The 144,179-nt window shown below is 41.6% G+C and overlaps 4 protein-coding genes and 1 long non-coding RNA gene across 12 annotated transcripts; 3 read left to right on the top strand and 2 right to left on the bottom strand.

The window, feature by feature from the left end:
- Nucleotides 1-4,423: 4,423 nt before the first annotated feature.
- Nucleotides 4,424-22,819, bottom strand: TRIM38 (tripartite motif containing 38). 4 transcript variants are annotated; one of them, XM_059399589.1, is made up of 7 exons: nucleotides 21,944-22,819; nucleotides 19,275-19,709; nucleotides 17,225-17,320; nucleotides 15,115-15,345; nucleotides 14,115-14,137; nucleotides 13,906-14,018; nucleotides 4,424-6,532 (listed from the first exon to the last, which is right to left on the bottom strand). In XM_059399589.1, exons 1-7 carry the CDS (start codon nucleotides 22,109-22,111, stop codon nucleotides 6,009-6,011), a joined length of 1,590 nt encoding a protein of 529 aa, XP_059255572.1. In that variant the 5' UTR covers nucleotides 22,112-22,819; the 3' UTR covers nucleotides 4,424-6,008. The 4 variants fall into 4 exon arrangements, with proteins under 4 accessions (XP_059255572.1, XP_059255574.1, XP_059255573.1 ...); XM_059399591.1 differs by lacking the exon at nucleotides 21,944-22,819 and adding an exon at nucleotides 21,473-21,937; XM_059399590.1 differs by lacking the exon at nucleotides 21,944-22,819 and adding an exon at nucleotides 21,207-21,460.
- Nucleotides 22,820-34,039: 11,220 nt separating this feature from the next.
- LOC132017152 (sodium-dependent phosphate transport protein 3) lies at nucleotides 34,040-49,787 on the top strand. Of its 3 annotated transcripts, XM_059398958.1 has the most exons (13): nucleotides 34,040-34,188; nucleotides 35,005-35,078; nucleotides 37,567-37,673; nucleotides 39,164-39,375; nucleotides 41,472-41,705; nucleotides 41,791-41,878; nucleotides 43,783-43,869; nucleotides 45,343-45,461; nucleotides 45,583-45,744; nucleotides 46,223-46,355; nucleotides 46,445-46,592; nucleotides 47,363-47,453; nucleotides 49,087-49,787. In XM_059398958.1, exons 3-13 carry the CDS (start codon nucleotides 37,646-37,648, stop codon nucleotides 49,219-49,221), a joined length of 1,437 nt encoding a protein of 478 aa, XP_059254941.1. In that variant the 5' UTR covers nucleotides 34,040-34,188; nucleotides 35,005-35,078; nucleotides 37,567-37,645; the 3' UTR covers nucleotides 49,222-49,787. The 3 variants fall into 3 exon arrangements, with proteins under 3 accessions (XP_059254941.1, XP_059254940.1, XP_059254942.1); XM_059398957.1 differs by lacking the exon at nucleotides 35,005-35,078; XM_059398959.1 differs by lacking the exons at nucleotides 35,005-35,078; nucleotides 45,583-45,744.
- A 25,978-nt stretch (nucleotides 49,788-75,765) lies between these two features.
- SLC17A3 (solute carrier family 17 member 3) lies at nucleotides 75,766-98,760 on the top strand. The gene is given in 13 exon segments (XM_059398956.1): nucleotides 75,766-75,947; nucleotides 81,298-81,364; nucleotides 82,501-82,610; nucleotides 88,505-88,738; nucleotides 88,824-88,911; nucleotides 93,927-94,013; nucleotides 96,078-96,202; nucleotides 96,305-96,466; nucleotides 96,765-96,894; nucleotides 96,985-97,132; nucleotides 97,422-97,512; nucleotides 98,342-98,478; nucleotides 98,567-98,760. Coding segments are annotated over 10 exon segments (1,224 nt in total). The 5' UTR covers nucleotides 75,766-75,947; nucleotides 81,298-81,364; nucleotides 82,501-82,586; the 3' UTR covers nucleotides 98,477-98,478; nucleotides 98,567-98,760.
- A 4,904-nt stretch (nucleotides 98,761-103,664) lies between these two features.
- LOC132017659 (uncharacterized) lies at nucleotides 103,665-106,308 on the bottom strand. The gene is made up of 3 exons (XR_009404355.1): nucleotides 106,223-106,308; nucleotides 104,644-104,703; nucleotides 103,665-103,700 (listed from the first exon to the last, which is right to left on the bottom strand). It is a non-coding gene; the product is annotated as an uncharacterized LOC132017659 (long non-coding RNA).
- On the top strand, nucleotides 103,797-143,507 carry SLC17A1 (solute carrier family 17 member 1). Of its 3 annotated transcripts, none has more exons than XM_059399585.1 (13): nucleotides 103,797-103,884; nucleotides 105,048-105,128; nucleotides 110,287-110,459; nucleotides 113,925-114,158; nucleotides 114,242-114,329; nucleotides 114,664-114,750; nucleotides 120,224-120,342; nucleotides 120,467-120,628; nucleotides 121,593-121,725; nucleotides 121,816-121,963; nucleotides 130,856-130,946; nucleotides 136,399-136,447; nucleotides 143,211-143,507. In XM_059399585.1, the coding sequence occupies exons 2-13, from the start codon at nucleotides 105,095-105,097 to the stop codon at nucleotides 143,303-143,305; spliced, it is 1,413 nt and encodes a 470-aa protein (XP_059255568.1). In that variant the 5' UTR covers nucleotides 103,797-103,884; nucleotides 105,048-105,094; the 3' UTR covers nucleotides 143,306-143,507. The 3 variants fall into 3 exon arrangements, with proteins under 3 accessions (XP_059255568.1, XP_059255569.1, XP_059255570.1); XM_059399586.1 differs by having other exon boundaries at nucleotides 136,308-136,447; nucleotides 143,211-143,299; XM_059399587.1 differs by lacking the exon at nucleotides 136,399-136,447.
- The last annotated feature ends 672 nt before the right edge of the window (nucleotides 143,508-144,179 follow it).

The following is a 144,179-nucleotide window of genomic DNA, read 5'->3' as shown; positions in this document are numbered from 1 at the left end:
TCATGTCAGAGAAAGTGCTTTGCAATTGTCACATCGATTAACAGAAGAGGCCCATTTATTGTGTTACATACCTGTTGCTTTGTACCTGATTATTGCTCCAGCATTACCCTTGAGGGAACAGAACCCTGAAGGCTGGTGTCACCCACTTGTAAATCAAATCAGAAATCAGACATAGATCTGGCTGTACCATAGAAAGATGAGCATTTAAACCTCACTTACTGTCTTTAATGGATCCAGGTGTCCAAGAAACTAAAGCAGGTTCTTAGGATGGGCACCAAGATGCAAAAGGAAGAAAAAAAAAACAAAACAGTCCCTTCCTCAGAGAGATTAGGCATTGGAAAAAAGAGACACAGAGAGTCAGATGGCTGAGCTGCAGGGCGGACGGGAAGGAAATGAGCTCTGAAGACCGCAGGCCATGCCTCTGGCCTGGAGTGAGGAAACACCGGATTCCTAGAATAGAACAGGTTGGATCACTTTTACTTGACCAGAGAAATTCAGTATAAGCTCGAGGAGTGTAGCAGATTCTCTTGGCCATATGCTCATTAACATGCTAATCAAACGCCTTCCTAAACATCAGACCTCTGTCTTCCTTATTCCTGGTGAAGAAGAGAATTTGGGGTGAAGGGCTTGAGGTGTTTCCTGCACTTCCAATTCAGCTGCTGGCAATTCTTTTCCTTCCCTGGGAGTCCCAGAGAACCAGTGCAGACTCCGCTCAAGGCTGGTGTTATGGGTGGGCATGTGTTCTGAACCAAAGATTCACAACAGCAGTGTTTCGGTTTCAAAAAGGAAAGAAAACTTTATTATTATTATTACAGAAAGCTATAGAAACAGAAGAGCAGAGGAATCTACACAGAGATGAGGTTAATAGTAGGCAAATAAATAAGAATAAGGCAGAGTTACATCAGATCGGGTCCTTACACATCCTGCTGCATCTGCCGGGGAAGCCCGGTGGAGACGGCAGGGCTGCAGTCCTGACTGGGAGGCCTGGGCAGAGCGTCCTCCCCTCGGTCAAGACTTCCGACTCACTGTCCCCATAAGGGCCAGATTTGTAGAGCACATAACAGGGTTTGAAATTAAACATTTGTTCACCTACGTGTAATTTGGAGCGAGCTGCCTTTCCGTGTTCTCACATTTCTGTGTCATCAAGGATCCCGGCTGTGTGTCTGCCCCCACTCCTGGATGCCACCCTGGGGGGCCGGCCCCCCTGGAGCAGGAGGGGACGCGAGCCAAGATTTGTAGCTCTTGGTGTTTGGAACAGAAGGGCCAGTTCTGACCTGGAGGCCAGCTCATAAACTCTTAAGTAACCAGGCTCCCAGGGTTATTCACACAGCACGAGTCTCAGGCATGTCTTGGCCTGCCTGTGAACCTGAAAGCGCAGGAGGTCGGTTCTGCAGGACAAATCACAGAAGCCATATAGAAGAGCATGAGAGGCAGAGTTTAGAGAGCGGGTGTGAGGATCAGTTCTGAGTCCCAGGGGCTGTGGCTGTTTGTGTGGGCAAAGAGTGGAACTACTGATGTTGCTAGGAGTTCCAGTAGACCTTGTCTTTGGGAGAAACTGGGACTGAATCTGCTATGGGCCAAGGACTCAGAGTGTCTCTGAATCTCTATCCCTCCTTTAGTTGAGATGTAGAGACTTTAACCAATAAGTTTCTAATGATAGATTGCAAAAATTGTCCTGAATTCATCTCATCCTGTTTCTGTCTGTACACTTCTGCTTTTGTGACTTTGCAGCTTCTCCCATCAAGAAGTGAATGTATTTCTCTGGCCCTTAGATCTGGGCTTGGCCAAGTGATTTAACAAATGTAACCTAAGCAGAAGCCTCAAAAGAGCCGGGTGTTTTGCAATTTGTCCCCCTTTTGGTTCTCTTACAGCCCTGAACAACCATGGGAAAGAGGCTAAGCTCGCCTGCTAACAGGAGGAGGCGCTCCAGGCAGCAGCCTGCCAACCCCCAGACTTGGGCGGAGGCCACGCAAGATCTCCTAGGGCCAGCTGATTCTCCAGTTGTTGTGGACACACGAGAAAGCACAATAGGGTTCAGCCACATACAGCCCTGACTACAAGAACCTCCAGCTGACCTACACCATTGTGAGTCTAATAACTGATAGCAGGGTTAAACAACAAAGTTTTGGAGCGGTTTCATGCAGAAATTGACAAGCATTCAGCGGATAGTCTTGAATTAGTCTCTTTTTTGGTTGTTTTTGTTTTTTAAAGATTTTATTTATTTATTTGACAGAGAGACAGAGATCACAAGCAGGCAGAGAAGCAGGCAGAGAGAGAGGGGGAAACAGGCTCCCCACCGAGCAAAGAGCCCAACTCGGGGCTCGATCCCAGGACCCCTAGACCACGACCCGAGCTGAAGGCAGAGGCTTAACACACTGAGCCACCCAGGCGCCCCTTGAATTAGTCTTTTACAACAGTGACAGGTGTTGTTTCCGGAGTAAAATCCCAGATGCATCCAGCTTCTTGTCCCTTGCCCCTTCAGCACCTTAATTTTAAAAATTCTGTATCTCTCCCTTTCTTACACGAGGAAACATTAATGAAGTGATCTCCTTCCAGGGATGTTTTCGTCTCCAAACTGCAACATTCTCCACTCCCCATCTCCTGGGATGGGTTCTCCCATGTGACCTCGCCCACGGTTTCCATGTTATAAAAGCCCCCCAAGGTTCCCAGCTCCTACAGGGGTCAGCCAATGATGGCCAGAGCTATAGGAACAGAAGAGCAGATAGAGGAAGTGGAGGAAGGGGAAAAGAGGGGGCAAGAATGTATCAAGTCTTTTGGGGCACCTGGGTGGCTTGTGGGTTAATCCACTGCCTTGACTCAGGTCATGATCTCAGGGTTCTAGGATCGAGCCCCGCATCGGGCTCTCTGCTCAGTGGAGGCCTGCTTCCCCCATCTCTCTGCCTGCCTCTCTGCCTGCTTGTGATCTCTCTCTCTCTCTGTGTCAAATAAATAAATAAATAAAATCTTAAAAAAAAAAAAAAAGAATACATCAAGTCTTTTAACCAAATGTTTATATACTGGGACTCAGGCAACCCACCCTGAGGAAAAACAAGAAAGCTGAAGACATAATTACATACAATGATGTTCATTTGAACATTACTTGTATTTGCAAGAAACAACCCAAAAGCATATGTGACTATGAGATTGTTAGTCATTTAAAACCACATATTAAAATAATGTTTAATGTCATGGGGAGGAGCTCGCACTGAGAAAAACAAGATCTAACATACATATGGGGAAGGTGGATTACTCCCATGGTGGGAGTGTTTGTTCCTTGGAACTGGGAGTATAATTTACTTTAGTTTACAGTATTCCACAATAAATACCTGTGAGTTTAACCATTTGGTATCTGTATCTATTTCTGTATTTATTTATAGAAAGAGGCCAAGAGAGAGGGAGGTGGTGGTGCTTGCTGTCTCTGAAAAGCTGAGCTGAGACTGGGAAGGGGGTGCAGGTGGTAGCTAGGAGGGGCCCCCAGGGCAGGCGTGCTGGGACAGGGAATGCGGACCTGACCCGATTACCGCTGTGAACACGTCGGTTCCATTTCACTGGATGTCGTTTGAGGCAACGTGTAGAAGTCATCCCAGAATTGTTCCTCTGTAGGTCATTTGGTTGGAGACTCTATCCATCCACCCCATTCCCTCCTTGGCTGAAGATTCCCTCCTGGGATGTGAATCGCCACCCACCTCTTGTCTGCACAGCTGGTGACCAGAATGAGCCCACCCAGCTTCAGAAAAAACAGAGGCTTAAAGGCTGCTCTGAACCTAGAACACAGCACGCTCAAAAGCCCAAAACAACCTTGGCCTTCTCCAGGACCAAAGAGAAGACCACGATGTACGGAAGGTGAGAGGCAGGAAAGGTAGATGACTCATTCAGGAAGGCAAGGCCTGTGAGGCCAGCATTCGCCTTCTGGGCCACGGTGAGTTTAGGTGCACAGACTCTGGGTGGGTTGCTCAGTTGTATTCCTCTGGCTCCCTCAATTGCTGTCTCTCCTTCCTGCTGTGCCCTGTCCCTGGTCCTCTGCTGCAGGACCACAGACACCACACATAACTGACCTTGCATGCAACTGCAGTAGGAGATGTCTAGAAGGTCTGAAGAAGGGGCACTGGGGGCCCTCTTCTTTTCTGGCTAAATACGAACGGGCTACTGCACGCAGCCTCTGCCCATTGGTTCTTGCTAATGCAATGCGAGCAGGAAGCCATATAGTAGGTTTTCGGAAGCTACATAAAAATTAGCTGTTACCCGCAGGCCCTTTGCTCTACATCTATGTCCCTTTCTCCACCCTACATCTTGGAATGTGGCCTGGCCCAGTGCGGAGTGTCCTCCTAATGTTGGCAGGGCCTAGAACTGAGTACCCTGCTCAGAGAAAAGTCCATACCGTTAAACACTTAGATTGCTAAGCAAGAAAGAATGATGATAAACGTTCAACTAAAAAAAATGTTTTTTATTAACAAAATAAACCTTTGTAAACCATAAGGAAAATTAAGATACAATGAGAAACTGGAGTGCAAGCAAGTTATAGAACAAAAGATAAGTTCTGCTAGTCCTTAACAGGAAGAAATGCTACTATATTAGACAAACCATTAGCTACTGTAATAGAGGTTTTTTAAAAAAGAAAACAGGAAATAAAATGAAAGTCTGAAAGAGCATAGACAGGAAATATTAGTTTTGAGAGCAATTTGAAGAATTATGTGCAAATACATTTGAAAACTTTGATAAATTGCTTTTTAAAAGAAACTGAATGACCTGACTGATTCAAGAGGAAATGAAAATCTAAACAAACCCATATATACAAATAAAGTTCAGCAAGTTACAGAACACCAGTTCAATACATGGAAACAAAACAAATAAGGAGTAGATGATTTTATGGTTACTTTTTTTTTTTTTGTTAAGGAATAGCAACTCACTGTGTCCTGGAAGATTGGATTAGTTTCCATTGAACAGAAAACCCAAAATGATAGTGGCTGAAGCAAGTTCATATCTCTCCCATGTTGACAGTCCAGAAAATGTAGAAAGCCCAAGAAACCCATAGAATCCAGGGCTGGTATAGAACCTCCACAAATTTACCAGCTTCCTGTTAGCCACACTTCCGCCATCTGTAGAATCTAGGACAGCTTCTAAAGACCCAGCCATCACACCTCAATCATTTATGTTGTTTGTGGCTTGGCTGACTTTACTATGATCTTGCCATTAGTCAACTCAGCCATGATAATTTAGGTTGAACATGGAATGTTCTCTTCAAAATTGACCCAGCTAGAGCTAAGGTCTATTTGGTCATAGAAGAATCATAACAAAGTCTGCCAACGATCATGCCAGTGGTAACTATTTGCTGAGATCTTAAACTATTTTAAGATAGCTGGCTTGGCACAGTCTGGAAAATACCAACTTCTTTTCCAGTACCAAGTCCACCAAGTAAATCTGTTATTATTCTGAATCTCCTTCCCATTTGAAACATAGCCCTGTACGCCAATTTCTCTCATAGGTGACGTGTTACTGCAACAGGCAGAGCTCACCAGGTCTGGAAGGCATCTGTCCTCACTGCGTCATCGGAGCTATGCCAGAGGTTGGAAGAGTCACTCTGTTGGCTCTCCTGCTTTTTCTCACAGCTGGTAGGGACAACTGCAATTTCCCTCACCCCCCACCCATGAGTTCCTATGGCATTGAACAAACTGGGAGAACTCAGACCTCCTGACCTCCGGGTCACCCTGCTGGTCACCCCAAAACTCTTGGAAATCAAAGCTCTGAACCCACTGCGGGGCTTGGGGGTTGGAGAAGACAATGCACGATCATTGCTATTATCTGGCTTCCCCAGCTCAGGCTGACCATCTGTGGTATTTTTCCCATTGTTCTATCCATTCATTCAAAGCAAATTTATTATGTAGCCACTAAAAGCCCAGCACTGTTCTGAGTACAAGAAGTGAAGAAAACAGACCAGGTTCCTGCCCCCACAGGATTAACGTTATATTTTCTATGCTAGTTAAACCAAGAAGGAGATTTTACTTCTTTCCTTACTCGTCTGGGGGAGGCAGGAACAAAGGAGAATGTTGATAAACCCGGAAATAGGGCCGGACAGTATCAGAGAAGGAGGCCTTTGGGAAGGTAAAGATGTGGGATCCAGTGGTCATGTTGTAAAAGGATACAAGTCCGACATCACAGTCCAGAAAAATCCCCACAACCAGAGGCTGCTCCACCAGGGAAAGGGAAGTTATGGGACAAGTAAGTGCTAAGTAGCCTTTCTTTTTGCACAGTCTAATGGCCCAGAATCCAGACTGAGGCTTCTGCATCAAACCAACGTCCCTGTGAACACTGTCCAGACAGACTCCTAAGTCCCACCCAGTTCCTTCTCCCACATCCACTTCAAAGTAATGTTTTCCTGAAATGAAGCCTTCACAGCCCAAAATACAGGGTAAGATACTAAATCTCTTAGAAGAATTGTCCAGATTCTCCTGGGGGCATCCACGGGTCACTTGTCTCCGATCCTCAGACAGAATGAGCTCCCGATGAGCTGTATCTGGATCCAGAGTCACATTGACTGAAAACGATAAATAAGTAAGTAGATAAATAAATAATTTTTTGTTGCCAGGAGCACAGTTTAATTTAAATAAAACCAGCCTGTCCTCAGATCCAAGCATTGTCTCTTACTAGCCCTGACAGCTTAGACAAGTCACTCTCTAAGACTCAGTTTTGTTATGTAGGAAGTAGAAATTATCGTATCTGGCACAAAGAATAGTGGGAGAACTGAATGAGATCATGTATGTTCAGTGCTGAGTAAAATTCCTGGAATATAGTAAGTGCCCAGTCAGTGGTAATGATAAGAATATCATCTTCAGGGTGCCTGGGTGGCTCAGTGGATTAAGCCGCTGCCTTCAGCTCAGGTCATGATCTCAGGGTTCCGGGATCGAGTCCCACATCGGGCTCTCTGCTCAGCAGGGAGCCTGCTTCTCTCTCTCTCTCTCTCTGCCTGTCTCTCTGCCTACTTGTGATCTCTCTCTGTCAAATAAATAAATAAAATCTTTAAAAAAAGAAAAAAAAATAATATCATCTTCATCAGCTCCACCGTCTTACTCATTCAGAGGAGTCAAGGAAAAGAACTAAGCAGAGTTGACATAGTTACTGTCCTCTCCAAACCCAATGGGAAATACTAGAGGAGACCACAGGGCAAAAAGAAGCAGAGTTAAGAGTCCCAAGTCCCTCCCTACTGCCTATCACTTGGAGATCTGCCTTCCTCTGCCTCTGGTCACACTCTCCTGCAATTACAGTGCCCTCCACCTGCTTCTGAGGGCTCCAGGGACGGGATGGTTCCGTACTTATGCCTAGCCCTGGCTGCTTCACTGTTCCTTGGTAATGACCCCAGTCTTCACCTCTGTAAGTAATTCCTTTATTAAATGCTATCTGATCAGTTCTTATCACGAGCCTGATTCAAAAAAATTTGAGGTTTCAATTGATATTCTTTTTTTTTTTTAAAGATAAATGAAACAAGATGGGATCGGGAGGGAGACAAACCATAAGAGACTCTTAATCTTGCAGAACAAACAGGGTTGCTGGGGGGGACGGGGGTCGGGAGAGGTGGCGGGGTTATGGACTTGCGGGGGTGTGTGCTGTGGTGAGTGCTGTGAAGTGCGTAAACCTGGTGATTCACAGACCTATACCCCTGGGGCTAATAATACATTATATGTTAATTAAAAAATTTAAAAATTTTTTACCTCAGATTGCTTATAAGTGACACATACAACAAAAAGACACAGGAAGGTTGACAGTTAAAGGATGGATAATATAGTTATAAAGCTGTTACAGTTATATAATTATATCAAATGATATTAAGTCAGAGTATTATCAAGGATGAAAAGGGTTACCTAAGAGAGAAAAATACATTAATTCACTAGGAAGATATTCTAATTCCAAATATGCATGCACTGATAATGTAGTGTCAAAATATACTAAGTAAAAATTATAGAATTATAAGGAGAAACTGACAACTCTACAACCATCATGAGATATTTTAACATTCTTTTTCTCCATAATTGATAGATCAAGCAGACAAAAAAGGAAAGATATAGAAGATCTGAACAACCCAACAAGCTCAATCTAATAAATACATGTAAAGCTCAGCAATTTTAAACAGAGAATATGTACTTTTCTCCAGTATAGATGGAATATGTACTAACTGAGTAAAAACTAGTCAGAAAGCGAGTCTGAACAAATTCCAGTGATTCTATATTGCACAGATCATGTTCTCTCACCTCAATACAATTAGGTTAGAAATCAATTTAAAAAGATCAATAAAAAAAAATTCTCAATATTAGGAATTTTAAATGCTTCTAAATCATAATATGATGATATACAGACTTGAACAATAATAAAATGCCACATATTAAAAAATTATACAATGAAGCTAAGGTGGAATTTTCCAGAAAATTGATAACCTTTAAGTACTTATTTTAGAAAAAAAAAAAAGCTGGAAATTAAGGAGCTAGCTATGCAGGTTAAAATAGGAAAAGAATAGAGAATGGGGCTCCTGGTTGGCTCAGCAGGTTGAGCATCCAACTCTTGATTTAGGCTCAGGTCATGACCTCAGGGTCATGAGATCGAGCTCCATATGGGTCTCCGTGTTCAGTGGGAAGGCTGCCTGAGAGGCTCCCCCTCTCCCATTGCCCTTCCCCCTGCTCAGGTGCTCTCTAAATAAAAAAATAAATAATCTTTTAAAAAAAAAAAAGTACAGAGAAACCCAAAGTGAACTTTTTTTAAAAAGGAAAATAAGTTTAAACAATAAACCAATGAAATGAAAGAAAATTAAGAATGCAATAGAGAGGGAAAAGCCAACTATAGCTTTCATGAAAAGACTAATAACAATAGACATACCTCAAAAAAGATTTATCAAAGGAGGAAAAAAGACAAAATTGGAATGAATATAGAAATTTAAAAATTAAGAGAATTTATGGTAAACTTTATGGTACTAAGAAAGTTGAAAACATCAGCAACATGAATAACTTTCTAGAAAAACAGTTCTTTGTAAAATTCATTCAGAAGAAAAAAGAAAACATTAACAGGCCTAATGTTAAAGAAATATAATAAGGAGTTTAAAATTTACCCACAGCCAATAAAAGATGCACATACACCAAATAAAAAGGGACCTTGTCAGTTTTTAAAGAAATTCTACCAGTCAAGGGAAAATGGTAATCTCATATCAAATCTTTCAAAGAATAGAGAATTACAGAACCCTGTAACTTACAGACAAAGACATAAAAATCCTAAACAAAATAATATAAATAATAAGTCAAATTTTACATGTATGTATAATTGTATTTTTACACACCTACTTTACTTTTTATATATGTATAAATGTATATGTTATATATTTAATATTTATCATACATATTACATATTTTACATTATATAACATATTATTAATTACACATATTAATTATATAATTGTTATATAATTATTATTTAAATAGTCATCTGATATATATCATTATATACTGGATGTCACACGGAATATATTATATCAAAAATAAATTCCCTATATATGTCAAATGTTTTAATATATATTATTAGATATATAATATTCTGTTTGTGTGTCTAATTGTATGAAAAGACTGGGATGTTTTTATTACCAACTAGACTGAGAGTCAAAAAGTCAAGGTGAGGAGCCAACATACAACGTTGTCATCAACAGAGCTGGTTGAGTATTAGTCATAGTAATGGGGAAGGAAGGTGTTTGCAGAGGGACACTTACCAGGAAAGCATATGACTCATCTAACCGGGAGGAGGTCTGACGTGTAAGCACCCTCTCCTGACATACCTAGCGACTGTCTCCATCATCACTCCATCCCAGTCATGCTATCAGAGTATATGCGGGGACAGCTACACTTTCTTTACTTTCTAAAGTCAGGATTCCTGTTTGCCCAGGGGACTATTTGTTTAACTGCTCTATGCAACTAACCCTTATCGAGCAACATAACTGCAGCACAACAATGATCTTCATGACAAATTATTTGGCTATCAAACCTGTATGTTTTATATATATATATACATATATATACATATATACATATATATACATATATATATAAATTTAGCTTTTCCTGAGACTGCAACTATGGTTTAACATTAGAAAATAAATTATCATAATCACCACATAAACAGATTAATGGAGAGAAACCACATGACCCTATCAATACAACTAACTCATTGATAAATTCAATGCCCATTGATGACGACGGAGCTCTTTGGAAATAAGAGTCACAGACTTTGAAAGAAAATGTGTCTTGAAACCCTATATAGCAAAAGATAGAATGAAAATGTAAAATGTCATATGTATACCAGAGATACTAGTCATGATAAGTTGCCATGAGTCAGTAAGAGAAAGAACCCAATAGAAAAATGCTTCAATCAGAGCAGATCATGGATAAATCACAGAAGAAGGCTAATGGACTTACAAAAGGCTCAACCTTGCTAGGGAAATCATAGAACACAAATTAAGTCCACAATTATTAGGTACTATTTCAGATCCATCAGATTATCAAAAATTATAAATTATAAGCAAAGAATCAGGGAGATATGAAACAGTCAGTGCTCTTATGTTGTCGGCAGGATATAAACTGATACAATTTCAAGATCGGCAATATCTAGTCACATTAAATGCGCACCCCGACACATCACCATTTTCAATTTAAGGTATATCCTCAGAGGAAAGCATTTACCGAATGCAAGTACCCATGGAGAAGAATGTTCCCAGCGGCATGGTGTGTACCAGCAACGAACAAAACCAACTAGACATAAACTTCAGCGCCTATGCCACTGAACAATGGATTCAAAAACACAACATATTCATTTTTTTGCCACACTGCAGAGTGATTAAGAGAGTGTGTTCTGAGAGAGACTACCTGACTTTCCACTTATCCCTTGCCTCTCTGTCTTAGCTTCCTCATCTATAGAGTGAAAATACTTCCTACAGAGAGGACTGTGGTATAAAACAGGTAACATATGTGAAGGTTTCCTCATCTGTCATGGAGAGAGGGCCTGGTATCTGTAAGTTGCTTTTCCTGGTGCTGGTGAGACTGTATGTTGCCACACTGGCCCGCGTAATGTGCACTGGGATTAACAACAAGCCCAGTGAGCCCAGGGCTGGATGTGTGCCCTCCAGCTATGAAAACGCAAGGATGGAAGGTTGCATGGCCCACGCTGTTACTGAAGCAATGTTGTGATCTCCAAGTGCTGCAAGCAGCCCGAAGCTCCAATGGTAGGGCTATGGTTACATATAATTGTGATGTACTCATGGAATATTAGCTTTTGAAAGCAACCAGTGACATTCTATATAGTAAATGTTCGTTAAAAAAATAAAATAAAATAAAACCAGAAAAAGACATAACTCTTGTAACCTGGAGAAGTAAGATTAGAGAAGGGTAGAAGAAACCTTGAATTATTCTTCGTATCTATCTATATAGTGTGACTGATTACTATTTATTTGTATTACTTTTGAAACAAGAAAAGTTTTAATAATAAGGGTTCTAAAAAAGAAAGGGGATTATCTAGTAAAAAGATGAGGTCGTTTTAGAAAGAGATTGACTTGCACAATTTTGTAATCCTATAAAAGCTAAGAGTAGACAAATCAGCTCAGTGATCTGAATGTGATTTGCAGGGAGTCCTGTTTTTTCCTTTCCTGAATCTCTTTACAGGATCAAATACAGAGTTGCTTTGTTTTGTAGCTGTTCTTATTGTTTGTTGCTAACTTGAGGGGAAAATAAATACAGGTCCATAATCGTTATCTGAACTCCCTGGGTCCAAATGCATTTTGGACTCAAAATTTTTTGTCAGTGGTGTTCTACCTCTGTTAAAAATGCAGTTGGTATTTTGATAAGGATTGCCTTCAATCTGTAGATTGTTTTGGGTACTATACACATTTTAACAACACTTAGTCTTCCAGTCCATGAGCCTGGAATATCTTTCTATTTGTTAGTATTGTCTTCAATTTCTTTCATCAGTGTTTTATGGTTTTCAGAGTACAGATTTTTCACCTCCTTGGTTAAATTTATTCCTAGGTATTTTATTACTTTTGGTGCAATTGTAAATGGGATTGTTTCCTTAATTTCTCTTTCTGCTACTTCATTATTAGTGTAGAGAAATGCAACAGATTTCTGTATATTGATTTTGTATCCTGCATCTTTACTAAATTTAGTTCTAGTAGTTCTAGTAGTTTTTTGGTGGTGTCTGTAGGGTTTTCCATATAAGGTATCATGTCCTCTACAAATAGTGAAAATCTTCTTCCTTAATTGATTTGTATCTCTTGTTTGATTGCTGTGGCTACTACTTCCAGTATCTGTTGAATAACAGTGGGGAGAGTGGAAATCTTGTCTTGTTCCTGACCGTAGGTGTAAAGTTCTGTTTTTCCCCATTGAGTAGCATGTTAGTGATGGGTTTTTCATATATGGCCTTTATTATGTTGAGGTATGTTCCCTCTAAACCTACTTTGTTGAGGGTTGTTATCATGAATAGATATTATAATTTGTCAAATGCTTTTTCTGCATCTATCGAAATGATCATATGGTTTTTTTACCCTTTCTCTTTTGTTGTGATGTATCACATTCTTGATTTTCCAATATCGATCCACCTTTGCACCCCAGAAATAAATCCCACTTGATCATAGCAATAGGTTTCTTTTTTTGTTGTTGTTATGTATTGTTAGATTTGGCTTGGCCTTCCCAGAGTCCCTGCCTTCTGGTGTTCGTGCTCTTATGCAATTCCTTCCAATTGAGTGTGGGCAGGACCTGTGAAGTGCCTCTGACCAACAGAATATGGCAAAAATGATGGGATGTGACTCCTAAGATTATATTTCATTATGTGGGATTCCATCTTTCTAAAAGACATGCTCTAGAGACACTCTCTTGAGCTCACTTTGGAAGAAGTAACTGGCCATGTTGAGAAGCCCATGTGCAAGTAGTTGAGGGGTGCCTTCTAGAAGCTGAAGGCAGCCTCCAGCCAACAGCTCACAAAAAGCCAGGGCCCTATGCCCCATAATAATAAATGAATGAATTCTGCCAACAATCTGGGTGAGCTTAGAAGAGAATCCTTCCCCCCAGCCTGGCCAACATCTTAATATGCAGCTTTGTGAAACCTTAAACAAAGGACCAACTAAGCTGTGCCCAGATTTCAGACCCCAAAAATTCATGAGATAATATGTATGTGTTGTTTTAAGCTATTAAATCTGTTCACTGGAAGAGATAATACAATCTCCAAATCATTTTAGGTTAGGTCTGATTTTATAGTCAAACAAATTTTAAAGCTTTCAGTTTTTGGAGCTTTTTAAATTTTGTAATTATAAATAACATATTGCAGAAATATAGAAAGCATGGATTAATAGAATCAATGAATCCAGAAGCTCAGGCTTTGGAATTCGTAAATTTCAGTTTTCATTATGGTTCTAATATTTACCGTCTGTGTTGTCTGGGTCAAGGTCCTGAAACCATCTGAATCAAAGCCCATAATGTTCACTGATCTTTCCTACATTGCTCTGAGAGTTGACTAAAATATTAACCACAAACACTATATCCCAGACACTGCACTAAGCACTTGACACATGTTGACACACTTACTCTTCATGATAACCCAATGAAGCAGGGATTGTCCATATCTTCATTTTTTAGATGGGGAAACTGAGGAAGTTATGTTCCTGGGATGACCCAGCTAATACATGGGGATCAGGAATGCAAAAGGTCCGCACAGATAACCAGTACGCTGTGTCCTGTCTAAGCACTAGAGCATGCTAACAAGGGGAGGGCAAGACAGAGCCACTGAAAACCATTAAACAACCTCTCTGGCTGTGAGGCTGCCCAGGGGGCCGGCAGTGAACATGGCTATGACTTCAGGTACCTTCCATCCAGAAGCATTCAGGGCTTCTTCACATACCTTGATAGCTTCTTAACATTTTCTTCACATCAAAATAAAGCTCAGAAACACTGCACACGGCATGAAGCTCCAGAGAGTGGGCGTCTGGTCTCTCCAATGTCATAGCCCAACTCCTAGAATAAGCAGAGGCCAAGGACTCGTTCAGTGAGACAGCCCATTCACCTTTATGTACCCACACCCCTTCCCTCGTGTGCTCATATAGGACTTACCTGCGCAAAGTGTCTTTCACATCCTACAGAGAAACACAGACAAAAAGTAAGTGGAAACATCAGTATTTCATGAGGCTTGGAGCATGGGGCTGTTCTCTATATATGCTCTTTCCAAAGAAGTGAAGACACGGACTCTAGCCTCAAATCCTGATGGATACTCAGAAGGATTCCCACCCCAGCCATCTGGGATATTCAGCATGGCAGGATGTGTATCAGCCTCTGAGTCTGCTGTCTTTCTGGCTGAGATCTGTGGGCAGCTATGGTGTCTGCAATCACAGCCTGTGGAATGCTTCAGGACGAGGCGGAGGAGCTTTGCCCGTGCTTCCTCTGGCAAGACTTGCTTTCAGTGACCTAATCCCTTTCAGAGTGAGCCCACATCACCTATCACTATGGGTCCTTAGCGGTGAATCCGTGCACAGCCCCTGAGAATGGCCCACTAAGATGGTGGCAGCGGGTGTCACAGGGCAGTTCAGCAGTCATGCTGTCCTACTGGAAGGAACTAGAACTAATAGCTCAGGCATAGTTTATCTTAATGGGGTAGATCTTCATACAGCTGAAAGAAGGCCCCATAGAGCTGTGGAGGGCTCTACAAGCGAATTAGGGAAAATACTGTCCCTCGTGTTGGCTGTCCCACTCTTTGGCCCACCAGTCAGCTGGTGGAGGGCTTCAGGAGGCAGTTTGACAGTCAGGGTTCTGTGCACATGAATCAGAGGCAAATGGTAGCAAAAGTTACCCCATGATTCCCTTTAGCCAAGGACCCCACCATATCCATCAGAAGGGCTATATTTTTCCGAGTCACAGAAACAGATTTTTGTGATTCACTATAGACTAGCAAAGGCCACCCAATGCTGAGGTATACCTCAAAGAAACATTTCTTTCAATTCCTCATGCCCATGTGCCACCTGAATGAGGGAGGCAGGCCTCACCAATCTGCCCGTGTTCCCTCCCTCTTCTTCTCTTAATAGCTCAAGAGTTCCTTCCCCCGAGGGCACAGCCCCACCTGCAGCAATTTCTGGGCTGAGCTCTGACATTTCTCCTCTAGTTCCAGGATGTGACTCCTGAGTTCTTGGCTCTTCTGTTCCAGAGTGGCCTCGTTATCTCTCAGTCTCTTCAGAGTCTGCTCTTTCTCTTTCTCCAGCCTCCACAGATGAGACTTCTCCTCTTCTTGTAGGAAGCTCTGAAGATTTTTAAAGTCAGACTGGATTTTTTGTTTCTCAATATCTATCTTCTCCTAGAGTCAAGAGAGTATGCTTAGAAGGTAGAAACAAGCCAAACGTCCATCGATGAACGAATTGGTAAAATATGGTATACAGATAATGACGTACTATGAAGACTTAAAAAGGAATGAAATTCTGACATATGCTATGATGTGGATGAATCTTGAAGATATTATGCTAAGTGAAATAAACCAGAAACAAAAGGACAAATATTATATGATTCTGCTTATATGAGCTACCTATGCTAGCCAAATTCGTAGAGGCAGAAAGTGGAACAGGGTTACAGAGAAGAAAGGAATGGGGAGTTAGTGTTTATTGGGTATAGAGTTTTAGCTTGAGATGATGAAAATGTTCCAGAGTTCAGTTTCCACTATTAGTTCCCATTCATAGACAGTGGTGATAGTTAAAGTACTTAACACCAATGAACTGTATGCTTACAAATGATTAAAATGGAAAATTTTATGTTATGTGTATTTTAACACACACAGAAGAATGTTTTCTCAGTCATTAGAGCTGGAAGAATGTCACAGATTGCCTGCCGCCGAGTCATGCCTAGGAGGCAAGCACTGAGACGTGGGAGAGTTGTCAGGATTCTCGACAGTCACCTGACCGATTTCCTTCTTCTTCAGCCAAGATGCAGGAAGAAGGAGGGGCAGTAGTGCCAGATAGTTTAATCACGGAACTAGAGCTGAGGTCAAACACTTTATCAGTAACAGAGGAAAAAACCTGAATTTTTATTCAGGAAGTAAGGAGGTATTTCTGAGCCTGAGGGAATTTCTGGAAGCAACAGTTTGGAATAAACATCATGGAGATTGGACTCAAAAAAACAGGCTAGTAGGGAAGTCCATGGTTTCAGCAGGGGGAGGTCTGGGTGGCAGGCTTTTATCATAGTTAACTGAGAAATATTCACCACCAGTCCGGGGTCCAAGTAATCATCTTCACGTGTAAAACTGACAGAAGCCAAGGGATATAAGTCTTTTGGGGTCAGGCTTTCAAATTCAGGAGATAGAGAATTGCAATTTCCACTAGTGCTTCCCCAACTCAGACAGTGTTTTGATAACTGAGAGGATGTGCTGGAAGGGTCATGGATGGGGTTTCTGTATATATTAGCTATAATCAAGATCCTACCCATGGCCCAAGATCCCAGAAATGAGGGAAGTGACAGCATCCTTGGGGAGTTTAGCATCCACACACAAAGGATCAGGGCAGAGGAAGGAAGAGACCCCTGAGAGAGGCAAAATGGTCCACCAGGCTGAGGCACTTGGCTACAAGTTGATGGGTTACATAAATACTTCCATAAAGGAATGCATCTCTGATCATGGGGAACTAGTCAGCCATGGGATCATCTTAGAGACTCCAAGTCTGCAGTTGAAGTGTATAGGTTCTTGCAAAGTTGTGACCCTCTTTATAAATCAGATAGACTTCTTTTATCAACCTCATGAGCTTGAGGACTATGAGTCTCAACCTGGAGTGATTCTATTTCCTTAATGTTCACAAAGATTGACTTCTGAACCTGCAAGGCTGAGAGCCACGGCCCGCACTGTGGTAAGTGTGCCGAAGCAATAAAGTTAAGGCCTTCAAACCAGGAAGGCACTTTGAGGTATTTCAAATTTGAAGCCTGGCCAATGACGGCTCTAACTAAACTAGACATACCAATTCTGCTTTCTGTAAGGTATCAGGGATCCTAGCCAATTACTATTGAAAAGTTGAAGGGATCGGAAACAAAGTCTCACAGATGTAGACAACTAGAGGTATTAAAAAAATGGTTTCTTTTTGGAGTTTCATCTGGTCTGGTTTACTAAAAATAAATTATCATTGTGTTTTGCCAACCATTCCCCATGCCTGCACTCTAGGGTAGAAAAGAACTTGAGAACAATAAACGCAAATTCTTACATTCCATTCGCTTATCTGCTTTGTTGTGAACAACTTCAGTTTCGTGCACTCCTCTTCTAGTTGCCTCAAATTTGTCACAGCATTCTGAAGCTTCTCCTGAAGGAAAAAATGGGTGAATAAAGTCCATTCACTTAGTAACTCTCCATTAGGCACGTTAAGGGGAACCCCAGGCCTCCAAGACTCTTAGAATAACACCGAATACACATTGAGTCATTACAGTAGTTTAGGAAGCACGCCGAAGGCTGTATGTGCAATCACAGATTTGATCCCCTTGGCGGCACAGAGCAATTGGTAGGATTCTTAACACCATTTCTGTGCAGCAGAAACTGAGGCTTAGAAAGGGGTTAAATAACTTGCCCGAGTGCCGTAACCCCCTCATAGATAGTTCTGAGTGGCTGCTGGAGCTGAGGTGCAGTTCCAACCTTGTCTGCTACCCCAGAGCCTGAGCCATATCCACTACGGTCTTGCCAGGGAAACACTTTACACAGAACATCTCATCATCATCTTCAAGATTTTATAAAATAATGTGTTGAACCAAACATAACCCATGCCAGGGTGATGCACAGGGAATTCTGAATGTGTTATGTTCAGTTGGGAAGGGAAGACCAGGATGTCAGCTGAAGTTACCAGGAACAGTTAACGCAGGAGGGGAGCTCTGCTATCTTTAAGAGTGGTAATTCGTGAAGCCAATCTAAAATGATTTTGTATCTATATCAAGTTTTGGGGAGATTTTTCAAAACAGTTTTTCACATTTCCATGGAAAAGAATTTGCAGCTGACCTAAATTGCTGCTTGCGATCAATTCTAAAATATCAGCCCCTGTCTTCTGTAAACTCAGTGAGCACACTCGTTAATTCTTGAGTACTCTCGAGAAAGGGCTCTATGAGACTTGTCAAAGACTGTATTGCCAATGCTATCTGGGGGACCCAGAACCTCACTATAAGCCCACCTCCACCTCACAGGGGCAGGAACAAAGAGCCCCACACTGGGGACATTTTCTTCAAATCTAGGCAGGACAGGGAGGGAATAAGGTAGCAGGACTGTGCCCTTTCTTCACTCCCTAGAGCAAAGGCCAGCCTTCTTTACTGCTTCTGAGTGAGAAACAGGAGTTGCCCCAAACCTCTCCCTCCACTTCATCCTCCATCAACATTTTCCAATCCTTTAGCTCCCCTTCCTAAATCTTGCTTGAAACGATCCCTTCCCCCTTCTTACAGGAATAAGCTGAATTTTACTCCTGGATACACCTTGCACTTTCAGTAAAAGGCCAGAATGCCCTTTTCGATGTCAACCTGATCCTTCAATCTGCAAATAAAACCCCTCAGTGGGCAGTACCACTCTGGGCTGCGATTTAGACTCTGAGTTGACACCACAGTTCCGGGCCAACCTCCTTTCCGAGGCCATCACCTGGCATTCCCTACACCCCCCGCCCTGGCTATGCCCTCGCACCTATGGTCTCCTCTGCCCAGAACGCCCTCTTTTCTCTCCGGGCCTCTACCTGTGGTTGACTGTTACGTGCTCTTCGGGAGTCACTTCCGGAAAGGCTGCTCAGACCCACTGCCCACCCCGTGGTGATCCTCGTCCCCATCCAACCAGCTGATTCCACGTGGCCTCTTTTACTGATTTGTCTTCCCCACCGGACTGTAGGATACCTAAAAGGTTGTATGTCTTTGTCTCCTGTGTTTTTAAAGCACATCATATGGTCTCGCTCACTGTTAAAATTACATACGTGGGGCGAAGCAATAACACAGGCAGGTGTGCATCCGAGCACATGGCGATCCAGAGCAGGGAAACGTCCACTGTAGCAAGCAAGAAGGGAGGGGGGCAAGAGTGGGACCCCCCCTGTTGAAGGTCAGGATGGACGGTCAGGACTTGACTCAAGTGAGGACCCACAATACACTATTTCTCATATCACGAAAGATGTGACATGAAGGGTGACATGATGACAGGTATGTTTCAGGATCATCGTCTCAGGTCATAGGCTAAATAACCTCGGTCCCCAGGGAGCAGCATGGGAGCCTCACCTGCCAAAGCCTGCCAACCCACACGCTCACCTTGTAGTCCTGGCATACGTCCTCGATGAGGGCTGTGTGGTGCCCTTTGTGTCGCGGTGACCGCTCACAGCGCCAGCAGATGAGCTGGCTCTCGTCTTCGCAGAACAGGTGGAGGTGCTCTCCGTGCTCCTCACATGACATCTCGTGCTCCATCTCCTTGATGGCTTCAATGAGACTCCCCAGCTGCTTGTTGGGCCGCAGGCTGGCCAGTCGAAATGGAGCCCGGCAGTGGGGGCAGGGGAACGTATTGGACAATGTGTCCACAGGGCCTTGGTTCTCAAGGAAGCTCATGATGCACTGATTGCAGTAGCTGTGTCCACAGCTGATGCTCACGGGCTCAGACATTAGGGACAGGCAGATGGCACACGTGGCTTCCTCCTTCATCTTCTTGGTGGCTGAGGCCATGGCTTTTCCTGACAAGTTCCAATATGGGATCTAGAGGCAGGGACGAAAATGCACAGGTATGGAAATACACCTCACCTGAGCCTCCGAGCCATGCGCTTCGTGGGAGGCGACCAGCCTCCACAGGTCCTAGAGTCTTCTCTCTAGAGAGATGAGATGGACTGGGACTAAGATGGTACATAAAATGAGGCTGTGTTGTGAAAAATGGCAGTCACGATCCCATGTGGCCACTTATATTTAAATTAATTAAAATTAAATAAAACTTAAAACTCAGTTTCTCAATCCCGCTAGCCATATGCTTAACAGCTGGGGCCACTGGAGGCTCCATGATGGCCCATATGCAACACTCGATGGGTGCAGTTTTCTCAGACCCAGCACTGACAGAGACAGAGAGCAAGGAAGGCTTCCTCACCAAAGCTGTAGCAAGACAGAACTCAAGTGAGGGAATGTGAAACTCCTACTCTACAAACATCAAGAATCCTTACACCAGAACTGTTTCTTCGGGACTGCGAGCAACCCTGATGTAACTGGGTGGCCATGAAGGAGTCCCCTGAGGTCGTCAAATTTGACTCTGCTGGAACCCCACTGCCAGCTCTCTCGGCCCCCACTCCCACCCCACGGGGGACAAAAGACACCGGGTCAATAATGTCTCAACGGAGCACCAATAACGAAAGCAAATTAGGCAACCGGAAGAACCAATGTGTCTTTGCTATTGTCCTCTCAGTCCTGAGGGAAAGATCGGGAAAAGAATGGTTGTCCCCGGAGAACAGCGCTCCTGCAGAATGAGGGAGGGGACCAGCTCCCCTCCAGACCAGGACGTGGTTCTCGGGGTGACGGGAGCACGGGGGACCGGGGTGGGGGGGTTGCAGAAGCCAGGGCGTGTGGGAGGCCGCGCCCCGGAGATGTTCCGGGGGGCTCGGCCTCTTGGTGTCCAGCGCCGAGGACCCGACGACGGGTGACAGGGAGGCCTGACCTGAGGCACCCACTGCGGCTGGCAGCGGCTTGGGGAACCTCGCCCTGTCCCCCGCTCCCCAGCCCCGCGCCTTGGCGGGCAGGGGCGCCGAGGTGCGAGGAGCAGCCTCTGCACGGACAGGGCCAGACACGAAATCCGGGCTTCGGCTCCGGCTGCGAGGCGGCTGCCGGCATCTGAGAGCCAGGGCCGGTCTCTCGCAGTCACGGCGGATTTCCTCCGGGGACCTCCCTTCCCCGGCAGGCAGCTTCTCCCCCCGGGCCACAGCCGGCTCCCCGGCGCCAGGGTGCGGCGCTCCCCTCGGGAGGCCCCGAGCATGCGGGGCGGGCGGGCAGGCGCCCTCCCTCCCCGCGCAGCCCACGGTTCCCCAGGCCCGGCGGGCGCTCCGCGGGCGCAGGAGCCGGACAGCCGCCGGGAACGCGGGCAGGGTCCGGGCGGCGCGGGCACCCGCACACGGACCCCCCCCTCCCCGCCGCGTTTCCCCCACCCCAGCGCGCATCTCCGCCCCCCGCCCGGCCGCGCGTGCCCACCACCCTCCCCCGCCGCCGCCCGCCACGTACTCGCCGCCGCCGCCGCCGCCCGAGGCCCCGCCGCCCGCGAACTGAGAAGCGAAACTGCTGTGGGAGGCGGGCCGCGAGCGCCCGGAAGGCGGTCTGAGGAGACGCCTGCCAGCGCCCGGGAGGAGGCGCCCGCGGGGTCCCGGGGGGGAGGCGCCAGCTTTGCGCTCAGCTCGACTGGGGTTAGGGGAGACGGCGGGAGGGAAGACCCTTCTTTCACAGCCGGGAAGGGTCGGGAGAAATGAATCACCCCGTCCGCCATTTGCGACCTGAGCGAGAGCGGCTCGAATCAGGAAGCCCGCAGAGGGTCCAGAGCTTTCTCCTTCCGCCACCGACCCCCTTTGGGGCCCATGTTGGTCGCGCGCGGTTGTCCAACAGCTGAAGGGCGTGGGAGAAGCGGTGGTGGCAGGAGCAGAGTTCCGGGTGTCCCGCAGTCGGCCCGCGCCAGCCCCACTTCTCTGTCCCTCGCTCCTTTCCCTCCTCGGCCGCCCTCCCGGGATGCGGAGACCGCGCTTCACCCCCGGACGCGCGGCCCAGGACTGCAAACCGGAGCCCGCGTAGCCCCGCTGCGAGTGGCCTCAGCGGGGGCCGTCACGGGACCTGCACAATGGAGGACAGGCTGTGGGGCCGGGGACTTCGCCCACACAGGGTCCTGCGGGTCCCAAACCGTGGGACACGTTCCTCTCTTCCCTTCTCGGACAGGGGTCTCTCTGAACCACTGTGCTCCCCGGGCTACTCACAGAGACAGGCCGCTCTGCAGCCCAGTGGCTCATCGTGTCCCGCTGGCACATGGGGTGGTGGCAGGCCCTGCGCCCAGCACAGGACATAGCTTCTCCCGAGGCAACCAGCGCACAGACGAAGACCCAGAATGAGGCCTTGAGGCATGATGCATCCTTGCTGATCCCCATGACTTTCACTGTCGTGGATGTGACTCTGGACCCAGGCAGAGCTTGTTCCAAACCTGTCTGGTCAAAGGATCGTACAAAGGAAGCCAGTGGATGCCGGGGGAAAAAAAGCAAACTGCCACAGCTACAGATAACAGCAAGAGAAAAGCAGCGACCTAATGACAGGGTCTGTCTTGCGACGGCCGCGGGCCAGCACACCTTGCCTCCGTTTCCTGTTGGGTGAAGGAGGGACTAGTTCGTGCAGAGAGAGCTGCCCGCAGTGTTAGAAGAGGAGGGGAATGCAGATGAGCCTTCGGAGATATGTCCCTCAAATATGGGCCTAGAGAGAGACCCATAGGAGCTGCCGCAAGGGGAAATGCCTCTCCTCCAAAGAGTGAGGCTAGGTGCAACCCTGGGAGTCTGGGATGCAGGAACGGGAGAGGGGGCACCGCAGGCTCTAAAAGCACGCACTCGGGCGGTCCCTCTCTGGGGAATAGTTGTCCTTCACATAACCCCTGGGTGCCTTCCCTCAACTCCTTCAGGGATCCCTTCTCTACCAGGCTCACTCTGACCACCTATTTATAGTTACACTCCTCCCCATTTGGGATCCCTCTTACAGTCTCTAAGCGACTGACTCTTGGTTTTGGTTTAGATCCTGATCCCAGGGTTGTGAGACTGAGCCCCACATCAGGCTCCACCCCCGGTGGGGAGTCTCCCTGAGAGTCTCTTCCTCTCCCTGGCCCTCCTGCCTGTGCTTTCTCCTCTCTCTCTCTGTCTCTCTCAAATAAATAAACAAATCTTAAAAAAAAAAAAAAAAATCCCTTCAAGTTTATTAACTTGTATTATGGCCCAGAATGTGGTCTATCACAATGAATATAACCACGTGAACTTGAAAAGAACATGGATGCAGATGTTCAGTATAATGTTTTGTAAGTGTCAATTCATTCCAGGTGATGGATATGGTTTTTCAGATCTCCTACGTCTTTACTGATATTTTATCTAGTTATTCCATCATTATTGAAAGAAGAATATTAAAATCTCCAGCTGTGATAGTAGAATCTTTTACTTTCCTTTTAATCCTTTCCATTTTTTACTCCATGTATCCTGTAGCTCTGTTGTTAAGCTCATACACATTTATGATCATTACATTATCCTGCTGAACTGACCCTTTACCAATACAAAATATCACTCTATCTCTGCAAATACTCTCTGTCTTCAACTCTGTCATTAATATAGACGCTCGGTCTTTTTATGCTTGCTGTTTACATAGTACATTTTTTCTACACATTTATTTTAAACTTATCTTTTTTTTATATTTCAAATGTTTCTCTTCTAGCAGACATATGTTTAGTTCTTCCATTTTTTAATGGATTCTAACAATCTTTGCTTTTTTAATTGGAATATTTAGACCATTAACATTTAATATTAACCTTTACTTTTTTTCCCATACTACACTTGGCTGGCATCTCCCAGACAATAGTGAACATAAGTTGTGAGAATTAGCTTCTTACTTTATTCTTAATCTGGGGGAAAAGCATAGGTGGAAAAAGCTTTTAATAATTTATCATTAAATATATTGTTTCTTGATATACTACTATTGCATTTTAAATTATCATTATAGAAAAATAAAGTTATTGGGGCACCTGAGTGGCTCAGTGGGTTAAAGCCTCTGCCTTCGGCTCAGGTCATGATCCCAGGGTCCTGGGATCGAGCCCCCCACATCAGGCTCTCTGCTCAGCGGGGAGCCTGCTTCCCTTCCTCTCTCTGCCTGCCTCTCTGTCTTCTTGTAATCTGTTTGTCAAATACATAAATAAAACCTTAAAAAAATAAAATTATTACATTTTACATGGATTATTAGGAGAAAATATTTTCTAGGAAAATAACATAGCAACATCTATTAATTTTGTTTCCATCTTTCTTTCACATTTTATATAACCTACATATGGGGCACATTATCAAAAATTGCATGTATTTTACATGGCATCTTAGTGACCTCCTTGCTTACATGTTGATCAACAGATGGCACTCTTGCGTTTTTGGTGTCTTACGTCTGTATGGTTTTGCCTTTAAGAAAGCTTAACTACTTTTTTGATCAATATTAAAAAGATTTGTAAATGTAATCTGTTCTTACAGGTGACTTCAAATGGCTAACAAAGGCATTTACTTCCAAACAGTCATTTTTAAATGACTTACTCACACAATAAGTACTTATTAAATAGCTTTTCTACAGCAGACACTAGGCTGGACCCTGGGGACATACCAATTATATTAGAGATAATTTATTTCCTATAAAGTTTCCAGAAAGCTAAAACATGTAAAAAATATTATATCCTACATGTTATAACAAGGTAGTAAAAAGTGTTGAAGTTGAGAAAAAAAAATAAAGGAGCATGCAATTCCTGGCAGAATCTGGATACTTCTGCAGAGTTGAAAACTTCGGAGTCATAATCTGAAGGAGAAGTGAAAGTTCACCAGGGGAAGAGGAGGGCCAGGAATTATAGTGAAAAGGTCAAGAGTCATTAAAAATATTCCATGTTATGTGAATACAGTGAGGTTCCAGAACCAAGATTTATTTTCACATAAATCTGGGACCAACATAAGTGAGGCAACTAGCAGAACTCATATCTCCTTCCTCCCCTCTCCCTGCATACTTCCTTTATAGGATTTTTACATGGAGGGAAAATTCATAACCACCACTGAGCTGGGGTGCTGGGGGAAGGTGGAGAATCTGCTCGGTTTGCTTATCCCAAGCTAGGCTCTTCCCTTTGGCCCAGACAGCCTAAGTTCAGGTCCTAGGGACCTGTTACCTACATACAGAACCTACCCCGAGGTGGATTCTGCCCCGAGATGGACTAAAACCCTCCCCTGACTCCTAGTACAGCTAAATTCACTCACAGACGAGTCTCCCTTTCCAAGAGTCTCTTACCCCTAAGACTCCTCAACATCTTCAACACCATTCAGGGTCAGGGAGGTACTGCCACATCCGTAGCTCTATGACTGATACAGCAATGCAGGGACAAGAAGACCATCAGCCTTTGGATCAGACCCTTTCTCTGGCCCCTATGACCATCCACCTGTTTTGAACCCCAATGCCAAGAGATCTTTGGGCCCCAAGGGCACTTTGCAGTGAGGTTTAAAAATCCAACGAATCTACAAAACACCCAGCCTGTACCCTTTAAGAACTCATTGTCCTGGAAGATGAAGAGGGTGAGGAACTGTTCCCGATTAAAAGAGACTGAAGAAACATGACAACTAAATGCAAGGTGTGATCCCAGACTGGGCAGAGGGGAGAATGTTAGGAGAGACATCCTTAAGACAGCTTGTGAAATCCAAACTTAGAGATAAAATATTTAAGAATAGAGGATGATAACTGCAACTTAACCTCAAATCCTTCCGCAATTATATATAGAGACACAGATCTATAAAAGGATGTATGGGTAGAGAGAAAACAAATGTGGCATGATATTAACAATTGGTGAATCTAGGTTTGGATATAGGAGAATTCTTTGTGTTTGTCTTGCAATTTTTCTGTCTGAAATTATTTCAGAGTAAGTTTTTAAAAACCACAAGTCCCATTGATCTTTGACACATATCACCAGGGCCCAGGTTCAGTAGGGACTGTGTCTCTTCTAGGCTATGAGATGAAGGGATCCTGACGAGGAGACAGGCTGCTTGCTTCCTCCCTTCAGGACTAGGGCTCTGGCTCTCTGTCTCTGTCTCTGTCTCTCCCCTACACACCCTTCTGTATATCAAATCTCACTCTCAATCCCCCGGTCTGGTCTACGTCTCACTCTACCCCATGGCTTTGTGTTGTGATGGGCTGCTTATATGTTTGTTTTGTTTGCTTGCTTATTTTTGATCTTTTTCTCTTTCTGTAGCTGAAAGTAGACCTTCCAGACCAGCCTGTTGTACTCCAATCTATCCTGAACATGGATTTTTTTGTGTGTGTGGCTTTATCCTGTTTGGAGTTTTCTGATTATCTCGACACCGTGCATTTGTGTCTTTCAATGTATTTGAGGGTTTTTAGTTCATATGGATTCAAATATTTTTTTTCCCACTCTGTGTCATTTCTCCTGTACTTCTGAAGCTTTGATGACCCAAATGTTAGAGCTTTTCAAAATTGTCCTACAGGCTTGAAACAACGCATATTTATTTTTACCCAGCATCTGTAAATCTGAAATTGAGGCATGGCTTAGCTGAGTTCCCTGCTTCAAGGTCTCATCTGACCTTGTCAAGGTCTCACCTCACCTCACCTTACAGTCTAGATATTGACTGACTCTGAGGGTTCATCAAAAGCACGGCTAGGGAAATAGCCGCTTCCAACCTCACTCAGGTTATTACAAAAATCCAGTTCCTTATAACTAGAGAACTGAAAGTTTAAATTTCTTGGTAGAGGTTGCCTGCAGTGTCTTCCCATATGGGGGTTCCTAAACACAATCACTTGCTCCCTCAAAGCCTGCAAAGGAGAGACAGAGAAGCAAGCCTGTTAATAAGAGAGGCTAATATAACATAATATAATATGATCATGGAAATGCCAGCCCATTACCTTTGTCATATTCCATTGGTTAGAAGCAAATCACAAGTCCCATCCATACTCAAGGACATGAACAGAGACATGGACACGAGGAGACAGGGATCATGGAGGCATCTTTGAGTTTCTATCACATCATGAAGGAGGCTGCAGACCAGTCTGTGGCCCCACGTGTCCAGGGTTCTGGGCCTTAGCAAGATGGAATCCTGAAGAACTAGGGAAGTAAATACAGACTAAGGCTGGCGGCTAGCATCTCAGTCAAGCTGCCTACAAGATCAGAGACCAGATTTGTGATGGCCGGAATGTCATCTCAAGGTGGGTGACCTCGAATGCTAGGATAAGACATGGCGTGGTTCTGGAATGCAAACCTTAAAAGGCAGGTGAAGGCAACATAAAAAAGTCCTAGACAGTGCAAGGTAAGCCCTGAGGGAGGGAGAGAAGAAAAAGAAGAGAGATTCAGAGAAAGACAAGTAAAAATACTGAAATATGGTTTGCACACCAAAATTTCAAAATTCGTGAAGTAACCTAAACCCAAAAGACTGCGATCAAACTCCACAAATGGCATGCGAATTTACTCCAGACAAAAATAATTTTAAAGTCAGACAAAGATAACTGTGTTTAGGATGCTCAAGGAAATAAATGAAAGATTCATTTCTGCTTAAAGACATCAGGAAATGATGAAACTGAAGTAGGTCAAATTAAGTAAGAAAAATTGACCATTTAAAAAATTTAGAAATATGAGAAAAAATATAGGCCTTGAAAGAAGAAACCTTATTGCTGAGGTAAATCTTAGACTAAATATCATTCCCAGACTGAACTGTAGACAAAATATAGTGGAAGAGAGAATAAGAACATTTCTACACAAAGTAGCAGAAGGCTAATAGCTTCAGGATCAGCCTTGATCTGGAAGCTTCACAGAAACTCGAAACTTTAGGCCCACCCCAGACCCACCAAGATACTTAACACGTTCATAAGTTCCCCCAGGTAATTCATATGCACACTAAATTTCAGATGTGCTGCCTTAGGGTAGTGGAAGAAAAATTTGCTCAGAATGCAGAACAGAACAAAAAGACAAAAAAAAAAAAAAAAAAGCATACATGAAAATGCAGCTAAGAGCCAAAGCTAGACCAGGGATTCTGTATATCTATAATAATAGGTCAATCCAGAGGAGTAGAACAAAAGTATCTGGAGAGATAGCAGTTGAGAAGTTTTTGGAATCAAGGACATGGATTTCTCAAATCACAAATACACCACAAATCCTGAGCAGGACAAATATAAGAGATTTATGCTTCTCTTTTGCTGTATTCTACTTTGTTGAGTGTTCTTTCATGGGCCCATCTGTTGTTTGGATAAAAAATTGTTCCTTGCACAGATAATATGTTAGCTTTCCATGGTAGCTTTTAAGAGTCTCTCTTTATCTTAAAATTCTGGCAGAAGCTGCTCTGTTCTTGGTGCCCTTGGGTTGGTCCCTCTCTGTCTCTTCTTGCCATCTGGAGCCTCAGGTCTTAAAGGCTGTGATTGGGTTGCAGGTCTAGGGTAAAGGTAAGAAAGAGGTTTCATAGCCTCCTTTTCACCTGGAACAATGGGGTGGAATCAGTCTTTTCTATATGGTTCAAGCCACATCCAAGGTCGAGGTCCCAACTGAAGACCTCTGGCCTTATAGAAATAATTCCTCTTTACTTACTTGGAGAACCCCTGGGGATTTGAGGCAAATGCTGGCGACTGTTCAAATCCTTGGGGACCTTGATCTGGATGTCTCTCTATTTACCAACTTCTTTCTACCTCGGGGTCATTGTGCAGCCAGAATTGGGATTAAATTCTTATGATGCAATGTGAAACTTCTTTGGTTCAGCCTTTGTACTCATCACTGCTTGTCTGCCTCTGTCTCCTTCTTGGAAACAAAAGTCTGGTGTCATTCTGTTAGTCCCACTCTGAATTTCTCACTTGGTAGTACTTTTCAGTTAGGGATATACATACTCTCATTCATCAGACACAACCACCAGACAATAACGTCCTTAAAGTATAAACCTGATCATGCCTCATGCTGGCTTAAGACATTTTAATCATTCCTAGTCACTTTTTTTTTCACTAGATTAAGTTTAACCACAAAGTGGATCTGGGTGTGTAACGCAGGAAAGCCTGGCATGGATTCCTTTTCACGTCTCTGTATTTTTTTCTTGTAGAATTCACGGAATTTATACATTTGACTGAAATTGTTTAAAATGAATAAAAAGGGGCACCTGGGTGGCTCAGTCGGATAAGCATCTGCCTTTGGCTCAGGGCTCTGGGATGAAGCCCCTGGTCAGGCTCCTCGCTCAGTGGGGAGTCTGCTTCTCCCTCTCCCACTCCCCACGCTTGTGCTCTCTCTCTCTCTCTCTCTCTCTCTGTGTCAAATAAATAAATAAATAAATACATATTCCTCAAAGTATTGCATAAAACTGGCACTTCAGAAAAATATTTTCTATTTTTCCTGCCTTCTTCTGGGCAGAAAAAAAAAAAAAGTACCCATTTGTCTTATTTTTAACCACTTTTGTTGGCTGCCCTGCCTGTGCATTCCTATTTCTGTCTGCATACCTTTGTGTTGAGGGTGTACAGGAACCACAAGATACAATTTGTGCCCCTGGATATTACATAAAAGGCCTTTGTGACCTGGTCTTGCTGACTTCTCCCCCAGACTTCCCACTATTCCCTGACTTAGTGTATGATCTGGGTGCTTTGGGTTTTTCTAAAATCAAAATGGGCTTTTTTTTTTCTTTTTCTGATTACAGAATAAATAAATATTCTTTGTGTAAAACTTTAAACAATATAGGAAAAACCTAAGTAAGAAAGTTTGGCTTATCCCTCTCCACCAAGCTGTGACTCTCTCGCTCTCTTTCCATGTATGTGCGTGTGTGTACATGTATGCATAGAAATACATGCCTGCACCTGTATATATACACGTACACATAGACAAACATATACACATATATTTATGCACATATTAACACATGTAATTCTACAGGCATAGGCTATAAATGCTGATTTTTTTGTAGTTACCTTTTTGTGTAGTTTTACAGCTTTTTTTGTTTGTTTGTTTTTTAACCAACTCATTAGTTACCCAAACCAGATAACCAAAGTTAACAGCCAGGTCTGACTCCCAGAATCTCATACAAACAAAAAATACATAGATCCTGATTTTTCATGTATAAATACTTAGGAAAAAATGGGGTCCTTTTCTATGTAGCCTGTGTCTGCTTTACTCACTTAAATTCTAGGACATTATACAAAAGCATCCAAGTCAAATGGTACAGATGCAACTCATCCTTTCAAACTCTTGCTCAGTTTTTCTTACATAAAGATGTATTGCAATCTGCTTAGTTAGTCTCCCGTTGATGGGCTTTTTTTTTTTTTTTTTTTTAGATGTGGAAGTCCTCTTTTGGAGATTTTTTTTTTTAAGATTTTATTTATCTATTTGACAGACAGAGATCACAAGTAGGCAGAAAGGCAGACAGAGAGAGAGGAGGAAGCAGGCTCCCTGCTGAGCACAGAGCCCAATGAGGGGCTAGATCCCAGGACCCCGGGATCATGACCTGAGCCAAATGCAGAGGCTTTAACCCACTGAGCCACCAAGGCACTCCTGAATATATTTAGTAATTCCAAGAGGATCAACATTTTTTTTATATTAAGTGCTCCCAACCAGCAATATAGTACCTGGTTCCATTTAGCCAGGTCTTGTTTTATGTCCTTTAATAAAATTTTATTATTTTCTTTCTCTGAGTCACACTTTTCTTGCTCAAACGATTCCGAAAAATTTCAGTTTTTGTTGCTAGAGAACATCAAAAACTCTTTTCTATTTCCTCTGCTGGCCAGTTATTTCTACAACTGGGGAAAGCAATTGATTAAAAGAAAAAACCTTTCCCATATTTGCAGTCAGTTCTCCAAATCCCCTTTGCGCCTTTGCACTTTAATCCCTGGTCGTGTTGAACGGTTGCAATTCCCCACACCACACCTCTGTGCCTTTGCTCTTTCCAGAAGTCCTTCATCTCCATCACTGACTCACCCACACCACCTGTGAAGACTGACCACAGCCGTGCCTCCTCCTGGAAGGCCTCCCCTGATACCCTTGTGTTGGCGGGGTCCTCAGCCTCTCCTGGTATCCCTGTGCACACGTCTTGTTTGTTTTCTCCACTTTTCACCCCAGTTGTCTGTCTGTGTATAGTCTCACTCAGTGGACTCCGACCTCCGTGGAGTCATGGGTCAGGTCTTAAACAAATAGGTGTTCTCAGAAGCTAGCACCACATCTGGAATATAGTAAATTCTCAAAAAAGAGTGTGGAATTGGCTCTGATTGGAAACAGCTAATGGCAGGCCAGAAAGACATAACTTTCTAAGGACCTCTGATCTTTCGGCTGTATTACTCTTGATACTTACACGTAAGTTATAGATACTTGTTCTTTTAGTTATGTACTATGCTCAGAGCTCCTCGGGCCCAACTGTTCATTTTACTGGTGAGAAAATTGATGTACTGGGAGTCTGAGAGCTTGACACCCGGTCTCACGTTTTACTGAGCCAGCACCAGCGTTCCTGATGGCCAGACTGTTGCTTATTCTGTTAATACTACTTCCCCTTTGGGTTCCTATTTTAAGCTCAGCTTTGAACACAATAGGGTAGATTCCTTTTGAGGTATTCTACAGGGGAATTTATATGCTTTAGTACATAACTCTGGGAGTTGATTTAACAACACTTTGTTATGTGAAAATAGTGATGGAGGGTGAAAGGTTTAGACCAGCTACAGAAATCCTGATTCTTATTGGTGAGTGTGACTCAAAAATTCATTCACCCAAGGGCGCCTGGGAGGCTCAGTGGGTTGAAGCCTCTGCCTTCAGCTCAGGTCATGATCCCAGGGTCCTGGGTTTGAACCCCACATCAAGCTCTCTGCTCAGGAGGGAAACGGCCTCCCCTTCCTCTCTCTGCCTACTTGAGATCTCTGTCAAATAAATAGATAAATAAAATCTTAAGAAAAATTTTCTTTAAAAAATTCATTCACCCAATAAATTAATGTTTAATGAAACATACTACAGGCCAGATACTGTGCCAGGAACTGTGAATATAACAATTTTCAAAACACACAGGATCTCTGCAGGGAACTTGCACAACTCAACTATATGATTACACTAGTTAAACAAAATATGAAGCTTGAAGAATATAGTTTGAATCTTAGTTTTGGTATTGGACACTGGGGATATTCCTTTAATATATTTACTCCTATTGGGGAGAATCAGTCTCGGCTACTCTTTTTTTTTTTTTTTTTTTTTTTTTTTTAAGATTTTATGTGACAGACTACAAGCAGGCACAGCAGCAGGCAGAGGGAGAGGGAGAAGCAGGCTCCCCACTGCGCAGGCAACCTGACGCAGGGCTCAATCCCAGGACCCTGTGATCATGACCTTAGCTGAAGGCAAACGCCTAACCCACTGAGCCACCCAGGCACCCCTTGGCTATCTTTTCTACCGAGACTACTGCCATGTCACGCTGCGTCTGCAAGCAAAGTAGAAAATGTCACACCTTCTCTGGGCAGACTAGGAAAAAAAAAAAAAAGAAGAAGAAGTCTTCATATGTCTTCTTTTTAGCCATTTTTCTTGGCTAATCAGGTACTCGATGACTTTACAATAAGTCAATAACCAGAATTTTCATTAAAGGGAGGAAGGAACTACTGTTTCAACTACTGTTCCTCTGTGACTTAAAAGTGGACTGAATAATGCTGCTCAAAGACTTCCACGTTCTGGTCCCCGGAGCCTGTGAATATGTTAGTTTGTGTGGCAAAGGGCACATTCCGTGCATGATTAAGTCAGGGATTTTGAGACGGGAAGACTTTCCTGGATTTTCCAAGTGAGCCCTACTTGGAAGGGTGGGGGTCCTTCCAAGGACCCTTTATAAGAGTCCTTGTAAAGAGGGAGGCAGGAAGGTCAGAGTGAGAAAGATTTCAAGATGTTTTACTGGTGCCTTTCAGAATGTGGGAAGGGGCTGTGAGCCGAGGAAAGCAGATGACCTCTAGAAGCTGGAAAAGGTAAGGACATGGCTTCTCCCCCTGAAGCCTCCGGGGAGAGTGTGACCCTGTAGACCCCTTGATTTGGGGCCCAGTGAAACCCATTTTGGACTTTTGACCTCCAGAACTGCGAGAGTAAATACATGTTGTTTTAAGTCACTAACTTCGTGTTAATTTATGACGGCAATGACAGGAAGCTAAAAACCAAAAAATGAAGTAGCTAAACTAAGGTGCTGGCTCCAGTAGGCTCTTTGGGGGAGTATGGTGAGGCCGACCGCACAAGGAAACACCATGAAGGCAGTTTGAAGCTAATAAAGTGACAGAGGGGGGACCCCCACCTCATTTTATAAGGGTCAAAGTCATGCTGGAAATATCCAGTAGCAACCACAAACCAAAAAATAAAATTCGTAAATAAGACATAATCCAAGAATCAGGAGTCAAGCAGATTGGAGAATGGCAGGGTCAGATAAGAAACAGGAAGGAAGTGTAGGGTGCTGGTTTATCTCCCTCTTGGGAGCATCCTTAGTCTAATCAGAAACAAGCCCCTGTATTCAGAGGACAAGAAAAGATTGATGACAGACACGGCCACTCCAGGTCGGCCGGTGGCTGTTTTAATAACAACAAAGGGAATGACCCTTATCATGCATGACAGAAAAGGATCTCTGCACCCCCCTTCCAAATCTTAGAAGTTTATAAAGAGGCCCTTACTGGGCTCAGCCACATATCCTACAGGTGTTCTCAACACACATCACCAGCTCAAGGTTATGTCCTTGTAGCGGCCTCTGGGAGCAGAAAAGGTAAGTGGGACCCACATTCTCGGGACAGAGGAGAGGCCGAGGAGCCTCTGAGTGTCTAAGCCTAGCTTAGGGGTCAGTCAGTGGCCACAAGTTTTGATGATGTTCCCCAACAAAGGGTAGCTTCATGAAAAGATATTGGATTAGTCAAAGTTTATAAGAATGTGGGCACCAAAAACTTAAGGAAAGTCTAGACAACTTAGCAGAACCCCTTAGTGGAAACATCTCATTTATGGAAAACCGACTACCAGTCAGCATGAGTATTTCGTTTAATTTGCATAATGACTCCATGAGCTGGGTGTTATAACCCTTGCTTCACTAATGAAATTCACAGAGGATGAGCAACTTGTCTAAGGCCGCAGAAAACGCTGGAAGTGAAGATGGGGTTCACCTCATCCCTCTAACCCTGGGAGCCTTGGTCTTTCATCCACAATACGCCACCTTCCTTTCAGGAAAAATGCTTGTTGACTTTTTTGGTTGTATGCACAGTTCAAAGCAGAAAAACATGATGTCACTTTTTGAGATACTCATTTTATCGGTGACAACTTGAAAATGAAGTTAAAAATTAAGCAGCAGAGTCAAACCCAGGCGCCCTGCTCTGAGGATGCAGGGCCAGACCTGATGCTGTCGCACTGCCACATGGCTCAGTATTTATCCTTGTGAAACTCTGGAATAATCGGAAAGGGAGGAAAGGATAGAAACTTCTTCAGGGAGCCTTATAGTCTAGGGCTTAAAATACTGGTTTAATGGTGAAGGTAAGTGCTTTTCTTCTTTTTGGGTCGGAGGATAATTACTAATCAAGCAGAGATCCATTAAAGGGAGGGAACAGTTTGAGGGGAAGTCAGAGGAAAACGTTAAGAGCAGACTAAGGATACCACCCGGGAATGGTTTCTGTTTCCAGATGAAGAAGGGACTTTTCTAACACATGCAATCAATTCAATGGACTCAATCGAACAAGGCTTGAGAGGCCACCAGTGCCAGTGGACACGGGGCAATGATCCCTTCTCTGAGGATTCCCTATCACCTGGATGAGTTGGATGGGTTTCACTGTGGGATAAAACACTGGGTCAGAACTAAACAGCTGTGGGCTCGGGGACTGTGGCAAATGAGTCTTTTCTGATTTCTATGTATATTCAAAACTGTCTCTCAAGAAAAGGAGCATATGAAGTCGTAAATAAGAGTAAAAACAAGAATACGTGTATGCTTGTAGGGCTCACTGGCTTAGGTGTCCTCACTGGGCAACTCAGGAGAAGGGCCCAGAGAGATTAGGATTATGCTGCTCTCATGGGAAGGCCTAGGTGGAAAGTCAGTGAAGGTTCCTTTTCCCAATTTGCCAGAGAAAGTCCCTCATTCAAAGTCCAGTTGGGCTTGTATGTGCCTGGAAGATAACTTTGAGGTTGTCACTTGGAGGAAAGGAGCACAGACACTGTGCAGACCTGGTGAGCCCAGCTGTGAGTCCCCCAAGGTGCACTTGATCTGGGCCTTACCCTGCTTTCTAGAATCACCCACTATCAGTCCCTGATACAATTTTTTTTTTCTTTCTTTCTTTCTTTTACGACTAAATTCATAAGTGAATTGACAGCATGACATAAATGACCTACTGGAGTAACGAGTTTTATCTCAGCACTACCCATCTTTCAAAAAGGTAGGCAGGTGCTAAAAAGGGGCCTCAGCTCTACTAACCTGGGAGACATTGTTTCTTCCCACATTCTCTGATGTTCGTAGCAAGATGCATCCCTTCCTTCCCCATCTTGTGGATTCTAGTTCAGAAGAACCTGCTTTTCAAAGGAAATGTTTGAAACTGATTGAACAATCAATCAAAAGTGCTTCCACAGAAATGTATTTTATTTGCTCTAAGTCTATACTCATTAACCTGCAAGGGCCCGAGCGCCCATCTGGTGAGTGCTGATGATGATTGCTGTTGTTAATATCAGGAACAGAACACAACATGTACTTCACGTTTAGAAGGTGTGTCTCAATATCTTTTCTTTTTCCCTTACTCACAGCTGTCCCATGAAGTAATATCATCCCCATATATCTTGTTTTTTGTTTTTATTTTTGTTTTTTGTCCTGTTCTTTTCTGTTTCCTGTACCAATGCTCTGGTAGCTTATGAAACCTGCACAGGTTTACTCAGCTGAAAATGGGACAGAAGAGCTTGGTCCCTGGATGCCCTTTGAACTGAGGGTTCATACTCTTCAACGACATGTGACATTTACTCTGAGTAAACTGGGAGACTCGACTAACAGAGATGATGCAAGACAGGCCAGGGATTAGGGGAGATCTAAGAGCAATAAAAAGAACACTATAACAAAATAGTGGGTTCTAGACTGAAACAAATAGGAAAACAAAAACAAACACAAAAACTACTCTTTTGCTTCTGCATAAACCATACTGTCTACATTATTAATTTTATATCAACTACAACTCTATACTTATTTTTAAAAGGTCAAATTTTCATTTACTGTCTGTTCGATTTTTCTATATTTACTTATAGCTTTGGTGTTAGGACTCGCTAGTTTTTAGAAGTGTCACCCCTAAATGGGAGGGTCCCTAATAGTATTTACAACTGGACCGAGACTCCCACTATCTCTGAGTGTGTATCGGTCATGATAACACTCAGGCCCCATCATTTTCATATGCTTCTGTGATTATTTTGGGAAAATAGTTTTCATTATTACATCCCCGAAGGACCCTAGTTTAGAGTAGTTTGGAATGTCTGCCCAATTTCTCTTTGTTTCATGCGACGGAAAAAGGAAATTAACAAATGAGATCCACTATTGAGGCAAAATTCATATTATGTGAAATAGTGAAAACGAAGGTAGGAATGGCAGCAGGTGGAAGGGGAAGGACAGCTGAAGTGACAGGGTTGTGAGAGCTTTCCACTCACCAAAAAAGCAAGAAAAACTAGTCATTTTTATTCTCTTAAATATTACAAGCTCCGCTTGAAAGTATTTTCCTCATCAAATTGCCTTCTGGAGTAAATGATCAAAACCACTTAAAGGCATATAAATTCCCCTGTAGAATACCTCAAAAGGAAGCTACCCTATTGTGTTCAAAGCTGAGCTTAAAATAGGAACCCAAAGGGGAAGTAGTATTAACAGAATAAGCAACAGTCTGGCCATCAGGAACGCTGGTGCTGGCTCAGTAAAACGTGAGACCAGGTGTCAAGCTCTCAGACTCCCAGTACATCAATTTTCTCACCAGTAAAATGAACAGTTGGGCCCAAGGAGCTCTGAGCATCTTTCCGCTCTAGAGTTTAGATTGACTGATGAGGTTGGTGGGAAAGCTTTCAGTGGAGTATGGATACTAGAAGTTGCACGGACAGCGAAGAAGTTCCATTAGGCAAGTCTTGAGAACTTTCCCAACAAGAGAAATCAGCTAGAAAGTGGTCCGAACTCCAGGTAAACAAGTTGTCTGTTCCACTGTGCTTCAGCTAAGATCCTGAGTGATAAGCACCGAACCGGGCTCCTGAGATCATCCAGATGTTAGCAAGACTCGAAAGCCTGCCGCGGCAGGACAAAAGCCAACATGTTTCCTGGTGCTGACCATGTCTAGTTTAGCCATGGGGCATCTATTTAGATCTGGACAAACAAACTGCCTGTAGCAAAAACAACAATAAACATTTCAGAGCCTCAAATGTAATACACCTATGTGTTGTGCAATGTCATCCTTCCTGTTCAGAGAAGATCCAGTGCAGCATTATTCTCGTTGTCCAGAAGGGAGAGAAACAAGGTCAGAAGGAAAAGAAAGGGTATTCTGGAACTTTCTCAGCTCCTGAGTTTATTTAACTTCCCTGTCCTCTGATTCACCCCAAGCCACAATACTCCTCGCCTTTGCTCAGTTCTCTGTGCTTTGCAACTTTCTCATTTAATTCTTTCTGGCACCACTCAGAAAGGCTGATTCTTTCTAAACAGACAAGGGAATGGACAGTTGCAGAACTTAAACGACTAGTTGTAAGTCTTGTAGCCCGATTTTCTTATAAAAGCCGAGTCCTCTGTTAGCCTAAGAAGCGTGTATGGCAAAATGTCATTCACGTAGCTGTGTTGGATCACAACTTTGATGCTGAAAGAAGGTCACACTCACAGGAAAGGTAATTTGTGTGTTGTGTTTTGGACTGTTATTCATCCTATAGATAAAACACAGCCGTGGTGAAAGAGATTCAAGACAAAGGGAAGTCCACAGACTGCGCCACCACTTCCCAAAGGATCCAAATGGACAAGAAGACTTCCAGCCGGAAAGGTAACCTCTTGTTTGCAGGCTACTTTATGAAAGAGTGGGTACTCATCTCCAGGGCTGTTCTTTTTCTTGCTTTCCCCTCCTAATTCTTTTTTCCTCATGTCACCCATTAGAAAGACTCAAAGACTGAGTAGAACTTTGGACAAGCTCCAGCCCCTCATCCTGTTACTTGTTGCTTTTTTGTTTAGGGAGCCCCACTGAGTTATTTATCAGAAATCAAGCCAAATGACCAATTAATATTGGGACATAAAGATTGGAATAAGCCTTTAAAAAGTCATTTTAAAATAACCTATGTATAAATTCCTGCTATAGTATATTGCCAAGCAGCTGGCTATTTTCCAGAGTTTGGAATCCTCCAGTAGCAAGGAAAAAATTCTTTTGCAGGAAAATAGTTCTATCAGTGAACCTATTTGGCCATTACAAATCATCTCTTTCATTATATTTTTATCTGTTTACTCACAGGTCCTCTCTTTGTTTCTCTGTAGTTCTAGTTCTCCAAGTTCACAGAAAAAATCGAATCCATCATTCACTTGGAAACCTTTGCAATATTGGTCCACTGTTCCACCTTGTGAGGACTTTTTTAAAAAAATGTGTTCTTGGAGACACTGGGGTGGCTCAGTCTGTTAGGCAGCCGACTCTTGATGTCAGCTCAGGTCATGATCTCAGGGTACTGAGATCGAGCCCCGTGTCAGGCTCCACCCTGAGCAGGAAATCTACTTGAGGATTTTCTCTCTCCCTCTCCCTCTGCCTTTTGCCCTCCTCTCTCTCGTTCTCTCAAATAAATAAGTAAATCTTTAAGGAAAATATGCTGTCTTGTAACATACTGAATACTAACCCAGCACTGTGTCATCTACAAACTCAGTAAAAATGGTTCACTGCATTAGTTTTTTTAAAAGCTGGACACTCATGCAGTCAGAGTCTAGTGGCACACAACAAAAATGTTTCCAAGTGAGCATCACCTGAAGGAATCAGTAGGACCAAATGAGATGCTCATTTACATTCTATCTTAAATATTTAGAAGAGAATCCCTGAGGTTTGGTTAGCTTCCTTCAATGGCAATTCCCTAAGTATAAACTTCCAAGCTTTATGGTGAATGAATATGCAGAACAGACAGGACCTCTGACTTACAGCTGGGTAACCTGGGTTTTGTCACTGGCTCTACCACCATGTCCCCCATTCACTTTATTTTGGGACAATGTGACACAAATACATTTACTTAGGTTTTCCTATGGCTGCCAATTGCTCCCCACACCTCTGGGAAAAAAAGACCATATTTGCTTTACTTGACTGTAAGATCCCAGATTGACTATTGTGCAGCCACCTAAAGAATATGACAAAGTGACGTTGTATGTGGTCATGATTATTTCGGTGAAAAAAAGGCAGTGGGGCTGAGTGAGGTCTCTGATATCTTTTTCAGCTTTAGCCATGGGATAACTGGAAAGATGGTGGCCTCAGTCAGGATGCTCATTATGTACTTCCATATTGTCCTCTAGGTCCAGAGTTCTGTTCGTTACGCTATGGACTGGCTCTCATCATGCACTTCTCAAACTTCACGATGATAACCCAGCGTGTGAGTCTGAGCATTGCAATCATTGCCATGGTGAACAGCACTCAACAGCATGGTCTGTCCAATGCCTCCACAGAAGGACCTCTTGTGGACACCCTCAACAACCCCAGCAGATCCATGAAGGAATTTAATACAGGAGTAAGTATCATGGAGAACGATGCTTTTTGTTGAGAGGGAAAACCGAGTTTGAAAGGAAGGATCTTGATTCTGTAAAGTATAGAAGTATGAATTTTCAATGAACAACTGCAAAAAGCCTAGAATTTTGTTTTTGAGATACTGCTTACTTCTGTGATAAAAATAATCCTTCACTGAGATTGTTATGATTACAAAGTAGGGGGACTATAGAAAGAAATTGTGAAAACTTCTGCAAAGGAACAGAATACTAGGTGTCTTCCGTGAAAAACCTGGCACACCCTTCTGAGGGATTCTATGTAGATCTCTGCACCTTTCATTGTCTCAGGGCCACTCTGTAATTCTGTAAGTTCTCTAGAACAAATAGTCATGCAAGGAATTTTTGCCCATGGCTCTGCAAAAGAATTCTGTCCTGTGGAAAATCAACTGATACTCTCCTGACTTGCCCCGCAGCTGAATAAGCCAATTTGCTATATATTGAAAATCTAATTCAGCATTACTTCCTGCTTAAGAGTCTTTGACTTCTCTTTGGACCAGTTGTAACATCTTACTAATTCCTCCAATAATCCATGAGTTAAATAAAATCTTTATCACAATATTGTATGAGAATCATAATTACACCCTATTTTTAAATTTTTTCTTTAAACTATTATTTACTGTACATTCCTAATGTCACCTTTGCATTTCATGATTTTATTACCTTGGGCCCAGCTTATCTGTAATGACCTCTCTGTCTCCCGTCTTTTCTCCATCATTCATCCTACACATTCACATTCTTGTGTTCAAGATTCCGGGATAACTTCAAGTTGCCAAAATTCTCTCTCGATGTGCTGCGCTCCTCCAAAATCTGGCCGCACTTCTCATCACCCTCAGATCTATCACCCTCAGATCACCCTCAGATCTATCGGTGGCCCAGGCTCTGGGCAATTCAGAGTCCTGGTTATTTTCTCATCACTTGGTTTCATTTCAAATGCTACAAATTCACTTTTCCTCTTCAATAAAAATGAATTTTCTTACTTCTCTTTGTACAAATCATCGTCATTCTTCAAAGGATGGTTCAAGTATTGCTTCCTCCCCGGGATCATTGCAAATTGTTCTTCCCTCTTCTCAGAGTCCCTATTTTACTGATGTTTATCCTCAAATTTGAATTCTTTTTTTTTTTTAAAGATTTTATTTATTTATTTGACAGAGAGACAGTGAGAGAGGGAATCCAAGCAGGGGAAGTGGGAGAGGGAGAAGCAGGCTTCCCATGGAGCAGGGAGCTGGATGTGGGGCTCGATCCCAGATGCCTAAAGATAGAGCCACCCAGGTGCCCCTCAAATTTGAATTCTGACCAGAATCCCATATCTTACATTATTTGTAGTTATTATAAATGAATAAAAATAGTTCATATTATCTATCTATATATTTTTGCTTCTTTACTGCAATTTATAGCATGATGTCACATATCTAGAAGGCTACCAAAAATTATTTATTGGCTTACTTCATGAGAAGAATGTGATCTTACTAATATGCAATACGTGTTTTAGGAAATCATCTCTGCCAAGGCAGACCATAATTCTTAAACTTGATTTTAAGGACTGATTTTGATGAAGTTCAATTGTGTTTTTTTAATTTTTGAAATGAGAGTCAACATGTCACCCAACTTTTCTCAGAAGCAAATAGTTAAAGGAAGCTCTTTCTCAGATGAAATATCTTTCAATGGCTTTATTTCATCTAATAGCTTCCTACCGTGCCTTCATTTCTTTATCTCTTTCCTTCTTCATTTTTTTGTTTTTACTCCTCTCAGAAAGGAGCAGATTAGGGGTATAATTGGTTGTTTGTTTGGAAGAAGTGGGATACGTATTAGGTGAAAAATACAACTGATGAATCACTAAATTATCTCTGAAATTAGTAATACACAATTTGTTAGTTAAATTGAATTTAAATTTTAAAAATTTGAGAAAATAAATTTTAAAAGCAAAAATATTTAAAAAAATATAGAAAAATGGATTTTTATACTAGAATACCATCAACCCCAAGCAGCACTGGTTTTAAAGTAGATTTTCGTAACAGAATTTCTTAGCAAATAATTTTCTTTCTTCCTCCCTACCCCCCACCAGGCCTCTGTGTATGAATGGAGCCCAGAGACTCAGGGTATCATCTTTAGCTCCATCAGCTATGGGATAATAGTGACTCTGATCCCAAGTGGCTATTTAGCAGGGATCCTGGGAGCGAAACAGATGCTCGGTGCTGGGCTGCTGATCTCCTCCCTTCTCACCCTCTTTACGCCATTGGCTGCTGACTTCGGAGTGATTTTGGTTATCGTGATTCGGACAATCCAGGGCATGGCCCAGGTATCCAGCTACTTTCTCGTTCTGAGTGGGACAAAGGTGCCAGATTTCTACTCAAGATCACAGGTCTTAATGATTTTCCTTTCAGGGAATGGCATGGACAGGTCAGTTTACAATTTGGGCCAAGTGGGCTCCCCCACTTGAACGAAGTAAGCTCACCAGCATTGCAGGCTCAGGTAAGGACGCGTGTGTGGATGACAGCCTTGTGATCTCACTCGCCCTACTGTCTGCCTCTCCAGGCCGTGTGATCAGATCACACCAAGGACTCAGTGACTTCTTCACTGCCATTTCCCCGAGCTGGTAGCACTGAAAGTGTATGCTTGCGGAAGTGAGGTTCCCTCAAGCCTCTCATTCCCAGCTCCAATGTATGGCTGCATCCTACACATTTTTACTCTAAAGCAACCTACCTGCATTCCGGCTCCTTCCTTTGCAATTGTCCTGTCTTCTCTATCCATGAATGCTCTCAATGAGGAAGCAGAAGTCCAGCTGAGGACAAAGCGCAGGCTGACACCCTGCAACTCCCCCCTCCCACTCCTGGGTGGGATATGTGTGATACTCTTCCAGGAAGCCTCCAGATATCTTAAAGTTAAGGCCTTAGTAGAGGAGAAAAACTACCTTAACTTGACAATGGCAAGGCCTCCCATATCTTGCAGGTCCTCTTAAGTGTACGAAAGTTCTTTTGGAAAACCTCCCCATAGTCTATAGTTACCACCCCACAACCCTGGGGCACAACCCTGCCCACAGGTCCTGTCCGCACGCTTCAATAAAACCACCATTTTGCACCAAAAACAGCTCAATAATTCTTTCTTGGCCATCGGCTCCAGAACCTGGTTATGCACCATCATCATAACATACCTGCCGACCTACATCACACCCAGATTCCTAAACCCCGTCACTCTCAGCAACTCTTCTCCCTCCTCCATCTCTGTCCCCTGCAGACTTCTCTCTCCATCAAAGCCAAGTTACCTCCCTTAAGCACAGATAAGACACATTTGCTCACTTGCTCGGGCTTCGAGTTGCATTCCTCCATGCCTGCGGATAGAAACCCAACTCCTTATGGTGTGGATACAAAGATCAGCTGCCATATGGTCCCAGCCTGCTTTTCCACTTGGCATCCCTCTGAAAGCAAGGCTCTTGTCACCTACAATTGGCACATAACTTCTCTCTGGCTCTACTCTCCTGGCACATTTTCCTGTAAGGTCCTCTACTCCTGGCTTCTTTTACCCAAAATCCAACCATTCCACAGCTTAGCTCATGTAAACAATTTGTAAGCCTCGTCATCAGCTTTTACACCCTCCCCATGTGCTCATCCACAAGACACTAGGGTTGATTATTGTAGTTCTATTCCACATCCTTCCCCCCCCCCCAAGTACAGATGGGGACCCATTTGGGGGCCATAAAATTAATGTAGTGGGTCAAAAAAAAAAGTATTTAAAAACAAAACTGAATAGAATAGAACATGTTGGAGTGCATTGCACATGGTGAGTCTAAGTATTGATTCATGAAACTTTTGTCTGAGGTTTCTGTATGTGTATGTATTTGTGTGTATATTATGTCACCGTGTAAAATGCATTTCTTCTTATAGGTCTCTGTAAAGTATGTTCAAACTCCAAGGTCTACACTAGATTATATTTATAACAGTGAATTTGGCTCATGCTTTTTTCTCCCCAAGTGGACTGAAGGCTCCTTGAGGTCACGGACAATATCTTATTCATCCGTGTAAGACTTTTCCTTCCTGTCCTCAATCTCATATTGTGCCCTGCCAGAACGCAACTCTGATTCTAAGGAAATACTGGTGGGCTATGACTGAGCAGAGTTTCTATGACAAACTAAGGGATTTGAACTGGGCTCCTTGGGGTTAAGGAGCTCTTGAAGTGTCAGGAGGCATACCATTATTTACCATTACCATTATTTACCAATTCCAAGTACTTCACATGACACCATTATCGGGGGAGATGTGGGAGCAGGAAGAGAGACTCTCCTCACTCAGTAACACTCTGTAGGGACAAGGTCCGGGAGGCCACTCAGTCTCAGCCCTTTGCTGTATTCATATGTGCCTTTTTGTCCCTCTTCTCTTTAGGGGCAGCATTTGGGTCCTTCATCATCCTTTGCGTTGGGGGACTAATCTCACAGGCCTTGGGCTGGCCTTTTATCTTCTACATCTTTGGTGAGTCATTTTCCCCTCAATCCCAAACCCTCTGTTGGCCAGCCATTTCTGGTTGGATGCCCATGTTACCTGTCACCTATGCTCAGAGAAGAGAGAATGCTGATGATTGGTGGCTCCCTTACTCTCCAGTCTAGGGAATGACTCCCTGTGCTGACCTCTGAGGAACTGGGAGTGCCCCTCCCCTCCCACCCCAGGTGTCTTCTGTAGACTCTCCGCCACCATGTCTGAAGTGCCAGGTCTAGTTGCCTTGTGGTTAAAATATCAGTGTCCCCAAAAGTTGGTGGAACACACTTTAAATGTGTCTTCATATTTTACTGTAATTATTATTTCTGCCAAGTTTCCCTTAATCTATGTTCTACCAGGCTAATCTTCCCGGGGGGCCTGGATGGTTCAGTCAGTTAATTGTCTGACTCTTGTTCTTGGCTCAGATCTTGACCTCATAGTCGTGAGTTTGAGCCCCACAATGGGCTCCACGCTGGTTGTAGGATCTACTTAAAAAAAAAAAAAAAAAAAAAATCCTTCCCTAGGGAAACTTCCAGGGCTTATCCCATCAGATGGAGTCTTTAACCATCTTCAAATGACAGATCTTAGCAATGAGACACATTTCTGTTCTGTTGTTATAACCAAATGATGTCATTCAATATGGTTCTGGCTTGTATGGCTCTCTCCTTAATGATGTTAATCCCAGGTCACTTGGATTCACACGTGTTAATCAGGTACTGTCAAGAAATATTTCTTCTGGAAATCCATAGTGAGCATATTGTTTGAATAGAAAGAACACTATCTTTTGCAAATGTGCCGAAAATTTTGCCTTGCCACACTGACTTTCTGGCAGGTCGTCTCATGTATGTATGACTACTATGTTCCCCAATCCTGACTACTCAGATCTTCCAAAATAAGACAATACTGTGGTTAATAAGAAATAGCTGCTAATGACTTAACTCTATATCCATTGGGGTCCTAAGAGTAATTAACCAGCTAGGCAATGGTACGTTCGTGCTCAGGTTCTCTCCAGAGGGCTCTGACATTGCCAAATGCAACTCCATATTTGCGAGGTGGTCTCTGGAGAGCTTTTAAAAGGAGATTTGTAGGGGCCCCTGGGTGTTGCAGTCAGTTAAGTTTCCAATTCTTGGATTTGGCTCAGGTCATGATCTCAGGGTCCTGGGATCGAGCCTTGCATTGGGCTCTGTGCTCAGCGGGGAGTCCACTTGAGATTCTATCTCCCTCTCCCTCTGCCTCTCTCGCTCCTGCTGTCTCTCTCTCTCTTTCTCTCTCTCACTCAAATAAATAAATCTTTTTTAAAAATGGAGATTTGTAAAAGAATTGAAATAAAGAAGCGGACACGTTTAGCTCCTGGTGGAATAACCATGAATCGATAGGTGTGCTTTGAAGGGGATGTGGGCCACATCGGAGGAACCTCCCTTCCCCAGCACACAGATCTACCCGAAAATTAACAGGGTCCTGGCTTCCCAGGTAGCATTGGCTGTGTCTGCTGTCTCCTGTGGTTCACGGTGATTTATGATGACCCCATGCACCACCCATGCATAAGTGTCCAGGAAAAGGACTACATCGTCGCCTCACTGGCTCAACAGGTACAGTGCATCCCTTCTACCTGTGGACTATGTGGAGGCCTCTAGGGCATGGTGTGGGGCTCCTGGCAGAGGCCTCCTCACACCTGTTCCAACGCCATGTTGATTAGATCTTTCCTTTCAGTCCAGTTCTCCCAGACGATCTGTCCCCATAAAGGCTATGGTCAGATGCCTACCACTTTGGGCCATTTTCACGGGGTTTTTCAGCCATTTCTGGTTATGCACCATCATCATAACATACCTGCCGACCTACATCAGCTCTGTGCTCCACGTGAACATCAGAGACGTAAGTATCCTTGCAGTACATCTACGAAAACAGTAACCGCGATAAGGAGAAAGAGTTCCATGCTGCCTACTGCACTCTGGCCTTGCACAGAACAACTCATTTGACCTTCACAATGACCTTGAGGGAGGTCAGGCACGGACCTGGAGACATGGAGAGGTCAGCAGATGTGCCTTGGATCGCACAACCACTGAGTGACAGAGCAGCTGCAGGAGCTGTGTCCTCAGCCACTGAGGGACTTTGCAACACCAGCCGACTCTTCAGTGTCCTTTAGAGCTTACTATCACTCTCTCTGGAGCCCAGTGTACTGCCATGCAACCAGCCCTCTGCCCTGAGGCAGTCCTCTTCTGTGGAAAAGGCTGCTGACTTCCAAAAAACAACTCAGGATGTCCAGAGTGCGGGTTAACCGTCGCCTGGGGAGCTGATAAACACTGGGGCCGTCTACATGTCCACACGCATTGTATGTGTTTCCTTCCTTCAGAGTGGGGTTCTGTCCTCCCTGCCTTTCATCGCTGCTTCAAGCTGCACGATTCTAGGAGGCCAGTTGGCAGATTTCCTTCTGTCCAGGAACCTTCTCAGATTAATCACTGTGCGAAAACTCTTTTCATCCCTAGGTAAGGATAAGTGCACGGGCTTGGTTAACAAACCCCTTTTCCCCACACATGGTCTGAGAGAGGTCCTGATGGTGCATCTCATTGCCCAGGGCTCCTCCTTCCATCGCTATGTGCCGTGGCCTTGCCCTTTGTGGCTTCCAGTTATGTGACAACCATTATTTTGCTGATACTCATTCCTGGGACCAGCAACCTGTGTGATTCAGGGTTCATCATCAACACCTTAGATGTCGCCCCTAGGTAAGACCTCTACCCATCCCTACCCCCCACCCAGGGTCTTCTGGAGGTGTTAGACCCCTTCTTGCGACTCCCTCATGCTAGGGCATGAGCAAAATGATAGCACAATAATGACAAAAAATTAGAAACATCAAGACCTGGCCATGACCTATCAGGGCAGTTTCAGAACAATAGTTCCCACTCTTGGCCAGTAATCATTTAGATGAAAAGCTCCCCACCAGAGATGGAAGTGTGTGCTCTGGGAAAGGGCCGACACATGTGTTTCAGAAAAGCTTTCAGAGTATTGGTAACATCATATGTATGATATGTATGCTCTTGCTGTGAGCCAACCCCTGTTTGATAGACAAATATCAACACATCTACTCCCCACAACTGCACGAGGTCGGCCTGATTGTTATCCTCGCTCTAAAGAGGAGAAGACTGAGTCACTCCAAGGTGAAGGGACAAGCCTGAGGTCACACAAAGGCAGAGCCAGGCTTCAGACCCAGCCAGTTTGTCCAGAATGCTGTCCTGGGCGCTGCATTCACCATTCGCCTTGCTGAGCGGCCTCGGGAGGGGGTGGCGGGTAGATCCTGGGATCCTGGAGACTGAAATGGCCCCTGGTTGTTGATTTGACGGAGAGGTGATTTCAGGGTTTGCAAACAGACATTCCCCTGAAAGTCTTTAGGTAAAGGAAACATCATTAGGCAAATTGACTTACATTAAAGTTGAGCTTCTAAGAAGCCTCAGACAGCTGTCTACATAAAATCATTTGTAAAATCTTTGGCCCACAGGTATGCAAGCTTCCTCATGGGAATCTCAAGGGGATTTGGTCTCATCGCAGGAATTATCTCCTCCACTGCCACTGGATTCCTCATCAGTCAGGTTGGCCAGTTTCTTGATCAGCTGCAAGTGGCAGGTGTTGTTTGAGGCCCTGGAGACTCACGGCGGGGCCCCTGCTCTCCAGGACGGTGTGGTCTGACAGAGACAGCAAGCGCGGGTGTCATCACGGTCCCTCTCTTCACAGGGGACTCAAAATGGCAGTCTGTTAAGTCAGGTTGCCCAGGGAAAGAAAATACAGGTTGAACTTCTAAAAATGAACGGATGCTAGGTGGATGAAAATGAGTGGTTCAGGTAGAGAAAACAGCACAGATGAGCTCCTGGAGGAAGAAAAGCATGAAAGTGTTCTGGGTTAGGACCAGAGTGAATGATACATGTCAAGGGATGGTAAGAGATAAAGACAGAGGAGCAGAAGGGAAAGGTTATGAAGAGTCTGTTCAGATTAATTCTAAATAGAACAATTACACGATGGAAGCATAAAGCGTTCAAGTCCAATTTAAATAAAAGGGGGCTGAGGTCATGGTAACAAGAGCATGGCTATGGGCACGTGTTCACCCAGTGTGAAGTGTGGGCTGGGAGAACAGAAGAAAAAGCAGAGCCAGGCTGGGATGGCCAGATGACAAGAGTTAACTTACAAAAAAGTTTTATCTTTTTTAGAGCGAGAGAACAGGGGCAGAGGAGGGAGGGCAGGGGAAGAGAAAGAGGGAGAGAATCTTAACCAAACTCCACGCCCAGCACGGAGCCCACCACAGGGCTCAATCTCACCACCCTGAGATCACGACCTGAGCTGTAATCAAGAGTTGGACCCTTAACCGACTGGAGCCACCCAGGCGTCCCAACTTACAAAAAAGTTTTGTTTCATTTTTAACAAATCTCTCTGTGATCTAGTTTCCAGGTTCATTTTTGACCAAACTGTTAGGAATCCACTGTGACTCTAATGCCAGAAATGAACTCTGACTTACCAGGGCTCGGTGAGGAGGGTCATTCCGCCCAAATACGACACACATTGTATTGAGATGTCCGGCTAAGGGGTGTTGATGTCAACACCTGATGTCAACAACCAAAACCAAAACTAAATAGAAAGAACACAGGAATGAGATCTTAAAAACGTCACTTTGGGTATAATTTTAAATGAGTAATGTGGTATTTTTATGAATGTTGAGATCCAGATTTCTAGGAAGACATTAGTATAGGTTAATTTATTTTGGTTTAAAGAAAAATCCATCTCAGGCACCTGGGTGGCTCAGTTGGTTAAGTGTCTGCCTTTAGCTCAGATCATGATCCCAGGGTCCCAGGATCAAGGCCCACATGTGGCTCCCTGCTCAGTGGGGAGTCTGCTTCTCCTTCTGATCCTCTCGTGCTTTCTCTCTCTCTCTCTCATTCTCTCTCTCTCAAATAAATACAAAAAATTGTTGTAAAAAAAAAAAGAAGAAGAAGAAAGAAAGAAAGAAAAGAAAGGAAAAATTCATCTCAACCCAGAGCCCACTGTTCATTTTAGAGTCGTTCTGTCTCCAATAAGTTCATAAAACCTTCTTTGGTAACTTAAGGTATTAAGTGGCTATGCAGATCACTCCTGCTATACTTGGAGATCAGTTTTGCAATGCACAATATGGAGGATTTCTAGAGCTGGTGGGGGAAGGAGCCATGAGACTGATAATTCTGTGTTTTCCATCTCCAGGATTCTGTGTCTGGGTGGAGGAATGTCTTCTTCCTGTCTGCTGCCGTCAACATGTTTGGCATGTTTTTTTACATCACATTTGGACAAGTAGAAATCCAGGACTGGGCCAGAGAGAAGACCCTCACCCGCCTCTGAGGCTATTGACCCACAAACCAGAATGCAGTGCTGACCACTAACTTTAGTGACGTTTTTTACGAATCGTCATTCTTCATATTCTTGGCCATAGGCTCAGTGGTTCTCAACTCTGGCTGCGTGCTGGATCCCGCTGGGGAGTGTCTAAACCACATGGAGGACGGGGCCGCCCGCCAAGACTCCGAATGAACTGGTCTGTGGGAGAGCCTAGGGGGCCCCAGGTCCTCAGACATGCACGGGCTTTCTAGCATGCAGCCAGGGTCGACAGCTGCTGGACACACTGGAAACGTCAATTCCTGTTGACTTTGAAGTCTCCTCTTTGGAAAGTACTGGCTGAATAAAAAATCTATGTGAAAATAATCACGGATAAGTCCCTTCATAGGGGTGATTATGGACACAGAGAAGACCTGCTGGGAGCTGTAGTCATACAGTATAGAACTCAGAATGGAACAGAAATTTAAGGCTGTAATCCATGGGATTAACTTTTTTATTATTTGTATGCAATGTGTGAAACATGGATGTTTATTTATGTGGCTCAATTCTATTAAAATTCACATGCTAAAATCAAATAGACCATTTTCAAATTATTTAGATCAGGATTATTTCCATCAGGCGAAACAGATACCTACTTATCCTTAGCTAGGTTCCGGGGATCAATGACTGGGAAATGACCAGGCAGAGATTAAACGGATGAGGTTAACTATAAATCAAAGGAGAGAAAAGACAGAATTGAAAGGCTCAAGGGGAGGCAAGATGGGCACTTCCAGAAGGTACATGGAGATAGTTTGGACCATGTCATGAAAATTGAAGGGAGACAACAGAGGCGCTTTCAAATGAAATCATGATTTATAAGGAGAAGAATACTGAAGGTATGACAAGATGGAAGAAACTGTACAATGACTCACATACCAGAGAAGTTCCTTTTTCAAGATTGAAAAAGATTGTTTGACTTTCTTTCTAATTTCCCAGGACTCAAATAGTCATCATTGTCTCCAGCAGGAAATAATTGGGGTTCCTACCTCTTAAGACGCATCCTCCAGGCTGTGAAAGCTGGTTCATACACAGAGCTGATGCCAGTTTTGCTGCAACTGTTCTAGAAGAGAAATTCCCGCCATCTCTAAAAGCCCCACAGAACCACAGGAACGGAAATTTGGGCTAACCTAGCACATGAAGAGAACCTCCTGACACAAATCAACAGGTATTATTAAGTAGGTGTTTCAAAGAAAACAGATAGCCAGGCTCTGAGGATGATGCTAAGATGAGAAAACTCTCTCTGTCTCTGGGTATTTTACAACATAGAGAAGAAGGGGAGTTTGCAGAAAACAAAAAGAAGAGAAAAAGAGGAGTCAGATAATGGATGGGCAAATTAAAAAAAAAGAATAAAAAAGAATAAAAATAAAATAATAAAAAAATAATAAAAAATGGCAGACAACCCCACAGAAATATGGGCCAAGGTCTTGAAGAGAGACTTCATGAAAGAGAAATTCTAAGCGGCCTAAAGATGAAAACGCTGGTCAACGTCACTAGACGTTACGGAAATGAAAATGGAAACCTCCGTGGGATGGCACCATGCACGTCAACAGAATGGAAAGAGAAAGTGAGAAAAGACGAAAACAAAGATTGGCAAGGGTGTGGAGTGACTGAAACTCTCGCCCACTGCGTGTGAGTGTGAATTAGAACCTCTGGAAGCCTCTTGGCACTGTCCCTAAAGCCCAATGTAGACATTGCAGTATAGACGTGTCCCTTAGAAACCTCCCTGCACATTCAGAACAAGATGTGCAACGACCTTCGGAGTAGCCCAGCAGGAAACAATCCAACTGTCTGCCAAGAGAAGAATGAGTAAATCGCTAACGGTCTCTTCACACAGCAAGGCGAGTAAGGAGAGCGCAACATGGATGGATCTCACAGACGCAGGAATGAAAGAAGACCAACAATATCTTCTTTCAAACACTTAAGTAAAGATTTTCAAAACAGACAAAATTAGTTTATCCTCTTAAAAATCAAGTCAGGACTTACCCCTCGGGTGGGGGTGGCTGCAGTGACGGGCTGGGGATTGTAATGGACGCTCTTCGGGTGCTGGTATCTCCTGCGACTTGGGTGCCAGGCACATAGTACATATATGTGGGTAAAAATGAAAACATTTACTTAAAGCACATCCAATGTTTCATTCATCTCAAAGCCTCTCTTATGTCTTGGGCTTAGGTCTGATCAATGGAGCAGGCAGGAAGGAGCCACTTTGACGTTCTTCCTGGCCGTCCCTTTCCTCCTCTTCCATGGAACCGTCCAGCACCAGAGCAGAAGGAAAGGGAGCTGGAGAATTGATGCTGTCAGCTTTTGGATCACATTCTATCTAAGTTGCCAAACAGCAACAGGAATGAGCTCAGGCTCCCCACGCGAGTCCCTGGAAGCATCCATTGCCTCGGAGGTAAAAACAATGGTTCTGCACGTCCAGAGCAGCTGCTATGACTGATTCCTGGTAGACATCATGTCTGGGTCAGGGGCTCTGTAGTTACTGTTCCCCATCTGATGGTTTGAAGAAGGGTTACCATTTACGTTTCGCAGGGGCTCAGAATGGGTACAGTTGTGAGTTGACTGCAAGCATCTCTAGCCAAACCCCTTCCCTAAAGAGCTTTTTATAACATTAAGTCATGTGAATTAAATCACTATTCACATTCAAATTCACACTCAAATAATACTTCACACTCAAATAGTTTATCAGCATCTATCTAACAATGATATGAAATGCCTTTTCTCTTTTGACGTAAATAGTATGAATTATATGAATACATTTCTTCATGTTGAGCAAAGTATACCTTGAGTATTCTTTCAATACCATCAGATTTGATTCACTAATAGTTTGTTTAGGACATGGCTGCCCTATTGGTATATGACATTGGCTCTGAATGTCTCGATATGAAGCTTATGCTGATCTCAAGAAAAGAATGAGAAACTCTTTAGTGCCCAATAATCTGAAAAAAGTAGGATAGAAATTGTATTCTTTTTTTTTTTTTTACTTTATAGATACAACTTTTATTTTTTAGAAATTGTATTCTTGCTTTTATTATCTGAGGGCCTGAAAGCATTGCCTGTAAAACTATGTAAGCTAAAAGCCATTGTGAGGAGACTCTTGGCATAACTCTCAATTTCCTTCATGGTTATGAGCCAGTGAAGGGGTTCTATGTATTTCTTCCATCAGTTTTGACAATTTATGTTATGTTGGAGGATCATTCATTTTATACATAATTGAAAACATATTTGCAAGATATTGCAATGCTTTATCAAATTATCCTTTTAATAATATTTCATTTTTTCTGTTTCTGAGGGGTGAGCTTCTTTGAGACTCTGACATGAGGTGTGGGTACTTTCTTTCTGCTTCTTCATTATACCACTTAGTTATATATTCATTTTAAAGATAGTTGTCTCTCTTTTTTAAAAAGACTTATTTATTTATTATTTATAGGGGAGGGGGCAGAGGGAGAGGGAGAGAGAATCTCAAGCAGACTTCCCACTGAGTGTGGAGCCTGACAAGGGACTTGATCTCATGACCCTGAGCCAAAATCAAGGGTGGGGAGCTTAACCAACTGAGCCACCCAGGTGCCCCAAAGATAGTTGTCCTTTTATTTTAGAATCTATTCGCTTTACCTTACATCATCTTTCTTCCTATTTCCTTGTTTTACATCTCATAAGTTTTGTTTTGAATATTTAGTTCATTTATTTTCATCTACCTTTATTTAATCATGGAGAGAACTTAAGCCTCCAAAGACTTTTCCTCTAAGTCTGCCTTTGTAGGAACATTCACATTTTTCTGTGTTGAGCCCCTAGATTCATTGTTTTCTTAATGTTTTATTTCTTAAGGTAATAACTCATGGAGTAAAACAAGCATCTGTCAACTCCTGCCGTATATGCCTGAGGAAACTGGCCTCTGAGACACCTGGACATCTCACCCAAGTTCAGTCTCCTTGGTTTCATTACTATTCTCTGAATTTGTGCTCTAAACATGTGACAGTTAATGTATTAGTGTTGCATTCTGTCCTTTCCATACCAGGATTACATTATGTTAAGTATTGTAATCGTCACTGTGATTTGGATGTAATTCAATTCCCCTAGGGTGAGGCAGGCCAGGTGCCCAAGGAGCAGCATCTAAGGCGACAGTCTTTCTGAGGCTTGAGCAAGCACAGAATTGGCCCAGGAGAGTGAGCACCCCTTCATTGTCATACCCTGAGCACTTCTCATGTTTTCCTTAGCCTAGTTCTGGCCACTGACTTTTTTCCTATGACCACCCTCCTCCCCCTTCTTCTTCTCAAAATAGTTCAATAGAGATTATTTTGGAAAAATACTTGGATAATCCCCTGAGTCCCAGAATAGCAGAGAGTTTCTTTCTTAATATGACACACTATCATTATGGAGCTCAATACAGTAAAATATTAAGTTAGCCAGGATAAATTTCATTTCACAAAACTTTCTGCTCCATATTGACTTCTTGTGAGTCTCTTCTGGTAGCTAATGCAATAAGGAAATCTGGTCAGACAACTAATTTTTGTAGGACAGGTGTATGTAGGTAGGTGTGATAGGGTAAACTCTTTTCCCTGAAGTGCCTTACTTTCACCAAGATGTCCAAGGTGTGAATCACCTTGAATATCATGAGTAATTTGCTTTTGGGCTACTGGTCTTGGAATTTCCTTCAATTTTTTAAAAAGTTAATGATTCTTCTCTATTTGTTAAGAATCCCTCATCTATTTATCCGTATCCTAAAACCTTGTTATCTATCTTCCAGTTTCCGCTGATGTCATCCTTGGATCTTTTACTTTGTCTTCTCCATGTTGGAATCACATTGACGCATTTCCCAAGCTCTTCACATAAGTTCTCTTTATATAAGTTCCATATAGGTTCTCTTTATATAAGTTCCAAATTATTTCTTTATTTTTTAATTTTTTATTTTTTATAAACATATATTTTTATCCGCAGGGGTACAGGTCTGTGAATCACCAGGTTTACACACTTCACAGCACTCACCAAAGCACATACCCTCCCCAATGTCCATAATCCCACCCCCTTCGCCCAAACCCCCTCCCCCCAGCAACCCTCAGTTTGTTTTGTGAGATTAAGAGTCACTTATGGTTTGTCTCCCTCCCAATTCCATCTTGTTTCATTGATTCTTCTCCAAATTATTTCTTAAAATTGCCTGAAAATATGCTGACATCCACACTATTCCTCTTCCCATTTAAAAAAAAAAGAAAGGCATCCACACCTTATTGTGAGCCAATGCCTACAGTGTAAATACCTCCTGCTTGTGAGCAAAGGGATAATTCCAAGTATCGGGTTGGGGATTACCTGTTAATGATTAATACATTCACCTAACTCTTGGGTTTCCTGCCTTTCCTTGCCTGTTGTGTGTATTTTATTATAGGTGAAGGTTGACCAGGGTTGGAATGTTCTGAATTCGGAGCAACAGGGCAGGTTAGGGAACCAATTCTTTGAAGTAAAGCTAGGATATTTTTCCAGGTTCAAGATGTATTTGATAAAATTCTCAGATAAAAAGTTACATAGTTACTTCTAGATTTGGTATGAAATTTATAATAAGGTGGTTCAAACCGCTGTTAAAATCAAACCATGTCATGAAATGCTTAATTGTAATCATTCCTCCTCTTATTTCATCTTATAAAATGTTTAATGTTTTATTTAGAAAACAACTTCATTTATGTTTTTGATGAAAAGTATTAGATGTCCAGTTAAAAATGTTTAAGAGGATAGCTAAAGTTTTAATTCTTTTATGTGGTACACATAAAAGGTCTTCTTTCTATAAAAGGTCTTTTTTTAAAAAATATTTTTTGTTTATTTGACAGACAGAGATCACAAGTAGGCAGAGGGGCAGGCAGAGAGAGAGAGGAAGGGATGCAGGCTCCCTGCTGAGCAGAGAGCTCGATGTGGGGCTCGATCCCAGGACCCCGAGACCATAACCAGAGCCAAAGGCAGAGACTTAACCCACTGAGCCACCCAGGAGCCCCTAAATGGTCTATTTTTAAGCAGTATGCATTCTGATGCTTATTATTCCTGATTTTCTTTAAAAATTTCCATACCATTATTAACCAGAGTCTCTCTTTCAAAGGACCCACCCCCTTTTGCCTCTCAGTACAATGTCATATTCTGATTTTTATAATTTGCTTCATAGGATATGTATTTGTTTTGAGTCCTTTCACAAAGTTTTAGGAATTCACTCTTGCTCCTTTGGGAAAATCCTGAGAAAAAGGTGTCCATTCTCTGAAGTCCATGGTATTGATTTCCTTTTTTCGTATAGAGAACTAAAAAGAATGTGTTACTGAGGATTTGGGGGTTGTAGCAGTAGAAACCAACTGGATTGTTTATGCCACTGTGGATTTAGTCAAAGAAACTGAAATGGGACTGCTCCAGGGATCAAAGTGAAGGCCAAAGAAAGGTAGCTACAGCATCTTGCTCCATTGCTGAAATTGATGGTGTTGTCTTCTATATTCTCCATTCTCCAGCCCCTCTCCTCAATACTTATGGTCTCAGGAGAGAATTTAATTGGTGGAATTTAGGTCATGTGATCGATCACTCTTTGGCTTTAAAAGAGCCTAAAGATCTGATGGGCTATGTCTCAACTGAGCCACTCCAGAGGGAGGTCAGAACACCATGATTCACCATCACAATATGTTCTTACACAATGGGGAAAAGATAATTCCCCAATATAAAGCTGCAATACTAGAAAGAAGGGGTAAGAAATCTCAGAATAGGTTCATATGAAATCTATTTTGTTTTCTTTTTAATTACTGTGGAAGAGAACCAGTTCTAGTAAGACAGCTGTTCACCAAAATGAAGTGACGATGGTTTCTTCTTCAGAACTGTCCCTTGCTACTCTGGATGCCACCACAATTCTTAGGACCTGAGATCTGCCCCAAGTGATGTCAGTTTACATAATAATTAATTTATGTTAATGACTATGCTGAGGTTGCTGAGTGCATGGACATCCCCAACCAGAATGTAATGGCTTCCAGTTTGTGTTGAAATCTCTTTCCAAGTGGTCATATCTAGTTACTTTTCTGAAAGCAAGGGAGTAACGTCTCCCTGTTGATATGGGACTTTTCAGTTCCAGAAAGTGCCCCCTAGTTTTAAGTGTGAGTCATCCCCAATGGTCCAAGGATCCAACTTCACTTTTAGTTCCAGTTCCTGGGAACCCAGTGGAGAAATTGGGTGCCACAGACACAGATGTTTCAGTGAAGCAGAGAGGCTGAGCATCATTGAAATTGGTGCCCAGTATCCTTACTTACGACCCTGTTACCCTCTTATCTCCCAGGAGCTTGAAAAAGCCAATTTGGCATCTGGAGCTATAAATTTTATTGGGGTTCTTAGAAGCAATCCTGAGGAATGACTGCTTAGTCATTTCATTGTGTGGGACATGTAGATACTGCCATTCCAAGGCTGGACATAAATGGGTCTTTGGCTTCACGCACAGATATAGGGAAGAACCAAAATGTGTCAAACAGATTCAGATTAGTGACCTAGAAAACTATCTGTAAGAGACTATGAAATTGAGAAACTCTTTCTTTCATGGAAATATCATCACTATTCATCTGTTTCTTCAATTATTATCAATATTTTTGAGTTCAACAGTAATTTGAGTTTCTTCTCAAGATTAGCCTTCATCTTCGGGTTGCTGCTCTCTGTGTCCTTTAAAAAAAGATTAGTTGTCTTGTAGCCTGGCGTCTGGATGGGCTTATCTTTTTTGTTCTTCACTCATGTGCACTTTGAGCCATTTCTATGTGTCTCTGGGTGATGGACTGGAGGCACAATGACAAGTGATGCCAATGTTGTCCTTGTCATGGAAGTCCACATCCTAATAGGGACTAATACTCTCATTCCAAAAATATATATCCCCTGCCTGCTGCAAGCCTACTCAGGCTAGGGTAGTGAGCAAACAGATACAGTCCCTGTCCAAAGAAAGGGAGCAAGGCAGTCGGTAAGTAAACCACATATTGGGCATGGGTAAAAAACAACTTTGAGAAGAAAAATAAAGCAGGGGAGGAGGACTCACTGAAAGGGAGATATTTAGGTAAAGTCCGAAAGAGGGGGAGAGAAGCAGGGGAATGGGTTTGGAGGAAGAGTACTTAGGCAGATATTAAATGGTAAACTCCATCATCAATCCCGAATTAGTTAGGGTGAGCATTGGGAACACAGTATAAAAGGACAGGAGAGTCTGGAGGGAACAACACGTAGCCATGAAAGACCTCATCAAAGTGACATTGATGGGCATTAAGGCAGGCATGGATTGCATGGAGCACTGGGTATTACATGTAAACAATGAATCATGGAACACTACATCAAACACTAATGATGTACTATATGCTGACTAACGTAACATTTAAAAAAAAAAAAAAAAGTGACATTGACTTGAGCCGAGCTCTGAAAGTTAACAAGCATTACTCCATAAAGAAAAATAGTATGTTCCAGTCAAAAGAACCAGCATGTATGAGAAGATGAATAACAAAAATAATATAATAATATAGGCAACATTTATGGCGTGCTTATTCTAAGCCAGTTAATTCTCACAACAACCCACCTAGTTCCAAGGGAGCATTATTACCTTCATTCTACAATGAAGCAACAGAGATTGGCATCATGTGGTAAGATGTAGAATACAAGGAGTTTGCTTGGATCTCATTGATCAGGAAATCTTGGAAGATGCAAAATGGTGCCTTTCAGAAATTGAAGATAGCCATAGTTTTGAGAAACACATAAGTAGACATCATTATGGAAGTTACTAGCTTTTCATGTAGGGTGCTGAGAGCCTTCTTAGTGTGTGCCTCCTGTTTTATGGGAACTTACAGAAGAGTCCAAAGCACTAGGAGAAACTTTCATCTAAGGCTTGAGTTAAAATGGTTCCACTTACAAGACAGAAGGTTGTTATTTGGCATTTGACTTCAAATAAAGGCTAATCAGATTGATTAATTAAAAGTTTCAAAACACAGTGGGGCACCAAATAACCAGAGTGGGCACACTTCCTAGGTGTGCACCAGAAGAGTGTCTGGGAGGCAGCCTGAGACTGACCCCCACTTACCTAGCAGATTGCTCCATTTATTTCCTAAAATAAGTAAGTCCCCAGTGGATCAGTTTATCGAGAGCCCTAACTAAACCAGCAGTCACATTTGGAAGGAACTGCTCTCAGAGGGCAGTTGCCTAACTATACTGTGAGGTGAACAGGCTCTATGCCAGGATCCACCATGACCACCTCTCCAGAGTTCCTGGAGCATGGAAGGGACCTCAGCACCCTCATAGGGTGAGTGGGTTCTCTTGTCTGCTTTACTGTTAAAAACTCTCGGGGCACCTGTGTGGCTCGGTGGGTTAAAGCCTCTGCCTTTGGCTCAGGCTCTCTGCTCAGCAGGAAGCCTGCTTCCTCCTCTCTCTCTGCCTGCCTCTCTGCCTACTTGTGATCTCTGTCAAATAAATAAATAAAGTCTAAAACAAAAACAAAAACAAAAAAAAACTCTTTTCTCTAGGTTTGGGCTTTTCTCCAGCAATATCTGATTTGTTTTCCATTATATAATTTGGCACTGAACATGTCCCTGCTGCTGGCTCAGCAATTCCAGGGTCATCGCCTGGGTCATCGCCCCATCGCCCCGTGGAAGGGCTTCATAGCTTCGGCCGCTGTCCTCTTCATACTCTGGTTTCAGCATTGCCATCTACACCCTGAGACACTGCAGCTCTCTTTCCCTCTCCGCACGTCTGATTGGCTTCCACTAGCCTCTTTCCCTAGACTTCTATCTTCCTTGCTTGCCATCATCTCATGTGTCCAGAAGCTCCTGCAAACCTTGGTTCTTTGTAGGCATCAAACCCCAGTAGTCAAATATTCTCCCTGAATCCCAAGCCAGCCAGTCTTTCATATTTATTTCCCATTGCATGTGCTTTCCCATGTGGAAAACTCTTAGCAAACACCCCTTCCCCTAGGATGCCAGGCAAATCAGTCATCCTAGATAGTCTTGCACATCTTATTTTAAAGCTCTGCACCTTCAGTTGTTCTGCCTGAAGGTAATCTCCTACAGGGTGGTAGCCATGTTTTTCTTCTCGATTCTTAACAAATAGCCTGACACCAAATGGATGTGGGATAACAATATTTTGAATAGTGACCAACTATGAATATTTCAAGAATCCCTGGTGCTCTCAAAGTTTTGTAATAAAAGAGAAAGGAAACATCTTAAAGTACTTGCCTTAAATTTCTTCTACCCTGTGATTTCCAACCAAAAAAACCACAACAAACAAACAAACAAAAAATGAGTGGGGTAAAAAAAGCCAACAAGGAAAATACATATAGTTGACAATTTTTGGTGTGTTAGGATGATGAATATTGGGCATTTTTTTTCTATTTCCCAAATTTATATCAAGTAGCAATAAAAAGAAAAAATATATGTATATTAATTTACTGAAAAAGAGATAGCATACAGTCCTTTCTGTTAAAAAGGAAAAAATACTTTGAATTGTCTCTGAAAGTTACAAGGAGTCATTACTCTGGCTTTTTCAAAAAGGAATTAAAGGACTGGAGAACATGACTAAGCAGAATTTGTTTGTTTTTATTTCGTTTGCTTGCTTTTTGTTATCTGTTTTTGTAGGTTTGAATTTCAAACCATGTGAAAGTGTTACATGTTTAAAATAATCGATCATATTTACAATGGAGCTTTTGTTTCAAAATATGTGATATTTAGTACTGAAGAATTCTGAATTTTAGAGCTGACAAGTCCTTAGAGGACAGTTAGTAATAATTATCTCATTTAAAATAATTTTTGTTGAAGTATAATTTAGATCCGGAAAATTGCATGTATCTGCAAGCCGCGCAGAGGTGGCAGTTACAGGATATTGATCATATACAATTGAGATGTACCCCAAAAGACAAGAATTGTATAATCTCACTTATACGTGGAATCTTAAAAAACCAAATTCATAGAAAGAGTAGAGTGGTGGTTGCCAGAGGCTGGGGGTATGGGAGAAAGACATCGGTGAGAGGGTTAAAAACTCTCTGTTATGAGATGAATAAGCTCTGGAGATCTAACACACAGCATGGGGACTATAGTTATCAATACCTGGGGCGCCTGGGTGGCTCAGTCAGTGAAGCATCTGCCTTTGGCTCAGGTCATGATCCCAACGCCCTGGGATCAAATCCCTCGTCGGGCTCCTTGCTCAGCGGGGAGCCTGCTTCTCCCTCTGCCTGCAGCTGCTCTTTCTCTCTGACAAATGAATAAATATAATCTTTAAAAAACAAAACAAAACAATACTGTTATATATACTTGAAGTCTCTAAAAGAGTAGATCTTAAATGTTCTTACTACATGAACACACAAAATGGTAATTATATGAGGTGATGAATGTTAACTAATCTTATTGTGGTAATATTTTCACAATATATATGTATATCAAATCATCATGCTGTTGTACTTAAACTTACACAATGTTGCATGTCAATTATATCTCAAAGCTGGAAAAAACTATGGGTAACGTGACAGGACTTCTAACAACTGAGGAGAGTTCTAAAACTCTATTAATTTTAAGTTGTCTATGGATTTCAGAAATAATAAAAACTGATACAATGCGTGACTAAGAATCAATTAAATATTTTTCCAAGGCAGCCTCTTAAGTATACCCAGAATTTCATAAAAACTGCAGTATAGGAGAGAAACATGCTTGTCCAAGAAGACAAACAAAAGACCAATTTGGAAACATGTGATTTGGGCTATCTCTATTGCAGTCGTGTCAAACTAAAGTTCTTGAAGCTGAATTTCTCAGAGAAGAAGCGTGAGCCATTGATGAGAAAAATACATTATTTTTATTTCCCATCCTTTAATCACAAAATAAATTGAGGTAGGTGGTAGAATAAAGAGACAGAATGTAGCAATGGGCATATAGACACATGAATTGGGTAAGAAACAAAATGAAAGCAAAGTTTAAAGTTTAAAAATAGAGTGAGAAACCAGTATATATGTGCATTACACCAATATATGCAATGCAAGCAAAAAGGTTACATGACTGAGCAATCGTTGATAACATAACCTTTTTAAAAGACTAAGTAAAAAATGGCACCATTTACTGTGAAGAATACATTATAAGTGCCTGAAATGTGGGAAAGTATTAACATAAATGAAGCATAAAAACTATGAGCAAAAGACTTTTTAAAACTTTCCTGACAATATCACAGAGTAAGAAATACAGTATTTTATTTCCATCAAAAGAGACTCATAAACACAAATGTAACTGAAACAAAAATATTTAATTTTTGAGGATTTATTTATTTATTTTTGAGAGAGGGGTATGGAGGGAGAGGAAGACAATCTTTTTTAATTTTTTAAAATTATTTATTTATTTATTTATTTATTTATTTGACAGAGAGAGAGATCACAAGCAGGCAGAGAGAGAGGAAGGGAAGCAGGCCCCCTGCTGAGCAGAGACCCTGACTCGGGGCTCGATCCCAGCACCCTGAGATTATGACCTGAGCCAAAGGCAGAGGCTTTAACCGACTGAGACACCCAAGTGCCCCAGGAAGACAATCTTAAGCAGACTCCATGCTGACCCCCACGCGGGGCTCTATCTCACCACTCTGAGATCATGACCTGAGCCGAAATCAAGAGTCAGATGCTTAATGAACTGCCCCACCCAGGTGCCCAGAAACAAAAATATTTATTGAACAACACCTTTATTACATGAGATATACCCTGAGATTTTCAGTTCTATTGAATAAAGCCTTGGTGTATCCTATTATATTTCATTTTTCCAGAAGGTTCTTCATAGCCATGTAAATTGATTTCACTGGTGCGTCAAGATTCCTTCCTCACTCTACTCTGGATCTAGCCAGGACACTCCAGGTGACCACAGATGCATATCAGGCAGGCTCAGCTCACAGAAGAGCTCTACCTAATGCCCCGGCCCTGGAATTAGGTCCAAGAGTTGGGGATGCTGAGCCAGTAGGAGTCCTTCATGAGACTCTGTGATCTGGAGCCTGGACTGAACACTTTTTCTTGTCTTATGATGAAGATTCAAGGGTAAGGGTCCAGACTGCCAGGCAAAAGCTTTTTCCTGCTTGGAGACTAAGAGAAGGAAAGTGATGTGTAAAAAAAACAACAACAGAAATGAGAGCCTGGGATTGTGGGGGAAGAAGGGGGGTAAGAGTAAAGAGGGAAAGAGAGAAAGGAACGTGAGGGAGAGGGCAGGAGAGAGGCAGAGAAATGGGAGAGGAAACGAGAGCCAGTAGGGTACAGATCTTGACTTCCAGGCATGTGGTCTGTGGAGCTGTGTTCATTCATTCGTTGTCCTTTCTGTCCTGTCTGTTTTTCCACCCTAGTTGTTTTCTGTCCTGAAGCTGGTCCAACATGGTTTTCTGCACCGTGTGTCCACATACACCTGATAAAGGAGCCCCGGCCTTTCACTTGACACCATGAAAACCACTCCCAATACAAGAGCCAGTGAAACGACCTTGGCCTGCCATCCTGACCCTCTTCCTCCTTATGATGAGATTAACTTTGTTCTTTTCTTTTTTTTTTTTAAGATTTTATTTATTTATTTGACAGACAGAGATCACAAGTAGGCAGAGAAGCAGGCAGAGAGAGGAGGAAGCAGGCTCCCTGCTGAGCAGAAAGTCCCATGCGGGGCTCGATCCCAGGACCCCGAGACCATAACCAGAGCCAAAGGCAGAGACTTAACCCACTGAGCCACCCAGTTGCCCCTTAACTTTGTTCTTAATTTCACTTTATCCTGAGAAGATACACGGAGAACAAGGGAGAGGTAGAGAGGAAGCTTAAAATCCAGTCAGAGGATGGATTTTTGCTCTTTGTCGAAATAACATATAAAAAGACAAGTTTATGGTTAAAGACCAAAAAGGCTAGTCTTGTTTTTTTGGTTTTGTTTTGTTTTGGGTTTTTTAGAGCTAGTCTTATTAAAGAGCTTGGAGACACATTGGAGCATTCCTAATTTCATTTTTATGGGCACAGCTCTCCACTATTTGCCTCTGTGGCTACAAATCCAGCTGAGGGTATGAAATGGGAGATTTGCTCCTCAAGGATTCCTTATTTTCCTACTGTTTTTCTGAAGTTAATCATGACTACCACTTCCAAGGCCCTCCTTATTTCCCTACATTCTACCAATAGTGTGTCATCAGACTTTCAGATTTCTAAAATCTAATGGTGAATATAATCTTGCTGTTTTCTCTTACTATACATTAATTAAACATCCTTCTTTCTGTGAGCCATCAAAAATTGCAGCCTTTGTCTAAAAATGTCTTTATCTCATCCCCTTATAGTTTAGCTGTATATAGAATTCTAGATTGAGAAGAGTTTTGCCTCTTTCCAAAACAAAGTGTTTTTGCCTTTTTCAAAAGCAATTTCATGATATTAGCTCATTGGTTTGGCTCCTCTTGTCGCTGATGGTCAAAACCATGAATGTATTTCATGATACTAATTAAAGAAGAAAAGAATCACGTGTCATTTGGTAGTTGCAAAGTGGGTAGTTGCTAATATTTTATATTTAATTTTAATTAAAATCTGTTAGTAACATATATCAAATTCAGTCTGTGCATCTGTGTATTATACTTGAGAATCTCAAATCCACTATTACTACTATTTTTAATCACTATATCCAACTATTAGACAGTGCATTTTAAAAATTTATTTATTATTATCAAGTTCAATAAGCTAGCATATAGTACATCATTAGTTGTTTTTTTTTTTAAGATATTTTTAAAAATTTATTTGACAGAGAGAGACACAGCAAGAGAGGGAACACAAACAGGGGGAGTGGAAGAGGGAGAAGGAGGCTTCCCACTGAGCAGGAAGCCTGATGTGGGGCTCGATCCCAAGACCCTGGGATCATGACCTGAGCCGAAGGCAGCTGATTTATGCTTGAGCCATCCAGGTGCCCCACATCATTAGTTTTTGATGTAATGTTCAATGATTCATTAGTTGCGTATAACACCCAGGGCTCATCACCCCACGTGCCCTCCTTAATGCCCATCACCCGGCTACCCCATCCCCCCACTCCCCTCCCTTCTGTAACCCTGAGTTTGTTTCCCGGAGTCCAGAGTCTCTCATGGTTTGTCTTCTTCTCTGATTTCTTCCCATTCAGTTTCCCTTCCCTCCCCTATGGTCCTCCACGCTATTCCTTATGTTCCACATATTAGTGAAACCAAATGATACTTGTCTTTCTCTGCTTGGCTTATTTCATTCAGCGTAATCACCTCCAGTTCCATCCACGTTGATGCAAATAGTGGGTATTCATCCTTTCTGATGGCTGAGTAATGTTCCATTGTACACACAGGCCACATCTTCTTTATCCATTCATCTATTGAAGGGCATCTCAGCTCCTTCCGCAATTTGACTATCACAGACATTGCTGCTATGAACACTGGGGTGCCCCTTCTTTTCACTATGTCTGTATCTTCGAAGTAAATACAAGTACTTGCAATTTCTGGGTCGTAGAATAGCTCTATTTTTAACATCTTGAGGAACCTCCATACTATTTTCCAGAGTGACTGCACCAGCCTGCATTCCCACCAACAATGTAGGAGGGCTCCCCTTTTTCCATATCCTCACCAGCACTTGTTTCCTGTTTTGTTAAATTTTGTCATTCTAATTGTCATAAGGTGGTATCTCATTGTGGTTTTGATTTGCTTTTCCCTGATGGTTAGTGATGTGGAACATTTTTTCAAGTGCCTGTTAGCCACTTGTATGTCTTCTAGACAACGTATTTTTGAAAAGAAACTTAACCACTGAAAACAATAAGGCAAACTAATCCCATAGTTGGTCTAGAAGAGTGATTCTGGTGACTCAGTACATCCCCTCATGGGCCACAAAATTGGGGCTCAGCTGGGGCTCAGCTGCATTCTGATCCATCTTGGCAGAGTGCCCTGTAGTCCTCCCTGGAACATGCCAAGAGGCATTCACGAGGAGGTCTCGGGCCATTTCTCATCAGCCACTCCCCCGCCAACACTGTCTACATCGAAGTTACCTATACTGTGGAAGGCTTCTGTGAGGTGTCGGACTTTCTATCTCTACGTTTTGGGTACAGATACAGACTATAAACTTGCTCAGTGACAGCTTAGTTGGCTCTTCAATGACAGACCAACCCACCACACTTGTGTCATTTGCCATCTGGTCCTTCCAGGTCCCTGTCTGTGGGACCTAGCCTGTGAAACTAGGAAAACAGGCTGATGACCCCATGTTGGTCTCATCTCTGGTAACTGTATCAGCAATGAACTATTGAAATCCATTGGGGCTTATTGTCTTCCTCCAGACCAAATGTATAATGAAAATGTGGGGAGCGTGCCTGGCAGGGTCACTGGGCTGCTGCTTAGAGACCACCTGACTGCTTGACAGCTTGCTACCTGGAAAACTCTTGAGGAAAACCCAACAGACTGAAATGATAGAATTCAGCAAAGTAGTCAAATACAACATGACAATACAAATATCAATAGCATCCCCACACAGAAAAGTGGTGAGAAAATATGATGGAAAAATCCCTTATTATATATTTGCACCTAGATAAGTTAATTTTACACCAGGTAAGATAACAGATATTTTAAAGTAGAAATGATAGATAGAAATGATAGGTTGGCTCAGTCCATAGAGCATCTGACTCTTGATCTCAGGGGTTATGAGTTTGAGCCCCATACTGGGTGTCAAGATTATGTTACAAACAAATTAATAAGTAAGTAAAAGTTTTTTTTAAAAAAATAGAAAGGATAAAAGTTTTACTAAGTATGTCAACTTTACAAGATCCTGGACAGTCCACAAAGAGGTAACATCAAAGATATTTGTATTAGAAATACAAACACAGGGGCGCCTGGGTGGCTCAGTCAGTTAAGCATTTGCTTTCAGCTCAGGTCATGGTGCCTGGGTCCTGGGATCGAGTCCCACATCAGGCTCCCTGCTCATGGGGAGCCTTCTTCTTCCTTTCCTCACAGTTCAATGCTCTTGCTCAGCAATCTCTCTCTCAAATAAATAAATAAAAGCTTAAAAAAGAAGAAATACAAATTGATAACTATGAATGGAAAATGCTGATGGCTCTAAAAAGAAATTTTGTCTTAAGTATTCAAGTCCTCTTAACAGCAGCTCATTTGTACAGAGCTGAGGTACTTGGTAATGGCCTTGATGTCCTCAGATATAGCCTTCTTAGTCAATTCCACAGGCAGCACCAGGCACACAGACAACTGGTCCAACACCCGCTATAATGAGCCAGGTGGGATGCATCCCCATTGTGTGCTTGAAGATGTATCTGACAAAATAGTTCTCAACACACACGGCACTGTGTGAAATGCCCATGTTTCAAGATTTTATTAAACTAGATGGACAATTATTTCACTTTAGAGCATCTCTCCTGCAAATCTTCTGAGTTTTGGTGAAAGTTTTCTTAGAGTCCTTTTTAGAGATAACAAAAAGTCTCTCTTAGAGTCATTTATAGAGATACTAATATCCTTAAATAAAGACCCAGGCATCATGAATCCAGCTTCCCACTGCTCTGAGTAAAGAGAATGATGATATTTGATACCAAGTGAGATCTACCTATAGTTGCTGTATTCAAATGAGGTATTGGTGTCACCCAATCTCTGGATGAAAAGCAAAGAATGACTACATGTAAATGAGTTGCTTGAAATTCACTGTGATTGGATAGTAATAATACTTGGCATGATCCACTCAGGAAGAAAAAGGCAACCTGAAAGTTCCACACTAGTAGGTCACTGAGTGTGGCCTCTATCAAGAGTGCTTTGAAGAGCGTTTGAGAGAGACTGACCTCCTTAATGGAAGTCTGTGAGGAATGTTGCTGTTCTCGTGGCTTCATTTGGATCATAGATCCATCCACCCACCCACAATCAACTGTTGGCAGAAACTGGGCCACCCTTAGATTGAGCAAGAACTCTTTGATCTGGGAGAGGAAAATGATCTTGGAAAACAAGAGACCTGGGCCAAGACCCCAATGTCTCCAGGACTGACTGAAAACCCCACAAAATTGGAAAATTTTGAAATATGTATAGTTTTTTGTTATATTATTAGGCTACTAGGAAACAGCTTAAAACGAGATACCATAAAAGATTGAGAATATTATGATGGTATTTAAACATTGAAGAAAAGGTGTAAACATTGCACAAAATGATATTTACAGCCTCTAATCAAAAAGTAAAGGATAGAGGAGGGCACGTGGGTGGCTCAGTGGGTTAAGCCTCTGCCTTCAGCTCAGGTCATAATCTTGGGATCTTGGGATCGAGTGCTGCATCAGGCTCCTTGCTCAGTGGGGATCCTGCTCCTCCCCCCAACTCTGCTGCTTCCCCTGCCTGTGTGCTCGCTCTCTCTCTCTGTGCCAAATAAATAAATAAAATCTTTTTTTTTTTTTTTAAAGTAAAGGGTAGAGACCATCATTTCATAAGTGGAGCACATGTTCCACTTATGGAGCACATACACTTAATACTTACTATACAACCTTGGAAAATAAAAACCTGCACTGCAAACAAGCTATTTCCTCATAAGGAAAGCTATTAAAGCTGAGAAAAGAAATTATATTCATTTACTAGTTGACTGGGGCAAATGAAAACCAATGAATTATTAGTGAAAAAGACATTAAATAGAACTTTAACTTTTAAAAAACTAGGATGGCTCTAAAAAATAGTTTGGGTTTATGATATTTAATTTCTGATCAAAGGAACTCATTTGCAGCTGGTGTATTTATTGACGCTACCGGGGCCCTCAGATATTGCCTGCTTGGCCAGCTCTCCAGGCTGTCGGAAGCATATGGCCTTTGGAATGGCCTGGAGGTAATGGCAGTCACCTGTGGTAATATGCCAGGTGGGAGGTGCACCAGTGATCCACTCAAAGACCCATGGCAAAAGGAATCGATGATGCACATGGCCTTGAACAAGACACTCCTGTAGCTGCTTCATCATCCTGATCTGGGCTGAAGAGTGCAAATCTGGAGTCCAGGGGAGAAATGGATATTTCTTGCCATTAATCCTTAGAGTAACAAAAATCAATTACAGGCACACCTTGGAGATACTGCAGTTTCAGTTCCAGACCACCATAAAAAAATGAGTATCGCAATCAAGGGGGTCAAGTAATTTTTGTTTTCCCAGCACATAAAATTTGTGTTTACATTATACTGTAGTCTATGAGGTATACAGTAGCATTATGTTAAAAATACAATGTACATACCTTAATTAATAAAAAAATAGTCGGGGCGCCTGGGTGGCTCAGAGGGTTAGGCCTCTGCCTTCAGCTCAGGTCATGGTCTCAGGGTCCTGGAATCGAGCCCCACATCCGGCTCTCTGCTAGGCGGGAAGCCTGCTTTCCCCTTTCTCTCTGCCTGCTGCTCTGCCTGCTTGTGATCTCTCTCTCTCTCTCTCTCTCTGTCAAATAAATAAATAAAATCTTTTAAAAAAATACTCTATTGGTAAATAATGCTAGCCATGATCTGAGCTTTCAATGAGCCGCAATCACCAATCACAGATCACCATGACAAATACATATAATGAAAGCCTTTGAAATATTGCAAAAATATCAAAATGTGACAAAGACACCAAGGGAACAAATGCTGCTAGAAAAATGGCAGCAATAGACTCGCTCCATGTAAGGTTTCCACAAACCTTCCAGCTGTAAAAGACACAATCTCTGTAAAATGCAGCAATTATTTTTGTTTTGTTTTTTTATTTATTTATTTGAAAGTGAGCACAGACAGGGAGGGGCAGAGGAAGAGAGAGAATCTTAAACGTGCCTAGAGCAAAGCCTGATGTAGGGCTCTATCTCACAACCCTGAGATCATGACCCCAGCTGAAATCATGAGTCCGATGCTTAACTGACAGAGCCACACAGGTGCCCTTAGGTTAGGCAATAATTTTTAGTTTGGCCTTTTTAGTTTTGGTCTTTTTTGTTGTTGTTCTAAAACTTTATTTTATTATTTTTATACGAGCAAATGGAATTTTAATGAATTCACAGATGTTTTTGTATTATATTTGACATATTATATTGGTTTAAGGTATAAAACATATTGGTTCAATATTTTATACATTGTGAACTAACTGTCACAATAACTCTAGTTACCACCTGTCCTCATAGAAAGTTACAAAAAAAATATTTTTTTCTTGTGAGAACTTTCAAGATCTACTCCAGGCTGTCCTTTTTTGAAATGCCATACAAAAGCATTAAATCTGGGAGACTTAATAAAGCAGAGGCATTATAGAAAAATTAAGACTTGTAAAATGTGTATACTAGAAAGAAAATTTCAACCCTTTTGACCTACAGTAAGTAATATACATTTTTACAGTGATAAAATACTAATACGTGTTTCAAAATCAAAATTTCACAAAAAAATCTTTACACTTACTAAATACGATGCCCTCTCATTTCAATCTATTTTATCCTATTTTGTTATTAAAACAAAACAAAACAAAACAAAACAGCCATACATCTACTCATGAGGCACTAAATTGATTTTACCCGAGAGAAGTGACATTGAAGAATCTTGGGATGATGGCAACAGCCAATGAGACCACTTGATGCTTTGGGTCAAATGGTAGCACCATCTCCCGTACGGAGCAAATCCCACTCTTTCTTGGGATTTCAGACCTGGAGCTTGACCACAGTTGCTTTTTCATTCTTTTATGGATATGAAGAGTGAGACTCCAGAACGGCCTGCAGACATGTCTATTGCCTCTTGGAGAAGATTTAGAAAAGGAAGGGAAATTTAAGAAAACAGCAAAAATGAGTGTGTCCTGTTTTGTTGTGTTGTGGTTGGCTGGGAGAGATTTAGATACAGTCTGTGTGTCCGAAACTGGGCTTGTTCCTGCTACAACCTCCTTACTGTCTGTGGCATATCTCAATCTTCACCTTGTCTTCTTCTTTTCTTCCAAAACCATTTCAGTTGGATTCCCGTCACTTAGAAGCACAAGTGTCTGACAACAAGAGGCCACAACTAACTGAATACAATAAAAATTTAGCCTTGCAGTGCAATGGCCAGTAAATGAGTTTGGCCCCTAATCCTCTTTGCAGCAACAATGGAGGTCTTTGATCTCACTCATCCTGATTCAAGAAGTGAGAATCTGAGCGGGAGAGGGAAAGATCAAAAGGGGTTGACCCACATGGAAAGCTTTAATATAGATTTTGGAAACTGAAAGAAGCCATGTCAAGCCTGAGGCAAACTCCTTATCTCCATAAAGATTAGCAGAGTGCAAAGGAACAAAAGAAAAAAGAATATAAAAGGAAACTACCCTTTGCATTTTTCTCTAAGATTTGAAATCTAGCTATACTTTAAATGACTGACAAGGTCACTGAGGACTAATAAATAAAAATGTTTCAGATAAGATTTGAAACGCCAGTGTTTCACACACCAGACCAGGCCCAGGGGCATATCCAATATCTACCCTCCTCTCCCAAGACAAGCTATAGGAATCCGGAAGTTCTCTAACCCACCTGTAAGTAGTAATTCACACTTAGGTTGTAGAAATATATTCTTCCATTTGGTAACTCAACACCATCAACAAAAATCATTAAGCAAGTACAATTCAACAACCTTAAAGATAGAGCAGCAAAGTTAATAGACAAACTAGTGTCCCCTCAAAAAAATGAGTATTTGTATAAATATTTAAATTAGATAAATGAATAACAGAAATGTTTGGTGAATAGCATTCTGTTTTTAAATTTTTTTTAAAGGTTTTATTTATTTATTTGACAGACAAAGATCACAAATAGGCAGAAAGGCAGGCAGAGAGAGAGGAGGAAGCAGGCTCCCTGCTGTGCAGACAGCCTGATGTGGAACTCGATCCCAGGACCCTGGGATCATGACCTGAGCCAAAGGCAAAGGCTTTAACCCACTGAGCCACCCAGGTGCCCCTAGCATTCTTTTATTAAATTTTTTTAAATTCTAGTACAGTTAAAATACAGTTATATTAGTTTCACTGTATGATATTCAACAATATTCAACAATTCTATACATTACTCAGTGCTGGTCATGAGAAATGTACTCTTTAATCCCCATCACTTATTTCACCCATCCTCCCAGAATGTTATAAATATTTTTACAACAAGAACCAGAAGCATGAAAAACAAAGTTTTCTTAGAAATGACAAATATTCCCAGACTCCCTGGGTGATTAGATTCCCAATTCTATATCTTACCAGCAAGTTATTTAACCTCTCTGTAAAATGGGCATAGTAATAGTACCTTCCAGAGAGGTTTGCTGTGAATGAGCAGCAAAAATGCTATTGTATGTAAAGTGTTCAGAAGTGTGCCCAGTACATATTTAGTGTTAAATAAGTGACCCCATCTGAAGGAATCGCTAAAAAGGCAGGTAGAGTGGCAGGCAGAGAGAGAGGGAGAAGCAGGCTCCATGCCGAGAAAGGAGCCTGATGTGGGACTCGATCCCAGGATGCTAGGATCATGACCTGAGCCAAAGGCAGGTGCTTAACCAACTGAGCCACCCAGGAGTCCCCAGCTAGCAAGTTCTATGGAAAATCATGTTGGAATACTGATTGGAATTGTGTTGAATCTATGGGTTCTCTGGGGAGACCAGAGAGTTTTCTGAATGTTGCTGTCCATGAAAATATTATGTGTCTATACTTAGCATTTAGTTCTAGTTTAATACCTTGCAGTAAAGTTTTGCCATTTTCTACATAAAGATGTGCCATATTTTTGTTAGATTTATTCCTGGGTCTTATTTCCTTTTTTTTTTTTTGCTACTATGTACTTTTACTGTTGTTCTGAATTACAGCACTTTTTATAAGATCGTTTTTTGTTTCAGGCTGGTACCTAAAAATGCAATCTAAGTTTAAAAGTCACTTTTATGTCTGTCAAACTTGCTGAAGCCTTATGACTTATAACTTATGAATAGAATTTTAGTTTTCCCATGTAGACAATCATATCACTTATCAATAATTATAGGTTTACTTCTTTTCCAATCATTTCACATTTCTTTCTTGTGTTATTGTATTGGTTGCAACTTCTAACACGCTGGTGAAGAGATGTGGTAACCAGTACCCCTTTTATGTACGTAATTTTTACAGAGGGTTCACCTTTGAGTGGAATGTTTGTCCTAGGTTTTATAGATACTCTTTAACTTGAAATTAATTTGAATTTAGTTTTAGTCTAAGTTTCCCAGGAATGCTTTTTCTTTTTATTTTGTTGAATTGCACACAGCAATCTTGTCAAGCTATTTCCTTGACATAGATTACTACCTCTAACTTTTTAATGTAATTATATATTTTTGGGGGGGTAAGTTAGATTTTTAATAACTTTCTGTTATGACTATCATTACATGACAGTTTAGAGGTATTAATAATAATAATGACAGCAATTGACTTCATTTATTGGTTTTTCTATTATAGGCAAAGTATGCTTCTTGGTTTTGTTTAGTTTCCTGCTTCTTTCGATGATCTCCAAATAAGTGAGCATCAACAAGTAAAATATGTTTGTTCCAAGTCCCTGGATAAAACCTCAGTGTGAAATATTTTTATTACTCATGCTGGTCAGAAAATGTGCCACTGTCTTACTTACTTGATAGCTGCGATACAATACAAACAGCCTTTTTCCTTTGTTTACTATACTATCTGGAAGCACATAACATGTCCTTCCATTAGCGTTCCTAATTTCCTTCCATATCTACTCTTAAAAATTTTATTTGTCACCATTGTGTTGTTTTTCCTATGGATGCTATCCTAAATAGGATACGATTTTGTACTTTTAGCCCTGAACTCCTGGTACTGGGGTTGCTAAAATAGGAGACATTGAATCTGGAAAGCAGACTGGCAGAAAGCCATGTCTAAGGAAAAGGCAAGGAGTATTTGCACTGTAGCAGCCCAGCATGTAACTGGCTGTGTTGTGTAGCTGACAGAGACACACCTTGCTGCTTTGCGGATAGAAGCCGAACTCAGAGATGAGGTCCCATTGTGAGCTTCATGACCCCATTCACTATAGGGACAGTGAGGCTAGACAGGAGTTTGACTGACAGAAAAAAGGATTTGCCAGAACCATGATGAAAATGTAAGGTTCTAAGCAGACGTAACAATGCAGCATTCATGGTTTCAAGTATGCTTGAGGGGCACTTGGGTGGTTCAGTCGGTGAAGCAGCTGCCTTCGGCTCAGGTCATGATCTCAGGGTCCTGGGATCGAGTCCCACATTGGGCTCCCCACTAAGCAGGGAGTCTGCTTCTTTCCCTCCCTCTGCCCCCACCCCTTGCTCATGTGTGCTTTCTCTCTCTCTCGAATAACTAAATAAAACCTTTTTTTTTTTTTTTTAATTATGTTTGCAAAAGCAGCCAAGCTCCAGAGAATAACCATGACTATTTAGGAAAGTCTTTTGTTTCAGGATTTAAACTCATCTGATGTATTTGCTTGACAGCTGTTTTTGCATTTCCTGAGTCACTGAGTGTGCACGGGAGGTGTCTGTCCTCTGCAGAGGCCCCTCCCGGCCTCCTAGACTGGATACAACAGGCTTCCTACACTCATGATAGGATGGTGCACTGGAATCCTCTGTCATAGTACCCAGAATCACAGCCCGCATCATGTGGCATTGTCATCCCACTGATTATTAACAACAGTTGTTTACAGTCTCAGGAAAACAACTCAGGATAATTTGGACCCTATCAAAGGAGAAACTTGCTCTTCATCTTCTCTAATAATTCACATGACAAAAACAAAGTAATTTAAAAACAACATTTTTCAAAAGGAGAACATACATTTTTAAAAGGTGGCTATTACCATCTAAATCAAGGAAATATTTCAACTGATATTCAAGTTTAAAAAAATTAATTATGGGCCGCCTGGGTAGCTCAGTGGGTTAAGCCTCTGCCTTTGGCTTAGGTCATGATCTCAGGATCCTGGGATCGAGCCCCGCATCAGGCTCTCTGCTCAGCAGGGAGCCTGCTTCCTCCTCTCTCTCTCTCTCTCTGCCTGCCTCTCTGCCTACTTGTGATCCCTGTCTGTCAAATAAATTAATAAAATCTTTAAAAAAAAATTGCATCCATAAACTAAATGTAAAAAAAAAATTAATTATAGATGTTAGCCAAGTTGGATTTTTCCCACACAACAGCAACATGATTCTGTTTCTATCAAGTCTAATTCATAGAATGGAAGAACAAACTACCCAAGGGCATTTTAAAATGAAGTTAAAAATTAAATAAAAAAACCAAAACCACGTTTTCTGACTTGAGTACAGTTTCGGGGTTAGCGATATTTCACGTGATATTTGAATTCAGGCGTTGTTACTCATTATCTCAGGGTCCAGAGTCCCTCCAACATGACTCAGGGAAAAATCTTTTACATAGGAAAGTGAAGTTGACATCCCCTCCCCCTGCGTAATGAACCGAGACTGTCGTGCTTAAAGTCCCAAAATGCACATAGACAATCCGTTTTTCTTTTCTCTTACAAAGACTAAAAAAATTTAACCTGAAAAAAAAAGTGTGATAATGACCTATAATGAATGCTTGGAAAATAGTATCTCTGAATCCCTAAGACCCGGGCTCCTCCTTCTGAATTCTTGAGCTCAGGGATGGACTGCCAGGCTCCCACTCCTCTACCAGGGAGCTGTGAGGCGGTTTACTCCCCCCACAACACAGTTCAAAATAGGTATAAAGAGTCCGACTGGAAATCACAAGGAGGCTTCCTCTGGGGCCATGAACTAAGAAGGAACTTAAAGTCAAGGTGACAAGCAGGCCTTGAAGCAAGGAGGGCTCCCAGGAGTCAGAGCCAGGTTTAATTTTCCAAGACTGGAGATCGACCTGAATGTTCTCCACAGAGAAAGGTGTGCACACGCTAAGTACAGAAGAGCGGGGTGGAGGTGGGGAGCCGGGAAGGAGCCCTCCACATAAAGCTGGCGATCTAAAGCGCTGCCTCATCTCTGAGATAAGGATGAGCAGAACTACAAACACGCCTGGAGAGCAGCGAGGATGCTTTCAACCACATGGGGGGGAGAGAGGAAAACAAGTCAAGCAAAAGAGATTGAAAGGGCTTGGCCTCCATGGTGTCCATGTGAGTGTTCCCAATTCATGCTGTCTATTGTCCAGAGTGAGTTACAGAAAAGTCCGTAGTGCATGATAGCAGGGGTACAAATTTGGAAATAAAGAAAGCGTTATTTTATATAGTTTAGGAGTGAATCTATAGATAGTATTAAATCAAGGAATATGGAGCAACCTAATTTATGTGAAATGTTTTTGTTCTTGAGGGGTGTGTGTGTGTGTGTGTGTGTGTGTGCACACCAGAGGACCAGGGAAAGCAGGTACGAAATCCAAGTTTACATGTAATGTTATATCTCATAGATTTCCAAGAAAAAAATTAACAAAATTTCAAGAAGAAGAAAAAACATATTCAACTTTGATATTTAATTATAATCCTTTTGTTTCTTTTGCCTTTCCAGAACAGAACTGAAGTCATTAAAGATACCACAAAGCAAAGCGAAGGCCTCATGAGGATGTCTGAGCTAGAGGACACACCTCAGGTTTGGAGGAGACAGACTCAAGACGCTCACATCAGTAAGGAAGAAGGCAGAGCCGGGGAGGCTCTTAGATTCCAGGTTCTAAAAGCACACCTCTGAGGAAGAGGCTGCCAGACCAGAAGCACCGTTCCTTCAATTTCTAGTTTGACGAATCTCGTTAATGATTAGCAGTTCCAGCCCTGGGGGAGCGAAGAATCCTCCCCCGTCTGCCAGGAGGTGCAGAGCCAGAGCGTGAAGGAGGAGCAGGTTCTCAGTGGAAGTCCCCCCTCAGATGCTACGTTGGTAAGTCACTTACCCTGGTGTTGATATGCAGACTCTCTACGGGTTCTTTCTGTGTAACAACTGACAGTTTTGATATCCCGCCCGAGTCCCAGGTTTTCTCATATTAATTTTTTGAAAGGTGAGTGAAAATGTGAAAAACCCCTATTTTCCTAACCAGGCAGGGGGGAGAGAGGTATAAGCAGGGAGCTGAAGTTTTATGCCTGATCATCCATAAACATGTGGAAAATGTCTGTGCAAGACATTTCCAAGAAATAGGCACTCTCGTGAGGTACTTAAAAGCTGAATTTAAGGGATTAAATTCAGGGGCTCATCAACAAATATCAGCTCTTTTATTTACCGACGGGCTGGCCTGGACAGAGAGGGTCAACATATCCCTCTAGGGTTGACGGCTAGAAGTTAGGATAGAGCAGCTAGCAGAGCTCCTTATACCAACAGCTGGCAGAACACAGAGGAAGAGTTGTAGGTTGGTTGCAAATAAAGATTTCAGATAAGAAAAAAATCCCTTAAGCCAAGATTCACTGCTGTCCAGAAGTCTGTACTGGGCTTTTCTCCTGGACAGGCTCACTGCAGCAACAGGCAATTCCTGGGGGGCTGAAGGACTCCAGCCTTTTGCAATCAAGTTCACCCTCTTCATTTCCCTCCCACGTCAAGTAGGGTCCAGGACTTTGACACAGACTCTGGTCCAAGATGGCATCTAGAGGAACGCTGAGTCATGAAGCGAGGAGATGAGGGAGAGTTAAGCAAACCGAGACGGCAGGGATAGAAGGGAAATGTAGCGATGGGGCAGTGAGGGTCACTAGGGTCAGAAGATGGAGGGCAGGCTGACGGCAGTTGAGAGGAGTTAATCCAGGAGAGCCTGCAAGGCAGGAATGTGGGAGCTACAGGTTTGTGGTGGTACTTGTGACCTCACAGATGGTATAAATGAGATCTGTTAGCAGGACACCCACAGCATTTAACCCTAATGGTGGGCAGGAAGCTGACCTTCACTGGGATTCCCTGTGAACACTGTTTTGAAGCAGAAACATCTCAAGGTGCCATATATAGTCCCTGACCCAAGGAACCAGCAGTTTTCTGGGCAGTAGTGAAAAATCAAGGTTGCTATTGAAAAAGATTACATATGGGGACACCTGAATGGCTCAGTCGGTCAGGCAACTGCCTTTGGTTCAGGTCATGATCCTAGGGTCCTAGGATTGAGCCCCACATTGGGCTCCCTTCTCAGCAGAGTCCCCCCGTGTGTATGAGTGTGTATGAGTCCTCTCTCTCTTTCTCTCAATAAATAAAATCTTTAAAATGCTTTCATATATACATATATATGTGTATATACATGTACATATATACACACAAAACATATATGCCCCACAAAACACATATATGACATATTGATATACAATATATGTGTGACAACATTAAATTGTTTCTTTTGCACAGCCCTAGGACTTGAAGGCTAGCCAGGGTGCAACTGTGTTACTGCTGCAACCCCACTGCTGGGGCATCCTTCCACAACACCTTTTTGAGGTCACCAAGCTTTATTGGAGTGATGCTTGCTTACATGCTTCCTTGGCAGTCAAATGCTCTCGGAACTTTCCCTTATATGGATTCCCATTTACTACCCATGCCCAGTCACCTGCTTAGCTGTGTGAGTAAACGCTGACAAAATCTCCTGGGAGAATGACCATAGATATGGTCCCATCTGCTAGCATTGAGCATTCAGCTTTCCAGGACAAGGCACGTCCTAGTTTTCTAGTATAGAGACAGTAGAAGGCTACAAGTACTTCAGATTACTTTACTCAAGTTATTCTTTAAGTTTCTGCATTATGAAAGCTGATATTCTGAGCACACTATGGGTAAATACTGAGATTCTATTCCATGGGTATAAGTCTTGAAAGTAACTGGAAAATGGACAAATGTCCTCCATGGACTAGAGAGGGTTCACTGGGGCTGCCACCTGGATGAACAGACTCAAAACTGGAGAGTTCAAGAACCCACTCCCACCATGATAGAAAGGTCCCAGAGGCACACCTCCAAGAACAGGCAAAGTTGTGGTAAACCAGGAATAGACATCCCATAATATTTTCATCCCATGGAATTTAGCATCAAACCCCAGGACAGGAAATCGCTCTCCATCTTAAGAGGTCAGCTGCTAGGTGGTCCAGGCATCAAAGCAGAGAATAAAGTAACCTCAATCTCTAGATCACACTGGAATTGCTCTGTGTTTTTGCTTGTTGATGAAATAGTCATGTTCAAAGTTTGGCTGGGTAGAACATCACTGGCACACTTCGGTTCATGAGACATAAGCACACAATTCTTACGGTGTCCCAGAAAACTGTGCTGAGTACAGTTGAAAGAAGCCACCTAAAGGAGATAGCAGGACATGGAAATCCAAGTCATCTGAGAGCCCTGTCCAGGCAGGCAATAACCTGATTGCTCACAAACCAAAAAGATGGACAGTATGTTACACAGATCCGATCACAACAGCCCTGGAAATGCCAACGAGCTACTGGTGCATATAAGGGTGCTTGTTTCCTAGAACCAGTCCAGGAGCCATGGGTCAGTGGAATTGAGTAACACTTGGAATTTAATTATGGTGCTTGTGTAGGATGGAATCCCTCCTTATACTTTTCAGTGAGAACTACCACCTCTGTGGAAAGTTGGAGGGCCTAATGAATGTCCCAATATACTCATTTTTGTAAAGGAGTTTGGACCAAGTATCTTATGCTAGAAAACAACAACAACAACAAACAAAACAGGAATGAGCACGGATCACAGGCACCAGATTTCATATCTATTCCTTCCGTACGGAAACTGGCCCTTTGCTTCCTGCAGGGGGCCACTTCCCTATAAATTGCCTCTTGGGAATTCCTGAAATAGGAGTGTCAAGTGATAGAAAACCCTCTAGGAAAATGCCTAAATGCTGGTGGCCAAGTAAAAAAAGGTAGGTTCATCAATAAATGATTGCACCAAGTAGAGAGGCGCAAGGGGGAGATGTGTTTCCTTACCTTACCCTGGTGGTATGTTGATGAATATTTCACAACTGGCTTTCCACAGGAGGAAAAATGCATGCACAAACACAGATGGGTATATTATAAATCTTACTGATAGAATCTGGGGCACACAGTTTGTGAATAATAATAAAATATACAATACTGTTATATAGAACTGTTAAGTTCTATATAGTTAATTGATTCTCTTAGAATACTGTGCTTTTTTCAGGTTTATTGAGGTATAATTAACAAACAGACATTTTACGTATTTAAGGTGTAAAACTTTCATGTGCTTTTGCTAAACACTGTACCTGTAGGCAACCTAAGGTTGAAACACAGACACAATCTGACAAATGAAATTGAATCTCAATCTGCCAATTCTTCTCAATATATTTGTTGTCAGTAAATATCATAGATGATCTACTGTTGAATGTTTTCTCTCTCATACAAATTATATTCATCAAACTGGAACCATCCTCAGCTTTAGCATTCTGAATTACAATAATCCAAAGTTTTTAGTTATTTTTTAGTCTTTTAATTTAAATTTGATTAGCCAACATATAGTACATGTAGTGTTGGTAATTCATCAGTTGCATATAATACCCACTGCTCATCACATCCCATGCCCTCCTTAATGTCCATCACCCAGTTATGCCATCCCCCCAACCCACCTCCCCTCCAACAACCCTCAGTTTGTTTCTTATAGTTAAAAGTCTCTCATGGTTTTTCTCCCTCTCATGACCTCCCACTTTGTTTTCTCTTCCTTCCCCTATGATCTTCTGTGCTCTTTCTTATATTCCACATATGAGTGAAGCCATATGATAACTGTCTTTCTCTGATTGACTTATTTCACTCAGCATAACACCCTCCAGTTCCATCTACGTCAATGTAAATCGTAAGATTTCCTCCTTTCTGATGGCTAATAATAATATATATATATATATATATGCCACATTTTCTTTACCCACTCAACTACTGAAGGTCATCTTAGCTCCCTCCATAGTTTGGCTGTTATGAACATTGCTGCTATAAACATTGGGGTATAGGTACCCTTTGGACCATTTCATTTGTATCTTTAGGGTAAATACCCAATAGTGCAACTGCTAGGTTGTAGGGTAGCTCTATTTTTAACGTCTTGCTGGACCTCCACACTGTTTTCCAGAGTGGCTGCCCCAGCTTGCATTCCCACCAACAGTGCAGGAGGGTTCCCCTTTCTCCACTGTTTAGCTTTTTTTGTGTTTGAAAGGATTGCTTTTACATTACTATCTGCAAAATGCATGAATTGCCCAATTTAAGTTCATGTTAATCAAAATCATAATACCACTTGAGGGTAACATAAAATTTGTCACTAATATCTTTATATCATTTTTTAAATAACAGGTTTTAAGTTAAAATACTTACCCTATTTTCCAGTTACATCTATAACTTTGGTGTAATTTTCTATTTCTTACAGAATTCACTCTGAATTTTTACAATTCTTTCCCCAGCCATAGTGCCACAAAATCAGGCCACAAGTACATTTTTGATTAATAATTAGTTAAGCAAAAACATCACTCACCGGAAACCTCAGTGGCTCAGTCGGTTAGATACCTGCCTTCAGGTCATGATCCCAGGGTCCTAGGATTGAGTATTGCATCAGGCTCCTTGCTCAGCGAGGAGTCTGCTTCTCCCTCTGCCTGCCACTCCTGCTGCTTGTGCGCGCTCTCTCTCTCTCTGACAAATAAATAAAATATTTTAAAAAATCACTCACTAGACTCATCAATAATGAGTCTAGCTCTAATATAATATTATTCAATAAATTTCTTAAGTACAAGAAATCAACAAATAAAGTCCAAATGTGTAGCATTTGTGGGTTTTTTTTTTTTGGTGTGAAATCTCCAATTATGGCCAACTTTGACCTACTAACATGACATCACTGAATTCAGACTTAGGAAGAAATAAGCAGCATTATGGCTTTATATCATTCTCCTACCATATAGATGCAGGAAACATGAATGATCCCAAGAGTGTACCTGATAGTAAACTGCAGTGAAATAATTACAAAGTCATGAGCTATAAACATTTCTTCCCTTTTAAAAGTATAATTTATTTAATTCTGAATTTATATAATTTAATTGCCGGTAATGGCTGTTTTCAACAACCAGCTTACAAAATTCCTAAAAATGTAACTGTCTGCTTTTGCCGGCCTATGCGAGCTGACTCCAGTATCCCACTCCTTATGCTGTATCACCTCTTGGGTTCTCTTGGTTTCCTGTCTCAATTCAAGCTCTGCCATGCCTTTGTCTATTTATATAATTTTTCCCTATATAAATTAGCATTTCTGAGGATGCCTGTTTGGTTGTCTCACTATTTTTTTTTTTTTTTTTTAGGACATCCACATCAGGTGCTTCTACAAAAAAGCTGACCACCCTCCATCCAGAAATTATTGAATTCTTGGTGAGACAACTGTGAGATGTCACACGGCCCTCATCAAAGAGTTTAAGGAAGGGAAACCTAAGAACATGATCCAACATTAAAAGCTTAGAGGACTCAGAGTTTTAAGCCTCCATTCATGGTGGCTACAATGGGGTATATTCAAACATGGTGGTATTTTTTATCTCAGACCCAACTGCTAAAGAATGACATTTTCATCATCCAGTTTTATCTCCATTTTCCCCTGCTGGGTAGTATATATGGTTTCAGTTTTTCTTGCTATGGGCCAGTTAAAACCAACTTCATAATCCCAACTACTTGTTAATTAAATAAGAGGATATTTATAACCTTAAACCAAACAGATCCTGTTTACGACAGAACTTTGTTCATTTGAGGCAGTCATGGTCCAAATTGTAGGGACCCCAAACAATACTAGTGTCAAAATCTCCATGTTAGTTATTTCAGAACTTTGTAGACACTTCATCATCTGTGGCCAGAAATAATATGGGATTAAAATGATATTATCATATCATATCACACCATATTTATGGTCCCCAAGTATTGGCGACATACATACAGCAATCTCAGTGTGTCAACTGGAGAAGAAGTAGGGGAATCATCAGGGACACTAGAAGCCAGGTTCTCAGTGTGGTAGAGCATTCCAGAAAAGTACAGCTCTGAGATGACCCACATGTGTGGTGGTTCAACAACGATGACAATACACCATGTGCCAACCACTTGCTGGGTGCCAGACACGAGCAGTCTACGGAACTCTTCTCATCCTTGATGCCAGTGCAGCGGTGGTTGTGGGGCTGGTTATTATTCATAATAATAGTCAAGAATCTCAATATATACAAATTTGCTCCTGGTGGCATTTGGCACATTGCGTAAATCATGAGCCTGGATTTGAACTTGGCAATGCCTAGCTCCAAAGCCAGCACTCTTAAACTGGCACCCAGCAAGCACTCTAGGTCCTTGTAATGGACAGTTCCACACCTTAAGTGCGGTGCATCTGTTGTCGTGAGCCAAGAAGGAATAGTGACCCTCCCTATATCCGAACCTGATGGAATGGCCTAGCTTTGGTTTGCTTGTTGCCCACTGCTTAAATGTTTCAAAAGAGTCTCTTTCTCTTGGCTGACACCTGCATATTACCCTGACAGGTGAAAAACATCAGGGGGAAAGAACACAATGGCAGAGTGGAGTGCCACAGTGGGGAAGAGGAAGTGCTCCCAAGATAGGCGAGTGGATGAGAAGCCCATTCGCAAGAAAGGTAAATGCAGCTGTGACCGCTTGGTTTTAGGATTCTGTGGTGGGTTCTTTATGGGCAGTGTCATAATACAAATTATACCACCTTGTAAGTCATTTAATTCTTGTTTAAAATCAGACAATATTAATGCATATTTTTCAAATATATGAAGGAAATAAATACCACCGTACTCAAAAAACAAGCCTTTTGGGCAACCCCCTCAGGTCCTCTCCCTCCTCGGGAGCTTTGTACTATCACTTTGCTATTGCTACTAAACCTTGCTTTTGTTGCCCACCAAAAATATAAAATAGATAAATAAATGCAATAAAAAACAAGTCTTTTATTTTTGATAATTATCTTCTAATCTTGGTCCATATGCATTTACCTTTTTTTGACAATTGCTACCAAATTTGTATACACCTAGCATTATATATTCTACTTGTCATTGCATAATAATATTGTAAATATAATTGCATTGCTTAATTAGGTAAAGTCAGAACATTTTAGTTTGACCATACACACCTTTCCATATTGCTTTATAATACTCAATCATTCTTCTTAAAGGATGCATATTATTATTCTAATATATCCAATAGATAAAGCATTATTTACCTAAAAAATCTTGTGGTTGGATATTTAAGTTACAGAGTTTTGTTTTGCTACTTAGCTATTTTACATATATGTTTTATACATATATAAAGTGTCTGTATTTTATATATATATATATATATATATATATATATATATGCATCCTTTAACATAACCCATGTCTACAGTTAGAATTATTATTTCCTCAGTGTTTATTCCTAAGAAATATAAAATTTTGAGGCAAAGGGCATAAATATTTCATTTCCATTGGCCACTACAGAGACCTTAGTTTTTCATCTGAATAAAAGTGAAGCCACATTGAAGATTCTGAGTGGAAGAGGGGGTGATCTAATTTATGGTATGACTAGAACACTCCAATTGCTGTATTGAAGATTAATTGGGGGCAGGAAATCAAGCTAAAGGCTATTGCAGAAATCTAAGCAAGAGATCTTGGTAGCTAGAACCCATTGGAAGCAGCTCCAAACCAAAAGATAACAATGGCCCTGGTGAGAAGGGGTTTGAGTCTATACACATTTTCAGTGTAAAGACAACAGTATGTTCCAGATAAATAGGATCTAACATGTGAAACGAAGAAATCAAGGATAATTGCAAAGTATCTGCAAGGTTGGGATTTCTGTCCACTGAGCTGAGAAACAGCCTGGGTGAAATGAGCTGGGGAGGGGAACTCAGACATTCAGTTTAGAATCTGTTACATTTGATTTCTTTGATTCGTTGATCAATTGATTTTTAGTGGAACAAAAGATGACACATCTCAAAATCAATGGCATCTCTAATTTGACAAAATGCACTGCGACTGTATTATATCTAGACTTTATTTTGATTTACAATACAAGATATTGTTCCAACTCCATTTCTCCATATAGTTCACCAGTTATCTCAGAATCACTTATTATATAAATTAGATCTCCTCCATCAATTGCCACAATGTCCTTTACTCACTGTATGATTTCTTTGCATGTTTTTCTATTGTTCCTTAGATTTTTCTGCTTATTTATGTCTGATTTTACTTCATGAAAATTTCATTGCAGCCTAATGCAAATGTCTCTCAATGCTTGCCATCCCGTCTAAAAAAAAAAAAGCCTCTTGTATAGTCTATTAATATATATAACTCACCTTTATTATTTTTTGCCTACTGTATTCATTTTCTATTCCTGTATACATATTACCACAAACTTACTGGTCTAAAATGATGCACATTTATTATGTTATATAATCTGTGGGTCAGAGTTTAAGACATGCCGTGGTTTAGTTGGCTGTTCTCTGCATCTCACAAGGCTGCAATCAAGGAGTTGGCCAGGGTGCCTTCTCAACTGGAGGCTAGACTGGGGAAGGTCCCACTTCCAAGCTCATTCAGGTTGTTAGGAGAATTCATCTCCTTACAGCTATACAGCTGAAGGCCCTGGTTTGGGCCGGGTTTTGGCTAGAGGTTGCTCTCTTGTCCTAGGGAAAGTCCATAGTTCCTTACCATATGGCCTTCACCATCTTTCTGTTTACTTTATCAAGCCCATGAGGAAAGGATCTAGCTTCAGTCTGCTAAGATGGAGTCTTATATAATGTAATCAAGAGAGGGCATCACCTCACTTACGCTGGCTGGAAGCAACTCATAGGTCTTGCCGCCGTTCAGGTGGAGGGGATTACACAAATCCGTGAACACCATGAGGTGAGCAATACTGAAGTCACCTTAGGATCTGTCTGTCACATTAAGTTAAAAAACAAGTCTTCTCGACTGTGATTATAGTACTGAATTCTATGACATAAGATTCCAGTTTCAAAAGTCCATGACTTCCAGTGGTTAAGTACCATAACTCCAAGATATGTATTAATTTGCACACACTCTCTCTCTCACACACAGACACACAAACTCATACATTCTCAGGTAATCCTTAAAAGGGCAATCCTTAAAAATATTTCACAGTCAGCATGACACTGGCACCAACCTATTAGGTGGACATGGCCAGAACTATTTATTCAGAATGGACACAGAACAGAAACCATCCTTAAGGACACATATAATAGCAAGGAATACTTACTACCCAGCAAGCATGTATTTAGTCTTTCAGTAATCTAATACGGCAGATGTTTAATGCCCTCATTCATGAGCCATTAGCCTATTGGTTCACTGGTACTACTTTTCAGTAGTCTTTGTCTTTAGGACTCCTGGGCAACTTGGAGAAATCAGAGACCCCCAAGAACTCATGAATTAGTAGTTGATTTGATTGACATAGAGGTCACTACTTGGCCCTGAATCAGGAAAGAAAACCCTTATAAAAGTATTATATTTGGGCGCCTGGGTGGCTCAGTGGGTTAAGCCACTGCCTTCGGCTCAGGTCATGATCTCGGGGTCCTGGGATCGAGTCCCGCATCGGGCTCTCTGCTCAGCAGAGAGCCTGCTTCTCTCTCTCTCTCTGCCTGCCTCTCTGTCTACTTGTGATCTCTGTTTGTCAAATAAATAAATAAATAAAATATTTTTTAAAAAGTATTATATTTGAGCTTCTCACTTATCAAAATTCTGCCCCCACCTTCACTACAAAGGCTTCTGCTACATTTAAAGAGAAAACAGCATGGCTTTTTGAGGAAGGCTCTTTTGTGATCTCAAGGTGACTCCTTCCTTGAAGTTATGAGGACTTTTTGAAGACACAGGGTGTCGACCTTCTATTCTACACCATATAGCCATATGATTCACCCACAGATGGGTGCACTTGGTTTATAGCAAATGTATTCTCATGGTGTCATCTAGAACAAAAGAAAAGCCATCATATACTTGTGATACAATGTTTAAGAGCATAGACACCTGACCTACACCATTAGCTGGTCTCTCTATACCTATGTGAAGCATAGGTACATCTGTAAAATGGGGATAGTAGCAGTAGCTTCCTCAAAGGATTGTGTAAGGATTAAGTGAATTGATCCTCAGTCATTACGTTACATGAGCTATCCGGACCATCTGACACACTTGCTGACTTCCTTCTCCCAGAAACCCTTTTCCCCTTGGCTTCCAGGACACCACACTCTCCTGGTTTTCTTCCAAACCCTCTGATCATTCCCTTTCACTGGTTGTACCCATGTATTTGGCCTCTGTAAATATCAGAGGTGCCCAGAGTTAGTCATTGGTTCTCCTCCCTCTGTGTTTTCTTTTCCCGAATACCATGGCTTCAAGTATTATGTGTAGGTTATGAGTGTCAGTCTTATACCTCAGCCCCTATATCTCTTCTAAACTCTAAAGTTGTGTATCCAACAACATTCTAGACACCTTCCCTTAGGTCCCTAAGAGGGATCTCTGTGGGTCTAACAATAAGCTCTTGATCATCCCCACTCCCCACAAACCTGCTCTTGCCACAGAACTTCCTTCCTCAGTGAACCAGGCTTCTAGTTCTTAGAATAAGAACCTCTCCAGTGCCCTTCCCCCACCAGTCTATAAAACTGAAACCTTGATTTAGTGTGACTCATGCTGGGGATTGATCTGGGATCTGATTACCTTTTTGCTCTTCTACTGCTATGACCCCCGTCCAACGTTCTTCACTTGTCTTCTGCATTATTGCAATAGCTTCTTCCCAGCAGTAGCTGTCTTTCCTAGAAATGCAAAACCAGATTTGAATGTTGTGCTCATTTCTTTTTCTACCTTTTTTTTTTTTTTTGCTATATTTTTTCCATAGTTTGTGGTTGTGAATTTGCCTGAGAAGACATTTTTAGGGGTTTAATTTCAAACTTCATTTTATTTTTTTAGAGAGAGTGAGAGCACAGGAATGGGGTGGGAGAGGAAGAGGAAAAAGAGAATCTTTTTTACTTATTTACTTATTTGAGAGAAAGCGGGGGGAAGAGAGTGAGCAGAGGGAGAGGGAGAGAGAGAATCTCAAGCAGGTTCCCCACTGAGTGTGGAGCCTGACCTCACAACCCCAAGATCATGACCTGAGCCAAAATCAAGAGTGGGACACTTAACTGACTGAGCCACACAGGCACCTCTTAATTTTAAACTTTAACTGAAAGCTTGTCCTCAACGCCTGAAGACATAAAGAATAATAAGAATCATCATCTACACCAAGGAACAACTCCTTCAGAGTTTAAAAAATTGTGTTTTATATATACCTAATTTATAATGTAGTACACAAAATATATATAACATAGTTTATTTAAATTACAGAATGTAAATATGTACATATACATATTTTTATTTATATGCATATAAAATGTACACTTTACTATATATGTATTTACTTCTGAGGACTTTATTTTATTTTATTTTTAAGATTTTATTTATTTATTTGACAGAGAGAGATCACAAGTAGGCAGAGAGGCAGGCAGAGAGAGAGAGAGGAGGAAGCAGGCTCCCTGCTGAGCAGAGAGCACGATGCGGGACTCGATCCCAGGACCCCGAGATCATGACCTGAGCCGAAGGCAGCGGCTTAACCCACTGAGCCACCCAGGCGCCCTACTTCTGAGGATTTTAATCAACAATAGGATATAATAACCCAGGAATGGGAGAGACAGAATTATGGGAAGGAGAGATGCCTCAAAGCAAGTCAGTGTCTACACAGCTGTAGTATAAACACACCTTTGGGGGACCTGCCTTCAGCTCAGGTCATGGTCCCAGAGTCCAGGAAATGAGTCCCACATCAGGCTCCCTGCTCAGTGGAGAATCTTCTCTGCCCCACCCCTGGCTCATGCTCAATTTCTCTCTCTCAAATTAAAAAAAAAAAAAATTTTAATAAAAATAAATAAAAACACCTTTGGTTGAACTCAGTGATTTCCTCCTTTTGTATCTTCCTTTCCTAAAGCCAGCAGAGCGCCATTTAAACCATCAAGGCATGGCCTGTGGTATTTTTCTGTATTACAACTTGTGAGAAACAAATGATGGCTTAATGAGAAAAGCCCTAACGTCACATTATAATCACTCTGGGTCTAAGCTTGTGCTCCACTCGCTATGGGATAGCCTTTACCATGCACATGTGCAACTTCATAACGGTGGCACAGTGTACTGTCCTAAACATCACCATAGTAGCCATGGTCAACAGCACGGACCATCGGTTCCAGTTTAATGACTCTACTGAGGGGCTGCCTGGTGACTCATTTGGTGACCCGAATAACGCCCCAGACAGTATCCCTGCAGGGGTAAGCAAAGCAAGATTGAAGCTGTGTGCACTTGTTCTTGCTGCTCATCTGCTTGTATGCTTATTTTGGGGGCTTCTATGTTAAAAAGTTGTATTGGGGGAAATAGTGATGTGAAAGCAAGTGAAAGATCTAACAAGGTTTTTGTAGTTATGATAGCACCTTCCTGCAAATAGCTCACCGAAGCGGTCTCTTGTCTCTTTAAGGTCCCTGTGTACAACTGGAGCCCTCAAATTCAGGGCATCATCTTTAGTTCTCTCAGCTATGGCCTGATACCGATGCCGTTTCTCAGTGGATACCTTGCTGGAAGAGTAGGAACAAAGAGAGTGGTTGGTGTTTCTTTGTTTGCAACCTCACTTTTCACTATGTTCGCCCCTCTGGCGGCCGAGCTGGGACTAGTTTCCTTCATTGCAACTCGAATTGGACAGAGCATAGGCCAGGTATCCAGACACTTTGCAACTATGAGCTGGATGGGAGTTTCCACATGGCACCACACATCAAGAGCTCTAACTATATTAATATCAGGGATCGGTATTAGGGGGTCAGCACGCGCTGTGGGAGAAATGGGGTCCTCCACATGAACGAAGTCGACTCTGCTCCATCAGTTTATCAGGTAAAAACACAGAACTGAAATGAGTACATTACCATGAAACATCTGCACCCTGGGTTACTTGACAATTTTTCTATTGAATGTTTCTTTGTCTTCTCCTCAGTGTTGACCAGGTATTTATAAATTAGGGAGATGGATCCTTTGTGACAGGACTTTCAGTTGTTTTTTCCCCAAATTGTCATTTGTAACATGACTTTGCTGATAATGATTTTTCCTATTCTGAAAGAAACAAATTTTGGGGTAAATTGATCATTCTTTCCTCCTATGGCTTCTAGATAAAAGCATCCACCTGTGTTTTTTCTTGATTTCATTTTTATAGCTAAAATTCTGATATATTGGAGTCTATTTTAGAATTCTATGTATAAAGTATGCATCCAACTTAATCTTCTTTGGAATTTCTCTTAGCTTACTGAGAACTGCTTTCTGATTGTGATTTGCTTAGGCAGTGTATCTGAAAGGAATATTCTGAAGAAAGAAGTCTACATAATATTGGGGAAGAATGAAAAATGGGAAGAATAGAGCTAACAAACATAAAATTGGTGAAGTAGGTGATGGGTAAGAAAAGCTAACTAATGGATACCAAGAGAGCCAGGGACTCTTCATCCCAGAAAACAAGCCCCCCCTGCCCCAACCACATACAAACACACACAGCCTGACTGACTTCATACCCCCATAGAGCCCTTTATAACCTTGGAGGATTATCTTCAATCACCAGAGCTTGTATTCAGTATTCACTGATAGGGGAATAGTCCACCAATTTGGGCAAAGGAAATTCACATCAGTTATCACAACTGACTAATGGAGCTTCTAAGTTTAACCCCCGCCCCCAATCCTCAAACACATAAAAGAAACCAAGAGCACAAAAGAGAAAGACCAAACTCAAAAACTGTAAGAATGAATCCAAATGAAGGATAAATTAAAAGAAAATTTTACATGATTAACAAATAACATGGGAGAGATCCCAGGAAATATGTATAATAACATTTATTTAAAAAGAAAAAAAAAAAAAACCTGTCCAAATGGCTAGTAACAAAAAGGCACTGGAAAAAATGTGGAGAAAAGAGAATCCTTGTGCCCTATTAATGGGAATGTAAATTGGTGCAGCAACTGTGGAAAACAGTATGGGGATTCCTGAAAAAAATTAAAAATAAAGATCCCATACAACCCAGTTAGTCCCCTTCTGGGTATTTACCTGAGGAAAATGAAAAACGCTCGTACAAAAGATATTTGCCCTCATATCTTGCAGCAATCTCTACAACAGCAAAAGATAAGGAAGTAATCCATGCGTCCATCAATAGATGGATGGCTGGAGAGGATGCGGTATAGACATCATGGAATATTATTTAGTCATAAAAAAATAATGAAATCTTGCCATTTGCAGCAATATGGATGGACCCAAAGCTTTATTATGCTAAGTGATACAAGTCAGACAAAGACAATGACCATATGATTTCCCTTATATGTAGAATGTAAAAAACCAAACAAACAAATAACAGTAACAAGAGGAAAGACAGACAGACTCATAAATAAAGGGAACAGACTAGTGGTTGCCAGAAGTGGGAGGGTGGGGGAGTGGGGGGATCAGTCAAATAGGTGTGAAGGGGATTAAGAGATACAAACTTCCAGTTATAAAATAATTAACCATGGGAATGGAAAGTTCAACGTAGGGCATAGAGTCAATAATATTACTATTGTATGGTGATAGAGGGTTACTACACTTACTGTGGTTATTTTGCAATGTGTGACTTTGTCAAATCACTATATTGTACACCTGAAACTAACATACATCAACTATACTTCAACTAAAAATGTGAGAAAATAACTTAGAAAATAGATTGCTGTAAAATAGTTGTTGATAAAATAATATAATTGTTAGTATTTTTAACTGCAATAAATGGTCTGAATACCTAAATGAAGGGAGATGAACATCAAATAAGCAAATTGGACAAGTAAGTTCAAAGATTATCCCAGAATACAATACAAGAATCAGAAGATGGAAAGCATGCAGGAAAGGTTTAAAATTTTGGAAGGAAGACAGCCCCATTCTCTCTCATTTCCTGTTACATAGGCATAGAGCTACTGGAATAGGATGACTGACTGCATAGAAATCTCAGGAATCCACAAGTCTGCAAGTTCCAGAGGCTTCCTTGGTTTTGGTATTAGGGGAATACTTTAGTGTCTCCAAAAAGTAGTCTTCACTGGCCTCTAGAAACCTTTTTTGGTTCAGAGAACACAAAGCCAAGGCCGTCTGAGGGGCCAATGGGAAGCCATTGGAGGAACCGGCAGGTGGAGTGGGCTAAGCCTGTAAGAACTCAATAGTTCTTATAGAAATGGCCATTTCTGGTGATTCTAGGGATTTCAGCAGGCTGTCCTGGTCAACAAGATGACTCATCCTGTGAGGCTGAAGGAAGACGTCCCAGAAAACACCCCAAAGTAGAAGGGCCCAGGTACTGCCAGGCTCTAGGACAGTACATACTCTATCTTCCTCTCCAGGGAACCACAGAGGCACATCTATAAGCAGGAAACTTTCTAACCACTTACAGAAAAAAGATAAAACAGAACTGGCAGTGCATATCTGAGGTGACAGAAACACACACACACACACACACACACACACACACACACACACTTAGTTTGAAGATGAGGCAACAACATACAGCAGTAAAAATGGGGGAAAAAACAACACTGCAACTGCACACAGCAACATGGCTAAGTGTTAGAAACACAAATGCTGGATGAACAAAGCATGTCTATTGTGGTGGAAAATCACCTTGATGCAATTTTAGCCCCAAGTATACTACCCTGGCAAGCTATCCCAGTGGTCACGGTACAGATGGGCTCACAGGATAAATGGGGGGCTCTCTTGTCCAGTTAAACTCCTCTAAAACTCACAGTGTAACAGAAAATGGAAAAATGGGGTAATGACACACTTAAGATACACTTTGCAGTGTTCTAAAGAGAATAGCCAGGATGCTATAACTTTAAGAAAAGTCAGAAAAGACAAACATACCCTTGAGGTATACATATACACATACACATACACATACACACACACATACACATGGGGTACAAATTGCAGAAACAGGTGATAGATTTAAGCATTAATTTACAATACATATAAATCAAGTGCTAGCTATGAACTATGAGTGGAGATCGAATGGACTCGGCAGAAATACGGCAGAGAACAAGGCATACTAAAATCTCTCAGGATGCAGATGGTAGGGCGCCTGGGTGGCTCAGTGGGTTAAAGCCTCTGCCTTCGGCTCAGGTCATAATCCCAGGGTCCTGGATCGAGCCCCACATCATCTGGCTCTCTGCTAAGTGGGGAGCCTACTCCCCCCACCACCCTGTCTGCCTCTCTGCCTACTTGTGATCTCCGTCTGTCAAATACATTTTTTAAAAAAAGTTTCTATTAAAGAAAAGAAGATACAGATGGTATTTGAAGACCTGGGTTGAATGTGATCACCCAGAGAAGAAACCCAAGGAAATAGTCCCATGATCCTCCAATCTCTGGGCCCCAGACAGAGGAGAAGGAGAGGTAGCGGGGACTGGGAAGCCTTCCAGGGGCCCTTGGGCAACATTCAGTCTGAGGTGACGGGTCCATGGAACGATGTGCTGCTGGTCTAGAGAAAACGATGGTGGACTTAGCAAGCCAGAGGTCCTGAAAGGCCTTGACAAGGGTGGAAGGACAGGGACTGCAAGCACAAAAGGAGCAGAAAACTGTCAAAGCACATGGAAGGGGTTCTGAAGAGGTGGAAAGTTTTGTCTGGTTTTGAGTCCTGGCTGTATGAAGGAAGATAAATTTGCATATGTGGATGGGTGGGAACAGAGAGCCAAGGAATTAAGTGAGGGTACAGATTTGAGGGTGCCTCCTCTCTGAGCGGCCTGGGCCTGGGCAAGACTGGAGGAGACGTGGTCCAGGGGTCCAGAGGGATCTGGTCTTGGTTGGCTGCAGGAACTTGTCCCCTATTGTAACTGGAGTAAAGGCAGAGGGTTCAAGGGGAACATTAAGATTCGGTGGACTTCATGGTAGAAAAGGTACTGAAATGTTGAAGATGTTCAATGTTCTCAAGGAGATGAGGGGGGAATAAAACCACTATTTTTGGCCATTTAGTTTGGTACAACCTTTTTGTAAGATACTTTGACAGTATCCATCAGAATGAAAAATGCACAAGTGGTCAGGCAAGGCCACTGATGACAGCCTGTTCTACTAAAATAAATTATACTTACGTTCAGAAAGAACACCTTAGTTTCAAAAAAGTTGTAAAAAGGAAGTGTGCCCTACTATGTATGAGAATACTCTGTGAGGTCAGGGAAATTAAAACAATGCTACTGGCCCCTTCACAGACAAATTGAGCTTTCTGCCTGCATGGGGCACACGTGCCTTTACAGAGAGGTAGGTGTGTGAGTCAGTATACATTAGAGATGTCTGCAGAGAAGAAAGGCATGCAACTCTACACCACATAATGGGGACTAGTTAACATTAGAGACCAGAATGGGAATGGGTTTGGGGGCACACGAGGGGAACTTTGGTTCTTTGTGGTAATTTACTCTTACAATAAGCATACGTCACACGACTTGTGTAGGTAAAAATTAAAATAGCACAGAAGGAAGAAGCATCTGTCATGTTATTAGGGAACTGTCAGAAAAATGGAGAACATGTGGGGGGATACATCTGAAGTTCACGTATTCCAGCATGCCTGCCTCATTACGGTTGGTGATGCTGGTAACACCCATCATTCTGCCGGTGTCTTTCTTTCTTTTTTTTTTTTTTTTTAAGATTTTTATTTATTTATTTGACAGAGAGAGGTTACAAGTAGGCAGAGAGGCAGGCAGAGAGAGAGAGGAGGAAGCAGGCTCCCTGCTGAGCAGAGAGCCTGATGTGGGACTCGATCCCAGGACCCTGAGATCATGACCCAAGCCGAAGGCAGCGGCCTAACCCACTGAGCCACCCAGGCGCCCTGCCGGTGTCTTTCTAATGGCAGTCCGGAGCCTGACAGCTTGCTCTCTCTTTGCAGGAATGATATTGGGAAGCTTCACCACCATCCTCCTGGGTGGCATGATCTGCCAAAACCTTGGGTGGCCTTTTGCCTTCTATATCTTTGGTAAGCTACTATCTCCCCAGCCCCAGGGAGGTGGTTCGTGAAAGAGGAAAGAAAGACGTGCAGCCACTACTGGGTGTCGTGTACCCCCGGGGGGGAGGCAAGCTTCCTATGGAGAGAAAGCACTGAACACCAGCAGGGTGCAGGGAGGGAGGCACAGCGACCTGTGAGAGGTGAGGTCTCAGGCAGGGCGCAGGACAGGGGAACTCCGCAGAAACAGAATCGAGGAGACAAAGCTAAAAGCTTGGAGAGAGGAGAGTGTGAGGCAGAAAAGAGGGAACAGGAAACCCGGTTCTCTGTAGGGTTCCTCCCCACCAACTCGATCCGCAGTGGGACACTCATCAGGACACGTGTGTGAAGACATCATCTGAGCCCAGAGTGGGGGAGAATCACTGGAAAAGATTAAAGAATAGTATCCAGGATTTACAGAGAATCAGAGATAGTGTCTCTGACCCCAGGACAGGCTGGAAACACTGAGAGGTCAGAGGTCATTGGGCAGAACTCTCCCCATTGACTTCCTTGGTAATGCGGAATCCTTCGCTCCAGAGGAAGTGCTGTGGGGGTCCATCTGACAAATGACACAAGACCTGAAAGATCAAACTGTTTCTATGTAATTTAACTGCATCCCAGACAAAAGCTCAAAAATATTTAGCACCCAACTACTTGTTATTCATAAGGTCTGCTTCCAATCATTGATCACCAGATATGGGGGGAAAAAATGGCAGGAAAACACAGTAACACAATCTGGAATAATAATAATCATCATAATAATAATAATAAATCAATGAAAACCAACCCAGAATGGACACAAATGTTAAGAATTAGCCGACAAGGGCGCCTGGGTGGCTCAGTGGGTTAAGCCGCTGCCTTCGGCTCAGGTCATGATCTCAGCGTCCTGGGATCGAGTCCCGCATCGGGCTCTCTGCTCGGCAGGGAGCCTGCTTCCTCCTCTCTCTCTGCCTGCCTCTCTGCCTACTTGTGATCTCTGTCAAATAAATAAATAAAATCTTTAAAAAAAAAAAAAGAATTAGCCGACAAGGGCATTAAAATAGACAGTTATTATAACTCTGCTATAACCTAAGTCTATTTGTTTGGAAGTTAAGTGGAGACAGGGAAAAAATCTTTTTTAAAAGACCCAAATCTAACTTCTGGAGATGAAAACTATACTATATGGATGGAGTTAAAGACAGATTAAGGTACCTAAAATTAGCAGTATAAATCATCCAGAATGGACCACCCTGAGAAATGAAGTAATAGTGAATGAGAACATCAGGACAGAACAGTGTGTCATTTTCTTCATGTTTCCTGTCCTTGAGGCCCACGGACCTTCTTGGGTCTGTGAGTTTGAAGTTTTTATTGACTTAAGCAACTTATCACCCATTACTTCTTCCAAGACTCCTTCTGTTCTCCCATACTACGCCTCTTCTCTGAGCATGAAAGACCTTGCCCCGTGTATTTCTACATCTGGCTGTCCGTCTCTCTCCTGTATGATATCCTTTATAACAAACTGGTAAGCATAAGTAAATGTTTTCCTGACTCTTGTGAGCTGACTTTGTTCCAATTAATTATCAAAACCGAGATGGGAATTGTAGGAACCTCCACCTGTGTAGTCAAGTCAGAAATGTGGGTGATATGGGGACCCCCTGCTTGTGACTGGCCTCTGAAGGAGGGGGGGCAGTCTTACAAGACTGAGCCCTCACCTTATGGGGTCTGTACCAGATGTTAGTGTCAAAACTGAGCCAAAGCTGGTGTCTACAGAGCACTGGAGAATTTCTTAAAAGTGTTAAAAGAAATAGCTTTCTTTTGGTAATATTAAAAAGGTTGAATTACCAAGTTTTCCGCCATCCCTAGGGTCTGTGATTTCCATTCACACAAATCAAGAAATGTATTTTTTTTTAAAAGAGGTTTCTAGAAAGCTTTGCTATTCATGTGAGGGGTTTTTTTGAGAAATGGACAGGGGATATTATAAGCGAGGGCTTTTCCCAGGACTTGAATGTCCTGACAGAAAAGAAATTCACACAGAAAGCAGAATCAGGCTCAGTTCCCAAATTTACCCTCTGCTTGCAGGAGGCATTGGCTTTGTCTACTGCCTTCTCTGATTTGTTCTGGTTTATGATGACCCCATCTCTCACCCATGGATAAACATCACAGAAAGAAAATATATCATATCGTCCTTGGCCAACCAGATACATGTAAGGAGTCTAAGCATCTCCAGAGAGCTGTGTCAGCCTCTGGATTTCTCGGGGAGCTTGAGGTGCAGATCTCACTGTTCTAATCAGTACATTTGTGTTCAGGTCAGCCCTTGTAAGCAGCCTCTTCCCATCAAGGCCATGCTCAGATCGCTAAGACTTTGGTCCATATGTGTCTGCGGCTTCGGCCATCAGTGGCTAATGATTACACTGATGGTCTACACACCAACTTACATCAACTCTGTGTTCAACATTAACATGAGAGATGTGAGTGCCTTTTCTTCCATGCCTTTCTCCAGTGTGCATGACCCACCAATCATTTTGTCTTCACAACTCATTCCTTCCAGAAAAGTTTTTCCTTTACCCCTACCACAAAATCGTCTAAGATTTAACACTAATGCTGGTAGCTCTTCTAAGGACATGATAGAAGAGGCTACTGACTTTCTTCAGACCATGAGATCTCAGGACTGTCAGTACAATGATCAGTAGTTTATCAACAAAAGGACAAAAGGTGTGGGCTCACTGTCCCTGTTATGATGGTTTACTTGTTTTTTTCCCCTTCAGAATTGGGTTCCTGTCTGCCCTTCCCTTTCTTGTCGCCTGGATCACTGGTATACTAGGAGGCCAGCTGGCAGATTTCCTCCTGACCAAGAATTTTAGGCTCGTTACTGTGAGAAAAGCTGCCACATTTCTAGGTAAGAACAGGGTTTGAAGGTCAGGTGATTCGCAAAGCATCCAACAGCCAAAGATGTATCTCATTGTTTAATTTGTTCCACATTCCCTAGGAAATTTCCCATCTTCAGTGCTCCTTGTGGTTCTGCCCTACATCACCCCCAGCTACATCATGACAATGACCTTCTTGATCCTCTCGTGTGGAATGAGCTCCTTCTGTCACTCAGGGATCTATATCAATGTCTTAGATATTGCTCCAAGGTAGGAGGGTAATCTCCATTCTTATATTCATGTATTCTGAAAAAGATGTAGCCCAAAGCTTTCTGGGAGCCCCAAACTTTGAGAAATAATAAATCATAGGCAAGGACCGCAGTTGATCCTCTGGCCATTTTTTGAGGTACGTGGGGGGAGGGGTATTTTTTGATTTGTCTCAGTTCTTCTCATTGAACATATGCAGTGCAAGTCCTTTTTGATATACTTTGAAGAGCAGGGCTGAAGGACACTGTGGAGCACCTCTGGATCTAGCCTGGAACATTCCTGTCACCCACAGACATTCCAGTTTTCTTACGGGAGCCACAAGGGGATTCATATTCATAGCAGCAATCCTGACACCAACTGTCAATGGATTTCTCCTCAATCAGGTAGTTTTCCTGTCACAGATTCTTCAGATGCTCTGCCATCTAGATCTAGAGGTAGTGGCATAAAGACACTATTCTCATTTTAGAAAACACAATAAATTGCAGGTCCCCTTTGTCATGAAGATCAACCTGGCAAAGAAAAATGTAGAACAATTTCCTTCAGTCTTTAATACCAGAAACCACACAGCCATAGAGGTGTCCGGAGATGATGATTGCGTGCATAGAGGCAACTTACCATGTCTTCTGCAACATTCTGGAATTTTCACTTGCACAACCATCCCCAAGCAGAGGGATGATTTAAAACAGATGTGGTGGAGTGTGGGACACATGCAGGCATCATTATAGGAATATCATATGAAGGAATCTCATTTAATTATTGATTAATTAATGAGGATGGTATGTTATTACCCCCACTTCCTGATGATTAAGCTGAAAATCTGACAGAATAAGTCTTTCCACTAAGATGATATAGAATCAGAGTTCTTCCTTTTTAGACATGTCTAGCCCCAAGCCTGCAATGTTGCCACCATGACATTGCAAAGCAAGAAAAAAACACTCAGCGTGTTTGATGTCATGATTTGTACAAAAGAGAAAACATGGCACCTCGCTAAACTGTGACAAATGCAGTTCGGTAAGCTAATCGTAAAGGTCCCTAAATCCCATTTATTAAAACTATTCCAAATCCACTTTGAACATATTATTTCTATCCAACTACCAAGCTGCTTGCAGGGAATGAATTTCTGCATGGAAACCCAGTAGCAAACTATTAATACAGCCTCACAGAGAAAAGGATGAAAGGGGGTAATATTTACTTGAGCTTTTGTGTCCTCAGGACCCTGAATTTGGGTGGAGAAATGTCTTCTTGTTGTTATCTGCCATTAACCTATCAGGACTGATCACCTACCTTATATTTGGAGAAGCAGTTATCCAAGACTGGGCTAAAGAGAAGAAACTCACTCGTTTATGAAGGTAAAGGATAGTGATTTTGCCTGTGGATTTAACCACAGAAGCACTATTTAAATCTTTAATTTGATGTCCTTTAATTTGATTTCCTTAGTTATCCTACCTTGCTATGATGGAAAGTTACTGGACACCTTCCTGCACAAATGAGAAGACTTTGGTATTAAAAATATCAACAGAAAGAATTTCTTTTGTCTGGTTTTTTTCAAATCTGAGATCAGTTCTTTATGTTATTAAGCTTTCTTTCTGAGAAAAATGTAAGAAGAATGAAAATTCCAATAAAGTGACAGCCAAGTACGAAGTTGTCGTCCTCATTGATCTAGGAGGAACTGCTAGATCAGAGCCCACAGGCCAGACTCACAGTTTCTGGATCTCAAAACAGGAAACAATGTTTGGAAGCTCTTCATCCAGGGTGGTAACCTCAGTTGGATGATGATTTTTCCTATTTGTAAAAGCTAATGTTCATTTATATTTGTTGGACTAGACATTGGCCACATACCCCTCCCTTTGTATGATCCACTCTTCATCCCATTTAGGCCCCAGGAGGCTGACCTGCACGGTTTCCATCCACACTGCCTTGTCTCCTGGATCCTGCTGGATTTTCAGTGGAGGCTGAAGAGTGAGGACAGGGGGTGTCTATCCCTAAAGTCCCTCCCTGTGGGATCGGCAGGTGGCTGATTCTTCCCCTGCAGTTCACAGCCGCTGGCTGGTCCATCCACACATTCTGGTGGTTTCTCTCCTCCCTGTCAGGACTTTCTTGGCCTGTGCCACATTCTCAGTCCTATGTAAGTTGTCTCTTTTAACGATGTCTTCAAATGCACTACTGTGAGTCTGCTGTATTTTCCTTCTGGGCTCCAACGGCTTCAGTGGTTGAATCATCTATAATGCTCCCAACAGGAGAAGGAGCAGTATTTTTGTAAAATGGGAATGTGTAGGTGTCAACTGGTCAGAGCATGTACGGGGATCCAGGGCTGTTTCCTTGGTTGCTTCCTGCGGTGATCTTCACCTCAGAGACAGTAGAGCCATGAGGTTATTTCATGTTGAGGTGATGGGATAGGCATGGTTCTGAATGAAAAACCAGGGCAAGTAAACAGAGGTCAAATCTGTATACACTAAAAGACCATGACTGAAGTCTTGCTCTCATCTAGAATCTAGGAATTGGGACACGAAAGTAAACTGGGCACAGTCACTATTCTCCAGACTAAAGTACAGGACAGACAAAATCACTGCCAGGCCTCTGCCTTAGGCAAAATAGCAGAGGGACATACAGACCATTTGGGGAGACCATACAAGCGGTTCTGACCCCAAGTGGAAGAGCACAGTGAGGAATCTTCCTCCACAAGAAATTCCTGAGCTAAATGGGTTGTTTTATGGTAAGATTTCTCACACTGAAGCCCAACATATGCAAAAGCATGGAGACAAGAAACAGGATGAATTCTGAAAAAAATGACCTGCCTCCACGGTCAGTGAGTAAAGAACAGAAGATAAGATTAGGAGGGTGAGAGTGACCAGCACATGAAGGTCATGTTTGCCACGTTAGGGAGCTGGAGGGAGACCCTACAAGCAATAGTGACATGGAGAGAAGAACAGAGACATCCATAATGTTCAGGAGGTAAAGTTGAAAGGTCATCGTATTTGGTTAGATGGATGCCGAGGAATCTGGGTCTCTAACCTGACAGACTGCAAATAGAGTGTCTGAACAACTAAGCCAGAGAATGCAGGAAGAGGAGTCTTTTTAGAGGGAAGACAATGAGTTGATGTGGGGCCATGTTGTGTTAGTGATAATAATGAGGTAATCAAGTGGGCATGTGTATTCGTTTCCTGGGTTGGCCATAACGAAGTGCTACAAATTGGGTGGCTGAAAAGCAGTAATTTATTGTCTCGCAGTTGCAGAAGTCTGGACAGAGCAGCAGATTTTGTTCCTTCTCAGTGTTGAGGGAGAATCAGTTCTGTGCCTCTCTGCTAGGAGCCTCAGGAACTCCTTAGTTTGTAGAAATCTTTCCCCCTTTGTCTTCGTATCATCTTCCCTCTGTACATGTCTCTTTGTCAAACTTTCCCCTACTTGTAAGGATGTCCCATGTTAATGACAGGTTTTTTGTTTTGGGGGGGGGTTGAGAGAGAGAGAGAGAGAGAGCATGCCGTACATGGAACCTGGGGGAGGGGCAAGTGGAGAGAGAGAGAGACAATCTTAAGCAGGTTCCACGCTCAGCACAGAGTCTGACCCAGGGCTCCATCTCACGACCCTGAGATCATGACCTGAAATCAAGAGTCAGCAGCTCAACTCACTGAGCCACCCAGACATCCTGCTAATGACAGGTTCGTAATGTCATTCTTGAGAGTACTAAATGGATATGACCAACATGCTGAAGGCCCTGAGGGTCCAAGGCTGAGCCATGTGCTTCTGAGTCTTTGGTGTAGGTACTTAATAAATGTCTGATGAATCTTAATATAGGAATATTATCATAAAGCAAAAACGTAATTCTATGTATTAGGAATCAAGACGTTTACTGTATGACAAAAATTCAGGAGCATAAAATCAAAGAAGTTTTAAAAATCACTCCAACATTCAAATTGAATTGGAAATATCAATCAGAATTCATAATTTTTTTTCTTAAAAACTAGTTCTTTTAAGTTCTGCTGCTGAAAGGGCTAGAAGCAATGAGACCTAGGAGCAGAGAGTACCTCAGTGTTTGGAGCGTGGCTGTTATCTGCTACTGAAAGGAACCAGCACTCCATAAGAAAGCCCAGGTTCCAGAACAGGAAATCTGCCAGAGGAGTGTGTGTGTGTGTGTGTGTGTGTTAGAAAACAAGGAAGATTTCCCAGACAACTAGGGTCAGGTCTTAATAGATAGAAACCAGCTGAAGTAGCCTCCTACTGGCCAAAGAAGGGACAATTTAAGCATCAAAAAACAGGGGCTCAAAGATTGAAACACATCAAGTAAAACCCATGAAGTCATAATTTTCCGTGGTCAACTTCACTAAGGCTCTAAATTATTATTCTACAACTTCATAAAGTATCCTGGCTTTCTTATTTTTTAAAGATCATTTATTTATTTGAGAGAGAGAAAGAGAGTGCACACAAACAGTAGGGAGGGCCAAAGGGAGAAGCAGACTCGCTGCTGAGCAGGGAGCCAGACATGGGGCTCAATCTCAGGGCCCTGGGATCACGACCTGAGCAGAAGGCAGATGCTTAACTGACGAGCCACACAGGCGCCCCAGCTTTCCTGTTAAATTGTGTTTCAGGTTAACAAAATATTCAATTGGGCAAATATCCTGTTTTGCAGAAGGCTCCAGTTCCTACACGACGAAGGCAGGACAGAATTAGGAAACCATTTTGTAACTTCTAATAAAATAATGGCTCTACACAGCATTTACTAACAACCATCAAAGTCCGCAGGCAAAGGCTGCTGAGAACTTCATCGGTGGATAAATCAAGCTGAGACTATCTGAACCCACCGAGCAATCTTATCTCACTAAAGATGAGTCAAGCTGCCAGCAGCTCATGAAGGATTCTTGTCCTTGGTCTAAGCAAGCCTCTCCATACACCAGCAGCTTCCAGAACAAAGGGAATAAAAAATTTATCAAATGACACTGAAAGGAAGCAATTAGCCAAATCAGACATGAGGGTCACTCTGCAAATGAGCCTGTTTTGTTACTACTGTTGTTTTTAAGTAACAGCCAGTACAAAATGAAGGAAATGATGGTTATGAAGTTACAGAGAGGTGAGAGCCCTAACAGTTACGGACCACACGTGGATCTTGTTTGGGTCCTCATTTAAATAAACAAATGATTAAATAAATAAATACATGAAGTATTAAAGGATAACTCTAAAGCAATTGGAAACATACTCATAATGACTAACTATTAGATGATATCAAGAGATCATTGCCTATTATTGGGCTGAGGGCATGTTATGTTTTTTAAAGCACTAATGAGTTCTATATCCAGGCTGTCCTTTTTGTGGGAAAAATAACATAATATTTGAGATTTATTTTAAAATACTACAGAAAACCACCACTGGAGAAAAATATGTAAAAATATGTATGTATAAAATTATATATATTGGTGATTGTTGAAGCTGGTTAATGGGCACATGGTTATATTAAACTGCTCTATGTTTCTTCTATGTTGGGAAGTTTCATATACAGTGTTAAATTTTAAAACTTAATAAGAAACACAGAATCCAGATGTAGAATCCAGAAGTGATTTCAGAGTATATCACAGAGCAACATAAAGCTTTGGGGGTCAGCATACAAGAAGATCATTTGCTCTGGGTAGTCAGTGACGAGAACCCGAGACATGGACACCAGATGGAAATGCTGTTTATTTAAAATATGGACATTGAGCAGCTGCTGATCTGGGGCTCCCATCACTAAAAGGCTGGAGAATGCCAGAAATGGCCAGCCTCATCATCAAACTGTACAAACATGCAGGGATAGCCAGGACCTAGATTTCCGATGGAGAAAATATCCAATGGATTATATAAGACATCAGAGTCTTTGGGGCAAATAGGTTAAACGTTTTCAACATTTCTTTAGAGAAAATGATTGGGCCAATTAATAGAGTATCTGCTATGTGCCCAATATTTATTAGGCACTTTATAAGTATAATAACGTATCTCTTTAAAAATGCTTAAGTATGTAAGAAACTATATGTCTTACAAAATCCCTGATTTAAGGGCTTAGATGTTCCTATCTGATCAGTAGGTTCCCTTCAAAGAATTCCAAGGTAAAAGCGCTCCTGGGTGTCACTATGGATAAGTGGCAGAACCAGGAGAATGTAGTCATTGCAGAAGCTATAGGGGAAGTCACTTTCTTTGGAGGATATACCTTAATAAAATGTACATCTCTCTGAGTAGCTGAGTAGCTTGAGTGTCAGGCAGATGTGGCCTTTGCAAAAGAGAGAAAGAGGGAGGGGAGGGGAGGGAAGGGAAGAGAAGAGAGGCAGGGCAGAGAAGGGAAAAGAAGGAAAAGGGATGGCAGGAAAGCAAAAAGCTAATAGGGTGTTTATCAGGCATTTAAAAAGCCATAGCCTTCCTGTCAGAAGAGTATTACATACCCAGAGCCATGCTCAAGAGAAAACATCTACTCTGGGAACACTTACGCAACAGTCTGGTTCTCCTTCCTGACAGGAGGAGATGAACGACGTCTGGCTATAGGGTCATGAACTTGATGGCTGATTGCCAGGAGGTTTCTAATTTGCTGGAAGATTGTAAGACTCACACTCCTCATCTGAAGATTCAAGAAAAGGTAAAAGTGAAGTTAAAAACTAACCCTTTTAACTTGGATATAATGAAGTCAGAGGATTGGATGAAGGATTAATGGGGCTAAAAGTGGTAAATCCAGAAGTTCAGTACTTTTTAAAGTTCAAAGGCTTCGCAGGGGAAGAAGGAATCGCTTGTCTCTCCCGAATCAGGTCAGTCTTACTCTTATGTTGATAATGAATGAAATTAACAATTCCCCAGAGTGATAAGGGGGACTTCTCTGTTAAAGACCTTATCAAGGGTATTTAGCAAGCTCAGGAAATTTGGGGGAAAATATATATTTCCACAGATTCTTTCCAAAGAAAAGTAAAAAGAACCTATTTCTAGGGATGAATGTGATGTGGACAGTTGTGTGGACAGTCAAGGAAAGAGAAGTGTGTGGTGTGTGCTGTATGGTGCTTGTGTATCTGTGAATGGTGTGAGGTGTCTGTGGTGTGAGTGGCAGCTGGTATGCATAAGTATGTGATGTTTGTATTTCATATATCTGTATTGTGTTGAGATGTGTTTGTGTGTGGTTGTGTGTGTGTGCGGAGTGTATGTGTGTTTGTGTAGTGTGTTTGTGGTATATTGGTATGTGTGCTTGTGCACGTGTGTATTTGGAAATAAACAGCAGACCCAAAAGATGTTTCAGCATGCAATAATGGTGGTTGACCAGTTGCTCACTCAAAATATTTTGCAAATCCATCCTTGGGAATTTATCCTTGAGCATCTGGTCATTCAAATTGATGCAGCTGAAACTCAAGGTGTAGACAAGCAACATGACCAGTGCCTGTTAGCGTACAAACTGGTCTGTCCAGGAAGGAGGCTATGTGAGAATGACCTGCTGTCCTCAAGGAGGCAAAATTAATAAGCAGATAGTTATTCTTTAGCCCTATTAAGATGTAAAAAATCATTTATTTGATATTACTTACTCCTCTTCCAATGTTCTTTTTGTACACTCAACTTTCTGACCGTGAGCAATCTCCTATTGCCTGAAAAACATGTTTTAACATTATTTGTAGGGCACATAGACCGTCAGTGAATTCCTTTAGTTTTTGTTTGCTTCACTTTTGAGGAATATTGTCACTGCATGTAGAATTATGGGTTAGCAGGGTTTTTGTTCTTTTTTAATAGTTTTCAGGGGGCATCTATATTTTTAGTCAACTTAAAAAACACAAGAGTGCAATGTCAAAAAAAGCACATGGTTGAGTTAAATGGGTACTGGTGGGAGGAGAAAGCTTCCCTTTGATGCACACTTTAAATCAGAAAGGAGGACTGGACTTCTGGTCAGTTCTCCCCTGCACCACGCTGACACCAATGTGTTTTACACTTGCAGTGGAGACCAAACCCTTCAAGTAAGAAGAGAAGAAACTGGAATCCCTTATGCAAATGGATAACCAGTTCCCTCCCAGGAAAGGTACAAATTATTCTTTATCCCAGTGCATAGGCTTTCTTCTTCTTAGATATGACATCAAGGCGCACCTGGGCGGTCAGTCAGGCCTCTGACTCTTGATTTCGGCTCAGGTCATGATCTCAGGGTCATGGGCCTGAGCTCCATGTAGGATTGAGTGCTGGGCGTGGAGTCTGCTTGGGATTCTCTCTCTCCTTCTGCCCCTCCATGTGCATGAGAGCTCTCTCTCTCTTTAAAAAAAAAAAGAGAGAGAGAGAGAGAGACATCGTAGATTCTAGGTGAGAGGATTTTCCCATAAAAACATATAAAGGGTTAGAATGCCTGGGCGGCTCAGTCAGTTGAGCATCTGACTCTTGATTTGGGCTCAGATCATGATTTCAGGATCGTGGGATTGAGCCCCAAGTCAGGCTCTGTCCTCAGCATGGAGTCTGCTTGAGATTCTCTTTCTCCTTCTCCCTCTGCCCTTTCTCCCACTTGTGCTCTCTAAAATAAATAAAATCTTAAAAATATACATGTAAAGGGTCTTAGAAATGTTCAGGGAAGGATGTGAAAAAAATTAGTCCTACTCTAGTTTTCCATTAGAAAAAGCCCAAATACAAAGAATTCACTAAGTTATTTTGATTCTTATATATTTGTCAGTTGAATCACTTGGTGGAGAATATCAGAAAGAGGTGCACAATTTTTGTTGCATCTCGAAGAGAAAGAGACAGATGCCCAGATGGAAGCTGGGCAGGATGAATATTCTGAAGTCATTGCATCCTTGGACATCAACACTTGCATATCCTGAAAACTTTTTTTAGCCACACTGTTTATTTTGAGCAGGGCAATGGAAGGGCATTGTCTTAGAGTTATGTGCATGTCCAGGGGAACACAATCTAAGGAGAGAGAGTGGGCAATGAATTATATTCTTTTTCAATTTATGTAAAGATGAGTGGTCTATTAACTTCTAAGTATCTTCTTGTATTTTTTTTTACATGTAGTGATTTGGATAGTTTTCTATTGTTCATTTAATCTATATTCAAACTTATATACAGATATACAAAACATTTAAACATATAAACTGATATGTATATATCATTAATTTCTGCCATTTTTCTTACCATTTCCTTCCTTTTTGGTTCTTTGGGTTTTTTCCTTTGTTAATTTTCTGTCTTTGAATTCTTTCTTCTTTTTTTGATAATCATCCTCAGGGTATACCTTTGGCTCTAACTGTCCATGAGTTGGACATCTTAGTGTTGCTCATCCCACGCACTTTGGAATTTCTCTTGGTTTACTTTTTAACTCAAGGCTTATTTAGAATTAATTCATGTTCTTCCTGGAGCAAAGCAAAGGAGACGAGTGCATGAACTCAAAAGGCCATTCCTGACAATGACGTCAAGTTCTTCTCTACACATGCCGAGGACTGCCTCCCTTCTCTAGAAGGATTTTTATTTTCTTCTCTCTCTCTCTTCCAGGGACTATTTTCTGTTAGTTTTCCAGGTCTATTCACTTTCCTTTTGATCAGCTTTGGAGCAAGCCATCCTCAGTGTGTGTGCGTATGTGTGTGGTTGGAGACTTTTTCTTCTCATGGCCCAGGGCTAGTGAGTTTTAGGCTGCAAGCCAAAGGAAAGACAGGCTGATGACTGAATTGCTTTCTTCCCTCCACTGGGCTCCAGGGTTCATTCACCGCAGGCAAGTTTCCACAGCCCCTCATTGAGCCAGTGGGTCTTTGGCATCTAATTGTCTGAGAAGAGGGTCTCTTACTAGACCCTCCCATTGCCAGGGTCTTGGCACTTGACTCCTTATTGTCTCTGTGCCCTGGGAGGCAGAAAACAAGAACAAATAATAATTTTTTTTTTTTTTAACGCTGGTATCAAATGTCTTCAGAGAAAAATCTCCCTTCATTGATCAGTATATGCCTTTAGGAGCCCATCTCCACCAAACCCTTGGTCTGAATATTTCATTTTTCCTAGCAGATCATCCATGCTTTTAATGAAATAACTTACTTGATTGATTGATTTTTAGTTGTGGGCGGCAGAAGAGAAGGACGAGAATCTCAAGCAGGTTCCGTGCCTAGTATATAGCCAACACAGAGCTCCATCTCTTGACCCTGAGATCATGACCTCAGCTGAAATCAAGAGTCACATGCTTAACCAACTGAGCCACCCAGGTGCCCTGAAATATTTTATTTTGAATACATTTCATCTAATATTTTTATCTGTTACAAAAGAGATAAGTCCAAAAAATGAATTTTCCAGGCATTAGTGTAAATTCACTTAGCAGTATATCCAACATTCGTCTAGGTGACCTTCAAAACTCTATGAGTCAGCAACAGCCTTTTACTCTCCCTCTCCCCCTTTTGGAACTGGAACTTCTGCAACAATGACCCAATGCCTGCCCCACCTCTGTATGGCAAGACCACTGGGGGCAAAGAGCTTGCCTCTCATTTCACAAGTCCACAGATACAGAAATATTGTGCTCCAGTGTGACCATCCTTTACATCTGTTTTAGATCATTTAGATGATTAAGATTTGTGACTTTAAGCTAATGAGATTTTGAGGAGGAGACAGAGTTGAGCTGATACTGTATTATGAGACTTTCAAGGAACCCTGGAAGTGGGTGAGTGTATTTTGCATGTGGGATGAATATGAATCTTTAAGGACTGGAGAGTGGGCCATTGTAGCCAGAATCCTAAGATCACCCCCAAGATTCCGACCCCTAGTGTATATGCACTTTTTGCTAGTTATTCAAACGAACACTAAGCTAGGTGCTACCTCAAGAGATTTAGCAGATTTAAGTAGGGTCCCAAATCAGCTGGTCTTAAAATAGGGAAATATCCAGAAAATAACCCCGCCCTTAAATCTGGGTCTAGAGGTCAAAGACCAAGCCGTTAGAGAGACTCAGTGTGAGAAAGTTCAATACTAACACAATGCTAAGATTCTTCCTGGCTGGTTTTGGAGCTGGAGGAGGCCATGTGACAAGTCACAGGAAGCCTCTTGGAACAGTAAACAGCTCCCAGCTGAGAGCTGGCAGGGAGTCAGCAACCTCCATTCTGTATCCATAGAAAACTGAGTTCTTCCAATAATCTAAATGAGAATGGAAATGGATCCTTGCTGAGAGTCTTCAGCTGAGAACTCACCTGGACTGAACCCTTGAGTTTTAGCTGTTTAGACCTTAAGCAGAAAACCCAACCATACCATGCTAAACACTATGCTAAAACTTCTGACCTACAAAACTGTGAGTTAATAAATGGGTGTTGTTTTAAGCCATTATGTTTGCAAAAAAATTTTTTTACACAATAACAGAAAATGAACACACTTTGTAAAGCCTATCTACAACTGAACCTTCAACAAAGCATTATCTGAAATGTACAAACATTAGAATCACTCCTTATATATCAGGAACACTGGTATAAAATCCAGGGATGACAGGTGCAACCAACAATATGCTGGTGGTTCTGCTCCAAGGAGAACATGAAATTAAAAATCCGAGGGTAGCAAAAGAAGAAATAAAATCGTCATTATTTGCATATTCCCAGCACAGACAACTTCCCTAAATCAACAGCGGTATTTTTAAGAAATAGCAACTTTTGGCTAGCTGCTGGATATAGTATCTATCTTTAAAAGTCTAATCCATTTCTTTATACCAAACACAGGCAAATAAAAAATGTAACTAAAGAGACACCAAATTACCCTATTACCCTCCATGGGGTTGTAACAATGTAGCTTCTCTCTTCTCTTTGGGGCTGGCCAACAAATGTGCTTTTGGATCTATGCTAATCTGATACATGATCATAATTTCTCAATATGTTTTAAAAATTTATCGAAGTATCATTACATACAATAAAATCACAGATCTCGGGTGTACTCTTAAATGAGTTCTGACAAATGCATAGACTTGTGAGCAACACTCTTAGAACATTACATTGCAGTTCCATTAGGTTCTTACTGGTTCTCTTGCCTTGAGGGAATTGCTGTATCTAACCACACAAATTAATTTCGTCTGTTTTTAAAAGTCATAAAAATAGATCTCTCTAGTATGCACTTTTTTTGGTGTCTATATTCTTAAGCTGAGCATTTTTTTTTAAACAGATTTTATTTATTTGACAGACAGAGATCACAAGTAGGCAGAGAGGCAGGCAGAGAGAGAGGAGGAAGCAGGCTTCCCGCTGAGCAGAGAGCCTGATGCAGGGCTCCATCCCCGCACCCTGGGATCATGACCTGAGCCAAAGGCAGAGGCTTTTTAAGCCACTGAGCCACCCAGGCACCCAAGCTGAGCAGATTTTCATTGACATTCATCTGATTGCTGAGTGTGTACTTCCTTCTTTTACATTTTTGAGTAATGTCCATTGTATTACTATAATACGGTTCATTCTAAACATTCACCTATTTTGAATAAAGCTGCTATAAACATTCTGGTACAAGTCTTTTTGTAGACCTATGTTGCTATTTCTCTTGGGAAAATGCCATTTGTTGAAAAAGTCTTTAATTTCCTCTGCTATATTACATTTAGTGCATTTATTCAAAAGCGTTTGACCATGTATTTGCATCTGTTTCTGGACCCCCTACTCTCTTCCACTGATGAATTTGTTTGGCCTTACACAAACACCATGCTCATTATTCTAGCTTGAAACTACCTCAAAAAGTAATTACATTTCTTTTAAATGTAATTTTCCTCTGCAATGTGCTTCTATGACTATTCATACACTATTGATACAAATTTAGAGAATGAAACAGTTTCCTTGAAAGAAAGTCTTTGTTGTTATTAAGGGGACTTACTTCCAAGACTAACCCAGAGTACTTGTAAGTAGTCCCATTAATGAGACAAAGTATCTGGAGGACTGGTTTAATTTTCTGAGACATTCTTGTTGGGATTATATGGTAGGAAGGTATGGGATTATGATAATCACATAGCTTCTTATTATATCATAATTTCTTAAATGCCATTAAGTACATTAATAATAAAAATTTTAAATTAATATCTAGGGTTCCATAACATAATACTATATGTCAGCTGTACTTGAAAAAAAATATATGATATATATAATTGATTCTATATATATATGGTTCCATACATATATAATATATTATATATATGTTTCCAAATTTCTGAGTGCCCTTCCTGAAGCTGCTGTATGGTTTTATCTCAGATGTGTTAACAATGGACACTTTGTTTTACTTCTTAGTTCCAAATTTTTGTTCCTTCCGCTACGGATTATCTCTCCTCTTGCATTTCTGCAATGTCATAATAACTGCACAGCGCACGTGTCTGAGCCTCACAATGGTAGCCATGGTGAACAGCACAGATGCTCATGGTTTGGCCAACACCACCACAGGGGAACACCTGGATCACAGTAAGGTACATAAAAAATATTGTCTATAGTTACAAGTTTAAAATCCTCTCTTGCTAATTGATTTGTGTGGCAATCGAATGTTACCATAATTGATGCAACAGTAATCACTAGAAAAAGAAGTTCAAGTCTTTATCTACCTTGCTAGGTAACATAGTTAGTTAGTAACCTAACTAAACATGCCCCATGATTACAGCATGCCTTATATTTGTGAAGGGCTTTGTTATATTAATCCTTCTATGTGAAGAGGAATAAAAATCAAGCATCAGGGTTCCTAGAATTAAGGAGTTTGGATAAGAGAAAAGAAGAGAAAACATTTCAAACCAGAGTGGAAGTAAAGACACATTGTTTCTTTACTTTTAAAAGTTTTTGAGTATGTGGTATATTTACATGTTTCTCTAATTTCATCTCTGGAAGGTAATGGGTTGCTACTTATCAGAAGACGTAGAATAGGAAAAAAATGGAAACGAATGGGAAGAATATTTTTTCATTCTACTCTTCCCATGTTCTGTTACGAATGCACAGGCAAGCATGAGCAGTTTCTTATTTTTACCTTTTTTACATTAAAAATAACACTTTATATGCAATGTATGGCACCTTAATTTTTTTTCATAATCAACAGAACCAGGATTAGATATGACACATATGTAGGAATTCCCATACATGGAATTTAAAATAACTATAATCAATAATTTAAGGCTCTAATGGAAAAAGGTGACAACACATAACACCAGATGGGTAGTATCAGTAGAGATGGAGACTATGAGAATGAATAAAAAAGAAACAGAAATCAAGGCAACTGTAACATAAAGAATGTTTTGACATGCTCCTAAGTACTCTCAACATAGCTGAGGGAAGAATCAATGAACTTTAATAGGGGTCAATAGAAACTTCTCAAGCTGAAATGAAAGAGAATGGAGGAGTTGGGAGGGAAACTTAAGAGACTATGCCAGAATTGTGGAGAATATCAACAGGTATAGGGGCACCTGGGTGGCTCAGTTGGTAAGCATCAGACTCCTGCTTTTGGCTCAGGTCATGATCTCCCAGTCATGAGATTTGGCCCCATGCCAGACTCCACACTCAGTAGGGAGTCTGCTTGTGATTCTCTCCCACTCCCTTCGCCCTTCCTCCACCCTCTCTCTCAAATATATCTTTAAAAAAGTGGGGGCATAATATAAATGGCTAGAATACCTGAAAAAGAAGACAGAGAGACTGGCAAGAAGTAATATCTGAAAAATCAATGGCTGAGAACTTTCCAAAATTACTAGACAACCAAACCACAAATCCAAGAAGCTCAGAGAACACCAAACAGGACACTAAAAGATAATAATTAACAAGAAAAACCAAGCAGACATACTTATTTACGCTGCAGAAAACCAAAACAAAGAGAATATCCTGAATGAAGCCAGAGGGGAAAATACCTAATAAGGGTAAGAATTACAGAAGACTTCTTATCAGAAACCATTCAAATGAAGAAACAGAAAATACTCTTTCAGGTGTTGAAAGAAAAAGAATCTGCCAAGTTAGAATTCTCTATCCAATGAAATTACCGATAGACTATTTCAGACAAATAAAAACCGAGGTAATTTATTGCCAACAGGCCTGCCGTAAAAGAAATGTTAAAAGATGGCAGATTTTAATCCAACTGTAACAACTTTATTCATTTATTTTAAGAGAGAGAGCACCTGTGAGCAGATGGGGGGGAGAGGCAAAAGGAGAGAAGGAGAGAGAATCTTAAGCAGGCTCCACACCCAGCATGGAACCCAACCCAGGCCTCAATCTCACGACCCTGAGATCATGACCTGAGCCTAAATCAAGAGCTGGACCCTTAGCTGGCTGAGCCATCCAAGCACCCCTCAATAATCACTTTATTTTTACTTATTTTTTTATAAAGATTCTTATTTATTTATTTCAGAGACAGAGCAGGCTGGGACAGGGCAGAAGAGGGGAGAGAGAAACTCAAGTAGACTGCGTGCTGAGTGCAGAGCCCCATGCGGGACTTGAACCCACAACCCTGACATAAGACCTAAGCTGAAACCAATAAATATGTTCATCAGTAGATAGATATGCATCAACTATGGTACCTCCATAAAACAGAGTATGACTTAGCACTAAACAGAAATGAACTAGTGACACACAGAACAACATGGATGAAACTCAAAATAAGTATGTTGAGTGTAATAATCTATATACATAGTACATGACTCCATTTATAAAAAAAACTTCCAGAAAATGAAAATGATGTCATAGCGACAGGCAGATGAGTGTTGGGAGAAAAGGAGGGAGGAATTATAAAAGTAAGGCAACTACTGAAGGTAGACAATGCATTCATTGCCTTTATTGTGGTGATGGTTTTGTGAGCATACACAAATTTAAATATTTGTCAAGTTGTATCCTTTATAATGTTATAAAGATTAAATATGAAGTTCACTGTGTCACTTGTCCCTCAAAAATCTTTTGAATCTTTTAATCCAAACTTTCCTTTGAATTATATTCTTTATTTGGTTTCACTATTGAGAACCATGTTCCAGAGATATATCTACTCCAGGGGCCATGTACTGAATCCTTCACCATAGCAAAAAAGGAGGGCACTCGAGCTGTGGAGGTCCTATAGAGGCTCCCTCTGTAATGCAGGGAAACTGATATCCTTCAAATGTGAGTCACAGAAAAGGAATTCTCTTTGCTGCCATGCAAAGGCACTAGATGAAAAAAATGAGAAAATATAGCATGTAATTATTCCCAAATATGAAGACTCACCAGAAAACTCTTTCCAAAGAGCAGATCTAAATTGTAACCTGAAATTACAAAAGGAACCTAAAAGCTCATGAAACAATCATAGGAACGGAAGGAGTCACCACAGGGAAGAACATACAGCAGCTCAAAGCCAAGATGGTCAGGCTTATGGAAAAACAAGACATTTAGAACATTTTAGAAAAGAAGAGACACCAAACCAAAAAAAATAAGAGAGAAATAGCCTTCTCCCTTCACTGTTTCATCCAACCATTTCCAGTTCAGCCCATGATCATCTTTTTGTGATTTGATCTATCACTATTTCCTCTCTCTGGGAGTAGCCTGGATGTGGGGGAATGTTGTTTTGTGGATGAGGTTAACTTACTGGAGGAGTAAGAGGACAAGAAAAGGCAAGAGGACATTCATGATTGCAGTGGGTGTAGTACTCTACAGAAGGGCTGACGTGCAGTGTGGCAATGTTCCGGAAACAAGTAATAAATGTCCATGCTGTCCTGGGGCCACAGAGGGTGCTCTCAATGGCAAGGACTTCACATTATAGTTGAAAACGCCACTGTTACATGACAGTACACACAGGAGAAGATGTGTCGAAGGAACAGCAAGGATCCCATGATGAAAATGAGGCAGAGGGGAGCTTGTGGGCTGGTAGAGCAGGTCCCCTGCATCTCTATCACAGTAATTCACAGGATGTAGAGTGGCTCCATGTGTCTCCTTGTTTCTTTCAGAACCCCGTGTATAACTGGAACCCCCAAATCCAGGGCTTCATCTTCAGTTCCATCTTCTATGGTGCACTCATCACCCAAATTCCTGCTGGATACTTGTCTGAAAAATACTCCATCAAGAAAATGATTGGCTTTGCATTCCTCCTCAGCTCTCTGCTTAGCCTGTTAATGCCAATGGCAGCTGAAGGTGGAGAAGCTTTCCTCCTGGCATGCCGGGTAGCCCAGGGAGCAGCCCAGGTATTCAGATACTGCAAATCCTGAGCAGGGTTTAAGCGCACAGAAAGTATCAGAAATCAAATGTTGCATCCTTCTGATTGCAGGGGTTGATATCCATAGCTCAGCATGTCGTGTGGGTCAAGTGGGCTCCTCCCTTGGAACGAGGCCGACTTACCTCCCTGAGTCTATCAGGTAATGACGTAAGGCATAGAGTGTTTGAATCCTGCTACCATGTCATTCTGTCACGTTCTCCTTGACCTGTGTCTTTTCAAGTGTCTGGGGCTTTGGAAACCATCTGTTCCAGCATCTTTGTTTTAAATATATGGAGACTGTCTAAAGAAAGACCTTCTTTAGGTCTTTTTTATTTTTCTTAGGAAAAATATTTCATTCTTTTCTGCTTTACATTCAGTATTCTGCTTTATGAATGTATTTCTTTGGAAATTGTTTATTGCTACCATGAGGCTGTGTTATCTCTATTCTCAGATGCTTATGTTCCTTAGGGGTGTTCTTTGTGCCCTCTGATTAGGAATTCTGTTGGGGTCCTTCATTGTTCTGCTTGTGACTGGATTCATCTGCCAATCCCTGGGCTGGCCCATGGCCTTCTACATTTTTGGTAAGTCTCTTTCTATAACATCCCAGTCATTATTCAGAATTGAAAAAAAAAATTAAAAGTAAAAACTATCAGGTAATAATTTATATAAAGCTAATGACACTTAAAATCATGAACCTCATTGAAAGAGAGAAGGCAACATTCATTAATTTCACATTACAAGCAGAATTATTTATGTGTTATTGTACATAAGCTCTGCAATTCTATCATGTAGGTACTAGAGATCCATACCCCTTATAGGAAACCCTTGAGAAAAGGGATGAGCCACTACTGTTCATAAAAAGGAGCATACAGACTGAAGCGATGCTACGAAGGAGTTGTCAGGGAAGACCCCCCAATCTCACTCAACTCTCTTCCTTACCTTCTTCTCAGGCTGCTTGCCAAATCAATTTAGAAAGCAGAAAGCACAAGCACCTGGTGATGTTCCTTCAAGCCAGCCATCTGTGACCAAAGTAGGATACAGAAGGGTGAACAGTGGGTCTAGAGGGACAAACAAAGACACCCAATGCACATGGCAAAGCCACAATGTGGAAACACGCCTCGAGTCCTCCAGATTCCATTGCTCTTCATCACTAGATTAGTCATCAGTAGTAAGTGATGATGAGTATAGTGACAGTACCCAAACCCTGCACCAGGAAGGGGGCCGAAAGAACTGGGACTGTCTAGCTTGGGAGAAAAAGCATGCACAGAAGAAAAATGCACACCTGCTCTGTATTACAAAATTAAAAGTAATCAGAGTAATAACAGGAAGCTGAGGTTTGTGCTCCTTGAAAGACAAGCTCGATAATTAATGCTGCCCATCAGCGCTGATCAGAGGCTGGATGACCTCCAACACACATGGCATATTCATATTCCAATGTCATAAACATGTGCACAGTGACAAAGGTCATCTGCTGTTCTCCCGGGTGGCTCCATGAAGCTCAGAGAGAGGCACTATTCGTTGTCCTGGGTCAGCAGCTTTCCCATGAACTGCCTCAGATGGAGGCACCTGGAATGGGGGAAAGGCTTAGAGGGTAGCAGGGTAGGGATTTAGGCATCTGCCTCCACAAGTCTTTATGGTAAGGCATCACACCATGCCCACAGAGGCCAAATGGCTGGTCCCGGTTTCATCTGAAAGTTCTTCTCAATCTTTATTTATTCTTCCCCATAAATAATAATAATAATAATTAATAAATAAATTAGATCCACACCATTTTAAAGAACAAAATAACGTCTGCTTTCGAGCAGCTTCTAATTGCTGGAGAAAGGCTCCCAGAAGAGCAAATGGGATCATAAACTCACATTTGTGCTTAAAACAGCTGTCCAGCCTGCTAAGTTTCCCTCCACAAGGACTATTTTGAACTTCTCAAAACTTCTCTAGTCTCCTCAAGTCTCGAAAATGGCTCCCTTTTGCCTGCCTTCTCTCTCATGTCACCTCTCTTTGAACAGTGGAAATTATTGCTCATCCTGTTCTTACCTACTACCCCATCCTTCCAGACCTCTCAACTTCTGACTTGTGTCTGACCCATTCTGCCATTGAGACATTAATTTATTTGTGAGTATGTGAGAGAAAGCACAAACAGGGGGAGCAGCGGGCAGAGGGGAAAAGCAGACTCTCCTCTGAGCAAGGAGTCTGATATGGGACTTGATCCCAGGACCCTGGGATCATGACCTGAGCCAAAGGCAGAAGTTAAACTGACTGAGCCACATATGTGTCTCATCATCAAGATACCTCTTGACGGGACGCCTGGGTGGCTCAGTGGGTTAAGCCGCTGCCTTCGGCTCAGGTCATGATCTCGGGGTCCTGGGATCGAGTCCCGCATCGGGCTCTCTGCTCAGCCGGGAGCCTGCTTCCCTCTCTCTCTCTCTCTATCTGCCTCTCCATCTACTTGTGATTCCTCTATGTCAAATAAATAAATAAAACCTTTAAAAAAAAAAAAAAAAAGATACCTCTTGACAAGATCATTTGTGGCTTCACTCAGAGCTGCCCTGATTCCACGCTGCGCCCATTCTTGGCCCCCTCCAGCCAGGCCCTCTGTGTTGTCTGTGGGGTCAAGATTATATACTCTCCAGAGCCCATGTCCATCACTCCTAGTCATCACTCCCAGAAGTTTTAGCTCAAAAACCACCAAGGCTTTTCAGACTTCTCAGTACTCTTCAGCACATCCACTGAATTTAGACTTGGCCAATGAGGGGCAGGCAAAACTGCTTGCAGATGTAAATGGAGTATGATGGGGAAGACAAGAATTTCGACAAATAACTAACTGAAACTTCTAATGGTATGGGAATCAGCTCTGGGTAGGTCAAGCCTCAGACCACAGTGACCAGGGATTTGTGATCAGTAGAATCTAAGAATCCTTATTTTAAACCTCATTCTTCCTCAGGTTTCTTTAAAAAATTTTTGTCTTACATTTTCTGTAGTTTGAATATAATATGCCTTAGTGTGAATTTTTTTGTATTTACCCTTTTGGTGTTCTCTTGAGTTTCCTGTCTCTGTGGTTTGGCATCTATCATTAATTTTGGAAGACTCTAACAATCCTTCAAATATTTCTCCCATTCTTTCTCTTTCTTCTCCTTCTGATAGTACCATATGTATATATTACACCTTTCGTAATTGTCCCATAATTCTTGGATACCTGTCATTTTTATTCTTTGCAATTCAGTTTTGGAAATTTCTACAGACATTTCTTCAAGCTCAGTTTTGCAGTTCAGTTTTGGAAATTTCTACAGACATTTCTTCAAGCTCAGTGATTCCTTCCTTGGTCATGCCTAGTCTATTGATGAGCTCACTAAAGGCATTTTTCATTTCTAGATTAGTGTTTTTCATTTCTAGCATTTCCTGTTGATTTTATTCTTAAGAGTTTTTATCTGTCTGCTTATGTGAATCATATACTCTTGTGTGTTGTCCCATTTTTTATAAGAGCTCTTAGCAATATAATCATGGTTGTTTGAAATTCTTGATTTGATAATTCCAACATCTCTGCATTTCTGAATCAGTCCCAGGGCTTGCTGTCTTCAAACTATATTTTTTTGTCTTTTGGGAAACCTTGTGATTTTTTTGTTGTTGAAAGCTCCATAAGATGTACTGGATAAGAGGAATGGAAACAGTCTTTCAATGTGAGGTTTTATGTTTACCTGGCTTTGCTAGGGGTTAGACATTGCTTATTGTGTTATAGCTCTAGTTTCAGAGATAATAATTCCCTCTTTTTTTTTTTTTAACAGTATTCTTAAATGAGGTTTGACACATGCAGTTTTTCCATTTGTATTCCCATTTTTATACAGGGAAACTGCTGATGTGGTGGTAAGGTGATTGTGGGGAAGACAGTGTTCTATGGTCTTATGGTTACTCTCAGTCTTTTGGTAAGCCTGTGCCTCTGGGCTTCGCCTTCAGAAATCCTTCCCGGTATGCTCCCCATTAGGTAAGACAGGAAGGCCGGAGGGAGTAGCAGTTGAGTATTTCCTCTCAGGTAAGCTGGTTAGACTCTGGTAGAAGTTTCCCTTCATAGCAGGCTTTGTTAAGAACAGAATGCTCTAGGCATAATTCAAAACAGCCACTTTTCCTTTCTCCTGCTAAAAGGATGTAGGAATTTTTGTTTGATCTTCACTGTGAGAACCTGGCTAGGTCTCCTAAAGGTAGAACTCTCAAAAGTATGAGGATCCCTCCAGGATTCCCCCCACTCCAGATTTTTTTAACTCTCAAACTTGTCCACACAGCCTACTGCTTAATTGCCAGGATTAATCAATTCCCAGGCTTTCTTACCCTGGTACTTGTTCCCATGCAGTTTTCTGCTTCCGGGCTTCTGTTCCAGGAAGTTGTGAGTCTCTGCATCCAATTTTGGGTACAGTAATTTGTCCTATGGCCTCAATTTTCTGAGATCAAAGAAGAGTTGTTGATTTTTACTTTGTTCAACATTTTTCTTATCATGAGGATGACTATCCAGTTCCTTAAATGCTGGGTAAGAAACCAGAAGTTTCTCTCCAGGTCATTTTGAAGTTACATTTTTGTCAACATAGGATAAGGAGACACACTTTAAGTTTCTTAATAAATCTGTAACTTAAACATTCATGTGGATTTCCATGTCTCGTCTTGCCCTAGGCCTCACAAATGTTAGAGCTGGTCAAACCTCCATGCCCATAAGCCAGATGGAAGTTCTCCAGTCCACATCTGACCTGAGCTCTCAATCACATCTATCACCAGTGATGCCTATGCCTCGTGCCCTGGACCCTGTTCTTCTGGCCATCTGTCTCATCCTTTTGTAAACTCATCCTCTTCTACCCCATTAACTCTTGTCTTTCCTCAAAGCTCTGCCCCAGGCTGCTCCTCAACAACTCTACTCCAGCTCTAAAAATATAATTCATGCTAAGTGTCAATTACCACTTATTAACCGTGTGTCCTGGGGCAAGGATGGGACCTTTCTGAACATCTGTATTCTCATTTGGAAAAGTTCCTGAGTCGACTGAAATAATATATTAAAATGTACATATTACACATGTATTTATTAGATAGTAACCTCTCTCCATTTACGTTTTGCCTTGGGACTGGGTACTCAGGTCACAGAATGACATGGAAAGAGTATATGGTAGAAATATCCTTTTAATGCTGTTGAAAAGAGTGTTGTAAAAGTCTAAGATCTTACAGTGGTTCCAGGTTTCCACATGGTCTGGTCCTATCACCTCTTGTCCTCAACCTTTCCCGCCATCCCCTTGTTTCCTCTCCAGACACACTGGCCTCATGACCTCATGATCTCTGCTCTGTCTGGAATGTCCTTGCCCCATATCTATGTCCCAGCCTTTACTGAGCATGACACTCCCCACCCCACCCCTGCCCCCATAACTTCTCTCCATAGCTCTTATCACTGACATTTAATACCTTTTACTTATTTACTTTTCAGTCATCCCTTTCTCATCCACGAGAAAGTAAACTCTATGAAGACAGAATTTTTGTGTTTTATTCATTGCTACATCCCCAGCATATAAAACAGTGAATGGTACAATCATGAGCATTTAATCAATATTTGTCAAGAGTGACTGGGTAGTACATACTCCCTGGTCCTAACACATGATTCTTCCCAGAGGACTTGTATAATCCCCCCAGCCTGGGCTGAATCTTAAGAGCATGGCCAAGATGTAGCTCTCAAAGGTAAGTGATTGTCAAGCCCTGTGAGGGCTCAGCTGTGCCATATTCTCACAGTGGAAACATACTGGGAAACTAAAAAGATGAAGGCCTAAGAGCAGGGAGTCCCACTATGATGACTGAAGGGATACAGAGTCTTGAACAGGAGAGGCTAGAGGGCTTCCCATGCTCTCTGCAAAACTCGCAGTGTAAGCAGAGGGAGCTGCAGATCCAGAGAGGACTGTCAAAAACATAAGCCTTGTTGCAAAGTTCTAAAGAAGAGGAGGTCCAGGTTCTCTGATTGATAATGACAAATGCCAATTTGGGAAAGAAACTTACTACAGACAGAAGCAATTTCGATTCTAACCTGTCCTGCTTTGATAGGTGCTTGTGGCTGTGCCCTAAGTCTTCTCTGGTTTGTTCTGTTCTATGACGACCCAAAGGACCACCCATGTATAAGCATCAGTGAGAAGGAATACATCTTGTCCTCCCTCAGCCAGCAGGTAGAACACAGATGCTCCACTGTGGTATCTCCCAGATTCTGTGACAAATGAAACCATGTTCCCACTTGTCCTAATGTGCTAACAGTTAAACAGGGTTTGTTTTTTGTTTTTGTTTTGCTTCCAGGTCAGCTCAAGGACACAGTCTTTGCCGATCAAAGCTATGATTAAGTCTCTCCCAGTCTGGGCCATTGCTTTAGGTTCCTTTGCTTTTCACTGGACAAATAACATCATGGTTTTTTACACTCCAACATTTATCAACTCCAAGCTTCGTGTGAATATAAAAGAAGTAAGTCAATCTGTGTTCTCTTTTTAACTTTATGAAGGACTCTGCTCATTTCTTTGTTTCTTATGACTCTAATCCAAGCTCTTGTTCGCCCCTACACTGTTTAGCTGTATTGGAAACTCAATTCTTTCCAATTCTTATGTTAACGTTTCCCAGAACAAAGGGCTTAGGCACAGTATCTGGCCCTTCCACAACAGGCACACTCATGTTCCCACAGGTTCCCTACCTCCCATTCACTGCATGATCACTCTAATTAGTATTAGTTAAGGCTCAACACCATCATTCCCTACAGAGACTGGGATCCTTCCATGACATCCTTCCCAGCTCACAACCAATCTATTTCCTGGGATAAGGCAACACGTCCTGATTTGAGAACCCATGACTCGGGTTTTGCTCTGAAAGGATGGGCACTCTCATTGCTTGTCTGACTTGGAAAACCACTCTTCCCTGAATATTATGTTCAAGACCATAATAACCAAAAAGACCCCTATAGAAATGGAATGCCCAAAGTGCCATGCATTAGCCAACCTCCAGTAATCCAGCCTCAGGGCCAAGTGCTCTCTGATTCAGTGTCATTCTTCACGAGATCATGGATGGTTTGAAAGGATTCACAGCAGTGGTTCAAAACAAGCACCATACGAATGTCTGTAATCGCTGTCATTACTAGCTCTACCCCCTTGCCTAGGGCCTGCAGTCCCCATTCCCGACTATAGTCTTCCGATCTTGATGCTCCAGTACTTTCAGGTGCTGTGACACTAGGAAGAGAACACCGGACAGACTCTGACAACTCTTCCTGACCCCAGAACTGTTTTCCTCTTTCTTATGGGTGATTTGGCCCCAAGTGGGAATCCTGAGGTTGCACGTTGATGGCTGCTTGTACGGCAATTACAAATTTTCAGTACTTAATTTTAGTGTCGGGTTGACTCTACCTATCATACTCACCCTCATATTAATGTTTACTTCCCAGAACGGGCTGCTGTCAGCCCTCCCCTCTTTGTTTGCCTGGAGCTTTGGTATCCTAGCAGGTCACCTGACAGACTTCTTCCTGTCCAGGAATATTCTCCGCTTAGTTACCATCCGGAAACTCTTCAACACACTAGGTAAGGAACAGCCGGGATGTTCAAGCACCTTGCGGCCCATTGCCCAATCTTTGGGATGCCCCTAACTGTGGGGTCTGAATCCCTCCCCAGGACTTCTCCTGCCTCCCTTCTTCAGCATGTGCCTGCTCTACTGGAGTTTCAGCTTCTCTAGCATTACCATCTTCCTGATACTTGCCAGTTCAACAGGAGCCTTCTGCATGGCCGGAGTACTCATAAATGGCTTGGATATTGCTCCCAGGTAGGGTTTTACAAATCTCTTTCCTGCACCTCAGCTCTTGAGAGTGTTTTAAGAATACAACTATTTCTTGTTTGTGGCCAGCAGGCCAAAATGTTTCCAGAAGTAGCATCAATATAGTTCATTCATATAGTGTAAGTAATCATTAGATACCTAATGGTAATATTAATGTTTGCAACTCATACATGCACACACGTGTGTGTGCGTATAGTATAGCCCAGTGATTCAGAGCACAGATTCTAAAGTCAGAAGGTCCAGTTTAATAACAGCATGACCACTCAAACAAATTACTTACCTGCTCTGGGCCTGTTCCACACCTCTAAAATGGGAATGATAAGGGAATGCTTACCTCATAGAGTTATTAGAGGGTGAAATAAGTTAATTTCGGTCAAGTACACAGAATAGTGCCTAGCCCATAGCAAACACTATATATGGGTACCTGCTTCCCATTGCCCTTGTACTGAATGCATGTTTATATATTATGACTCTTCATGACAACACACCAGGGTTGGGTTAAGGAAACTGAAGGTCAGATACTTGTCAGCCTAAGATCTTATCACTGGTTTGGGATCTTACCTGGGAGTTTAATCCAGATCCGTCTGCAAAGATCTCTTGCTTTTACTGGGATGCTTTTTTTTTTTTTTTTTTTTAAAGACACACTAAGTGGGGTACCTGGGTGACTCAGTCATTAAGCTTCTGCCTTTGACTCAGGTCATAATCCCAGAATCCTGGGATCGAGGCCCACATGAGGCTCCCTGCCCAGCAGGAAGCCTGCTTCTCCCTCTCCTACTTCCCATGCTTATGTTCCCTCTCTCTCTGTGTCTCTCTCTGTCAAACAAATAAATAAATAATCCTAAAAAAAAAAAAAAAGATGCACCAAGTGTGACTGATGGAAGCAGCCCGGCCATTTGCATAATTCTGGGGGCACTGTTTACATTATGCTTTATGGGACTAGTAGTCCTGGAGAACACGGATCCAGTAGGAACAGAATTCTCTGAAGTTTAGCAAAGCAGTGGCCGTGGGGTAGAGAGGTGAAATCAACAATGAATAATCTACTTATCTTGATTCTTATAAAGAGTCTTGTTCATTACATCTACACGAGGTGAGTGCCAGAGTAATGAGGACATGAGTTCACTTCTTTTGTTCAGTTCCAAGACCCTTCTTTAAAATGTCCACTAGTATTCTGATTACTTGGAATTATATCAAAATATATAAGGATTATTTGATACAGAAAGCACAGTGTCAACTGAGCCATATGCAGTTTGAAATCAAAAATGTATTCAGAAATAGGGGCGCCTAGGTGGCGCAATCGGTTAAGCACCCGACTCTTGGTTTTGGCTCAGGTCATGATCTCAGGGTACTGGGATCGAGGCCCATGTGGGGCTCCATGATCAGTGCCGAGTCTGCTTGAGATTCTCTCTCCCTCTCTCTCTGCCCCTCCTGCTCATGCTCTCTCTCTCTAAAACAAATAAACACATCTTTAAAAAAATAATGTATACAGAAATAGGGAAAGGAAATTACAAGTAGCTAGGATTTACAGAGTACTTTTTATGTGCCTGTCATGCCCCAGTGTAAATGAGGTATCACCCACATAGTATGGGTGGGGAAGCAAAAGACCAAGAAAAGAATTTATGTAAATCACACAGCAATAAACACTGAGCACTATGTATGTCTGCTTCTGTGGCTGACTATCTGTACTCACTCCATCAACAGGGCTATTTGCTAGCATCTGGTCAGTAGGATGTGAAATCATCTCAATCAGCAATGGCTTGAATTATACAGGGCTTGGTCTGAGTTGCATCATTCCAATGGACCCAAATTCCCTATCAGCTAGGTAATTTTGTAGTCAGAGATACTACAAAGATAAGATACAAACTGGAAAAAATTCTTAGTCTCTCAAGCTAGTTCATCCTCAATCTTTAGGGCATATGTGTGTTATCGATCAACCATACCTATTTGTGTTGCTTAAACTATTGTTTATTAATGGGATGGAGACCAAACTTATTTAAGCAAGACATGTTCCTAATCATATACCTCCCTTGCCTATTACAAACAGCTCCCTTAGAGAATACATTTCTAATTTGTTTTCTCAGGGAAATTCAGTCTTTGTTAGAACTAAAGAGTCTGTCAGGGATTACATAGGTTGGAGCTTACAAAGGTCTGAAAGGAAAAAGAAACACACGTGATTTTATGAAGATATTGTTTGAGAAATAAGATTGAGGGAGACAGAGACCTAAGAATGGAGTGGCTGCCATCACTTTGGTGGGCAGTAAGAGCAGAAAAGCACAGAGAACTCTGAAGAGTTCTGTAATGAAGAAGAACCTGTCATTGCCTTGACATTCTTAAATGGAGGCTCCAAAAAGACTAATTGCTTTTCATTATTTTTAACTGATTGGATGGATTGTATACCCTTGAATTTCCCTCCATAGTAGAGTTCAGACATCAGAATCTTATTTGGGCTCTACTAAATCATAGTATGCCAAAATATGAAATCAATAAAAATTGATTGTCAATAAAATTGAAAGTCTACTTTAATGGTTATTTAAACTTTCAAAATGTCTCTTAGCATGGGCTCTTGCTGCTGAAGGATAAGCCAATTTAGAGCTCATTATTGTCCAGAAAATTATTCTTCATTAGAACAACCTTTGTTTTCGCTCTCCACATCACACTCCACGTTTGAGGACTGAATGGTATGAGGATTAGACCATAAAATGTTACAACCTACTCTCAGATCAGAAGAACTGCTCTACCTTATGGATGAGTAATGGTTTTCAGAGAAATTGTCAAGGCACTCAGGCTTCTTGACACTGAGGATTCTGTTTATTTCTCCAACTACGGAATGAAAGTAAATTTCATAGTAGTAGTAGTAAAATTGCTAAAACTAGAAAGGTAGGGAGGGAGAAATAGAGATCTCTTAAACATAGCCATATGCAAAAGGCACATGGCTTTCAAAGAAGAAATAATAAGACTAGGAGTTGCCTTCTCAAGAGAAAAAAATGAAAGCTAGAAGCCAATCTCTAATATGAAAAAAAGAAAATCCCCATTAATTAGAGGTCTAGAGTTCCTTCAAGAATTAAGGTAATATAAAAATATTTTCAGCCAAATTGTGGGAATTCATCAGCAAAGATCTCCAATGAAAACTTGTTAAATGGGAATTCTTTGGATAGAGGCAAAATAATCACAGATAAAGCATAGAAATTTAGGAACAAATAAAGATAGGTGGAGAGGAAAAAAAATAGAGTAAATCTAGTAATTACTGAATTCACAAAAGGAAAACAATACCTCATAGGATACAAAATATATGTAAATTAAAATGACAGTAAAAAACACAAAAGATGAGATGATACAAATATGTGTCCTGAGGCGCTTTCATTAATGGGAATTTATAAAAATATTAAGTTATGTTAAACTAAAACATATCAAGAATACATGTATTAATCTCTAGGGTAACTATTGAAGGTTAGTAAAAGTGCAAAGGAAATACTTTAAAAAAACAAAAAGAAATCAAGAACATTGTTTAAAAAGGAGCATAAAATAGGTGGAAAAAAAAACAAATGAGAATCATTTTAAGTCAAATGTATCAGGAAAACATAAAATATAAAAGGACTATATCTTCCAAATTTTGAGTTAATCTGAATGGAAATAAAAGCAAAAACAAAATGTAGCAGATTATAAACAAACTAAAGGAAAACAGATCAGCCAATCTAGACTTTAAGGCGAGATGCATTACTAGAAAGAAAGAATTTTTTAAGAATGACTTTAATTCACTAGAAGATATAATATTCTAAATTTCTATGCACCTAGCATTTTACAACTGCAAAGCAAAATTTGAGAAAACTGTTCAACTTCTACATAGGATTGGGCAGCTGAGGATGACTGACATTCTAGCTGGGAAAAATCTGAAAAGACCAAATAAAATGCCAAAAGTAGGGGTGCCTGGCTGGCTCCCTCAATGTAGTGTGTAACTCTTGATCTCAAGATTGTTCAAGATCAAGGTTTTAGCCCCACACTGGTTATAAAGATTACTTTAAAATTTTTTAAAATAAAATAAAATAGCCAAACTATTCACTAAAAGTCATCAGGTAACATCCAAGGCCTATAAGACCAAAGAAACTAGAGGATAGCACCTCTAAGGTGAGCTGACCATTCTCACCACTTTTCCCTGGAGTCATTTGCCAAAAGGCTGTTAATCCAGGTTTGGCCCGGACAAGCCTGCTGCTCTGGATGGAGAAATTAGTGAAGCATTTGGGTTGCACAGGGTTGGAGTGATAACGTTGAAAATTAAAGGAGCTTAAACATAAAGTCAATTTCTTTCTTAGAGACAGTTACTGAATTCTGAAGTTCAATGGGGCAAGTGGCCAAACAAACAAACAAACAAACCCCACAAAACCAAACTAAGCTAAGACCATGAGAAGTATGGCAGTATTTCCTATACTGTATATACCAAGGAGACAAGAACTATCAAACCCTGGAGGGAACCCGTTGGATATACTGAGCACTCCATTAACAACATGGAAGACAATACCTAAGCAACTGGGGGGAAGGGTAACTACAGGTTTTGAGTCTTATCAATACTGAAACCTGGCCTCATCTCAGTTCATTCACTAATTAGATTAAAGTGATCCATTCCCTCCCCTCCAAGTCTATTTATTAGAGAAAAGAGTGAATCTTCTCTTACAAAGCGTAACACATTCTTTTTTTTTTAATTTTTTATTTTTTATAAACATATAATATATTTTTATCCCCAGGGGTACAGGTCTGTGAATCGCCAGGTTTATATACTTCATAGCACTCACCATAGCACATATGTCCCCAATGTCCATAACCCCACCCCTCTTCTCCCAACCCCCTTCCCCCCAGCAACCCTCAGTTTGTTTTGTGAGATTAAGAGTCACTTATTGTCAGCATAACACATTCTTGAAGTCTCTATACATTTTATTAAAAATGTCCTGCATTTAATAAAAATTACTAGGCATGACAAGGGATAGGGCCATGTGGTCAATAACTACAAAATGCATTAGAAATAGTCCTACAACTGAAACAGATTTAAAGTTATCAGGAAGAAAAACTTTGAAATATCTATGATTAATATACCCAGGAAACCAGGGGAAAAACTGAAGAAATGAGAAGAAAAGATAAAGAACTTGACCAGTATTAGAATCTATAAAAACAATCAAATGGAAGTTCTAGAACTGAAAAAAATAAAATATCTGAAACTGAGATCTTAAATAGATTTAATGACAAATTAGCCACGAGAGAAGATACGATTGGTAAATAGAAAGACATCATAAAGAAATATCTAAATTGAAATACACAGGAAAAAAACCAAAAGAGCATAACAGAAATGTGGAATGAAGTAAAAAGGCTAACAAATTTGTACTTCAGTCTCAGAAGGAAAAGAAAGATAAAATGTAACATAAGCAATATTTTAAGAGAATAATCCAAAAGTAATGAGATAGTAAACCACATATACACAAAGCTCTGTAAATTTTTTAAAACATGATGAAATGTAAATTATAATATATAATATATAAGTACATATAATACAAAATATATAACATATATTAATATATAATATAATAACATATACAATATATAATATATATACACATACATACACACACACGTATATATAGTAAGAATGCTAAAAACCAAAGACAAAAAAAATCTTAAAAGGAACTAGGGCAAAAAGGCATGTCACTTTCAAGTAGCAATAATATGCCTGACATCTAACGTTTCAACAGAAACCAAGAAAACCATAAGATAATGATACGAACTCTACAACATGCTAAAAAATAAATAAATGTCAACCTAGAATTTTATGCCTAGTGAAAATATACTTCAAAATCAAAGCAAAATAAAAATGTTTTCCAACAGAGAAACTGTCATTAGTGGATCTTCACTAAAAGAGATACTAAAAGAAAATGTTTGGGTAAAAAGAAATCCCTACTGAAATCTGAATATAATAGAAGGACTGAGGAGCAATCAGGGAGGGTGAATATGTGTGTAATTACAGAGACTATTGATCTGTAAAAACAGCAGAGAGTAACTTGTGAGTTGAAATGCATATCTAAACAAATTGCCTTAAGGAACTAAAATACAGGATGAAATAATGCAAAGAGCAGAAGGGAGATAAACAGAAATGTTAAAATATTAAAATCTTAAAAACTTTCTAAGCTCTGAAATAGAGAAAATACTAGAAGTAAAATTCATAATAAACTTAAGTAAAAAGTACTTGTTATAACATCTTCAATGCTTGAAAAGAACAGTTGAAATAATAGAAGGAAACCATAGAAGGAAAAATAAAATGGATGAATCTAGAAGAAAAAATGGCATATGAGAAAGTTCAAAAAGAAAGTAGTGAACCGATAATCACAAGTATATCAGTAATTATATTAACTTAATATAGATGAAATACTCTAAGTATCAAGATTGTCAAAGTCAAAAATAAAGGAAATTCTGCTCTATGCTGCAAATAAAAGACACACATTAAACATGAGGATATAGCAAGGATGCAATGAAAGAATACAAAGAAGTATTCCAAGCAAACATTAACCGAGAGAAACCTGCAATAACTATGTTAGTACCTGAAAAAAAAGGAATACTACTAGAAATAAAGGGTGTTAATTCATAATGGTGGAGAGAAAAATATCAGAATTCTATGTTTGAATCCAGTAACACAGCTTTAATTTATGTTCATTATGAATTGAAAGAACTCAAAGAACTAGACAAATTTACAATGTAGGAAGAACTTTTCATAACCTCTTTCAAAAGATTGGACAAAAACAGGTAGACAAAATCAGTAAGAATATGGATGACTAGAAAAGCAACAAAAATGAACAGAGTTGACCTGATTGACATATGTGGAAGACCACAGTTCCCTCAACAAGGAGAGAATTTAAGTTATTTTCACTTGCCTATGGGACAGTTGTTGAAATTGGTGATATGCTGGGTCACAGAGCAAGCTGCAATGGATTTAAAACGCTTGAAATTATTCAGAATATATTCTTTGATCACAGTGAACTAAGGTTACCATCAAAAGCAAAAGATACATAACCCCCATTGCTTTGAGACTAATACTTCAGTCAAAGGAATCACAATTGGAATTAGAAAATACTTTGACTAAATCATGATGATGTAGAACATTTCAAAGCATATGGAATGCTTTTAAAATCATGCCCAGAGAGAAATGTATAGCTTTAAACATATGTATTGAAAAGCAGTTAAGTCTTAAACAATAATCGTGTTTCTTATCTCAAGTAGCTAGAAAAACAGCAAATTAACCCTCCCCCCAAATTATGAAGATCAGGACAAAAAATTATACATAAAACCATCAATGCCAAAAGTTGGTTATTTGGAAAATAATAAAAGTAATGAAATAATGAAAACTGATTAAGAAAAATAGGGGCACCTGGGTGGCTCAGTGGGTTAAGCCTCTGCCTTAGGCTCAGGTCATGATCCCAGGGTGCTGGGATCGAGCCCCACATCGGGCCTCCCTTCCACCCTCTCTTTGCCTGCCTCTCTGCCTGCTTGTGATCTCTGTCAAATAAATAAAATCTTTAAAAAAAAAAAAGAAAAGTAGAGAAAAATTATCAGTATCAGTAATGACAGAGTATATTATGGTAAGTTTAGAGTATGAAAAAGAAATAACAGAATATTATGAGCAACTTCCTGCTAGTAAGTCTGACAATTTAGATGAAACTGAAATGTCCATCAACACACATATACACAGTCATAAATATAACTTTTAATATTTTTATGGGGAAAGGGGTTCCTGAAGGCAAATGTGACAGAAGCTCACAAAAGGCATATGTAGCCCAATTCCCACAAAAACCCTAGGGGTCCTATTGCTAAAATGAAAAGGAGAACTATAAATTCTGGGGACAACTGGTGGTTTCTGTACCAATCTACATCTGTCGTTGCTGATAACCATAAATGTTCTTATTTATACATTAGAACACACTCTCCAGCTCCCCCTAAAAATCAGATCAAATTTCCACCCAGTGACCTCATACAACTCAACATGCAGGGATTCTCAGTCCGTATGTCATGCCTCTCTGATTAAGGGACAGAGAAACTAATAGACAAACTATTACCTCCCGTACTGAATAGGTAAAGGCAGAATAGGAATAAAATAGACCTAGGGAAATGAAATGAACAGAACAAAACAAAATAAAAAACCCTCACTCTTGGAAGAAAAGGAAACAGAACCTTTAATGGTAAAATCTGTTGAACAGGAGAGGCAAAGACTGCCCCCCACCCCCATCCCGTGCGCCGGGAGAGAACTAATCTCTTGGTAAGACAGAGATTCTGCTTTCCAAAAGTCACCTCCTTGTTCTCTATGGCTGATGGATTTGGCCCTTACTCTATTGATCATTTTCCATGGTTTTTCCTGCTTTCTGCTGAGCTGGGTTTGGGTACCCAGGACTGGCCACGGACAGCTGCTTGGACGCTAAGCTTCCAGCTTCCTCATCCGTGTACTGGGAGCAATCACTGTGACCAGTAGCTCTGGGACTGTGGGAAGAGACCGGGTGAACAGTGTCCTTTACTTTTGTATTGACTCTAAACCAGTTCCTATCACCAGTAAACATCACCTTGATTTTCTCAACTGGATTCACAGATTTCCTAATTGTGCTGGCTTTCACTCCACTAGGCTCTCACTCTCTCAATTTCTGAATTGTTTTTGCTGTTAAAGCCAACCTTTCTAACTTTGTACTGAAACAGGAAGGTTACCTCCATACACATCATTTTTCAACATTTTAATGGAATTTGAGAAGGGATGCAAAATTCAGGAAATCAACAGTTACCACTCTTAAACCTCATTTTGTTAGGTTGGCTTTTCCTGCAGCATGTGTCTGACTTTATATCTGTGTCTTGTCGTTCTTTTTTGCATAGTTATTATGGATTTCTTAAAGGAATTACAACTTTAATTGGGATGATAGGAGGACTAACTTCTTCTACTCTGTGCGGCGTGATCCTTAATCAGGTAAGAAAGCTCCAGGCATGGGTGATTGCTTTTCTAATATCACTTATACAGAGAAAGAAAGCAATATATACACAAACAATTGTAGATGTGACATCAGCAGGAGATGAGTAATGAGATATTCGCTCACATTAACCTTAGTCAGATCAGGCATCCCTCCAAATCTATAGATAATGTAATTTCTTTCTCATTGTATATCACGTAGTTGTGCTGGGAACATTTTAGTCATTGGTCTTGGGAACAGAAATGAACCTCTGTGAGTTTTTAACAATGAGTGTGTGTCTTGATCCAAATAGGAATTTGGCTAGGTGAATGGTAACATAAGTAACAAGATACAGTTTTGTTAGAAAAGGAATGAAAAATCAGGAGCAAATAGAATTAGAGATCAAAAGCAACCCTTCTCTAAAGGAGCACTGGGTATGGTGCATAAACAATGAATCTTGGAACATTGAAAAAATAAAATAAAATTTTAAAAAATAAATACAAATTAAGCAAAGGCAAAAGAAAGAAAGGAAGTGAGAGAAAGAAAGAAAGAAAGGCCAACTTGTGTTTCAACAAGTGTCCTGGACAAGGTTACCTGAAATCCTTCTCTTAAGGATATTAAAATGCCCTAACAAATTGAAACAATCATTTTCAGTGCATACCTGATCTTGAAAAAGATGTAGAAGAATATTTAAGAGATGAAAAATGAAGGAAGAGCTTGATCCCAGAGAGGTCAAAGCCTGATGAAGCCCTGTGTTCTTCCGGGTGCAATGACCCTTGATGGGCAAGCTGTCGCTTCAGCTGCGATGAACAAACCAAGAATAAGAGATAATATCCCCAAACCACTCATAAGACAAAAACACAAAAAAGTCAGATTGAAAATGCTGGCAAAAATCTGTAATTACAAAGGACTACACCCTCACTTCAGAGTACCATGTAAGTTACAGGCAAACTTGATTTATTTGGAGGAAAAGCTATGAGCTGAGAAGTAGCAATATCTACAAAATTCTTCCACATGCTCCTTATCCCATTACTTGGGCCAAGGAGAGATGGTTTGCATTCACCACTGCCAAATTTCCTAAAGAAGAGCACCTGCCACCATCAGGTTCTATGTATTCATGGTCTCGGAAAGGCAGGAAAGTCACTATAACCATGGAATCCCCCTGGTCCAAGAGACCAGGCTGATTTCTCCTCCTCAGTATAGGGCCCACTCAGCTTGTTCTTCCATTTAATTCACTGGGATGTGCTGAGTGAACTTCCAAAAGTTGTGAGATGAGCTAACTTCTCTGCTGACTTCCACAAGGTGGGAGGAAATATACCTCCAGATGGTCCAAAATTATCTCTGCCCAGTAAATTTGTCTGTCTCAGCCTCAGCTTCAAAGGGAGAGGAAAAACCAAATAAAGACTCTTCTGGAAATCTGGAACAATGAACTAATTTTCACAAAGGTTTAAGGCCCAAATTCAAACTCTATTTTCAACACTGTAAGCCCAGCATTGAATTTCGAGTAGTTTGCAGAGGTCTAGTAGAAGATTTTTCTGGAGAAACTCACCCTAAATTCATACTCTAGGGTTTTCTCAAGCATTAACATTCAGTGAGAATGATTTTACAGTCAATCAAATATCAACAAACACGTGAAGAAAGAAGATGTCATGTGAGAGAAGAATAAAAGAACCTTAGCATCAGATCCTCAGAGTTACTGGAAATCTTTGCAGATGTTTAAAGCCAAAAAGAAGACTGCAAATATAAATAAGAGGCATAAGATCTGACAAAGAACTGAATCTAACCTCTGGCAATTAAAAATAGAAAAGTGGAAATAAAAAATTTCATATGAAATACAGCTAACAAGAGAATTAGTGAAGTTTCGGATTCCACTGATGAGAGTAAGTAATTTGGGCCAATTCTCTTAGTAAAAGCCATTTTACAAGGTTGGAAAAATGTTGAGAGTCTTCTGCGAAGCTTCAGAGAACCAGAGAGATGAAAACTTTAACAGGCAAGATGTAGGAGAAGCCAGGAACTAAAAAGAATTAGGCAAAAGACTACAGGGTATTTTCCACTGGGCTGAGGAAAGCAAATTTTTTGGCAGCTTTTGAGGACTTGCCAAACATGAGGACCCTGATATATTAATTCTTGTTTTAGCCTGAGACCTTCCAAGAGTTGCATGGAAGGAGTAAAGGTGAAGAGAAATACACCAGTCCTCACACAGCCTGCTCTGAGTTGTTTGGGCAGACCGGAACATAGCCAACTTGACCTTAAAGGGCTTCAGACTTACCAGTGTCCCAGAGGAGTCTGAGGAAGCCATCAAAAACAGCACTTTCGGGCAAAGGCATCACCAACCCGACTGTCCCTAGAAATAGTTTTTTTAAGTACAATCTCCTGCACACAACAAAAGATAACCAGGCACGTGAAAGAGACACAGCAAAAGCTGGGAAAACTGGCAGAACAAAGAGCAAACAACTTTGGCAGGAGAACAGGGCCCCCAAAGACAACTGGTACCACCAGCTCGCATACATTGCACAGGGAAGGATAAGTGAGGCTTGGAAGTTTCTGTAGGAGGCTCTGACTACAGGAAGTCACATAGAATATGTGAGGGGAAAAAGAATTAAAACTGAAGTTTAAAAATGGAAAACTGTACAAAAAAAGTTAGGAATTCACTGGATGAATTAGACAGACACAGCAGCACTAACAACCCCAAACCCCAGCAGCCAAAACTATGGAGGTCTGTCTTTCTCAGCTGGTAGATCCATCTCCAGTCAGCCGACGGGCTAACTGGGGAGAGCCCATCTTCTAAGCACTCCCTGTGGCTAAGGCAGAGCAGAGGTGCCTGGGTGGCTCATTTTTTTTTGGAGACGTAGATTAAAAGCTAAGAACATTAAGAACAACTCTATGCTAAAAATCTGGGAAAACTGGATATATATGTTCATTTATGTATAAATTTATACATAAATGAACATATATATGAACATACAAATATATTCGTATTCTAAAAATATGTGTGCATTCAAATTTATATATAAAATGTGTGTATTCAAATCTCAACTCCACTACTTATGAGTTATGAGACCCCAGAAACATTTCTCTAAATCCTGGCGTCTCCAGCTATAAATGGCAAAAATGACACAGAAACCTCATGGGGCTTAGGGGCTTACCAAATCAGATCATGGCTGCAAGTGCCAGATGCTCATGTAGTCAACCCATAACAGAAATTAATATCATTGTTTGTATACCCTTTTAAGTGTTGTCTATCTAACACAATTGGTCAAGAAAAGTATTTACAGGTATATACAATGTAAATGCAGAAGAACAAAGTTACATTATGTACAGAGAACAGACTGTCGGGGGTGGGGAGAGGAATCAAAGTTAGATATTACATCATATAAATATCTAAACCACAGTATCAACCAATATTACAAAATACCTATGGGGGAAAAACACTGAAAATGGTGGAAACTCCATATGAAGAAAACTGCACACCTTTTAAAGCAACACAGTAAAACTATAAGAAGAGGGAGGCATATTAAGTTTTTATGCTGGAGCTCAGGTCCAAATACACACACACACACACACACACACACACACACACAATGAATTCTATTAACTTAAAACTTTTGAAAACTTTATTATTTATCATTAAATTTCTGGGCACATCTTGGTCCTTTTCTTCACTTTCTGTTTGCCAATGACTTGTCAAGCTTGGCATGTTTTAATTAGAGAAATCGCTATAATTAAATATATTTAATGCCTTAGCTGAAGGAAACATATTGTTTTACCTTTTCAAAGTCTACTCTTAATTTCATTTTATTTTTCCAATTTTAATTTTCTTTTTGAATGAGAGAGCAAGTAGGAGTGGAGAGGGGCAGAGGGAGAGGGAGAGAGAGAATCTTAAGCAGGCTCCACACCCAGCATGGAGCCATTTGTGGGGCTTGATCTCACAACCCTGAGATCATGACCTGAGCAGAAATCAAGAGTCAGACTAAGTTTGACTGAGCCACCCAGGCACCTCTACTCTTAATTATATTTTAAATAAAACTGATGATGATTTGATCAAGTTCCAAAAAAATACATTCTGTACGATAAAGCTTCATTTCGAACCAGAGGAGATGGATTTATTTTTTAAAAAAAACATCGTGGGAAGCCCACTTGTAGAAAAATGCAATTATATCTTATTTATATAAAAATACAAAAATACAATTATACTCTGACCCCCAAAATTAATTCTAGATGGTAAAAAATGTAAGTGAAGAAAGGAAACAAAGAAGATACTAAAGTAAAACAAGACTTAGTAATTAGATAAACTTTGGGTTGGACATCCTTCAAAAGCTTGGGACCAGACACCTAAACCCAATCACGATGCATTATACATTTAACTACATAAAATTTAATCTGGGCTGATAAAAAAGGTAAAAAGCAAAATGGTAAACAAATCTCAAACATAATTAAAATTCAATGTCATCTTTGAATATAGATGCAAAATGAAATAAATCACCAGTGTATAGACTCTACCAGCCTATGACACCATGATTAACTAAGGCATTGTCTAGGAAAGTAAAAGTGACTCAGTATTACAAAATCTATTAATGAAACTGATCATACTGGTAGGCTTAAAGAGAAAATGTTATATATAAAGAAAAGGTATTTGATAAATTTTATGCAAAAGCATTGATGGGTGTGTAATTAACTACCAAGATATTCAGATTTATAGCTGCAAAAAGTGAAAAACAATTTAAATGTAAAGAAATAAGTGATGTTTTATAAATTTTATAAATCTAAACTCTGGATTACTAATCAGTCATAAAGGTTATGATATAGCCAAATATTTCTTGATATGCAAACATGTTTATATTTCTAGATAAAAAATCAATGCATTTCTGGCTTCAGCACTATGTACATTATAATGTTAATTTTTTAAGATTTTATTTATTTATTTGTCAGAGAGAGTGAGCACAGACAGACAGAGAGAGTGGCAGGCAGAGGCAGAGGGAGAAGCAGGCTCCCTGCTCAACAGGGAGCCTGATGTGGGACTTGATCCCAGGATGCTGGGATCATGACCTGAGCCGACTCAGGTCACAATGTCAGGGTCCTGGAATCAGAGCCCCATATCTGGCTCTGAGCTCAGTGAGGAGCTGGCTTGTCCCTCTCTCTCTGCTCCTCCCCCCACCCACGTGTTCCCTCTCTCTCTCAAATACATCTTTTTTAAAAATAGAAAGATAAATGATAGTTATCTTTGTAGAGTGAAATCATCAATTTTTTGCTCCTTATGTGTGTTTTTCCATGTCTATTAAGTGACCTGTGTTGAACCTATACTATTTTTAAATTATACTAGAATTGTTACAACATACCTCAAGCCCATCAATTTATAATCACTTTGCACTATAATCCCTCAGGATCCAGAATCTGCCTGGTTTAAAATTTTCTTCCTGATGGCAGTCATTAACGTGATATGCCTACTTTTTTGTCTCGTATTTGGAAAAGCAGAAATTCAGGACTGGGCTAAAGATAGACAAGAACACACGCGCCTCTGAAGGTAAGCAGTGATCAGCTTGAGGTCAGATTTTGAAACTGGGGGTGCAGGATAGGGTGGGATTTAGGGTGATAGGGTGCTAAGGTGGGGAAAAGCTCAGATTTGGCGGAAGAAGGGGACCATGTCAAGTCTAAAACTCTCTGGTGTCCTGATGGGACATTTAGCCCCGAGGAGATGCCGCTCTGGGATTCTGGGGAGAGAGTGGGTCCAGGACGTAGAAATTTGGGAGTCAGGGCCTCTCTAACATTAAGGGTGAGGAGGACAAGGGGACGCTTTTGAGGGGATGGGAAGGACGCTTGATGGAGCAGGAAGAACATTTGAAGAAATGTGCTAGCTCAGAAAAGAAGTGGAAAAGGTGCACCTGAGCACCCCTGGCAAACACTACCAAGGGAGCAAACTGCATGAGGTCTGAGAATCTACCCATGGATTTGACCCTGACTAGAATGAATAATGGAAACAAAGGGTCCACCAAAGGTCGAAAAGAGAATCCAGTATTGTGCCTTCCTTCCGGAAACTCTGTCTGTGGTAAATAAAGAGGAGACATGTCTCTTTGTAGGATTTTCTCAGCGAATACAGAAATAAGAATTGGTCTTGGTAGAATCGCCTCAGTTTGCAAACTCCAGGGAATGAAGGGATCTAGGATTTGCGAGTCAACAGCCGTTAACATCACAGGGAGAGAGAGATTCGGACATACTGTGTACATCCTGATGAGAGAACGGCCACCACCGAGGTCTTTCTGTGAACACCAACTGGGGGCAATCCAGCCTGTAAAGACAGCTACCGTTCTGAAGAAATACACCACGGAATGCAGGAGGCCATGAACTAAATCCTAGGGACAAGGGGGCGCGTGCGTGGCTCAGAGGGTGAAGCACCTGCCTTCACGTCAGGAAGTGATCTCAAATTCTGCGTGTGCGCCGGTTCCAGACTCTCTGGCACGGACGTTCGCCTCTGAATTCTACCTTTCTGAGTCATCTCACGTAATACATGTTTCTTACAAATATTTCACCCACTCTGAGCGCTGCCTCTTTGGCAGGGTTTCAGCCAATCGCTTAAACTTTTGGTGCCCTTACAGCCTGCCTCTTCTGTCATGTGATTTTCTGTCCCCTTCAAGCAGTGTCCTCCGTATCTCTGCGGTCCTCCCACGCCTGCCCCCTGGCCAGCCGCTAGGAACTCCGGTCTGTGGTATATGTGAAATGCTGGTTGTGTTTCCAGGCTCTGGTGAAATCTTTGAAAATGCCTCCATGTTTCATCAGCAGGCACTGGTGAACACGCCGGGCTTTTCTAGTAACTTCTCTCCCGCGGGACTGCGTTGGCCTCACTTTGTAATTTCCCACACAGCCCCCCAGGGGCAATTTCCTGTCTCTTGCTTACCTTGGTGGCCTTTCAGGGAGCGGGGACTCTCTCGGGAGGCGTCTCCCTTGGCCTCCCGCTCTGAGTCTGGGCGCACTGAGAGGAGAACGGAAGGTTTCTTCGACAACCTCCGTGTTTAACAGTTTGCAGCATCGGCGGTGAGGCCCGGGCCCAGGCGGACACGTTGTTCCGGTGGGTCCACCTCAGCCGCGCGTCTTGATTGGAGAAGCTGCCGGGCAAACCGGAAAGGGCGGAGTCTTAGTCACGTGTCCCCCCCCCCCCCCCAGCCCAGAGCGCATGCGGCCAAAGGGCCTGGGCCGCTGAGTGGCAGGCGTCCAGGGGGGTGTCCCGTGCGCGCTGACTAAGCCCCGCAAACCTCGCTGGACCCGAGTCCCTCTCCAGCGAACACCCCAGGAAGGAGCTGAGCTCAGGAGTCCGGCAGGCAGCTGTGAGTTGACTGTCACCTTCTCTTTGGGTCCTTGTCTCGAAATTAGCAAATAGCCCTTGTAGGTGCTGGCGGGAGGTGGCTCCCTGGTTTTCCTTGTTTCCTCTGTTGAAGTTGCCTTTTTAGGGGGTTGGGGAATGTGCCCCGTTGAAGACAGCACAGAACTTTAGATACTGTGGGTACTGCAGGGTGAGCCTTGTCAGTGAGGCTCTCCCGTAGTCTACATAACAAAAAACTGGGCTAGAGAGTCTGCCCATGAAAAGGCAGAGTTCTGTGCGCCTGGAATCTTCGGAAGTTTCGCATGTTATGTGTTGTCCATACGCACGGATTTTATTGGACCGGTAGATCGCGGTGAACGTGTTGGGGTCTGTAAACAGAAGTAGGAGGTACAGTTCTGCAGCTGTCTCTGAAGCCGGGGACAAAGTGAAGCCACTGGAGGGACAGAAAAGGCTCCCCTCGCCAGGGCACTCATGGGTGAACTCGGTCCTGTGGCTTCTCCCTCTGACACTGTCAGCCACCTGGCGTGTCGCCCAGCAGGATACCAAGGACAGTTGGCAGAGTTTAAGCTCCTACAAGCTTTTTGCTTTTTGACTTTTCTTTCCTTTTTTTTTGTTTTTTTTTTGTTTTGTTTTGTTTTTTTAATTTTAATCCCAGTAGAGTTAGCATCGAGGTTGTATTAGTTTCAGGTGTACAAAGAGTGGTTGCAGACTTCTCTGTATTACTCCCACAAGCTTTGGAGTTGACTGTGTCAGCCAGTTAGGGCAGCCCCCCCCCCCCCCTTGCCACCATCCAGGAGTCAGAGCTCACACCGAGGGGAAAGCAGGGAAAGAAGAGTTCCTGGGGATTCATGGTTTCTTTACCGTCGTTACTTCATCTACAGATGTTTAGTGGACAGCTGAAGTAGGGATTTGGATTTGTTTCCCAAGCCAGTGAGTTTTAACCACGTCATTTTTTTTAGAAAATACTTCACATTTGTTCCTCTGACTTAAAATACCAACTTTTGGTAAAATAAACTTCTATGTATTTATATGTGTTTTGGGGCTTAATATATAGTTTAAGATCTGTTGCTCCTGGGACCTGTTGTGTAATATATTGATGGGTCTAAATTTTTAATATATGTAAATACCAGACCAATCAAACATTTTTCATTTGTATTTTTGAAGATGATACTGTGTAATATCAGCTGTTTATTCTCCTGGGAAAATTTATAATCATTGGGCCATTTTAATAAAGATTGAACTGCAGTATTTAAATGGCACCAAATTGCAATTTATTTGCATTAGATTGCACTAAATCTGTTTGGGAGAAACTAAGTTCCCTGTACCAGCACATTCTCCCTTAAGAGTGGATAGCGTGACCGCCCCCCCGCCCCATGATGAATATGGGTTCAGTTTTTGAGTCCAGTGCTGCACTTTGCTACCTGTACTTAGTATACATTTCTTAACAAAATTTTATTTATATTTCCTGAATGTGTTTTTTATTTATTGTAATTTCTTACATATTTGGGCTGGGATGTAGGGAAGGTATTGTTTGAATATATTTATTTTTTAACTGAAAAATTTAACCTGTAGCTAAGCTATCTCCTTTGGATGGTTTGGGAGTTAATTCTCTAGTTTCTAGGTAGATAATCATGTCATTTACAAAAATAATAATTTTCTTTCCTTCCTTTTGATATTTTATCTTTTTCCCCCCTTCCGGACTCATGGCCCTTAGAATTTCCAGAAAAAATTTAAATAATGGGTTAATGTTAGTATTCTTTTATTCTTTATGCCTTTAAATGCATATACTCTAGTTTTATTCTTTTTTCAATATTTTATTTATTTATTTGAGAGAGAGAGTGAGCATGAGCAGAAGGAGGGGAAGAGAGAGCAGGAGAAGCAGGCTCCACACTGAGTATGGAGCCCAACGTGGGGCTTGATCTCAGGTCCATGAGATCATGACTTGAGCCAAAGGCAGACACTTAACTGACTGAGCCACCCAGGTGCCCCTTCTAGTTTTACTCTAAGAAGTTAGTTTATTTTTATCTATATAATTTTTTATGAAGAATAATTGACAGCAATGTTGTATTTTAGGTATAAAACGTATGATTCAAAAAAAATTTAGTGACTTGATATATATTTACATTACGAAATGGTCATGGCATAGTTGTGATCTGTCTCCATACAAAATTGTTATAATATTATTCTTATATTCCCTATACAGTACATTATATCCCTCTGTCTTATTTATTTTATAACTGGAAGATCGTCCCTCTGAATTCCATTTACCTGTTTCGTCCATCCCTCTACCCTCCTTCCCTCTAGCAACCATCACTCGTTCTCTGTATCTCTGAATCTGGTTCTATGTTGTGTTGTTGGCTGGCTTGTTTTGTTTTTCAGATTCCACAAATATGTGAAATCATTTGGTGTTTGTCTTTCTCAGCCTGACTTAATTTCATTTAGTGTCTTGCTCCATCCCCATTGTTACAAATGACAAGATTTCATTCTTTTTTATAGCTGAGTAATATCCTGTTGTATAAATATGCCATATCTTCTTTATCCATTTGTCTATCAATGGACATTTGGGCTGTCTCCATATCTTGGCTGTTGTAAATAGTGCTACAAATCATAAGGATGCATGTGTCTTTTTGAATTGGTGTTTTCATTTTCTTCAGGTAAATACCTCAAGATAGAATTGCTGGAGTCTGTGATAGTTCTATTTTTTGTTTGCTTGTTTGTTTATTTATTTGGTTTTATTTGCTTGTTTAGCATGGACCCCAGCATGGGGCCTGAACTCATGACTCTGAGATCAAGACCTGAGCTAAGAGTCAGATACCCAACTAACTGAGTCACCCAGGCACCCCTATGATAGTTCTGTTTTAATTTTTTGAGGGACCACTGTACTGTTTTCGTAGCTGTACTGTTTTCGTAGAGACTGCGCCAATTTGCATTTCCACTGACAATGCACGAGGCTTTTTTCCCATCCACATTCTTTTCAGTATCTGTTGTCTCTTATCTTTTTGATCATAGCCATTCTGTCCGTTATGTGGTAATACCACGTTGTAGTTTTGTTTTGCATTTCCCTGATGAGCAGTGATGTTGAACATCTTTTCATGTGTCTCCTGGCCATCTGAATGTCTTTAGAGAAATGTCTGTTCAGATCCTCTGCCTGTTTTTTAATTGGATTGATAGTTTTTTAAAAAACATATTGCATTGTATGAGTTCTTCATGTATTTTAGGTGTTCACTTCTTATCAGATATGTCTTTTGTGAATATCTTCTACTCAGTAGGTTGCCTCTTTTGCTTTGTTGGTAGTTTTCTTCACTATGTAAAGGCTTTTTAGTGTGATATCTCCCATTTGTTTATTTTTTCTTTTGTTTCCCTTGCCTGAGGAGACAGATTAAAAAAATACATATTGCTAAGACTGATGACAGAGAACATTTGCCTGTGTCTTTTTCTAGAAATTCTAAGGTTTCAGATCTTACATTTAAGTCTTTAATCTATTTTGAATGTATTTTGTGTATGGGATAAGAAAGTGGTCAGGGGGCACCTGGGTGGCTCAGTGGGTTAAGCCGCTGCCTTCGGCTCAGGTCATGATCTCAGGGTCCTGGGATCGAGTCCCACATCGGGCTCTCTGCGCAGCAGGGAGCCTGCTTCCCTCTCTCTCTCTGCCTGCCTCTCCATCTACTTGTGATTTCTCTCTGTCAAATAAATAAATAAAATCTTAAAAAAAAAAAAAAAAGAAAGAAAGAAAGTGGTCCGGATTCATTGTTCTGCATGTAGCTGTCTAGTTTTCCCAGCACCATTTATTGAAGTGACGGTCTTTTCCCCATTGTGTATTCTTCCCTGCTTTCTTTCCCATGCTCTGGCACCATTACCCTGGGGCACCCCTCCTGGACCATGGAAACCCTCTTCATCTTTCTTGGGTGCTGACATCCTACCCTAATATCCAAGATGAACAAAGCTAGATGCTATTTAGAGTGGTAAGGACAGATTTTAATCAGTCATACACTGTTACAAAAAGCAAATGAGTCTAGAGAGATCCAAACTCAAATTTTTATTCATACAGAGGTGAGGGGCATTTTAAAGGGAAGACAAAGGAATAAGGAGAGGGGAGAAGTAGGGGCTTAGGAGAGTCAGACCGGTGAAGAATTACAGAAAGCAGGAAGGGGGTTGGCCCAGGGGAGGGTCACCTGGGATGGCTAACTGGTGCTCATGGACGTTGGCCTTCCTCACCTGCGTCACTTCCAGACCCTGTGCCAGGCTGTCAGCCAATGCAGACATGGTCCACACCTCTGGTCAGGCTTCAGCACGTTATGCCAGGCTGTCCTGTCCCAACAGTCCTGACCTCCCGTGGCCTCCAACACTCCTCATCCCGGCCTGCTGGGCAGCCCTGGACTCATCTGTCAGGCAGAGGAAGGATGTGTGTAGAGCACGTGCCCTTTCTGGATTTTGTAACCAGGTGAAGCTGGGTTGCAGTCTGGTCTTCCAGTTGGCATGGGCTCTGGCAGTTTGTTCTTTGAAAGGACGGGGGTGCATCTGAGCAGGACCAGAGTGTGGGGGGCACAAATGGAAGTCTTCTTTTCACAAAATAGGCATTTGCCAAAGTACACAGACTGTGCCTTATTGTTGCTGTAGATAACACGTATTCATATTAATAAGAGAGGACAGCAGTATCAGACGGCTTCAGGTGCAAAGCCCAAGCTGCCCAGTGTTTCCTGACACCGCAGAGACAGGGAACAGGCGATGCATGGTCTCGTGTTGTTCCTGGACTTAGCATGATGTTAGAATTGTTCACCAGACATACTTATTTTTATGTCAGGAGGAGAACAGAGTAGCACATGCCTGGGATAAGCTGTCATCAGGACAAGGAAGTTAACTGGAGAAAAATACGCTTGACCAGACTGGTGCTTTGAACTGTTCTGAAAGCTTTCCTTTATACGCCGGGACTCACCAGTGACATTTGTGTGCACTTTTTTCTTTCGCTACAAAGCTTCGTGTAAAGCAGAACCCTGGGAGAGCCTGGAACTGACCTCCTCACTGAAGGGAAGAGGGACCAGCCCCGGAGCTGGGACTGAGGGGCAGTAAGCGGCCCAAGGAAGAAGATGGCGTGCACCTTCCTAGGATGCCCCCCCCCCACACCCCGTGTGCATCTCTTTTGTACCATATATTGTTTGTACCAGCTAGCAGGTCTGAATTTTAAATGTGGATTTTTTTCGTCTTCCACTCCACATTCTTTGCTTTGTAAATGATTGCTGAGTCAACCAATAAACAAGTGCAAGAAAAACGATTTTATTCTAAGATTTTCTGGAAGACCTTTTCCCTGCTCTTCAGCGTTCAGTCCTCTGTGTTGTCAACGTGTGGGTCAGTGGGAAGTCTGACAGGTTTCTGTACTTTAAGTGAGCCATTTGGGGGAAACTGTACTCATCAGGCCCTGGGGAGGAATCAAACCTGTTTCCAGAAGCAATGAAAAGTGATAGATGAGGAAAAAAACAGAAGAGTCCACCGAAGGAAAGGAGCGGAATTACACGCCAACAGGGGTGGTCCAGAAACCAGTACGAGCCTCTGCCCTGATGCGCGAACCCCGTGATCCTTGCTGCTGAGGGCCTGGGGTTTGCTCTGTGATTGTTGGAGACGTGGAATGGCGAGAACCGGTCTCTCAGTCTCAACACCAGATGGGATACGGAAGGGATTTGGTAGGTTTAGATAATTCTATGTTCTGAAAAACAAAGGATATTAAAGAAGAATTGGGTCCTTTCCCTTCTCACCCATTTATTCCCTAACTGGTCCTCCACACCACCACAGGCCGTGCACTGAGGCACACAGTGAACACTTACACACTCAATATACACACGTATTGATTCTGTGTGCAAGACACGGGTGTTGTTGTGTTTAAGACATTACAAAGTAGTATGTGTCATGGTTCCCGCAATTCCAGAGTCTGCAGTCAGATGTGGTGGAG

Source organism: Mustela nigripes, chromosome 5 (assembly GCF_022355385.1).
Source record: "Mustela nigripes isolate SB6536 chromosome 5, MUSNIG.SB6536, whole genome shotgun sequence".
In the NCBI taxonomy this organism is placed as follows: Eukaryota; Metazoa; Chordata; class Mammalia; order Carnivora; family Mustelidae; genus Mustela; species Mustela nigripes.
This window is presented reverse-complemented; position numbering and strand designations above follow the sequence as displayed.

Excerpts from the sequence above, each read along its gene's own strand:
- TRIM38 (XM_059399588.1), bottom strand. The coding sequence starts at position 20,964 with ATGCTCGGGGCCTCCCGAGGGGAGCGCCGCACCCTGGCGCCGGGGAGC. Across the intron at positions 19,710-20,649 it reads AGCCGCAGTGGGTGCCTCAG|ATCCCATATTGGAACTTGTC; the intron begins GTCAGGCCTCCC and ends CCCTGCCTCTAG. Across the intron at positions 17,321-19,274 it reads ACGTATGCCAGGACTACAAG|GAGAAGCTTCAGAATGCTGT; the intron begins GTGAGCGTGTGG and ends TTTTTCCTTCAG.
- LOC132017152 (XM_059398957.1), top strand. The coding sequence starts at position 37,646 with ATGGACAAGAAGACTTCCAGCCGGAAAG. Across the intron at positions 41,879-43,782 it reads CACCAGCATTGCAGGCTCAG|GGGCAGCATTTGGGTCCTTC; the intron begins GTAAGGACGCGT and ends TCTTCTCTTTAG. Across the intron at positions 45,745-46,222 it reads TCCACGTGAACATCAGAGAC|AGTGGGGTTCTGTCCTCCCT; the intron begins GTAAGTATCCTT and ends TCCTTCCTTCAG.
- SLC17A1 (XM_059399585.1), top strand. The coding sequence starts at position 105,095 with ATGCAAATGGATAACCAGTTCCCTCCCAGGAAAG. Across the intron at positions 120,629-121,592 it reads TTCGTGTGAATATAAAAGAA|AACGGGCTGCTGTCAGCCCT; the intron begins GTAAGTCAATCT and ends TTTACTTCCCAG. Across the intron at positions 136,448-143,210 it reads GAACACACGCGCCTCTGAAG|CTTCGTGTAAAGCAGAACCC; the intron begins GTAAGCAGTGAT and ends TTCGCTACAAAG.